Genomic DNA, 144179 nt, shown 5'->3' on the forward strand with positions numbered 1-144179 from the left:
TCCAAACTTAATTTTGTCATTCTAGGATTTTTACCGCTGCACTGCTTTCCTCTCTACTTTATGCCACACATGTGAAAAACTCATGTCTCCACCTGCTTTCCAGTTAGATTATGCATTTCTTTCTCATTAGTACATATCAGATACAATCATGGTTTTCAACAGAATGGGAAAATAATGTGAATGGGATCCATATGTAAAATACAGACCAATGTTTTGCTTACTTATTTCATGAATTAAGGCACTCTTTTCTTTCCCCAGCTGCTAGCAGGTTGTGTTGATAATCATCACACATGATAGCTACTATTTGTTGCATCTTCTATTAAATTATCATATATGCAACCAAGTTGGTGGTTTTCTCTGCAAGAGATGTACATCACAGGAAAACAATATTTGCTAAAAATCTCTCCACTTTCATGGAGGCAATAAAACTATCTGGCTACAATTCCATCTGTAATACCAACAAAGTGAGAACAAATAAAGAAAAATCTGAACCCTCTACCAGTAACGTGATTGAATGCCAACCTCTTTACAGAAACATGGTAGGTTGAGCACAAGAAGAACAATAAGAATAGAAAGCCTTGAGACAATATGTTTAAAGAGGGATGTTTGCAATTCATATTTCAGTATGTGTAGAAACCTCACCAAGCAGCACCTTTTACTATAACAGCTTATCCAGGTTTTCCCTTCAAATTTAGAGGTTTGATGTTTAAAGTAAATACCTGCTTATTACCTACCTAATCAAATTCCTAAGGAGTCAAAAAACACCATTAGGTCATATAGAAAAACTAGTGATTAATATTATCTTGCTTTACTTCCTAGTATTCTTTATTATATTTAATTTTGCTTGTTTTGTCCTGATAACAAAATGCATTTTGAATCAGGCATCTGATATCAAATGAAGGCTATTAAACTATTCTTAGCTGAAGACATATTTGGTAAAAAAGTGTTTCAGTAGTTAAAATACCCCTTAATATCTGGGTTGTCCTATAGTTTACATCATACAAAATTATTTCACATTCAACACCTTCATTGTTCACTGTAATTTTGGCATGGAGAGAGTCAACAGGTCACAAAAGTGTCTTTCCCCTCTACTGTGAAATTTCATTTGGGTCTGAAAAAGCCCTGAGCTCATGGGGCTGTGACCTCAGTCAGGAAGTCCACATGTTCTAGTGCTCATCAGCAGGAGGGCAATGAGCTCCTTGGTCTCACAGCCAACCTCAGCACCAGCCACATCCCCGGGGACTGAGCCTCAGAAAGGGCAGCTTTACAGATCAGTTGGTTAACATCTTTGAAAAAATTCTTAACAGGAAAATCCCTCACCGTGTTGTATAGTGACATTGTTACATTTGCAGATAATGGCATTTTGTCCAGCCTGAGTTGCCTTTTTTCTACTCAAAACCACACACCTCTAAATAGGTGCTGTTTCATCCCATGAAATGAAGATCAGCCCTGAATTTAAGATACTCTGCCTTCTAAGTCCTTTCTCTCTCTCTGTTTTTGGTTTGTTTTTTTTTTTTTTTGTTTTTTTTTTTTTTTTTGTTGTTGTTTTTTTGTTGTTTTTTTTTTTTTTTTTTTTTTTTTTTAATCAGGTTAAATCCACCTTGATATCGTTAAACATCTCTCCTTCCTCTCTTAAAGTTCTCCCTCTGTAAGATGGAAATAGCAGCCCTGTACGTCAAGATGAGACAAATGCCTTAATATTCTCCAGGTACTTTGCTGGTACAATGATGGATGTCCTAAATGAGGCTAAAAGTAAATGTACAATTCCACATTTAATTCCAGCCTTAAAGACAGCAAAGACTCTGCAGTGAATAATGAAAAGAAAGACCAAAGTTGGAAACTGCCTGGAGTACGTGTGAACACGTAATTAAAGGCTGCACCTTAATGCAAAAGGCAGATGAAATAGAACTGCAAATCCACTTAGTGTTAACACTCTTTGCTTCATAGAACTTCACAGATTAATATACTTTTAATGTATTTATGAGCAATAATGTACAAGTCTATATATAGTTAAGTATTGAATGAGCAATGGATCAAGTCTGACTCAGGAGAGATTTACTGTGTAACAACTACAGGAAATAAAATCTGGATGAGAAATGTCATTTGTACTGGAAATTAATTTCAAAACAGTCATCAATTTATTCATGGAGCTCTAATGAAAAGGATAAATTTTGCTTTCCAACTTAAAATTAGAAAAGTCATTATTAAAAAAAACAACAATCCTCACCATTACATTAAACCCATTCTAACCAACTCAGGCCAAAATTCCATTTATTACAAACTGTAGCTTTGCAGCCATTGTTATGTCCCCACTATTGTGATAATTTTCACAGCTGCCACCCCTCAATATGCATTCCCTGTGGGTTCCTCTCCCTTTTCCCCTTGGTGATGTCCTGATGGGACAGTTCAGATCTGATACACCCCCTACCTACCCTGCACAGTGATGCACATTTGAGTCCTGCTCTGAGGTTCACTGCAGGCAGGGCTGAGAAATCCACAGGGAAGGGAAAACCACTTGATTTTTTGTGTTTTCATGGAGTGTGGCTATGACCCTATCACCCATTCTAATATTTTATTTGATGGCTTCCTTGCCTGCCCTGAAGATGTGGTGCACTCTTACCCACACCAGCAATGAGCCTTCCCTCTCAGGGAACTTGTGCAGGGGGGAAAAGGTGAAAAGGAGACAAACACAAACCCAGCCTGAGAGGGTGCACAGCTACAGCCTTGGCACACACTGCCTTCTCTCTGCAGGGTTTCCCCAGAAGCTCCCCAGCCTGCCCCTTCCCTCTCCCCACAGACCCATAACAGGGTGCACACTCAGCTGATGCTAATCCAGCTCAGTTGACTCAAAGCTCAAACAAAGGGAGGGAACAAAGGGTAAAATAAGTAAAAAATAATGAAGCGATTGCTCAGTTAGTGTAATTGCATAAGCTTCAATAGGGCTACACTAATTTCCAGCAGCTGGAGTTCTGGCTCTATATTTTTATTTACTTTACCTCCTATACTTAATTTCCTATCCTCCCATTTGTTTGTTATTTTCATGTCCTATGGTGGCTTCATTTGGAGTGCAAATTTCTTGAGGAATCATGGGACATGGGGGGGTTTAACAACCACCCAAGTCTAGGACATAAAATAAATGCATTCCACTGAAAGATAGGTAGGAGAGATGTGGTAGGTATAGAGACAGCATAGAACTGGAGCAAAAAAATAATATCTGTATCCAGCTCCACAAAATTTTCTACCTTGGACAAGATCTTCTTTCATACACAATGTTCATTGTTCCATTTTACAATTCATAATTTAAGAATAATATTTTCTTGGTCAGGTTTTGTATGAAATAGTCTGCATATGTTTTTGAACAGACATGCTTTGTTTCCTTGAAAACATGATAATTTAACAGATGTGTTTCTTAATGACCATCATGTAAATTGACTAGAACCCACTTCCGCACCAACTATTTGAGAAAGAGTGAGGTGGATGACATACAAAGTGATGTTTGGAAAGTATTACAGGACTCTGTGCTGCCTAAGCTACTGCCAGTGAGCAGACAGACCTAAAACCACAACAATTTGATCTTCCACTCTCAGAGCTTTTCCCTACTTCTCTAAAGAAGGAACTTTGAGAGGACTGGTGGCTATTTTTCAGCTTTAGTAATCTCTTCTTGTTGTACTCATATCTCTACCAAAGTAACCAAATGTCTAAAGGAGCCAAGTTGTGTATTTTGGTGAAAACCTTTTCCAGAGAAAACCCTAATTCAAGCTCTCTAACGTTTAAATCTGTTGAGCCACAAACTAAAGTACAATAAGGCTAATTACACAAAGAGATATGGAAATACACTGAAATGAAGTATAATACCCTCACTTCTATAATAGATCCCAAGAGGCCTTGCTGTTTTTGAAAAGCAAAAAAAAAACATTGCTGAGGATTATTATCTTCACCAACCTGTGACAAAAGTCCCCAAAAAGTTTAAGTTAATAAACTGAACTCTGCTTCAAACTCTTTCTGAATAGTTAAGGTGAGATTAGTAAAAATGTTTTTTTTTAATATATATAAATGTTCCCACTTTTTTCTTAGCAATTATAATACCTTAGATAGAAGAGATTTCAGTATGATTAAGTATTGTATAAATATAACTGAAAATTACCAGCTTATTTACCACTTATTTAATATTAAGTAAATTTCATGGAATCCATTTTATCCATTTGTGGGGAAAAAAAAAATCCATAAAGCAGTAACAATTCCTAGTCAAATAGTTCTCTTGGTCCCAGCTGCACAAAATGCTTAGGACTAGCACTGAAAGGACATAGTCCTGCAGTCCTGTAATGAAACTGTAATTAGACCCTGACTGTTCCCAAGGGGAGGAAAGGTTTTTCCAACACAAAGCATCCCTGTGCACGTGCAGGGGAGCTGGGAGTCAGTCTGTGCTGCTACTGCATGGAAATAGAAATGTTTGATGTTATTTAATTTTAATAATTGTCTTTATGCAGATAGACACACTGGTTACATCTATAATTTTTGCTTTTTGCTCTCTTTCTAGCAATTTTTCAACTATATTACTCAGGTCTACCTATGAGCAGCTAAAACTGACATATAATTACATATAAAACAAAACAGTGTTTTACTCATCTCTTACATTCATCCTTTCTGTACCACATTTCCACAGGAAAAAAGAAACTTCTGATCACAATCTGTGAAGATATTTTTTAAGTTTACACCTTGGAGTTCTATTATACAGCCAACTTAATGATATAAAACACCATGTCTTTATTTCCTAACATTGAGTTAGGATACAACAATTGAACTATACAGGTCAAAGTAATCTTGTTTCATGGTTTCTGTAGCAAAAGTTACAATCATTTTCTACAGGACAAATCCATTATCAAAGTCCTGTTATTCAATACTAACAATGAAATTTTAAACACAAATAACAAAGCATTTTTGCATCTTAGTGCCAAATCTGGACTTGTTAGGCAAACCTGCCCCTAATTTTCACATAACTTTCAAAATAACATATTTTCAGTTAGCTGGAAATATCAATGTATCCATTAACAAAAAAAAAAAAAAAATTAAATTGAGTATAAATCATTCTGTCACCCACATCCAAAGATTTTGCTTATAGTTATTTTTGCAGACCGTTTTCATATAAATATACCATAAACGTTTTCCCTTATAGGTTTCCATTTCCTAAGCTACAAATGCCATTCTGAGATGTAGTTTACAGAATATCATCATGAAAATTTGTTCTGGTGTGGCAGCATAGGTGGAGGCAAGAGTGAAAGAAACTGGTTTGTGGAAGAGAGATTGATTGCCGAGGAATCTGGTGCAGCAGTTTTTTAATAAGAGGAGCCTAATTTCAGAAACTTTATTATTTAAATACTGGGTATGGATTAGATTTTTGACAGAAGAGCATTACTCTTGGTTTCTAAGAATCTGTTGTTTCTAAGATTTTGCTTTAATGCTTGTGGATGATGTAAGGCTCATAAAATACTGCAAAAGTCACCCCATCTGCCCCAGATCAAAAGCCCCAGTATTCCCCCTGAAATTAGGCCAGCACTCCTGCAAGGGTTCAACAGGGACAGTGGGTCAAACGCTGAGCTGAGGAACGGAAGTCAAAATGGAAGTTGTAAAATCTGGTCTGGGGACTATTACAGAGCCAGTAGTTAATGAGTTTAGTCCAGCAGTAAATCAGGAAAGGACTAACAGTGAAGGGACTAAAGAGCTCAGTGGTGTCTGTGGTGTTTTTCCTATACTTCATGAGATTTCACTTTCAGTCAATACACGAGATGAATTTGTTCAAACAAAGCCTCAAGGGATTTGCTCTATTACTCCTAGACAGGAAGAAGAGTCTAATTTCTCTGGTACAGACTTTATCCAGCTTACAATTCCTCCAAAATATCTTTATATACACATATTTATCTCTATTTACTGTGAGAACCCTTTCCTTGAGAAAAAATATAAACAGCTTTTACCAGTAATTCATTGTAATTTGTAATATCTTTATACTGTAAATATCTGCATTAAATGGCTCCTAAAAATAAGTGACTTTATTACTGTAATAAAAATTGCTATCAGTTTTTGAAAGTTATGGCTCTTCTCTCAGTTATTTTGTGTTGCCTGCATGTACATCTGATGATAGCACTCATAACCATCTTAAAATCCCTGGTAAGACAGACTTTTTCCCTGGAATGAAGCTCATCTGAATGAGAACAGACAGAACTGGTGAAGCAGGAGACAAGGGATGTAGAAGTTGAGGGGTCTGTTAGGTTTGTTTTGCTCATCTGTTTTCATGTTAAACCTTTCAAATATTGCACCTTCCTGATCATCAGAAAAAGCTCAGTTATAACTTCATCTTGGTACAGCCTGCACCAGACCTCTAAATGAAGTCTTTCATATGAAAAAGTTTTATCCTCTTTCATCCTTTTATTTTTTATCAGACAAAAACAAATCACAAAGAAGCTTACACTTCCCGAAACCGTGTTAAACCCAAAAATATGCAAAGTTTTTTTCGTCTTTTCAAATTAGCAACTTGACTTTTACATCAGTATCAAAGTGAACTGCATTGAGTAACATTTATAGATGACTTTACAGCTTAAGTACAGGTTATGATGTGCTTATTCCATTTTTAGTTTAAATATATAATAATATTCCATTATAGGTATCATTAAATTCAAACCCAGTCCAATTTAACTAGAGAGTTTATTTAAAAATAGAACAAAAACTTAAAGAAATCATTTCCCCTAGAAATGATTTATCACGCTGTAAATTTGTATCACATGTATAAACCCTGGAAGTATCATTTAAAATGTGTATTTCCAAATTATTAACTGCTGCTGTCATCATGAATTATTTGGTCCTGTTGGCTAAGTGAAGCTATCAATTAAAGCAAAATGAGAACTCATCCCTTCTGACTCAGTCTGGTCACATAATTAGTAGTCATTTATAGGGTCTTCCATTCATGGTGTCACTCCATTTACAGACTACAATAGTGAGGGAAAATTATGGTCCCAAATTGTTTTAGGCTTATATAATGTGCAAATTGCAGTTCCAAGTATGGCGATAATGTCATTTATGGGACAATTCTGCAGGAAAAGAAAATTGTTATGACACATATTTTTATAAATCTTTTTGCTGCAAGTAAAGTCAAGACAGGAGTCTTTGGATATTGAAGCTTTTCCAATTTTAGGAAACAATTATTTTCCTCTAATGATAAAATTAAGGGAACCCAGACTCCTGTAGAACCAGTCAAATATGCTTTAAATGCCATCAAATACAGACTGTAAAGTAAATATTACTTTACTGCAGCCCATACCATTTTTCCTTGTCTTGCTAAAAGTTGAAAACAGATTCCTCACAGGAAGGTTTTATGCATAAATTCTTACTGCTTAATGACACCAAAAGACAGAAATGCTAAAAATTTTAGGTCTTTTTTCTGCCTTTTCCAAGTGCAGAGAGTTTTTTCTATGGTTTTTTTCCATATGGATTACTCACTCAGCACTGCATGAATTTTTGGCCCATTTCAGAGTCCAGGAATGGCATAAATATATCTAAATAAGAGTTTAAATGTCTTTTAAATGTCTTTTCATTTCCCAGAGAGTGAAAAAGGATTAGAAGTAGATTGCTGACCTTCAACAGGTAGATTTTGCCATATTTTAACATTTCAAAAAGTTAATTAAAAATATGTTCTGCTAAAGAGACTCATCTGAATAAATATTTAAAAGTTCAGAATTTTGAAACTCAAGCCCATATTCCTTATGTTTATACACTAAACATAGCATAATTGGCATTTTAGCAAAGATCAATTTACGTTTGAAAGGGGATAAATGAAACAAATTAAAAAATGAAAGCAGAAATATATTTATGAACTCTGAATTGTATTTTCTTTAAAGTTCAGAATTTTGACTGTAAGATTATGACATGATTTTTAAAACAAACAGGGAAACATAAAAAAAAAAAAAAGCATTTTTCTCCCCCTTCAGATGCTATGGGAAAACCCTTCAACAAATTCACATCTGCGTTTGCACAACAGTTTCACATTACGGACTGCATTCTCCAGCTTTTACAGGAAACCACTGTGCTTGGTGGCAGCATTAAGTTATTTTTTTATTGGCCTAGGATGTGTACTGGTTAGAGCAGAGCTGTTTGGTGAACCACACATCCAGGAGTGTTTACCCACAGCTAATGGAGCACACATTAATCACGTGTGAGCAGGACGTGCAGACAGAGCGGGGCTGACTGCGAGCCCCAAGTTTTACCTCCACGATCTGAACATTTTCTCCAGTCAACCACACAAGTGCACAAAGAAATGGAAGGGCAGATCAACTCTCAATACTAAAGAACCAGCTCCCCAGATTTTTTTAAGCTGTTTTTGACACCTTCTCCTTCCCAGCTGTGTTGATCTTACTGCTGCCTCAGTAGGCCAAAGGACTCAAAATTCTCTGTGTTCATTTAGTGACTACATAAAGCAGAAGAAACTTGGCACCATAAACTCAAAGCACTCTGGAAAAAGCACCAGTTACATTTAATTCTAAATCAATAGACCTTCCAAATTATTGTTGAAAGCCCATGAAAAACCACAAAAAAGAGAAATTCTTCAGAAACTGGAAAAAAAGGAGAGAAGCTTTTTACATTATACGCCCAAAAATCCTTTTTCTCCTCCTGTCATTGTCTGCCACAGAATCAGGAGCTGGATGGAAATGCAGTGCTAGAGAAAGAAACCCTCCCCTGACTGAACTAACTAATGCAAAGTGGATGGGGATAAAATGCACATGAACCTGGGAACACATCCCCACCCTGTTTTACAGGCACCACTGTTTTCTTGCTGTTATTTTTCTCCGTGGAAAAACAACGCAAAAGTTTTCAACATCCAACGTACTCTTTTTTGAAATTTATAAGTTTCTACATGTTTGTCCTTGGGTTCACTCAGACAGTAATTCTTAATTTAAAGGTTATATTTAGAGATAAAATACTGTAAATGGCAACAGTGCTTATTCACCACAATAGTTTACATCACCAGAGTTTTTGATGGTTTTAAGATAAAAGAGAATCTACTACAAAAGACACTCTAAAGTGATGCAAGACACACTGAAATTGGTGTAGTCATAAAATAACCCAAAACTAGGGAAATGCAGGATCTACTGTGTTATCTGGCAGCAATTAAAGAATGGGGAATGGCAGATAAATCCTATAAGGCTGCCTGGAACACCTTCAGTGGGTTATTTTTATGTGCAATCCTACTTTGCATTTCTTACATGAATATTCACAACATCTTAGGACATCTTTTGTGCTGTTTGGAAACTTTGGTCTAGTGGCAGATTGTAAGGGACAATCAAATTTTCCTAAGTGCCTTGAATGCTAAATTCTAGATGTGGCACTTTGAAATAGCTCATTAAAAGCCATCTCATTTCAAATTCAAGATATAAAAGCTTTCATTTCTGGAATGCCTGGGAAACTCTCCAAATAAAACCCGAGATTGTACCATCCACATTTTGCAAACATTTCTCAATGTTCTATGCTTTTTTCCACAAGTATGGCAGCCAAATAATCCCTCTACAAATTAGCAACAGCCACTCATCCAAAAAAATAAAGTTAAAATTTTGACATGTCAAAGCTTCCCTTTAGTGTGAAGTTTGGATAATTTCTGGATTTTTTTATCCTGGTTCCTTGTCCTCTAAAGTACCACCCAGTCGGGCTTTTGGGCAACCTTGTGTGTGTTTGGGTCACATAAAAAGAAAATTAGACCCTCTGCTTTTCATCTTATTGAGATCTTGGGACTGCAGTCCATGCTTTTAATCTTTACATTCCAGGATGTACGACCATTGTTCTCCTTTGGATTTTTCTTACTATTTGCCAGGGCAACTGGTATTTGGACTTCTGCATGGACTTTAAAAAAAGAACAATCCCTGGCTCGTTCCCATTCTCATTCAAGCTAACAAAACATTTGCCATGACTTCGGGAGAGTGCCAGGCCCTCAAGGGGAACTTTCTCAACATTCAGCTTTTGAAGTTCCACATGGATCAACCCAAAAGTTGAGTCACTGGGAAGGAGCAATTTCTTGAATCTTTGCATGCTGAAATACACATTTCAAAAATTGTAGAGGCCAGTTTAAAATAGAAATAATTTTGCCAAACGTGCCATGCTTTTTCCTCCGGTTTTTCCACGGTACCGGCACTTTGCTGTGACCTGGGAACGTTCAGGTGTAACTTGCTGTTATCACTAAAGGATACATTTAAAGAAGTGTGGATGGGGATTTATGCTGCCTGGAGAAGTCACTTTCAGACAAAAGTTGTTTGTTCAACCATTTCCTCCTCAGTGCAGGAACAAGGTGATGTCTCCCCATGATGCCAAAGAAGAGTATGGCTGCAGTGGCAAGGGTGAAACATCTTTCCCAGGGGAAGCTGACATGTTATTTCTTTTGCAAAAACCCTCAGGACTTTCTGCAAAAGAACTCAGTATTTGGTGAAGCATTAAAGACTCTTTGGAAAATGTGCTTTGCTTTGTAAGAAGTTACTCAAATTGTGGTTCAAAATGTGTTTTTCTAACTAAAGAGAAATGTGTGGAGCATATGAAAAAATAGAGAAACCCATGAAAGATATCTTTGTTAAATGTCAGTGATATGTGTCTGTTATTTTTCTGTCTTGCAAGCTAATAAACTTAAGACCAGTTGCTTTACAGACAGGGTAGTTATTAGCTCTCAGTAGAAAATAATGTACCACAGGGAATTTACAGTATAAGAAAAATGCTCTTAAATATTTGGGGCCATCTGAGCCACCCAGGTTAAGTGTTTTCTGGCAGTAGAGGTGTTATTGTTGCCATAGCCCTGCCACATGATGTTATTCTCCCAAGTAAAATGTACTTTTCCTATTAAAGACCTCTGCTTAAGTCCATAATTTCCTTCTCATACCCAGGATGGAAGAAATGTTTTTGAGGATTGCGAAAAAAAAAAAAAAAAATTGCTATCAGTATTTTAAATAAAGCAGATGGACTCCAATAAAAAGGCATATCATTTCTGACTGCTGTCACAGCAAATACAATTGTTGAAGGACTACAATACTGAGTAGAGTGACTGTAAACTTGTGGCTTCTGTCTTTCAGGAAAAGCAGAAGACACCCAAACTCAAAAATAAGGCACTAGAAAACCAGCTCTGTGAGGAGGTATCTAACCCTAATGGCTTTATTTTTCTGAAACCCTCTTCCTGCTATTAGACATCTCCTGTTTTTTTCTTAATTGAAGCTTGAATCAAGTTAATGAACCTCCAGGTTGGCAATAAGAACAGCTACCACTGCAAACCAAACAGCCAAACTGTGTGGCGATTGTCAGGATTATCAACCACCTTCCAGACAGAAAAATAAACATGAAATTGTGTTTTCAAACCCCTCAAACAATGTCTGGCTATACACATTCTTGGCCTTATTTTCTGCTTTTAATAATGTAAATAGAAAATTATTCTGCATTAAAACTTGACAAAATTGCTTCATTGCTTATTCCAGGGCACCTATAGCAAAGCTGAGGTTTTATGAGTGTAAGTAGATTAGACCTGCAATGTTATTTTTAGCCATGTCATTATTCATGAGCAAAGGGTTTTTTAGATGCAAACCAGGTGCAGACCAGCTGCTTTGTGTATCTGTGAAAGCGGCCTCAAACTGAACAAAAACATTGCAGATACCTATCTCGGAATAACAGCGTTTCTGTGACACACCATTCCCCCATGTTATCCTTGCACAAGGTTTTTCCATAACTAGATGATTGGTGGGCTCTTCAGCTGAGGTCAAACCATGGGTGTCTGCCCGAGCAGAGCCTCCACAGGGCCAGCCTGGCAAGGCAGGGAGCGCACACAGCTCCTTCCCAGGCCCATGGACCATCCTGGGATAGAGGGAGACCCTGCTATGTCCTGACAGAGCCATACAACAGCAGCACAGATAGCAAAGCAGCACGTCCTGCCAAACAAAACAGGCTGCTTGAGACAAGCATTGTAAATCCCAGCGGAGGTCAGCATCTCCTTGACCGTAAACAAACCATAATGATGATATTAACATGTAAATTTGTATGGGGAAGGGAAGAGATGGCTCAAGGAAGGCTCTGATGCTCAGTAACAACCCAAACTTCATTTCACATATCTCACAGTGATTTGCACTTAGCTTCTGAATAAAGGCCGGAAGCAAAGCTTGACTGGAAAAATATCATGCAGCCAGAAAGCAAGAGCTGAGAGAAGGGAGCCTACAGCACTTGAGACTAGGGGCTGAAAGTTCCATCTGATAGAAGAAAATGAATGCCTGTTGATCTGGAGCAAACATAATGTGAAACATGTTTGCTGAGTGAGAAAAAAGTTGCTTGGGCAATATCAAAAGCAGCTGTGGTACGACAGTCGAGAACCAATTAAGTAAATGTGACATGGCAGCCAAAGAGTCTGTGTGGATTTGGGTCTGTGACGTTACCAGAGGGGACAGGGATGTACAACTGCCTCACTGAGCTGTAGCTGTGACGACAGCACAGGCGTCCTGCCAAGGACGGGGAGAAATATCTCTATTCCTCAGATTTGGTGTATCTTCCTTTTATAATTATTACAATTATTCATTAAATCTCTCAGATTTCCAGTTGATCAGACACATCTCATGATACATCTCATAACTACAAAGTTAACAACATATGTAGCCATGCTCACCTGATATTTACCTAATAGTCTCCATTCCTTGGATTTCTTTTTGTTATTCTTTACACCAATCTTGAAAAAACTCCAAAGAAGAAAACCACGTAACAAAAAAAAAAAACAAAAAACAAACCCACAACCAAAAAAAAAAAATAAACCCACCCCAAACCACTGATATGCAATTTATTCTTCCAGACAAGGAAAGTGTTAGATTGACTGTGCTATGATTTTCAATTCTGCAAGAATTGAATAAAATATCTGTACTTATTCACTATTGAGAGCAGATCTACAGCCACCAGTCTTCTCCTTTGCAGGAATACACAGTGTCTGCAATGGAATGGGCTTCACCTGCTTCTACCTGCTTTTTGAGGTATTGCTAAAACAAAAAATTACTGGTTTGTCTAAAAAGACCAGGTATTGACACGCTGATCAAAGACTGGATGGGTAAAACACACTATATATCAATATTTTGTAAAGTGGCATGCAATGAGAAACTGCTTCTTTTACTTGAAAGAAAAGCCAAAATTCAAACACAGACAACAAGGTTTAAGTCCTTTCTGTCTTTTTTGTGGGTTTCTTCTTGAACAAAGAAACTAGTATTCAATTTTTCTGCTTATTTGAACCACATAAAATGTTTCGCCAATGAGTCACTGTCAAGAGACTAGATGAAAAACCTTAATCATCAAGAGATAATGCAACAAAGCAATGCAAGTTTATGTTGCAGATTATTATGTAGGAATTTTAACATACTAGGACTCTTTTGCAATGTCTGCTTACAATAATTCTGTCAAACATGGGCTGTTTTCTATGGCCCAAATGGTGTTAGCAGTTCTTTTCCTGAAGCTTCCTACATTTCCACACAACGGAAGCCACTTTCTTTCAAGCCTCCCTGACAAACTCCCACCTTTTCCTTAAGGGAGCACTTTGGGATGAATGCATGGTTTGGTCTCCATGACCCCTCATTCAGTGGTGCCACTGTGGCTGCCAAGAAGTGACTGACATTGGCTTTAAGTGCCAGGCAAAGGCCAGGAGCAGACAGACGGACACCAGGAATCTACCCCACTCTTAGTGCACATTCCTGCTGCTGTTAATCTGCCTGAATCAGTGACCTACAGCTAATGCGTTCAATAGCCCTTCTGCTTCAGTCTGACCAAGCAATTACTAACACAGCTGGGCAAAAAAAAAAAGTATAAAAAATAGTTTAAATATGTATTGGATCTTTTAAAGACCTCCTCTATTCCTAATGCCTTCAGCCCACTTGCTTCCAGGTCAGACTAATGTCTAAAGCAATCATCCCAAGCAGCAATGGGTCATCTTTGGTACCTACAAACCTTTCCACATGGTGAGCTTCCCTTTTTTTTCCCAACAGCAGCTGGGAAAGCAATTGCTGGTGGAAACACACGGACACAGTGAGCTTCAGCACCGCCAGGACTGCATTAGGCCATGTGGTTAACTTGAGCAGTATGGGTTTGGATTCCCTGTCTTAATTCTGAACCCACAACATAAGGGGAGCATATTTCCCTGCTCCCACATCATTATTTGCAATCAGTTATCCAAATAATCTGGTTCATAGATAAAGACTGTTTAAAAAAAAAAAAAGTTGGAAGAAGGACAATAGATCAACTAACAATAGACTGGCTAATCATTTAGGAAAGCTAATAAAATAATAGTGACATATTAATAAACCATTCAGACTCCTGGCTCATCAAGTATTTGGTCTATAAGCTACAACAAATCCAAAATCCATCTGCTAAGTTCTACTGACACTGAAATCTATAGGAACTCTTGATTCTTGTGTAGGGTGATGGGTCAGTTCAGCGAGTTCAGCCAAGCACTAAGGTATGAATTTGGCTTTGGGATTTCTGACATGCCTCCACCTCCAAGGGATTGCAAAGGTTTACCAAGCACCATAAATAGCCCAAGCACAAGGCTCTGAGTGAGCAAAGGACACAAGAAGCAGCTGCGTTAGGTTTTAGCAATAAAAACCTTGTTACCTTCTGCCTTACATAGATTTGCTACGTGACGAACATCAGAATTAAACAGTTGCAATATTCAGCACATTTTTATCCAGATAAATATTGAAAACATATTTAATGCAATATTGAAGGGATTACAGAATTCAGAAAAGGGAAAGTCTGACTAATGCTGCAGCTGTGCAGCATTCCAGTGAATCCAAGCCATTGCCAGCATTTATTAGCCACTCAGCCTCTGACAATAAACAATCTCCAGCTCATGATCATATATCCAGACAGATAGATGTACAGTATTGCCTACACAGACACATTAACACTGCCCTGTCTTTGTGATTACTTTCCAGCATTAGCTTTAGGTCAGTGAACCTCCTTCAAAAGGTGAAGTTCAATTTTGAATTTTATTTTCTTTAATGACTGTAAACAATTACAGTATTACATGTTCTGTTGTACATTTACTTTTGTTTTCTGGAAGAATGACTGTGGCCTGAAGTATGTGAAGACTGTTTATTCCAGACATTAAAATGAAGACTTCAGCCATTTTACAAAATCAAATCTTAGGCTGGAAAAGGTTTTCCCGCATAACACTTGGAATCAAACTACTTAAAGTTATGACAGTAACTTCAATAGGGAGCAGGTTTTTATCCACTGGAGTAGGGGAGATTTGAAAAAAAAAAAAACACCCGTGGAAATGTATTGTGGAAATTTGGCATGCATTTCTCAGGGAAAAGCACAGAAATATACCAAATAAACAATCATGATACTATCCCATTAAATCAGATGAAGAAAAAAACTCAGGGATTTTTTTTCCCACCCTTTTGTGGGACAAGAAACATAATTTTTGTGAAGTCTCTTCCATTTCAGCATGCATTCCACATTGGATTCAGATAACCAGGCACACACGGGATGGACTCAAAGCTGCCTCTCTTATCTTTGGCCACCACCACATTATAAACTTCAGTTAAGAGCTTTATTTATGTTTGGTGTCTGGTGAAGGTTCAGAAGAGGAAGCAAAGAGAGGATTGTCATTAACTAAACAGAGTTTTGCAGCGTGAGAGGGTTTTGGTTTCTTGAAATACCTGCTCTGCCAAGGACATGCTCAAGGGTTTACAGCAAACAAGCCGGGACACTTGCCTTGACACACAGCATTAAAACTGGACTGATACCAGCCAAGACGAATCTCCAGCCTGAGAGACTGCTCTGAGAATGGTCTAAACAAGAAAACAAGAATGCTCTGCAGAGGAAAAGCCAGGGAAATGATTCAATGCTTCTGATAATACAAAGCAGAAAGTCACACAAGAGAGCCTCTCTATAAAAATATGTATTGTTTCAATACACAAGATAAAATAATTACTTGGCCCTCTTTCTCTTCTGTTTCTTTTAGTAGATGAAGAATGAAATGTTACCAGTATTATTCAGTTATAGTCTTGTCAAAGTTCAACATATCAGAGTAAATCTCCAATAATACTGAGAAAGATTTTGTTGTCAGCTGGAGAGTGTTTTATTGTGGTACCTTGCTATGATAGTTTTATAAATATAGTCCAAGAACAAGTGGAAAAAGCAACAGATTCTTTGCAATATATGGGAGGATTAGGGTAAGAATAATACATCTATTTTCATTTTTCCCTGGTGCTGAACGTTCCAACATTAAATACAATGGGAAAGCATTTTAGAAGCATATTTTTCATTAACATAAAATTTTCCATTCAATGCAACCAGCTCTGGGTTTGCACTTAAATTTGTCACTTAAAATGATAATTCTCAAAGTAGCCTTAGGTGGTGAAGATGCAAACCAGCAATAGTAGGACCAAGCACCCAGGTGGGGATCCAACTTACAAGAATTCATTCTTGACTCCATCACATTGATCTAAGCTGCCAGACATGCAGATTCCAAAATTGTTGCAGCTTGTATTTTGTTTTAGGACAAATATTTGGAGGCAAAACAAACTGGATGAAGTAACATGCTTATGACTGGAATAGGCAAGCAGCTCAAACAGGTCTAACTCATGAACAGGAAGGGCAGGTCTACATAATGCTTTCATCACTCATCCCAAATTGCCAATATGTGTTAGTCACTGCATTTCAAAACTTCTCTCCTGGAAAAAAGATGGACCCCTGTGTGCTGGTCCATATCCCAGATGTACAAAAACTGCAGTTGTATGGGCTTTGATGCTCTGACGTCTCAGCCAGTAGAGCAGAAATGCCAGGGAACTGCCCCAGGGAGGTGAGAGACAATTCTGATCACACCATGCCATTGCTGAACTGCTCCTGAAGCTCAGCTAGGGAGCAAGAGTTCTGAGCTTGGAGCTGGATCCAACAGGCATGAGAACATTAAACATCGGGGTTGTTACACTGCTCTTAGATATTTTTGGTAAAACAAGCATTGTTAAGATACTACTTCAACTCAAACTTGCTCAGTGGCACAAAGGTGTCAGGTGGTCAGCCAAAAATGGGCAAAGTCATGGAGTCATAGCAATTGTTCCATTGATAGCCCTTGCACCCTCTTTCATTAATGACTGAAGAACACAGGGGAATTACTGAACATTAATTAGTTGTGGAAGTCCGAACATATCTAATGGCTCACATTTACTAGAGTTTCACTATTTCAAACAGAATTCCACCACGAAGAAGCAGGATATCATCCCTGAGTTCACATCAAGTTCAACTTGCAGAGCACCATGGTATAGTACGTGCTGCTGGATATAACAAAATAAAGAAAATGACTGCAGCTAAACTGAGATTATGGAACCTCAGAGAGTTGCTGGAATCAATGATATCCAACTGAGAGCCTACCACAGTGGTCTGATCCAGAGGACATTTATTACTGTATAAGGAGCACCAGACCAAGAGACCAGACAAAACTCAGTAAATACATTTTTCGTTTATGAGCAGGGTGATAACCTGGACAGCCAACTAAGATCCTCTAACAACAATAAAAGAAAAAAAAATTATTCATTTCTCTGGCCTTTTGTTAAATTTTTTTGATGCTTCACAGAGATTTAGGAGAAGCTGTGGTCGGGGATCAGGAGCTCAGATGCAACTGCCTGCAGGTGATAGTCAAATGAAAGATAAAAGGGCTACAGTACCATATGGTATCCAAGCAATCAAAAAGAACATTGGTAGAGGAGAAAAGTAAGGAAAAACAGCCTGAGGTACACAATCAAGTTGTAAGTTTCCTTTAAAAAGAGATACAGAATAAATCCAACTTCTTTACCATTAGAAATTATTCTTCCTTTTAAATAACAAGAGAACTTACGACAATTAAGGTAACATCTACAGGTCAAAATGGAAACAGCAACAACTTCTAGGTTGTCTTCTCTAGAAAATAAAAAGGATAACATTTGCAACTAAGACTTTTAGTAGAATCTGCCTACAAAGTCACATTCTAAATAAATGCTATTATCATGAAACACTATTGGCTTCTTTCCACATCTGAAATCAAGCCAAGTATTTAAACATATAATATGGTTTTTATCACAGCTGTCCTAAAAGCCCAATTCTTTGCATTAGGCCTTTCTTAATGAAATGCTGCTGAGATTCTCAGCTTGATCTTCCAATTATTTGGTTATGAGCAGAGTTAATCGTGGTTTAAAGATCGATATTACTTTAAATCAAAATTCTGTCAGATTCTCAAAATAGTCCTTAATTGTTGAATGAAGGAAGTAAAGGTTGACCAGGACTGCAGCAAGGAGCTGATATTTTGTCACATACTGCTCAGTGATTGCTCTAACTTCAGGATAACACACTTTGGTAATCCCATGACAATAAATCCTTTGAGGACTCATGGCTGCATTTCTATAAAACATCAGATAAGGTTTGCACAGACTGTACCCCTCCTTGTTCCCACCTCAGATTAAGCACCTGCATTGGAAGACAGGCCACTCCAAGCACCTTCTTATGGTGATTCAGACAATTTGTATTTCTTTAGAAGGCCTTTTGGAAACTCCTGCATCTTTCCAATTCACGGGCTTCAAGCTGTTACATCCCAGGAGAGCCCTCTGGTTAAAATCAGATGGAATTTGATACAAAGGGCTGATACAAAAAAAAAAGTCCTCCATTTATTTGAAAAGTAGCCTAATATTACAATTCTATATCTTTCTCATCTCCCTTCTAAATTGAGATGAAAATTCTTCTCTAGGTAGCAGAATTAATTATTAGAATAATTTCTTTACTGGTTTAAAATTACATCTTTCAGTAAACAAGCATTTAGGCAGGAATATATTACATATACATATAGTCCTCTGATCAGCTTGCATTTTTTGTGAAATTCAGTTCATTAAGAAAAATGCCCTGCCTAAATTTTGAGCACTTTGCAGCATTTGGAGTGAATTTGAAGATGAAAAGCAAGATACAAGTAGCAACAAATTTCTTATTTCATTTTAAGAAATAAAATGCCCTGCTACTTTGTTTATATGCTGAATAAAGAAATCTTCCTAGACTGAAATAAAAAAAAAAAAAAAAACCAAAAATCAAAATATCTAGACAGAGAAGTGTGTTTCCTAACATAATAAGGAACATTAAGCAAATCTATATGACTTGGTGACAGCGGAAAACTTTAGGAACATTGCTTTTTGAATGTCTCTTCATAGATCTGACGGAAGTTAGAAATATTATTACAAATAAAATAATATTAAGCACACATTTTTGGGCATAAAAAAGGGTGTCAAATTGAAAGTCTGTATTTTTCTGAATTTCTTTATTAAACAAAAGCTGAGGAGGCCTCACGCTTCCATAGCTACATTTCATTAGAAAAAATTTTTTCTAGACCATGGGATTCCTTCCTATTGCCAGTTTTAAAGTAATATAAAGGCATATTAAATGAATTAAAGTAAATGGAAGGCATAAAACATTCAATAACACTTCAGACAGAAGATTATGTCTGCCATGAACACCAATCAAAGGTAAATACAGGGGGAAGATATCAGCTGGGGTAGCTGATAAAGAACAGGTAGACCCATTTCAATAGTCTGCCATTGCAATCAAAATGGAATTCTAGAAAATCCAGCTGCTCCAGACTCTTTCTCCACAGGTTAGCAGGCTGAGCTCCCAGCAAGCAACCATCTCAACACAATGTGGGAATCTCTGAACCACATCATGGCTGTGGTATTAATTCTTTGGAAAAAAAAAAAAACAATCAATCAAACAAAAAAAAAACAAACACAAAAAATCCCACCAACCTATTTTGTCTGAAAAATAAAGAATCATGTCTGTGGTATTAATTCTTTAGGAAAAAATAAAGCTACTTTGCAAAATGAAGTATTGAGCCATGAAATGGCTGAAATGTTGCACCAAATACAAGTGATTTCTGTCAAGTTAAACACTGCAGGAGACATTTCCAGAGCCTCACTAGGACCACAGATAACCCCTTTCCCATTATTGGGCTTTAAGGCATCCAGACCCCACATTAGCTTTGAAAATTTCAAAGTTGATGAGGGGTATTTGTTCAAATTCCTCTTTCATTTTTAGAGGGTCTCTTCTGCCTCAGTTGAGTAAAAACAGATTTTGTGTTCACTTCAGCAGGATTAGTTTCCTTCATGAGAGGGGACTAACCAGGATTCATGTCTTCCCATTGTTCTCTGTTCAAACTTTATCAAAAAGTGCAACCCCAGAGCACTGACACCTGATGTATCCAAACCAGAGAGACATTCCGTGCCGCTCTGACCGCGTTACATCCTGCTGAGAACCACCAGGTTAATCCAGGCTAAGTGAGACTCTGATGTTGGGAGCAGGTCTGGTTTACAGCAGAATATCCATCTCCAAAAGGGATGGGAAGAAGTGTTCAGAAGCATTATTTATAAATGAAGATAAGTGCTGGCTGACTTTCCTGCCTTATGCTTATATCATCTAATTACTTTGGCACAGCACTTCACTCTTTCATGTTCCAAGTCTGGTTTCTGCTCAAGCAATTCTCATCATTCTCCTTCCCATCTCTGAAATTTTCTTCCCCCTCCCTTTAGATACACCATTAACAATCCTAAGTAAACTGATCTTCAGGGGTTTATATGCTCAATGTTACATAATTTCTGCTCCCAGTTTCCAAACAATTTCTTTTTGGCTGCGAGGCATTACACTCTGACGGGCACTCCTTTAATGGGATCTCCCAGATCCCCACATCAATCTCAAAGCACCCCAAAACCAGGGAGAGCTATGAATCTCAACTCCTAAGTTCTATAATTTGGAGAGAAGGCCATCTACAACAATTAAATTATTTAAACAACAATGAAAAGCAAGTGAAGCAAGACCTAAGATACCAGACTTATCTGGTATGTCTAAGCGTTCTCTTTTACAGCACATCAAGTTAAATGTTCAAACAACAGCGTGGTTTAGGGCTTGCATGTGCTGTTAAAAAGGGTTTGTATGTGACACAGCCCTCTCAGTCTCTGCATCTGAGTCTTTTAAATGTCTCTTTTCTTTGATCTTCCTAACAAGAGCAGATAATTCTCTCAATTTCGCTACCTATATCTCTTGCTTTTTCAGTTAGCTCTCAGTTTTAGTGGCCTGGTAAAGTTTCATAGATGTACTTTATGTAAAGGACACTTCTTAATCCCAAAACGAGGTAATGGAATATAATTCCTTATGCAAATTGTCTAATAAATTCCTTACAATAATTGTCAAATTAATTGTCTAATTAATATTGTCTAATATTAAAAAATTGCAAATCACTCTTTTCAAGAATTAAAACATCATCAGGTAGCTGGCAGAATAAATTATGTTTAATTACAAATATTTGCACTCCACTGTCAATAACATGATTTAGGAAATAGATTGAAAATGTAATGTAGACCTTTTTTGCATCTGTTTTTAAACAAGTCTTTGCTTCTTCTTTACACAAATGCATATCTTATCCTAACACTAGTTTATAGAAACTACATCAGTACCGGGGGAATCTGTGATCTGCACAATTATCAATTACATAATTAAAATCAGAAGAGTGAAGATGCTTTGAAGATTTATTAGTAACTTAATTTATTCTCAGTTATTAATTTTCATTTCCTAAGATTGAAAAACATGAAACAACAAAGTGTGCGTGTTGGCTCTGTAGTGGTCTTTGAACTAACAAGCCTCCTATGAGTTCCAAGAAGTATATTTTGGCTTATTTAATAATATAGTACATGAGTTCCCGGGAAAATACAGGCAGAGACTGTGAGGAATGGATCTGTGATTTGTTGAAAACATTTATGTCTATATTTGAGATTTTATGGAAAAAAAAAGGTGTGCTCTTGAAGATTTTAATTACATTTTCTTTTCAAATTTATTCTAAAGATGCTTTTTATCTGTAGTAAGAATAGGGTGGATACTAATATACCAGTACAGTCTCTTTCTTCACTATAATCCTTTGCATTGAGGGAAAATATAAAATATAAAGCAACTCAGATCATCTTGTGATAACACACAGTGGCCTACTGTTTAAAATGAAATCACGTCACTTCAACCTTTCTTACATGGAATAAAGATTTTTAAACTTATGCAGTTTATTTCTATTTTCCAAAGATGCTACAACAATGACCTTGTGCCCTCACAAGCAAAGGTAAATCTTGTGCCACAAAATTTTCCAAAGTGATTGCTCTAAGTTACTCCTTCTGTGCAGCTGAGTAATATTAATTAACCAAGTGGCTACTTGCAAACTCGAATATTGGAGGAAATCTGTGGTCTAGCTGGCACAGTGGAATCACAGAAAAAGGAATATACAGGTGGTAAAAAATTTATCTCGCTTATTGAAAAAGCTACAAGCCAACACAAACCACTCAGATACATAAAAAAAACTCTTTGGGTATGAATACTATCAAGAAGCACCAGGTGCTGAGGGTAAAGTATTTTTAAGAGAAGATAGTGTGCAAATCAAGAAAATGGAGACTGATATTGCATCTGCACACTATAAACTCTAGAAGGAGGTAAAAACATTTCAGTTTAGAAATCCTGTTCTGGATTTTAGAAGAAACCAACTTATTTGAGGGAGTTTAAGAAGAAAAAGAAGGAAGTGTGCCAGAGTATTTCATCAGCAAGGCCCCAGCTTGATACCAGCAGACTGCTTTTTATCATTTAAATATCATAGAAAACTGCCAGAAACAGAGCTATGCATCATAGCAGCAACATAAATCTACCTCCTTAAGGAAGGATTTAAAGTTTTGTCATTCAACATCTGTTTATGAGCCTGAAGGCTCATGTCAAGAATTCTGCTCCTTCACCTCATATACTCAAACAGGGAGATGGCTTTTGTAACTGTTACACACAAAGAGAACAAAAAAAAGGAAAAAAAACAACAGAAGTAAGGAGGATGAGCATTCTGCCTCCCAGCCCATGGAGCTTCACTCCATGCATGTAACCTTGATTTATGCTTAAAGGGTGAGTAATTGAAGATGAAATCCCAAAAGTCACCCTCTACAGCCACAGACATCTGCAGTAATTTCTTCTAGGAATCAGGCTTTCCAACACCACCTCATACACATGATATTTTTAGTATTTCCTGGTTTCAGTTAGGAGAGAAAGCGCAAAAACATAGCTTTTTAAATGTATTTTCCCATGTATTTTTCTTGCCGTTGTACCTTAGAAGTAAACCATAGCAGAGAAACAGAGCACAGCAGTGCAATAAGCATCTGGAGCATAAACAAGGGTGAGTTACTCCTTCCATTTCAATGAGTATTTATGTAAATGTAACTTTAATCAGATGTGATCAGCATGCTTTTTTTAATGCTAAATGCAAAAACCCAGCCCAGTGAACTGTTATTGCAAATGGGAAATAGGATCAGCTTTGTCTGAAGCTCTTCCCATGGACCTGAGAAAAGACAGAGTTGTAACTTCTGCTTAAAGCTCTCTAATACAAATAACTAAATGGCACAATCTGTGGCATTGACCTGCATTTTCCTAAGTTAATGGTTTTTTTTACCAAAATATGGATCACTTATTGTATGGAGAAGTCAGACACTATGCCAAGCAAGCAACATCATGAGTTACCACTCTCCACTGTAAATTTTTTCAACAAAGACTACAGTATCCTCCTTTTTATTTTGTAGTTAACAGCCTGAAAGAATGTGCATGCTGCTGTGTCCTGCCTTGGACATTCATGACAAATAGATTTTCACGACAAATGAAATTTCATTGCTTTAAATCTAAATAAAATGGTTTTAATACGGCCAAGGGTTTGGTTGAGAACTCAATTTTCAAACCAATCTCTCCACTTCAGAACATGGCCTGATCATTTTAAAAAAAATGCAGGAAATGTACTTCAAACATGAACACAGTTACTTTAAATTACTTTCCAAAGATCCAGAATGCAAAGCAGCCTTTCCAATGGTTTGTGCCATTCTGATAACTTGGAATAATCTGGAACTGAGTTCACAGCTGCTTTATGTTCCCAAAGTGGCAGAAAATGAGTTGGTTGTACCAGGGAATTCATCCTTTCTTAAGTACTCTTCTCATGCCTATATGTCAAAAAACTACTACACAAAAAAAAAAAAAAAAACAAAAAAAAAACAAAAAAACAAACCAAAAATGCCAAACTTTTCCTGAAGAAATAAGATAGCAATACATAAAAGTTGCAATTTTACTTCACTACTCATCCACTTACACAGAAGCTCAGCAGAAAGGGAAGAGTTCCGAGACCTAGCAGAGAAAATGGGAGTAAGTTTCCTGAGGACCTCTAAGCCAGCACACCATTAAATGTATGGTCTGACATTGTTCTATTCTTCCACTCTTGCAGCTACCATGTGTGATGGACAAAATCCAAGTTAAACACTCTCACCAGAGCATGCTCCAAGACAGACGGCCGGGCCTCGCCAAAACAATGCAGTTCTATTCTCTATTTATTTTTGTAGTTCAAAGACCTGGCAGTAGCCCATTTGATGCCTGCCATAAGGACCAGAGCGCTCCTGATTACTGCCATGAGATTTCCAAGCCCACAGAGGCATGTATTTCCAGCCCATGCCAGTCACCAAGATGGACTATGTACAAACAGCAGCGGGATCTTCTGAAAGGAAGAAAAAAGCCAGCTCCCATTTCCACTTTGAACCCACCCATCATAGGCTGCCAGCTTGAGGACCTTGCTTTAATCACAGCAACCACATGAAAGGGTTTATTCTGTTTATCTTGGTGCATTTAGGAAACCAGTGATAAGTCTGCCATGAAAAAAATTCCATCTTCCCCTGGAAGCTGGCATACTTGTCCCAGGATACAGTCTTTGATTCCATTTTAAGTGTGGTTATTTACAGTCATATCACTGAGGGCATGAGTTTTATTATTCTGTCAGATGACTTCTTTTCCCTAATAAGCAAGCTGTGATAGGTTCAAAATCCTGCTCAAGCAGAGTGGCATCTCTGGGGGGAAGTGCTGGGGAAAGGGCAGCAGATCCTCCTAAAGTCTGCAGTGTACAGGCTGCATCCTTGATGGAGCCAGCCAGGAGACAAGAGGTGCTGGAAGACCTGCAGCCCACACATGGGAGGGGATGAGATGTGCAATGAGACGAACCTTTCCTTCTTGCACTAAATTTTGGGAAGAAAATAGGACAAAAGCAGTCTTCAATAAAGATACAAGACTGGGTCCAATCACAGAACATGAAGATGGAGTGAAAAAAAAAAAAAAAACCAAAAACAAAAACAGACATTGAGGCTCATGGAAGAATGGAAGATAAAGTAATATAGCCCTCTTCTGCATGGGCTAGATGTGATTTTCCTGGCTGTGGAGTATCATGGATAGCCAGACAGGTTCTCTTGTCCCTGTAAACCAGAGCAGTGTATATATAATAGTATATAATAGAGTTTAACCCCGCTCTGGGCTGCTGGCTGACGCCAGTGGTGTTCCTGCTGTGGACAGCCACCCTGACACTGGTTTTTGGGCCCACCAGGTGCCTCACAGCGCTGAAGGATCAATGGGCATGGTCTTCTCATTGGACACAGATGATAGCAGTCTTCTGTAACCAACTGAAAGACATTTATGGACATATTGGATTCCTGGAAGCTACATGAAGCCTCAGCATCTGGCAAAGACATACACGAGAATGGACAGGAAAACTCTTCTCATAGTCACTGAAAGGTGCATAGTTTTCAGATTCTGAGGCATCATTATCTTCAGTGAGACCATTTTTTCTCTTAAGATGTAGCTTATATTACTACATTTACTTCTGGCTTCTAAGCCCTTGGCACCTATAATTCAATTTCCCCATTTAAAAAATTGCTGAGGTCTCTATGCTGATATCTCAGCAAACACAATATTTCATTCCTAACTGTACTCTGTTCAATCTGGATTTGTTCATGTTCACAAGCACTGTATTTGAAATACAGCCTTGCAGAATAATCAGTAATAAACATACAAATGTGACAGGCAATAATTTCATAGTTTTCATGTGAGATAACATATGATATTTTGCAAAACTTTGCTGTATTGTGTGATTGTGCCAATTTACCTCTCACAGTAAGATAGAGTTATTCGTGTTGCGAGATATTAGGAGATACTACTATAAATCTTGCAGTATCTTGCAAATGGTGCAATTACTCTTTGCAAGTGCCCAGATGGGGATTATATCTCATTATATCAAGTGCTATGCAAAAAACATGTCTGGCTGTAATTAATGGGGTTGGAAACTTCAAGAAGAGATCTGCTGATGAAAAAAACACAAACGTTCAAAGTTTTGGTTTGAATAACAACTCCAGTGAGTGGATATTTATGTTAGACTTGTCCAAAGTACCTAATCACCCTGAGAATGAAGAACTGGACTGAATCTCAGGAGTGACCTTCCTTGTAAGATTTCCACTGTGTCCTTTATCTGTGAGTCTAGGCCTTAGAAGTACGTCCAAAATTTTTCCTTTCTGATGCTACAGTAGCGTTTAGATTTCTCATATTTTTTTTTTTTTTTTTTGGAAACAGAAATAACAGAGCCCTAAAAAAAAAAAAAAAAGAAAAAAAAGAAAAACAAAACAAAAAAAAAAAAAAAAACAAAAACAAAAAAAACCCAAAAAAAACCAAAAAAAACCCCAGCCTTATATACATTTAAGGCTAGAAAAAGGCGCATTTTGTTGGAAGCTAAAATGAGCTTCTATTTCATGTGAGAACTTATTCACTCCAGCACCCAGACTGTGGTTTGCTCACATAGGTGTAACAAGGTGTTGCAAAATGCCCAATTGCAAGCCCTAGCCAAACGTTCCAGCACAAAACATTCCCAATGCTCCTGCCTGGAACCTTAAAATATGTCTCTGAATTCTCAGCTCCCTTTATGTAACATCTGTAAATAGACAATATCCCTCGATTGTCCTCCTTGTGGCCAACCCACACACTCTGCAGGATTTCAGTGTCATTTGCCTCAAAAACAGATTTCCCCAAAGAAACATCTTTGGATGATCTCACAGGCAGGTCAGAGACAGTCAGCTTGGGGTTTTCCGTAAAGTTTTCTGTAACATTATTAGCCAAACAGGCTGAGTGTGTATTCATACATGATTCTATTAAAATTGACTTTTAATATTAGTCATGAACAGATCTTCATACTTTTACTCATATTTTCCCTGAGAGCCAACATAGTTCAAAAAAACTGCATCTGAATAAAGTGATTCTGAATAAAGTTATTCTCATTATCTAATAAATATTCTTATTTAGCACACCATGGATGTGGATCCATCTCTAAAATATTTTTAAATGCTTTGAGGTGTAAGTTTTCAGTTTGCTCTAAAAATTACATATTAGATACATCCCAAAGGAAACATGGGACAAGTCAGATCAGAATTTTAAGGTGAAAAGTGAAAACAACGTGGAATTTTTGAGAAAGGTAATTTTTAAGAAAAATGACCTTTCTGAAACAAAGTCTTCCAATTTACAGTTCTACAAAGCAAAACTGACAAGAATTCCTTCTCCTTGCTACTGCAGAAGGAGTCAAAAAGCGGGGATGGATGAATTTCAATTACCCACCTTTAATTTCCCCTTAGCAGCGTCATTCGTCAGTCAGAACCAATGTCAGTGCTGCACAATTATTAACTGAGCTTCTTTTACTGAATCCTTGCAACTTTTACTACTGTGCAAGCCATGAAACATCAAATTTCACATTTTGAGCTGAGTTTGCAGAAGAAGCAACCAGGAAAACCAGTTCTCCTGCTTGCCTCTGCCTCCAGCTCCCAAAATCTGTCTTGGAAATGTTCAGTGACCCCAACCCTGTAGAACCACAGTGTGTAAATGGTTGCTGCCTTTTAAACAGACTGTCATAAACACATGATGAACAAGGGGAGCTGCAAAGGCTATTTTTAGATGGATGGCACCAGTTTCAGAGCAAACTGACTTTTTCTTAAGGAAGGCTTGCAGATCACCCTATCTTGTATGCAGCCGCATCATTTTACCTCAGCTTCCTCTACAACAAAAATGAAAACAAAAACAACCAGTAAGTGATGTCCAGCATCATCCCTGAGTTTTCTGTTGGATGGAGAATTGCCCTGCCAGTTCCACAGACTAAGAACTCTCACTCAGCAAGGACTTGGCTGACAGTGGGAAACTTCAACCCACACATTTATTCTCCTGGCTTCCTTACTCACTCCTCTGACTTCTCCTTCCAGATTCTTCCATCCAGTTTGTGCATCATCAATTCTTTCAGTGCTTAGGATGTGACCCTCAGGTTTCCTTCTTGCTGAAATTGCTCTTTCCTTAGTCCCACTCGCCATAATTTTGTACTTGTTATATCTGTCTAACACAGTGCTCTGAGCAGAGAACTGGCATGCTTGCAGTAATTGGCAATGAAAGTTGCCCTTGAAGGACCACTGCTGTTTTATGTTTGGAAATACCAGCCCCGACAAGACATGCCAACACTTAATTTGTACTTGAACCATTTAGTAGGTGAATTGACTTTGATCACCGTAACAGTTAAAAGGACCCAAAAAAAAAAAGACTAACAAAAATAATATACAATGGGAACAAATATGCTGGAATATCTCTGCATCCTCAAACTCGTTTGGTCTCTTTTTCTGGTCTGTGCAACTCTGAACAGCATAAGGGGCTTTTATATGCAGCCTGTTCAGAAGAATCTCCCTGCAGCTGGGAGAATAGGATGGTGTGTACTTACCACAAAATACACAATACTGAAAGCTGCTCTGAGTTTTTTATGGGTAGGGAGTTAACAAGGGAGGGCTCTGCCTATGGATTAACTAAGAAAGTGTTACCTGGATGTAATGATATGCTCTCACTCTCAGTAAAATAGGATAATGCAAACCAGAATAATACTCTGGCTGTGTAGCCACAAAATATAATTTTTTCCACCAGAAACTAGAATAGTTTAATGTGTTGATTTTTACATCCTGCTACAGTCCTTTAATAAAATCAGCCTAGAGTTTGGAGGATTTGGTTATTGTATTTTAAATCCATTATTGTCCAGATTGCAAACTTAACCATTTCTCCTTTTGTTTGTGCCCATAACAGTATTACAAGAGAAAGAAGTGAACCAAACTGTGCTGCTTACACAATTTTCATCCTAATAAATTCATGGGTTTATGTGTTCTGCTAATTTTTATAACAAAGCCAGAAGAATTTGTTTCTAGCACTTGACTGAGGATTCTAATCCAACAGAACACTTAAATATTTACTGAATCTTAAGTACCCGAATTGATGCCTTGACACCAACTGAAATACCATACAGCAGAACTAGTGAGAAACAGTAATCATAGAATAAAGAAAGGTTTGGGTTGGAAAGGGCCTTTAAAGGCCATCTAGTCTAACCCCCTGCCATAAGCAGGGACATCTTCACCTAGATCAGGTTGCTCAGAGCCCTGTCCAACCTGACTTTGAATGTTTTTAGGGATGGGACATCTGCTTCCTGCCAGAATAAAATCCTAAAACCCACCAAAACCCAAGAACACCTTTCCTCCACAAGAAAAAAAAACACCTAAACTTCTAAGAAATTAATCCCAAATCTGTACTCACAGAAATCCCTAAAAATATTTATTTTTTCATTGAAATGAGAAACAAAGTTCTGGTCTTCTGAATGTGTGCCAGGAAAGCTCCTGTCATCTGCCAGAAAGTGAACTTAGAGCAGGAGAAAAGGTGGCTTCAATAAGCACAAGAAGAGAGCAATAAAAGCAACAAAATTATTATAAACAGCTTGGTAGGTAGTAATTGCAGCCATAAAACCATTGCTATTTACTTACTTGGTTTTTTATAGCTATTGTGGAAAAAGAAATGGGAAAATGTTGAAGAGATGGTTTTGAGAAGCTTTAAGTGTTGGAGAAGCTCACAATGTTCAAAAGAGCTCTTAAGAGAGAAACACAAAAAGGTTCAGGAAACATGAAAATGAGACATCTCCACATCTCCTCTGGTTTTTGAGGAAACCTGATAAAGACAATTTTATGCATGGAGGGTGGGGAAAAGTCAGTGTAATCTAGTTATGAATCTAGAGCTACTTCCTGAATGAATAAAAACATCAGAAACTCTGGGAGAGTTACATAAGTGAACTCAATATTTGTATTAACTCTTTAGAGGTGTCATTGCCAATGCCTGTTAAACAGTTTGCTGCAAGTATCTTCAGTGGGCTGGGGTAGCAAGATTATCTTAACATTTATAATGAAAAGGTAGCCATAAACTGTCTTTGATCCTGTGTTAGAGAAATTATAAAACTGAAGATAAAATTTATAAATGGAGGTTTTTAAATCTAAACAAGTGCCTGAGGACCTCAAGGCTTCGGTTCTACTTGACATAACTGAGATCTACTGACTTAGAAGGAAAAAATATTGTTTATTGTTTCAGAAGGCCATTTTAAAGAGCTGCTGTGGTTTGTGCCCAAAGGTGCTGGGAAAAAAAAAGGATTAACATTTTCCAGAGGAAGCTAAAGTAATATGTGCAAATAGCATACAATTGTAATGCATTTGGTTGAAAACTAATTGAAGATTCAAGGTTAAAAAAAAAAAAAAAAAAGTAAAGGCAAAATAGATACTTAACTATCTGATTTGATACAAGCAATCCTTTCATTCTTCTTGTTACAAAGTCAGTTTAGAATTCAATGCCACAATACAAGAAGTAGCCATAACAGCCGCATCCATCACCAGGATCTTTCCATGACAGAGTAGAAGACTGAGTTGGGCTTCAGTGCTTTGCCAATGGGAGCAAAGATTGAGGTCAGGAAGCATGGTGCCTTCAAAGTTTATGTTGAGGACTTCTTTTACCATTTTTCCTATATTTTTGCTCATCACCAGCTAGATAGCAACAGGAGAAATTATTCCTAATTAGTTTAACTATGGATTAGTCAAGCAACAAAAGCCAGCCTCATTCAGCAGTGACATTAATATCCAATAACTAGGTCACATTATCCACAATTACTACAGAGGCTATAGATTTCCTTGTGGAAAACAACTTCCTATAGTATCACAGGACATGAATAAAATCTGGGATGCATCTAGTTCAATAACGGACTCAGCCAAGCAGAAAATTAACCAACACATGGTCTAACCACTAATCCCATAGCTCTAAAATTCCTGCAGGATGTTAGGTATCTGTTTCAATCTAACCAGTAGTGAGAAAAAGTCCAGAGTTGTCTCACAGAATGTTCACAGGGAAAGAGAATCTTGTTCAGAAGTGAAAGACTGGATGCTTTCACCTACTGATCAGCACTTGGTGCAGCAGGTAGTTGGGAAGGACCCTGGGAACACCTGGTTCTAGTGATTCCTTAAGGTGAGAGAGAGTGGATTTGTTGTGTGTGCCTCATCCCATTTGCTGGGTGCATCCTCCAAAATAGTTCCTCAACCTGGTACAGGCAGTCTTGGCAATCAGCAGAGGAGCTCTCACTGGCAAGGAATTCTGCATGTGGGCTAAGCAAATTTAAGAAAATCCAGATCACAGAATTCCTTGTTATTTCAAATGTCTTCCAGCTGTTTTCTCTCAGTCACAGTATTCTGTATAATTGAAAGTGCCATGTTGCTGAGACATCTGCTAATGCAAAATATTGTCAGATGAACAGCAAGAAAACATCAGAAAGGATCTATATCCTTACCTCCTAAGGAAAATGTGACAACTGGGCTATGCCAAATCTGTCTAATCTGCACACAAAGAGTATTAAGGTCCTGATCTCACAAATTTCCAACTCACTCCAGGCCTACTCTCCTGCTTTGAGGAGTGTTCTGCTTTGCATGGAGAAGTATAAAGAAAGCTGACACTGCTTTGCTCCCCTCTGTGGTCATAACAGAACAAGATGGTGCCAGAGGACTTGAGGCAGTGGCTTTAAACTGGAAAGGACTAGGTTTATATTGGACATTAGGAATGAATTATTTATTGTGAGGGTGCTGAGGCCCTGGCACAGGTTGCCCAGAGAAGCTGTGGCAGCCCCAGCCCTGGCAGTGTTCAAGGCCAGGTTGGATGGAGCTTTGAGAAACCTGGGATAGTGGAAGGTGTCCCTGCCCACGGCAGGGGTTTGGAACATGATCTTCATGAAGATGCCTTCAAGGTCCCTTCCAAGCCAAACTATTCTAGAATTCTGTGATAAGTACCCAGTCCTACAGATCAGATACAGCTAAGAAGGACTGCAAGGCCCCTGAAAACTCACTCAGTGAGTCCTTTAAAGGGGTTTCTTTGGTTTTGCACTCTGAGTTAGACACACAGGAAAAATACCAACAAGATATCCCCTCAAAGTCAAAACCAAAAGAAAACCAAAAAAAAGCCAAACAAAAAAATAGAAAGACTTTTCTGGCAACTTTAGAAAATCAGAGCTTTGGCAAAAGGTTTAGTGCAACATTCTATCAACACAAAATGTTTCTGAAAGCATTAGTTTAGCCCGTTTAACTCAAACTCTAAGCCTGTTTGATTTTACATTCCTCAAAAATTCTGAGAAAAGGAAATGAGGAGAAGAAAGAAGAGATGAAAGAAAGACTGAAAAGATACAGAAAAGCACACATACAGCTACCTACTCTTGGTTTCCAGCAGTGGTCAGATGATAGAAATGAGGGTATGGACAGGTATAGGTTAACCCAAGAAACTGACACAGGGATCTCAGGAGCATATCAGGTACCATATCCTAAAGTTCCAGCTAAATTTAGAGTAATCAAAAATTTAAAAAGAGAAATTTTTCCTTTTTCAGTCTAACAGTACTGAATTGATTTTTCTAACATGAATAGAAGCAAACAAAATAACAAAAGTACCCAAAGCCAGCCATCAGTAAGTGATCAATAAGTGCAGACAAAATAGCACACTTAGTTCCCACTGATTTAGGCAGTAGATAAAGAAACCAACTTTTCCCTCATGTGTATTACTTGGTTTTTACACTACATTAAGGTGCTAATCAGCTTTGAGAAATACTTTGCTTCTTAAGTATGTTACCCCAACCTTTAAAAAGAATTGTAATGAGCAAAAACAAAGGAAAAAAAGGCATAACTGAAATTTTTCATCTTTAACCAATTTATTTCATTCTTTTCAAGGCCTAGACCAGCCATATTAAAGTGCCCTGATATATGTGATCTGACATTGGCATGCATGCTCAGTATTTCTGGGAGATTATGTGGTTATATACCAGACAAATGTCAAGGTCCTTAAATTTTCACTGAGGTACATTCCCTGTGGTTTCATTGCAGAGGTCAAGATTTTAATTCCCAGGGGCAATTGTATTTTTAAGGTGAAATTATGTATTTATAATGTTTTCCATTGCAGGTTACTCTTTCTTGTAATAAGAATTGTTAATAGCTCTAGTAATATATAGTTTATTAAAACTAGGCTTTTTCCACTCAGTCATCTTTGAAAACATATTCTGTTTTGCAGCTTTATCTTGCCTTCATAAAACGACTGCAAGTAAGCATGGTATGCATCAAGATATACCTTTAAGAAAAAAAGTTTTCAAAACTGCTTCCCTCATACTGAAACAGAGTTTGAGAGAGGTGTAGTGTTCAATTTGCATGGTAAAAATGCAGAAAGCAATTGGAAGGCAGTCACTGCCAGGAACATTTGGTGTCAATTACAGCAGGGCTGAAGAAAAAAAAAAAAAATATATATATATATATAATATGGGAGAGGCGCTTCTTGGGTTTTTTCAGAAGTGAGAATTTCCTGCACTTTCTGTTCCATCAAAAGGCAGTTTGTCCCAGCAAAAATGTCAAGATGTCTCTTACCTAAGTAATTGCCCCACTTGCATTCTCAGTAGACCAGAAAGTTGTATTATTTTCATGGGTAATAATGAGAATACTAGAACGTGATAATTAAATGCAGACATCTGAGGGACAGAAATTGTAAAAATGGAGGACAATTTTCCACTTATTTAAATGGCTGCCACTATTATTGCTGGAACTGTCCCATGACTGCTGTTCTTGGTAGCCACACACCTCAGAGACCAGGTCTGTCTGTGCCATGAGTAACTCACCCCACGAGGAGTCCCACCGATTCCATTCCCTACCCATCCAATGGGACAGAACCAGGCCCTTTTTGATCCAACAGAAAAGTTCTCACAGTGAACATGCAGAGGTGCTGCACTTTTCTAAGAGAGTCCCTTTTAAGAAAATAATAAAATTCCATGCACCCTCGTTTTCAGTTCATAAAGAAAGCTAGTGCTTTCTGGGTTGAAAAAATGACCCCCAATGAATAATAATCTCCTTGCTTGTGGCTTCAGAACTTCACACCCATAGGTTTTCCCCATTTTCATCCCAGAGTGCAATTCTTTTCCCCATAAACTAAAGCTCCAGCCCACATCAATTTTATGATGTGCTTTTAAAATGTCATTTCAGTCCAAAAATGTGCAAAATTAATTTGAAGTACATTCTACCAATCATAAAAAGCACACATAGACCTCCACAGACAATGTGCAGAAATTGTGTCATGTTGGGAAAGAAAGCAGCCATGGCTGTTCACAGACTGGTGGTGAACCAGCAGTGAGTTGATCAAGCTGGTCTTGGTTCCTCCAAAGAAATCCTTGATTTTTCCTTTCACTCTTTGTGTCCCCAGCACAGGGATGCTCCACTGCTGTGCCTACAGCCAAAAGAGCCACACCTGACCCCTGAGCATGTTCTTGTGATGAAGGCCTACGGCCTGGCATGAGCAAACCCTAGATGGACAACTTCTTGTTGAAAAAAAACCCACAAATTCTAACCAACCAACCCAACAAAACAAACAAAAAAGAACAAACAAACAAGCAGAAGGCAGATTTTTAGCTGGCACTGTCTCTTGGGTAAGTTTAGCACTCTTGTATCTCACCAGAGCTATAAAAGGAGGCCCAGTCTGTGATTTGATTTCCATCAACCAGTGGAATGATAACACTGGAGTCACTAAAAATCCCTCTCATGCAATTACTCCCAAACGTGTTAGCCACCAGAAAGTGTGGTAGGACTTCTCCTACCCCCTCTGATTTAGGGGCACATTTGGCTACAACATGCAAACCCATGCCCCATACCATAGACTTCTATGTACTAGAGCAGGGCACCAGCTTTTGGAGCTGCTCTAGATCCCTATTTCACTCCAGTGAAACTCAGATAACAATTTTCAGATGTGTCATGGGCAGATTACAAGGCACAAGGTCTCTGAAGTTTTTAGCTCTTGCTTGTAGGCATAAGGAATATTGATGCAAAACTTAATTACAAATGAAAATCTACTGGAAGTAACTCACTTTTTTTCCTTACCTTTTAGTACATTTGGCCCCATAGCCATGAGGGCAATTCACATTTATAAGTGCAGTGTGACAAAAATTATTTCAAATTAATTTTTTTCCAAAAGTCCCTAAAATTTTCCTTAGAGGAAAAGTGTATAGTCTGTAAATCTGTGTTAGTCCTGATCATTAGGATTTCCACTACTTTAAAAAGTAATTGCTGCATTTATTTGAGAGGATAGCTTCCAGGTTACATTCCCTCACAGTCATATTAACATAAAAATTATAACAATATCCTAGTCTGATATCTTACTGTCATAAACCAAGCACAACAATTATAACTCTTGACACAGCAATCTCAAAATAAAGGCCAAAGTTTATTCACACATCTTTATTTATGTAAATTTTTAGAAAAATTTCACGTATTTCTCTGTGCCAGACACACTTCTTGGTCCAGTTAACATCCCTTTAATTTTTTCTTTTCTAGTCAAGATTTTATCAAAAATGCGTGACAAAAAAAAACCTTATTTTTCACTTTCATGTCTTAATTAAATGAAAGGTGTGAATTCCATTTACAGAGATGAATATCCAGATTTAAGGGAACAGACGTGGCAATTTTGCTGGTTACCTGCTGCCAAGATTGTTTCTAATTTTACTTTGATGAAATCTTAGAAACATGTTTTTATCACTTCTCTGTCTCCTTTTTCCAGCATTATCAGGGAAGAATTGCCATAGTCTCCTTTTTTTTACTTCATTCAAAGACCTTCTCACCTTCCCTTGCCTTGTTTTTTCCCCCTTCTTTCTCCTCCCACCCACCCCCAGTCATAAAGCTTTCTGCAAATTATGGTAAGCTTCACAGCTCTTTGAATTTAGGAAAAACCCTCGTAAAATAAAAATTCTTTTTTTTTTTTTTTTTTTTTTTTTTTAAGCAGAACACGTGCAGGGTGCTTAAGAGAGATGTGAAAACTCTCTTGCTTGACTACCCTCATTTGAGGGCAACTTTTGGCAAGCTACGAAAATCATAAAGAACACAAGGAGTAAATTAGCAGGTCATCAACTTCTGTGCAGCCACAGAACATAAGGAGAAAGTTAATGAGGAATAGTTAGGTTAGGTGAATCAATGGAAAAGTATATGTAAAAAAAATAAAAAGACAAAAGGGACTCTGTTTGTTTGATCTTCAGGAAACTATTAGGACAATTTGTTTTTCTTTTAATTTTATTTTGTTTCTTTTCTACATCTCATTGCTGAATGCTTGTCCCAGAGCCTGCCCTCAGAGCTGAATATTTACAGTTTCAAACAAAGTGCTGTGTCACAGCCAGGTTTGATACGCCTCAAGCAGTCACCCAAGGCATGTTACCCAATCTTAGGGGAAACATTGGGAAATAAGAATCTAACTAGAGAACACTGTGTGAAAAATAATAATCTGAAACTTTTACCTTGACAAAATTCCACAATATATGTAAACTAGGTGTTTTATGAGCATTGTTACATCAGATTACCTAGATTACTTAGAAATGTGGAGGGATTGTCGTTTGTTTGAGTAGAAAGCAATTGTACCTGTTATCAACTATTTTGCTGTCACCAGATCTATTGCTGCTGCTCCAGAAACACAGTGAATACATCAACAAAACAACAAGGGAACATTTATTTTTCTTAATAGGCTAAATGAGTAGAGAGCAACCCATGTACAGTGCTCTCATGCCACAGCTGGCAGATAAAAACAATTGCATAGGAATTGTACAGCACCTTGCTGATGCAATTTAAACATTCACAAACTCACCATATGCTTGACATATGCTGAAGGTCACAGACAGCAAATGGCAAAACATAAGAGAGTTTTCTAAATGTTATAAATTATCATCTTGCAGCTAAAAAGGCACCAAACCCATCACATAATAGATTTTAACACTGGAATGACCTGAAGGATGATTATCTTCCAGCCTGATCTTCTGCACTAAGTATTTGGACTGCTTGTAGCTTATAAAAGATGAATTACCCAGTTTTCCATAAATCACCTACCCCTTGGACAAACCAGCATCCCCTGGAAGAGCAGTGTGGAGATAACCCCCAGAAAATGTGCAGGGAGCATCTGGCTCCAGGCAAGAGCTGTGGCAGATTCCCTCCCTCTCAGCCTTCTCCACAGGACCCTCCTCCCCACTCCCACTCTCTCCCCTTCCCTCCCACCACTCACAGGTCCATAAATCAGCTCAGCACTCGGGGTCCTCATGGTTGCTGGGGGCACAGGGAAGCCAGGAGCAAGAGAAAGGGCGGAGGGTCCAGGAGAACATGAGGGGAGGCAGGACCAAACATCAACTGGGACAGCAAGATCCAAAGGAAAGGGAAAAGGATTTTCCTTGTAGCGCAATGCATGATATATAGGAAAAAAAAAATCACACTTTTATGGCTTGACAGCTCACTCTCCTAGCTGGGGTTAAAGAAACTCTGGAATCTAAAAAAGTTCCTTGGGATTGTGCAGCAAAATAATTCCTACGTATGTTAAATGCACAGGCATGTGTGACCAAGATAATTTATAAACTGTCTATAAATATTGGAATTTCATGTAAAATGAAAGTTTACATTTCCATAATAAGGTAAATCCAAAAATGAGCCCTGATTTACTGTGCATTTGTGTGTAATACTCTTCAGACCTTGACCCCTACCTCAGTTCATTTTTTTCACACCATTTTTATGTTTCCCCCTAATTTTATCCTTTCCATGCACACTGATTGTTCTCCTTATTAATTAAAAAGTTAATGAGAATTTTCTTCCACTTTATAATGTTCCTGAAATTGCCAACCAGGTCATAGAGAGATGAAGACAGAGAGCCCAACAGCATCATATCATACATTTTGTCTCCTTGAGTCTTCAGTATATATCCAATGCAAAAATACTGTCTCTCTCTTTGCTCCCTTTTTCCCTTTAATCTTTATAACTCATATCATCCTTGAAGTCAAGGAAAAAAATAAAACCAAAAACAAGAACAAAAAACCCCACCAAACCATACTTCGGCACATGCTTTGGTCTACACTTTGATTTAGCTCACCCTTATTTGACGCAGCCCCAAAGTTGTACTACAGCTGTAGGATATGACTCCATGTATGATTAAACTTTACAGCTCATGAAATGAGTCTAAGTGCATTAGAATATTTCTAGAATATTTTTCTGCAGGGTGTATTAGTCTTTAAAAAAGCAAGAGGTGGGAATAAATTAAAAAAAATAAGTCTGGCTTTGGCCACTGAATCAGGGAAGTAAATTTAGGAAGAGATTTGTGAACATTTTAGCTACTGAAGATTGGCTTAGCATTGCATGAGGAGAGAAATCTGGTTAGACTTTGACATGAAAGTCACTCACTGTGTGGGTCCCAGTTCCCAATACATTGTCAGTAATTCTATTCAGCTTATCAATTAAGAGACTGTTAATCAATTACTTCAGATCTGACCTTGGACTGATAGAACCCAACACATTTTGTTTGTTTGCCTTTCTTGTAATTGTTTTTTTACTCCCTAAGCCAATGAACTCCTCTCTCGTGGCAGTGGTTACCAAGAAAATGACATTTTCCTCTTTCAGCCTTTGGCACTTGCAGAAAAAATACAGTTGGACAGAGCAGTGCACAGGAGGTTGTACATTGCTTTGACAAAATAAAAAAGCAAGGTCACCCATTTAAAATTCCTGGCGTTCCAAGACTTCCATAGGATGCAAATGCTTTTCTCTTGCTTTAGGACATAGCATCTTTTAACAAAATAATTCAGTGATAGATGGAACAGTCACTTTCATTTATCTGTTTTGGGCCAAGACCACGTCTTACATTACACAGGATAGTTATACAAAACTTACAAGTCAGGTTTTCCACGGGGTTTTTTTTAACCCACAGGAAAAAGAAATTCTATTTACAAAAAATGAAAATCATACAGGCCTTTGCGTTTAGGTTATTTTAGCAATTTTGAAAGGGAATCTTCTCAGCTTAAGAGGAATACACTTATTTTCCCACATCTTGCTTTTCACTAAGAGCATAGAAGGAAGAAGAAAAACATATGACAAAAGGAAACATCCAAATTTTTCCCAAAATGTCTAAAACTTTTTAAAAATTTTGGGCAACTACATATTTGTGTTCCAATAGATTTTTTTTAAACAATATTTTCATCCTTGCAATCCAAATTGGAAGTGAGCTTATATCTAGAATTCTAAAAGAAGGATTTTCAAAAGGGATTGCTCATCTGCTGTTCAATTGTCTTTAATTATAGCCCAGAGTAAGAGATAACAATTTCCTACTCTTGCCATTCTTTTTATGGGAAGATGGACTGAATTATTTACAGTTATGCTCAGTAAAATAATTGAGTCATTGAAGCAAAATTGTACCACCTGCATGTAAACACTGAGATCAACAACAAGCCAAAACTGCTTTGGCTGCCATCTAGCACTGACAATGTCTCAACTCTCCACTCACAGGCACATTTGACCAGAAAGCACTGAAAATAAGCTTGATATTTTCTCAAGGTCTTTGGGTCGATCTTTATCCACCCTAAAGGTATTTTTTGTAGTTGAAGAGCAAGATACAAGTGCCCAAAAGTAACATTTCTTGCTGATGCTGCCACACCAGAGGTGCAATGCCAGGACCTGGGGAGGTGGATGCTCAACATCTTCAGTACAATTGGAAGCTCAGGATGGAAAGGAAGGAGTGAAAGGATGAAGAAGGATGTCAAGGGGTATCTCTTAGAGGACACAGGCTCAAGCTACATCAGGGAAGGTATAGGTTGGATATTAGGAAGAAATTTTTCACCGAAAGAATAATAAAGTACTGGAATGCTCTCCCCAGGGAGGTGGTAGAATCATCATCTCTGGATGTGTTGAAAAAAACAACTGGACATGGCACTGGGTGCTGTAGTCTGGTTGAGCTGTTGGGGCACAGGTTGGACTCAATGATCTCAGAGGTCTCTTCCAACCTCAGCATTCTGTGATTCTCTGAGTCCTCTTGTTCAGGATTCACCCTAATGTGGCAAATCACAGAGAAAAGGAACGACTGCAGCTGGGATGGGGAATATCAGCTCAAAGACTGTTTTATACCTTGTCTAAAACCAGCTAAATCCAGAAATAGGCTTCAGTGGAGTAGGGACATAACCTTCCCATCCCAAACTGGATGCCATGACACCAAGATACAGAGCTGTGATCCCCATTGGATGCACTTGCACACAGATGCATTCCCTGCTCAAACAAAAACAAGGGCACCAGCAGGGATTCCACCCTTTAAAAGTGAAATCATTCCCTAAAAGCACATTTGACAGAATTCTAACTTTTGACAGGGTCCTAGGTGCCTGAGCCTGAAGGAGAAGGTTCAGGGTCTGCATAGGCGGATGGAAATATCTTGACATGATGCAAAGGAAAAACCACAGGGATCTGTGCCTAATTCTGGAGCATCCCACCAGTGTGATGGACTGGCACAGCCCTCAGGTCTGGCTGTGCTGTCCCTAGAGCCCACTCTGCTGATCCATGCACTGAGATCCTCCACATAAAGCACCTCTGTGCAGAGCTGCCAGGCTCCTTTGGCACAGGCAGCTTGGAATCCCTGCCCTGGGGTGACTTTAGGATGCTCATATCCCCATTTCTGCTTAGCCCAGATATAAGTTTTACACCTTTAGGATTGGTTCTGGAAGTGAAGGGGGAGAAGTGGTGGTGCACAATTTGTTTTCAACAGCTACACTCACTCCTCCACATTCCCACTCCTAAACTGTGTTGTCTACAGAGAGACAGACAAAAAGACAGAGCTCTTCCTTACTTTTAATTAATTTTTAGCCAACTAAAGCAAAAATATCCCTAGTTTTTCCTTTTTATTTAAACCTACTCAAGACTGAACACCCAAAAGAAGACCAACAGCTTGTATCTGTAACCCACCAATCCAGGCCTGTGCCACAACATTGCCAGAGCCAAAGAGACTGATAATAAATTAAGTAAGCTAAGCTACAACACACACAAAAAAAAAAAAAAAAAAAAAAAAAAAAAAAAAAAAACCACAAACCAAAAAACATTTTAAGTTCATCATCTCTTTTAGAACAGCAAGAAATTTAATTATTTCAAATTATTCATTTTTTATACTAGTAAATACTTTATGTATTAAATAGATGTTTTCCCACTTCCCCCCCCCCTCAAAAAAATATTTTCCCAATTAAAAGAAAAAACACATAAATCTACTTTTAAAGAAACCCCTTCAAAAGTTCTCTCCCAAATTTACCAAAGCCAGTTGATTTGCCTGCAGAACATCTGGAGTGGGACTTATAAATCCCTAGCCACCTTTGCTTTCTCTTCAGATGCTAACTGTTATTCATCAGGGAGAGAAATAAATAAGGTTTCTCTCCCATTCAGTAAGATCCAAGTTACTTTGCAAAACAGCAAACACTTCTTTCAAAGAAATCCCACATCAGAGATGCCCAGAATGTGTCAGAACTACATTTTACATTATAGGCAAAAATGTTTCTTATTTTCTGCACTACATGTGCTTTTACACAGTGCTGCCCACAAGGACCAGCTCTCTTACAGATCCCCTGGGATATCTCCTTACATGTGGCTTTGCAATATTTTTAAAAATTTATTTATGGTTTAATGATTAAACTTCTACTTGATGCATTATTTTAACCTAATTATGATTTTAACCTAACCAGCAGCTACCCAGACTCTTTAGATGATTCTTCATCTATTTACTTTTAAAGATCGGTGTTACAGCTTTTAATTAATCTCCTCTCTTTTAGCTTTGCTTCTCCAAAGTAAATACAAATGCAGTAACTCAACATTTCCTGATGGATTCTAGAAAATGGGCATCTTTTCATCATCTAAAATGAAAAGGCAAACCCACTTGTTATTTTATTTATATTACAAGTATCTTCCCACCACCCACCCCCATTTTGACTTTTAGGTGGAGTTTTTATTGCTCCTCTTTTCTACAAATTAGACTAAGTGCTTTAGCAGCACTATCAATTTTGTGTGTTATGGAGAGCAGCCTGGAAAACTGCCAATTTGATACTTCACTACAGAAACAAAAAGACTTGTACAAACACTTACCCCTCATGAAATCTGAAAATTAAACCCACAACAGCCTTTTAACACTAAATCCTATTTATTTCTCAATATAACTTGTTTAAGCTGAACACAGGCCACATTTTGGCACTATTTTTCTTTTTTTGTTTCATTTCATCACATATGCAACAAGCAATCATCCAAAGCTCTGCAATGGTCAAAGATTACTGAAGCTTTTAAACAGTGGCTTTTAATACAGAGACAAATCAAACCTCCTTGTAAAACACTGAATTCAGTGAAGAATTGCATGGGACATACCCCAGCAGCCAATAAACTGCAATGAAATTTAAATCTACTGGAAATCTACTGCACATCTCACATTTTGCTGTTATTTTTTGCCATCCCAATCAGTGTCACATCCAGCTCCCTGTGTCCTCTGCCATGGGTTAGGTCTGTCTGTTCCTCACACCATGGCACCATTAGGCATTTTTCAGCCTAGGAATGTGGCTATGGGTAATTTGTTCTTTTTCTTTGGTGTCCCTACATTTCTTTTTCCTCATGATAAAAGCAGTGCAAGGCTAGATCAGATCTGTAATGGTGTTTTCCAAAGAAAACATGCTATTGCCTTAGCTTTGCCCACCAAGGAGGGCTGCTGTCCCACAAAATTGTGCTAATTGACTCCCTTTTAGGCTGCCAATTACAGCAGGGCTATTTCCTGCACATAATTGATCAGAGCACAAAATCTTCATTAAGCCCTGCAAGAGCTCTCCAGATTTGCATGGGAAAAGTCTGCCAGCTGCAAGGCTCAGGTAATTATGCTATTATGTCCCCAAAGTAGACAAAACAGAGCTTCATTTTCCAGTTAAATCCATACTAGCCTTCTAAAGGAAAAGAGTGTATTCAGAGCCACACACACTCAGCACCTTCTCTGTAGTGCTCTCTCCAAAGCACAGAAATTGGAGTAGAGACTTATACTAGAAATAATACTGTACAAGTCCTTTTGTGGAAGCAAAAGTGTAAATAAAATCTCAGCTTGTCCTTCTCAGTATATTAGTTTTGTTTGGTTTTTAAAATGGAAGATATTTTCTCCATCTTGCAGGTATCCTAATAATCACTGTATGTTCAAAGACAATACTTCAAACTCTTACTTGGTTGCCACTTTTCTAAATCACTATTTCTATTTGTTTTTGAAAGCTGCTTACAAGTTTTCAATCCTCAGAAACCTTTTTGACAACAAAAATGTGATGGAGGAGACAGTAAAGAATCTCAGTCTTCCACAAAGCAATTAATTACTCAACTTGGAAAATTATTTTCTTATTCTATTTAAGAAGAAAGAAAATAGGAACCAAAAGGGTGAATATAGCATGGCCCAGTGGACTAGTGTTGTTTACATAGCTGAATAAAATTCAAATCCATAATGTATCAGTGTTTCTTTTTTCTTTTACCCTGAGGTAACTCAGTTCCACTGAGGCTGGGGGAATCATCCTTGATGTGCAGCACTGTCACAACAGGGCTGCTCTAACCCTGCATTATGCACAACATTTATTAGCAGTACAATTTTTCCCTCATTCTCTTCAAACACTTCACAGTCATTAATTCTGTTTTCTAATCAAATAAAGCTCCACAAGGAAGCCTGGAAGTGCCAGGGGTCAGATTTTCAGCTGGTATGAATGAAAGCAGATCTGCTAAAGCATCAGGGAGCCATGTCCACACACACATCTGTAGCTGTGCCTTCTCTGGGGCTCCTCTCTCCCCAACACGGTCTCTGTCACTTGAATTGTGAAAGCATTTCAAGACTCATTAAAACATCTTGTTCTTTTACTTGGCACATTTAAATTTTACTCCAGATTTAGCTCAATTCTTACTTTGCCTTTAGACAGCTCTGCCAGATGGACATTTTGGTGGGTATTACAATAGACATTTGTTATCAGAAATCTCTTTTTCCTTTTTTTCCCTATCAGAAATTTCTCTTCTCTAAACTAGATATTTATTATCTGTGAGCAGCTGATTCTGCATCATTAATTCAGGCCCTCATGGTTTCTTGCATTTGTTACTGTGGTCTTTCTTAACTCTTCCTCCAATCCTGTATTTTTATTAGGGAAGATTACTAAACCAGTAATCTCATCTAGGTTTGGTTTATTTGCATTCTGTATGTACTTTCTGTTTCAATACAGAGGCATTCTTAGCAAAAAAAAAAGAAGGTTGTGCAGGTTTTATCTTTACAATTCCTGGCTTTCAAAAGTCAGTGCTGGTAGATAATCAGTTCTTTAAATAATTAGTTCCCCTTTGACTCACCACACAGATCAGAAAAATAAGAAACCCTTACCACTTTTTTTAAGCAGTTATATGAAATTCAACTTAATTTCATATAAGTGCTGAACAAGCTGGTTGAGAATGTAACTCTCTGACAAAGTAAATGGTGGTTTATATTATTTAGCATTAAACAATGGGCCTATGTTCCAAACACGTGCATTAAAAACCTGAGTACAAAGAACACATTTAAGAAATCTTGGAAATTGTACAGAAGGTGATCTGTGCTTGTTTCTAGTTGAGAAAGTTTCAAATACAAAGTGATATTACAAGGTTTACAAAGCTCTTCTCTCAGCATCTAATATTTACAGTAAGCAGCATGCTGCCTATTCAAAGAATGTAAACTTCAAACTGCAGCTACAAATATTTACTACAGATTAGATATATAAGGAGGATGATCTAGACACCTTTGCACAAATTCCTGCATTTGTGCAGCACAGCGCAGGGGCACAACCCCACAAGTAATGTCAGGGTTGCTGTCCCTGCTTCTTCACTGCTGTAACACAGAGGTTTCTTATCCATTGTGTCCATGGGACACAGAAGGAATTATTGAGAGGGCATTTAACCCAGCTGTCACAACTTTCACCTTTCCTTACATCTTTCCCTTCCACTGATGAGCTTCAGCTGTAGCAAAATAAAAGCTTCAAGCTTGAGAAAAATTATACTTTTCTTGCGAGTTCTATTGCTCAAGTATGAAATATAATAAAACAAGAAAGAAGACAGGAACAGGAAAATTTACAAAGACTTTAGAAATTCTCTTATTAATAGGATTGTCCATGCCAAATGACAGCCCTCTTTCCTCCAACTACCAACCCTTTCCAAAAGCTGTTTATAGTCATTTCCAAAGCTACTTTTACACTGCTCTTCCAAAATGGAAAGTTTGATTTTAAACTGCTCCTGCTTTCATTTAGTGGATTGTCTCATTTGTATAATCCAAATGAGATTCTGCTTCTGCTCCTTGGAAAGTATCCTGTTGTTTTTTTTAATTTAATATCTCTTGCTTTCGCCAGATCTTAGCTGGGACAAAAACTTGCAGCTGCATTTGAAACTAAAAATAAAAACCAATATATGCTGGAATAATTGGTACAGAGGAGTTTGGTCTTGTTCCTAGATTCTCTTTGAGACATTGACACATGGATTGCCATATCATGACACACACCTGCTCAGAGAAATTTTCATCACTAGCAGCCAAAAATAACAAATATTGGACCACTCCAAAGCTTTCGTTATGTCTGGTCTCACACCCTGGCTATTCAAGTCAGACCAAAAATTAAACCCATAGGCCACCAGAGATTCTTGGGTGTGTATAAAAGCTTCTTAAACAATTTGTCCAGAGACAAAGAATTCATCATGCAAATGGATGGATGGGTTTTTTAAATTTTGCTTCACATTCTCTTACACACAAGCAAGGTTAGAATTGAGCCTCACAGCCTCTGTGTTTGAGGATGGGTTTATCTTTCTGAGGGCTTCTAGGTCTAGATGTTTTTGGGAAAGGCTGAGGGGAATGCAAGATTGGAGAGGAACGTCCAATGGCTGTTCATGCCTTTTAAAAGTGGTTCCTGAATGAAGTCAATGTAGTCTCTAAAATGTATCTGTCTCTTGGCTTTGAGTAAAAAGCAAGATTTGATCTATGCCTTATATAAAGTAGCTATTTAGGTGGATAAAAACACGTGAAATACACTGCAAATTAAAGCAGTGCATTGGGTCTCTATGTGTGGGATACAATTCATTCTTGTAGAAGCAAATATAGTTCTTAAAACTCATTACACACAAACTTTCCAGGATTTCCTGGGTGGTACTTTTCTTATGCTATAACATCACACTACACCATTCTTTATACTGTGACATGCAAGTAACTGTTCAACAGTTCCAGTAGAATTTATACAATGGAGACATTTTTTTGACATACATTTTACCAACAGAGTAATCACTAGTCCATAAATTATTTCAGACTAATTGCAGGGCAACACTTTTCCTCCTCACCTGATCCAGTGGAACACACTTCTTTAAAAACCTCATTAAAGCTTTTTATCTTGTATTCTAAAAATACACTGACTGCTCTCGTAGACCCAGCAACAAAAAGTACTCCCTTTGAATTCCAACTACAATTTAGAAGGGTGCAAAAGAGCAAAATGGAGTCCCATTTTAAATAAACACAAATCTTTGAAGTCTGTAAAGAATTTCCTTCCTTTCAGCAACTTCAAGCACAGTGCCAGCAGTCATCTCTTGCACAGCTACTTCTCTGAAGTAGCTCCAGTTCCAGTAGATGTAACTTCCTCCATATATCTCTGCCTGGAAAATCCAGCTAGGCTGTCAGCAGAAAACCTCAACAAACAAGACTCCAGATCCACATAGGTGGATAAGAGGGAGCAAGACATCCTAAAAGGAATTGGGTGTTTTTAAAGATATGTGTCTAAGTTGTTTGTTGTTTATAGCAACCACTTCTTGTGAAAACACTAAGGATATTTTCACTGATTTGAAAACCATCTATTTGTCCAGAGAATATGTGGATGCCCCATCTCTGGAAGTGTTCAAAGCCAGGTTGGATCAGTAACCTGCCCTAGTGAGTGGCATCCCTGCCCAGGGCAGGGGGCTTGGAAGTAGGTGACTTTTAAGGTTCTCTCCAATTCTATAAGTCTGATTCCATTTCAAGTCAACTTTTACTTCATTCAATGCTCATGTTACACAAAAACCCCTTGAAAAGCATGACTAAAACAGTATATTAAAATCAGGTTTGGTGATTTGCAATGTTTTTTAGTATGGAGCCCTTAATCAAATGAAGTTTTCAGGTTTAAATTCTGGTTTAAATGTATGAGCAGAAGGCTAAATTCTCAACATTGGTAGCTGGTCACGACATTTAGCAGGCAGAAGACACGTAGAATTAATTCATCTCAAGAATTAATATTTCCTATACATAAATATACCTAAAAAGAAGAGAGGAGCTCAATTGCCGCGGTACAAGGGAAAATTCTGCCCCTGTCTGCCACCAGTTTATATCTACCTTATATATAAACTGTGGATGAAGTCCCATATCTAAAACATCATCATCTGACACTTAAACAACAGGGTGGTTTTAAATCATCCTTGAAGTTCTGAACTGAATTTCAGCACCTCTTTCAACTATAGCAGTATTAATATCTACACAACCTAAATTTCATTATTTTAGAGAGTCCTTGTGCAAAAACCTCAGCAGACAATTAAATAACAAAAAAAAAAAAAAAGAGAGAGGGTTGTCATGTTGGCAGGCATGCTGTGTGCTGTGCTTTCTTTCCAGGTTTTTGCAGAAGAATGTAGAAAATACTACTACATCTCCTACCATCTCAAGGGAACAGGCTTCTCCAGGAGCAGCTGCAACACATCAAACAAGTAGTGGAAGCCTCTACCTCTCATCCTTTTTGGAAGGGCTAAAAAGACAACTCCTTTCTCCCACTCTTGTAATTTACAAATGAATTTCAGCAGAAAAAAAGAAAAGGATTCTGAAGGGCCTTCCCCTCTGCCTTGCATAACTTAATTCTCACTTCAGATGTAAAGGGTCTGTGGCAAAACTCCACACTTGTTTACAGAAGTTAAGCCCCATGTTTACCCAGTAATAACTAAATCAAAGGTTTCTGCCATAGCATTCTGTTTACTCCACTCACTTGGCTCCCTTCACAGTGCCTTTAGTGACACATCCAAATGTTTTGTGGTTGGTAGCTGTTGTCTCCTAATCTTTAGTGACAGCTCAGCTCAATCTGGTGTTTTCCAGGCTTGGATAGAAGCCAGAAAAATAAATATCTTTCTTTCTTATATTCCTGACATTTTTCCTCTTCTTTTTTTTTTTTTTTTTTTTTTTTTTTTTTTTACCAAACACTCTCTACAACAGAGGTTTTCTGCTTTTCACTTTTAATGACTGAGCTTTCAAATCCTGGATTTTAATCATTCTCTGTGGCCAGTGCTTCTCACCATATATTCATGCTTAGGAAAAGAGGTTTCTAGTGACAAAGACTTTAAAGCAATTATTAATTTATTTGATGTCTGATGTAGTAAAACTCCTGTATAAAGAAAGAAGTAACTTTCCCCTCTTGCTTTTCCTCGCCTCCTTTGCTTTCCATTTTAGAAGGGGAAAAAACAAATCTCAGCTGGAGATGAGGGGGCAACACTGAAAGAAAACTAAGATGAAGAGCAGCCTCAGAAGATGGCCTGTGAGACAGAAAGGCAGTAGTTTTGAACAGCTCTGGTCACTTGTAGTCACACAAGCAAGAAGAAAGGAAGAATTTATCAAGCCGACACTGTCTCCCTTGCCCTGAGTGCAGAGACCGATCATTTTCTGTCTCTTGGCTAGTCTTTGTAATAAATACAGGCTTGGTGTGTAATGAAAACCAGCTGAGTGTTTCTCAAGGTACAGATGCTTTCTTTTCTTCTGATTCCAGCTAAGATTGTTCTTACTCTTCATAATCTCTCACAGCTGCCAAAAATCCATCTTATCGTTGCATGAGGTGAAGTTTCCATTAACAGCTATTATGGTAGCAGAGGTCAGGCGACCAGTGTCAAATGAGCTGCTAAAGAGAAACACTGGGCTAGAAAATCCTATGCTGGGGAAGAAAACCTCAGCTGAGGTGTGTTTTATTATTAATCTGAATCCTTGTTATGTGCAGATGTGGCTGGGCTGTGCTGCTGACAGACCAGTTTCTGATGTCCGGGAAAAGGACGGGGAAATTTGGGGTGTGGATGAAGTGGGAATACATATCCACTTGGCTGGCTGAAGAGGAATTTTAATAGTTGTGATGATGTCCAATCTGTCAGCCAACCAGACTGGCTGCTCCTTAGACTGAAGGGCTCTAATGAAGGAAGCTTTGCCCATAAACATCACTTGCACACACACATTTCAGCACTCACGTTGCTGCAGGTGTGGTTCCTGACTCCCAGTCATGGCTGGGGAATAAAATAAAAGCAATAATGATAATAGCCCTTAGTTTCCAATCACCTAATGGAAAATGAGAAGTTTCCCTCAAAAAGAAACAGCTCCATCTCAAACACTTTCTCTTTGAAAAGACCTTCCTCTAGTTAAAGCATCTGGATTGAACTCATTCTTTGTTGATAGCAAATAATATTTTAATGCCATTCTAATATGATCATATGTTTTCTTTTAGGATTATCTACCTGAAAAATATATTTCCTGGAAGACATTTTGAATAGGAACACCCTGAATGTGTCTCTACAACTTTCTTTCTACATAAGTGCACCAAAGCTAGAATCATATGGGTGGACACTTTGCAGTGCCAACTGTTAATTGTGAGCATGTTACACAGCGAACAAAGAAGTAAGCAAATAAAAAACCAAATTTCAATAAATTTAGGAATTGTTTTGCAAACTCCCTCAATTTTAAAATAACAAAATGCAGAGTTATTTGGAAAAGCCTCACCAAAATATTGACTACCACAATATATTTTAAAAATTACTTTTGACATTTCAAAATATAAAGGAATAAAATATTTTAAGAAAATACTGACTATTTTTCAAAGAATCACATTTTTCTTTCTACATTACCTCAATATTGAAGGCCCTAGATTCTAAATACAGACTCTACCAAAAATGCTACAACTGTCAGACACCAACATTATTGCAATATCTCAACAATGTCCTGCTAAGACATAGCCACCCTTTCTCTTCCAAAAAGCCATCTTGCAAATTTATGTGTCAGGTTGTGTGGAAAGTTAAACTTCTTTTGTCAGCCAGCAGCATTTTTGTGTGACATGGAAAACCATTTCCCACACAGAGGTGTGAAGACTGTGCACTGCATTTAGTCCCATGTTTTGCAGCTTAAAAAAAATATATATTTGCCCTAATTAAATCATTACGAAGTTCTTATAAAATTACTCACAGCAAACCCCATTGTTGCAGTCAAAATGGCCATGAGACACACAGCATCACCATAGAATTCCAGAGGCCTTCAGCCCACACAGAGTAACACCACACCACTTCAAAAAGCTGCAGACATCTGCCCTTCTTGTCCCTCAGCCCAGCCTTTTATCCCCTCCTGTTGATGCCCTGCACCTGTGTGCCCTCTGCTCCCTTTGGTGGTTGGGCAGTGCCCCTGGGCTCTCGTTACCTTCAATGCTGCTCACCTGCTGCCCACAGCTGTGGCCCATCAGCCACTCCCAATCACCACAAACTCTGTTCCCACACCCCATCTCTGCTGACCTGTTGCAGCAAGTCCAGAGGAGACCAGCAAGGTAATTAGGGGGATGGAGCACCTCTCCTGTGAGGGAAGGCTGGGAGAATTGGGGTTGTTCAGTCTGGAAAAGTGAAAGCTTCAGGATGACCTAATCAGAGCCTTCCAGGACCATTGAGCCTACAAGAAAGAGGGAGAGAGACTATGTACAAGGGCCTGGAGTGACAGGACAAGAGGGAATAACTTCAAGCTGAAAGAGAGTAGACTTAGCATAGATATTAGGAAGAAATTCTTTACTATCAGGGTGGTGAGAAACGAACAGGTTGCCAAAAGAAGTTGTGGATGTGCCATATCTGGAAACATTCCAGACCAGAGTGGATGGGGATCTAAACAACCTGCTCTAGTGAAAATTATCCCTGGCCATGGCAGGGAGGTTGGACAGGATGATCTTTAAGGTCCCTTCCAAGCCAAGTAATTCTATGGCCTGCAGGTTTGGCAGTCAATTTGAGCAAATCCAGCACGCAAGGCTCAACCACCAGAGCCTGGGGAGCAGCTTACTCTCAGGAGGAAATGCACAGGTGCTCTGTGGCAATGCCATCACCACAGTCACCTTGATCCCAGGGTCCCCAGGGCCCCACTTAGGTTGGCAAAGAGGGAACAGTATGGGCTCTGGAGGATAACTGGGAAGCACAGAGCATTATCTGCAGTGTCTCCACAGAGCCCCACAAACAACACTCATAATCTCTACCTTCTATGATGAACAAATGCCATAAGAGCAGAAAAATGCAGTACTAAGTAGGTTTTTCTCCCCTCTTCCCCTTCTGAAAGCAGGGGTGGGCATTTCAGATATTTCAGCCAAATGATCTGAAATAGTCTGCAGCCACTCCTTAGTTCACACACAAATATACTCTCTTCCTCAGTGCTAAAATGTGAAGACATTAAGTCATAGGTTTGAATCAAAAGGATGTTGAATAAAAAAGCCACTGCCTTTTAAATGGATTGATGAAATTGTTTTCTGCTTGTCTCAACCACACAAAACCTTGTCTTATAGAACACACAGTTAGCCTATAGACACCAAAGTATTTTGGGGTTTTTCTTTTCCTGAGAGAAGACTTAGATAGCTATCATGATTTCTGGTGTAAATCTGCTCTGTTTCAAAGTATGGTAATAATAGGAACACCAGATTAATGGGCATCTCAGTTGGATTAATGGGAACAAGGCATGAAAACATACATTACTGAATAAAGAAGATAAACTCTACTTAGAATTGCACTATGAGCAACTGTGAGTGACCAACTGATTACAAAGAGCATTTCTCAAGAGCTGTTTATGTTGAAACAAATCTTTTGCAACCTGTGCTCTGCTCCTTAATGCTGGGGTCCTCCTTAAATTTAAGACTGAGATTACACAAGGATAAAGTGGTTATGCCGTTAAAACAGTAAAACAGATACAACACTTGGACTTGATGGTCTTAAAGGTCTTTTCCAACTTAAATGATTCTCTGGTTCTACAATGTCAGCACTTCTATTGTCCTCTCAATATTACAAGCCAAAAGAGCAGTCTGCATGCACAAATCTCTGACAAAATGATTTTCAAGGCTCCTGTAGTTTAGCACATTTCTGTCTTCCAAGCAAAATGGGAAGTGAACCCCAACTGGAAGCAGAACAAGGTGGGTTGGCTGAGGGAGGCTATCACAGCCTTTGCCAGCCACATCTTGCTGTAGGGCTGGCAATCTTTTAAGCTGCCCTTTACATGCCAAGTCCCTCTCTTTCCTTCCTAAAGAAGGGAGGATTTTACCACCCTACTTGCAAATACATGCAGAGAAAGATGTAGGGAATGGCATCTAAGCTGGACAGGACCCCTGAGAAATTCTCACACAAAACACTGATGGATGAGATCAGCAACAATACAAGTATGATAAACTCGAGACAGGAACTAAAACAAGGGGAAAAAAGTGAAAACAAACTAAAATCTGTTTCTACCATCAAGATGCAGCTGTAGACATTAGTGTCACAGGAAGAAGTGGAGACAAAACCTGATAATAAAAAGTTATTGCAGGATACATGAACATAAAAAAATATAGATTTGAAAGTAACATTAAAAATGCTTGGCTTTTATCAGCATCACACTCAATGTAGCTCATGATTCTTTTGCTTCCTTACTATTACACACTTCTTTGTGGACTACCACCAAACAGCTGCAAGGACAAGGATGGGGCTGATTTAATGCAGCAGCTTCCCTACTCCCTCTAGTTTGTCTTCCTCGCAGTAGGAATCCATCACATTTATATGCACCAGAGCAGAAATAACAGTATTTCCAGTTAAAACTCTACCACAAATTAAGCCCTGCTTTGTTGGTTACTATTAAGTCAGGATTTTTTTTTAATGTACTGAGAATCTTTTTTATAAAAGTCAGATGTTTTAATCCATGTTTCTTAGACAAACTTTTGATTTCATTAAAAATTGCATAAAAAAATAAAAGTATGACATTTGTTTAAAAAAATTGATTGAGGCAATATTAGCCCAATCATGGTAAAAATGCCTTTTGTAACTGTATCATCATGTCTTGATTAGGGTTCTTGATCAAGCAAATTCTTTTTTGATGCTTTATAATGCCTTCTCTTGTTGAACCTGGTGCTTCATGAGAGCAGTCTGAGCCCTAGCTCACAGGGGAGCATAAAAAACCCAATGCAGTTTTCACTAGTCATCACAGCCACACTCCCAGACAGATTTTTCATTGGGGCACCTTTTAGGTTTCTTTCCATAGATAACTGAATATCTAAGTAAAACATGAAATGAACAGTTTTACATTTAAAAACAGCCTTGATAAATAACTTTCAACCTGTCCTACTCGTTATTACACACTCAGCATTTCCGTGTGTGCTGAGGAGCTGATATTATACCTGGGTTAATCATACATGCACTGAAATACATAACTCCCCTTCAGCATCTGCAGGGGAGCTCTGTCAGGCTGGCAAACAAGCCAGGAGCTGCAGCAGACCCTGTTTCCCAGTTTAGCAGCTGGAAAATAGAAGCATCAGAGGCACCAGGGCAGTAGAGCAAGACAGTGTGTGCTGGCAGGCTGAGCTGGTTTCATTCCCTGCATGAGCAGAATATGGTGCATGGCTTGTTTTTCTGTCAGTGAGCCAGGAGTTCATAGGTAGTGGGGCTGAGCTGATCCAGAGCTAACTGGAGGGGATTTCACTCACACTCCAGCATCGTCCTCTCAGCACAATCCTGGCTCCTTCCAGCAGCAACTTTCTTCTCCCCTCCACCTCCTCTGCCCTTTTCATTATCACTGCTGCACTCAATAAGGTAGCAACATATGTGCTGTTTTTTCCCAGTCCAGCAACAGTAAGTGTTAAGTAGATGATAGCTCCAAAATGCAACGTGTATATCATATTTTGTGACTAACACAATCTCCCAATCAGGACATTTTGATCTTCCAGTTATAGCTAGGGACTTTGGCAGGAAATGATCTTTTTACATGCTCTCATAAACTCTCAGAAAGTCTGGTTTTGGTTCACTCTTTCTGCTAAAGAACACCAATAGTTTCTCTTTGGTTTCTCAGTGTATGTTTACCAAGCTGATAAGGGCTGCAAGGCAGATCCAAAGAAACACTTGGTTTATTTTCTTTTATTTTGGCACTGATAAGAGTGTGGAGTCCCATTTTAAAACCCGGAGGAAAATAATTGGCATGTCTCAGTTATTTTTTTACACACAGGCATACATGAATGCATGCACACACAGATTTTAGGGTTTTTTTATGGGTACCTTCTTGACTTGCAGCCAAGCCATGTCAATGGGAGCCAGCTCATGTATTTAATTGTATCAGCATATAATGGCAGACAGATTTTTTTCCTTTCTGCACTGCAGCACGAGAAGCTTTCCTAGGAAAGCTTGGTTTTTACTAGGAAACAGGAGAGTGCATGGTAAAAGAAGTAAACTCCCTGCTTCCATCATCCAGGACAGATTAAAAACACAGACATATCTAGATGATAAACTGAAACATAGTATCGTGCCCCCTGTGTAATTTATGGAATACATGCCTGAACTAATAAACGCCTCAGGGAATAGTTAGTGGTGAGTGGAAGCCTCAAGTGCAGTGGTTACATTAAAATCAGGCTAGACTAGCTAATGCTTTGCTTTTAGGTACAGGCAACAAAACAGAAGCTGTAGTCCAAAACTCAAAAAAAAATCTGCTGAACTTTCAGCCCTCTGTATCTCTGTCTCCCTTTCCACAAACACACAACCCTCTCAGTACATTCCAACCAGGAAATAACAAAAAATTGCTTGGAAAACACAGATATTACTGTTCCCTTATTATGGTCAACATTCAGCAGAATATGCAAAATAATACACTTTATGCCTTTTAGGCTTGAAACTGATGTGAAGAGAACAAAAAGGACTGCAAGTTCTTTATCCAGCATGTTGGGTTGAAGGTAAGGTCACTGCTTGCCAGCAGGCTATGACTGACTCTAATTAAACATTTTTATACCATTCATCTGTGGCTGGGGAACATGTCATTAAAACACAGGAAACATTAATCTACATATTAATGCTAGAGAAAGAAAACTTTACACAATCTTTACTCAACAATTAAAAGAAGCTTACAAAACTTTAACCCTTGGAATACCATACCACCACCACATAGTAAGAGCTCCAAGTGGATGTTACTCTGATAATTACCTGTTTCTTCATCAAGTCACAACAGTTTTGCACCATTTTGAGGGTTCTTATCCCAATACTGTTCCATTCTGTTGCCTCCATACTCACAGACCTTAAATTAGGGAATTGGCTGCATGCATTTACTGCATTTTTGACTGTTTGGAACAAACTTCAAATGCTTTTCAGAAAAATGGTGGGTGATCACTCTATAAATCCCTATGTTTCAGGCTAGTCAAGAGCCCAGCATATACTGTTATTTATTCATTATTTATTTTTGTCAGGCACTGTGGTCCATCTTGAAGCAATTGCTTTGCTGTGTGAAGGCATCTCCATGCTAGCTCCATCTGCTTATGAAACCAAGCAGTGTTTTGGGGCAGGAGGGTAGAAACAGAGGGGGATTTATGGATGGACACAGATTTCTACACTCTTGTCTGTTCACCAGAAGTACACAAAATTTGTCTGTTGCTTCTGAGGTGATATTTAGTTCTTGCACTGAATGCTCCCATTTATTCTCTTTCCTTTCTGTAAGGAGTTATATTTAAGTTCAAACCCTTAAATAGAGGTTTATAGAGACTAGAAATGGTCTAACTAGTAATGCTCATTTTGTCTTAGATTTTATAAATCTATATACCTATAGAGAGCAGATTTAGTATTTTTGTAGGTATGCAATTAATTTGAGGACATTTTCTTCTATTGGTTCCTATATATGAATATGTATAGATGAAGAAAGAGAACATTTATATTTAACATTTCAATCTGCACTTTTAGAAATGCAGCACACCGTTTCACCAGTAGCATATTATCACTGCTCTTACTTTTCAGGTTTTTTCATAACAAAAAGTCTGTCATCCAGTCCTCACTGTTACAAAAGCATTTAGTTAAACTAGTTAAACAAGTTCAGATTGTTGCTGGAACCACAGTGGAAATATTTACAGTAAAACTCACCTGGCTTCAAGTATTGTTCCAAAGTTGAAATTCAGCCCAGTCTTGGAAGTTCACAAAGGTTCATTAGTTTATTTGAGCAAAACCCAGGCCTGTTTTCAAGTAAACTTTGGCTGATATTTAGTTCTAGATAAAGGGCACAGTATGATAGTGATATGATTAAAATGGCTTGAATGCAAACCCTCTGCTCCCTCCATTATTGTTTTTGTTACCTATTCAACACTCATAAAACCAGCCACTCACTTTCAGAGGGAGGTTTGCTGCTCATGCTCACAAATACTCACTGAGCAGCCAAAGGATTTACACAGTCAGCTAAAAAAAAATACAAAATGTGGGCAAGTGAAAGCATGGCTGGTTATTTAGGGAGTTAAAATGTCTCCAAAATTGGAATGAGCAAAGTGTGTTCTACCTTCACAAGAGACGAAAAGGGAAAACAGCATCCTCCAAAACCTTACAGACTTAAAAATCTTTTCCACAGCCTTATCACAACCTGAAAGATTTATAAAATTAATTGTTTCTTATTGTCCATTAACCCAGTGACCCAGATTTCACTGCAGCTCTGATCCAAACAAAAATCTTTCTAATCAAATGGGAAGATCCTTAATGAAGTTTAAGGACACACTGAGACCTGGTCTGTCCTACCATGCCATATTGCATGTCACTAATCTGCAGAGAGCTACAGCTAGTTTTTCAGGATTAAACAAAGGAGGAATGAAAGTATTATTGCCTCCTCTGAGGCTTCAAAACAGTTTTCAGTCTGCTGTGATGACCCAGGCCACCTTCAAGGCTCCCTGGAGAAAAGAAGGAAAGGAAATTAATAAATAGGTGTTCATAAAAATGGCTGTAGCTCTAAGGAGCATCCACTGCTCTCTTTTTTCATCCCATAGTACATTGTGAAGAAAGACTGCCTCAACCATATGAAAATATAATAAAATGCATATGTTTCTTTTATATATGGAAAAGGTATGTAATTAGTTTTAGTTTAAAATAAGAAAAAATGGGCTGGATGAAATTGTGCTCACTATAAAAGAGAAAAGAGCACTTGAGAACTTTTTTTTTTTTTTTTAAGAAAGGCTCTTTTTAAAAAATTCCTAGTAAAACAAGCAGATGGACTAATTTCACTTAAGCTAAAAATAATACACAAGTGGAGAAAGCCAAGCTTGAGCCTCCCTTTGTAAGGAGTGTCAGGTATATATTTAGAGGGATCCACATTTTCCTTGGCAGCTTGGGACAGGAATCAAAGGCATACCTTTGCTGCTTAACAAATCATTATCTTTACTGCTTAGGGAAAGAGGACCAGAAGTCTCAGTTGAGTACTGAACCTTCTCCTTGTCCACATAGTTTTTGGTTCATTCCCTGGCTCCACTTTGGAGTCTTTCAGCCAGCCCTCTTCAAGGCAAATGTGGAATGGAGAACTTTAATCCTGATGCAATCTGGATTCAAGGAGGGACTGCTCCATGACTCTGAGTCTAGAAGCTCTACCTTGGTTTGTGCTTGATGATAGAAATGCAACTGAATGGATTTTTCCAAGGCATGGGAATGTTTTCAGGAGGCAAGAAAGGCTTTTAGGAAACAGCCTTGCCTTGTGCCTTTATGGGATGTTAGAAATCCTGCTGCAAGTTTAATTTGTATATATTCAGATGTGACCAATTCCCAGTATTACTCCTCCATACTGCCTCTCTCTTTGATGGGTATGTCAGGAAATGAAGGAAACATCACAAAATTCCAGGTTTGATTGTGGATGCTGTTTGATACAGTGCAAAACTAAAAGACCTTATATTTAAAGCATAGAGCTGCTCTTCCTAAAAATGTGGAATACACCAGATTTGGGGCTCCTCCTAATCAGCCACTTGTAATTTTTCTCCTTAAATAAGGGAATTTCTCTCTTTCAGCTCAGTCTGAGTTTTTCCTTATATTTTCTCTCCCCTGACCTGCTAAGGAGGGGAGTGACAGAGCAGATTTGATGGGCACTTGTTGTCCAGCTCAGGGTCAACTCACCACACAAACCAAGGAACCAAAATCACTGGGTTAAGCATGAGGAGGAAAGGGAAGGGAAAAGGGAAGGGAGAAGTGGAAAAAGAGATGGACCTTTTTGAGAGGTGGTGACAATCAACTTAAAACAAACATTTTACTTATAAAATCTAGACCAAAATTAACCACAATCTCAAAAACATAGATCTTCCTTATTTATACCAGGTTCCCCTTTGGAATACAATCACATTTTAAATCATGACTAAGCAGACTAAATAATACTAGGTACTCTAATTTCTATTCATAATTTAAAGTATTTCTGAAGTGAGCAATCCCTGAGTGAGGAAAGAATGTAAACTCAGAATATGTGTTCAGTAACATTTGCTTAGTGAAAAAAAAAATTTTTTAGAGTTGCTACTGTGGCTCACTATTAAATCTGAGTAGCTGGGTCTGAATGATTTATGTGCTAAGTTATTAAAAGTAAATCAAATAAACGCATGGGAACACCAGTCAGTTCTTTTGCTCTCCCTAAATCCCCCTCAGGTTATTTCTCATGTATCAGCAGTGTGGCCAAGCAGACTGCAGGACTGCTCAAGTGTCATGATAATATTTTGGCATCTCCAATAAGCAGTGACAAAGGGGAAGATTTGACACTCTCCAAAAGTGTTTTGGAAGTGTTTATTCATGTAATTTATGACAAGCTGTGTTAATTAATGCTGAAGGACCCTTCTCACTTTCCTAAAATTACACTTATCTTGGTGCCTTGAACATTTTCAGGATGTATTTGAGACCCTTAGAAATATATTTATGCACATGAAACATAAAATACCTTTTCAGAGTTGCAATCCTGAAGTCTTACTCTCTTTTCTTCTTCCAGGTTTCACAGTGATTAAGTTTCAACATCAGTTTCCTTAATGAGTCATTATATCTGAAAATGATTTTACTATAATTACTCTTGAATCACAGAATGGTTTGGGTTGGAAGGCACCTTTAAGATCAGCCAGTTCCAGGCTCCTGGCCATGGGCAGGGACACCTTCCTTTAGATCAGGTTTGCTCATATAGAATGCGTCCCTGATCATGGTAGGGACAAATTAAAGTTAAGTTAACCAAGTTTAAAAGATTTAAAATATATCTTCAGTCAAAAAGCCTTACTGGCATCGTCTCAGGCTTTTTCCCTATGTGACTATTTTGCACAGAATATTGCAAACCATACATAAATTACATTCATTTTTATAAGGATATCTTTCACATTATGTTCTCTGTTGTGGAAACTTTGCCATACACAAAGAACTTCCATTATATTTTACTTTATTCTAATCCCAGTTATGCTTGTCAGGATTCATGAAAGCTCAGTGCACTCATTCAAGCTGTGAGAGAGCAGACTTTAGAGGGCTATGCCTTTTTAGACTGCTCTTCTTTCAGGTTCATCTAGGATGAAATAAATAGTTTGGGCCCATGTTGTTTCTCAAGGAGGCTTACAAAGAAATTGTCCATGTTTAGGATCTCAGCCAGTGAAATAATTTCCCTTTCATATTCTTTCTTACTGGAACACCAAGATGGAAAATTCATCATATTTGCTGAAGGAATAAAAGATTATTTTCACGTATGAGCATGCTCCCCAGTTAACCAGTTCCCATGGCTGTCACAGACACACACAAATATCACTGGTTTATATCACTGGATGTGTGTTCTGACCTGGAAAATTGTCACATTTCTCAATGGGGATGTATCTATCTGTGCAACTGCCTTGAAGAAGTCTACCCTTCACCTCTGAAGGTACATCTCACAGTGCTCTGCAGTGTGACCTCTTCATCACACAGGACTTGGGAAAATGCACAATTAAAGTTATTTGTTTGGACATTCTATTCCTACTCCTATCATCACTTCTCCCTTAATTCACAGCTAACCTTCATACTCTGAAACAGATCATGACTTTTCATGGAGTTACTTCTGAGAACTAACATTTCCAAGCATTTATATTTCCTGTTATCTATTAATAAAAACAGGAGTTTCACATAAAAAGGATGTTAGTTCTCAGTGTTTTCTCTCCACATAAAATGTTGGCTTTTTTACAAAACAGCAAAACCCATTAATATCCCAACATCATTTTCTTTCACCTGTCCTGGTGTCCCATGTAAGTTGGTTGGTTTGTATTCCCAAGGATCAGGTTCTCAGCTAGACTGCAAAATAAAAGTTATTTGGAATCTTCAGGAAGGGGGCACCATTCTTCTCTGAAGGCCAAAAAGTGGCAGATGAAAGTGGCAGTACATTTGTGCCAGCACATTTACCACAGATGGTTCTCTTAAGCAATCCTTACATAAACTGCAGCCAAAAAAGAGATTTCAGCTGAAGTTTTCAGTATTTGGATTGCCTCTAAATCAACAGAACATACAGAGAAAACATTTCTTATGCTGGGAAAAAGTACTTATTTTTAAATAGCTTCCATTTTCCTATTAAACAGAATAGCACTTTCATAAAATAAAATGCTCATATTAACGAGCCCTCTCTAGTGACCACCAGGGAAAGAATGAGCAATCTAATATGAGATTATTCTTATTGATTCTTATGTCATAACACTTGAGGAATAGTCTGCAGATACCATCTGCAGGTAAACCCTGGAATTAAATTTACACAAATTTCAGCTCATGACCACCTCTGAGTTCAAAATTCAGTCCTATCCATTCCATTTTTTCCAAGCCATCTTCAAATTCCAAAAGAATTTTAAATCCTCACAAAAGAGTAATGTTATGATGGAGAAAAACAAATAACTATTTGCTAGTGCTATGGCTCATTTCAGATTCTGAAAAAGCTAACTTGCATTTAAAATTTTCAAAAAAATAAGCTGCCATTGGACATTACAAATGATATATAGCTAATTCTGTAAGTCTTTGGACGTTCTGAAGAAATATATGAGTTTTCTTCTCAAAGTACAGGCACTCTATTCCCATCCCTACAATCAGAAAAGGTTAAGCTGTTCTCTGAGCCACTTATTTTTGGGTCAGCAAAGTAAGAGCACTGCTAAAATGTAAGGTTTCATCTTTCAACAGGAAATGTCTGCCTGGAGTAAGATTTTCTTTCACAGCAGCCCTGAGTTTATGGTAGTGCAATGGCTTGCACTGCAGGGAAAGTGAGGGGGAGAACAAGTACCAGGTACTGTGCACAAAACTGGATGGAAAAGCTGAACAACTTTTTGTAAATGGAACAACTTTTTGAAAAGCTGAACAATTTTTTGAAGAGCTGAACAACTTTTTTCCCTTCCATTCCAGAGGGAAAGTGGTAGGCGTTCTCCAACACTGCCTAATTTATTTTCTTTTATTTAGAAATGTATAAGGTGCTCTTTTCTTGAGCACAAATGAAATGAAGAAACAAGAGATAGTTTTCCACTCACTTTTCCAAACCTCAGTCCAACAGCTGTTTCCTCAGGGACACCTTCTCCACACCACCCTAAACTCTGTCTCCAGTCCTTTTACCAGTTCCTACATCAGATTCTTTCATCTTTTCCTCATCTCTCCCACAGATAGGCAAACAACCAAAAAACAGAGGCTGGGAGAACTGTTCCTGCTGCCAATTGCCTTCAGTGAGCCTTTGCTGCATCCTGACACTCTGTATGGGTGACTGCATGTCACCCTTTTGGGTGGCAGCAACGTCTTTACAACTGTTTAATTTCCTTTAAGGCCCTAAAATTGCATTGATTCACTAATTATTTTAGGCTTTCAGGAAACTTAGTTTTAGCTATAGAGTTTCTTTTCCTTATTTTGTTTCTTATATTTAAATAATCTTTCTTAAGTTTTAATAATGGAAATTAAAACAGGACTGTATGAAATAAGCAGAATATCTAGAAAGCAACATTAAATTAATAGCTATCACTTGTTAACAGAGAAAAAAATTACCAGAAGGGAATGCTGTTATCTGAAAAATTCAGCTGGCTAGGCAGGAAAAGCCAAGAACCTTTCCAGAGTCACTGAGATGAATTGTAGATTTCTGAGAACCTGCCACTCTATTCATTGATTTAGTGGTTTCTCATGCTAGCAAACCTCAGAGCATGAAAGATAAGGCTCTCATTTCATCAGTCACCCCCAAAGCACAGGTACCACTGGTGCCTGTATGGGCAGAGAAGAAAGGAAAAGCACATCATGGGTGACTTTCATGAGGCAATGGTACTATTTTTTTTTTTTTTTTTTTTTTGAGCCCCAAAAGCAACCAGCAGTGTTAACTTGCTATGAATATCTCAAAGCTACAGCAGCAACAATAGAATTAACTAATTCTGACACAAAAAGAAAGCTGAGGTAGAGTTACCTCCACTGTCAGGATGGAAGTGCTGTTTAAACCCAGCTGGACTACCAGCTCATTTCAAGCTTTCTGCTGAATTTATATTGAGTGCTAATGACCTCCAGCTAATTCCAGATTGGAGTTAAGAGCTTACAACAGAAACTGACCTTTGCTGTCCCAGAGGAAGAAAGGGAGTGAAATGATTATCTGAGGCTATTTGTAAGGTCTGAAAACCCACTTAATGGATCAATAAATCAAAGAGTGACTGAAGCTGGTTTAGAAAGCAGGTGTGTGGATTCTAGTAGTGAATAGGTGTTTCATGTGAGAGAACAGTGTGGGTTGTGTTAGACTGAATGAAATCAGCTGAACTGTGTCCTGTAAATCCCTAAAGCAGGATGACATTTGTTCTACCTTCTTGTCAGAGTACAGTAAAACACCCTTGGACATGTGGCTTGCACAAAATGTGCCAGCATAAGATGCATGTGATATTTGGTGAGTTTTAATGCAGTGCACTAGTAACAGACAAATGCATCAGTGTTTATCAAGGTAGATCAGTCAAAGGTTGCCAGCAAACATCAAAGACTGTTTAGTGCTCACATTTAGGATACTTTCTCATTTATGACAGAATAATATATCACTGAACTAGCCTCAAAGAAAAATGATGGACAGGACAAAAAGAAGACCAGCTTGCTTAGGACAATTAAAAGCAAGTGAAGCCCTAAACCTCAACTTTCCTGTCCTGCCCATGGCATGAGGGAATTCCAGAGACAACTGCTTCTTCCAAGTGATATTCAGCTTGCCAGCAGACATAGAGAAAACTGCCACAGGAAATGCTGCCACCCACATTATCCCAAGAGTGCTTCATTAGTCCCTTGGTAAATCAGTGGTCTTCATTAAAAGAGTGACATGTATCAGACTATCTGTCCTGGAATATTTTAAGATGTTTTTGTCTGCTTAGGGTTTTTTAAGTATTAAAATTTGCCAGACTTGGGTTTTTGTTACAAAAATGGTGGAAATAGTAGAGAAAACAGGCTTGCTCTCTGGAAACATATAATATTTTAATTTATGTAAATTTGAAAGGCACTGCACAATGTGTTGTAGTGTCCCACAATGCTCAGTGTTCACCCAGCAGAAAAATTTACTCAGTAAAATCACACTTTTTCCAACTCTTCTCATTCCATGCTGATGTATTACAGTGGAGTAAGGCCAGAGCCTTATTCTATTCCATGTTAAATAAATAAACACAGAACAAGTAGGTAACACACAAACTTATTTTTTACTTCACAGATCTCTTAAGACAGAGTATATATGAATGTCCCCTTGCCCCTAAAAACTTTGTAACACCAGTCTGGAGCATGATTCTCATGGCAAAGCCAACTCCAAGCCAATACTTGCTGATATTATCACTGCAGCACCTTCCTCCATACAAATTTGTCCCAGACAGTACATTTTTGAGCTAAATCCAATAATCATCCTGAAACAGCATTTTCCAAATGTTTTCCAGTCCATAACAGGCAGTATCTAGTAAAGAAGTTAGTATAACTTAGGTAGAAGGAAACCTGTACTTCCACTAAATCTTTCTAAATATTCAAAAAATATTAAATTGGAAAGAACTATTACTCTGTTGGGATCTAATAAAAAATTCAGTATCAACCTAGACAATTACAGAAGTTGCTTAGCATCAAATAAAGTCAGGTGCAAAATGCTTAGCTTAAATCAGGGAAATTATATGCACAAAGCCAGAAGGAAGAATGATTAAGCAGCAGCTGCTAAGAGGTTTTGAGGAGCACCATGGATCATTAGCTGAACATAAATCAAAGTTGTGCTCTGTGGAGAGAGCAGGTATCACATTGGGATGTGTTTTACAATATTGCCTGAGAAAGGATGGAGATAGAGCCCTCCCTGTGGCTGTGCCAGGAGGCTCTGGATGCCTGCCCTGGAAACACCAAACCAGGAACAAAGTTCACCATTTAGAGAGTCTGCAAAGAGGGGTGAGAGTGAGAATAAGAGATAGGGGAAAGGAGATGAGGACACAGGGGAGGGGGAGCAAAGGAGCTTAAGAGAAAACAGGATCAGGGTGAGAGCAGCTTTCAAAGAACAGAAATGACAACAGCTCTTAAACCATTTGGACTTCCAGGAGCAAACAGCCATGAAGTTATGGAATTAAACTTCAGCAGCAAAGATGAGTTGTGCACTGGGGGGAGGCTAATAAAGCCATCAGGCTGGCCCAGGGAAAGCATCACTGGAAGCCCTGAAGACAAATGTGTTCAGAGACACAGATGCACTTGATTCTCCCACTGGGGCAGCAGAGACCTCAGCAGGCACTTTCCAGCCTTACACTCAATTATCCTGTGATTCTACAAAACCATTGCCATCACAGCATTATTCATCTCTTTAGAAACTATGCAGCCACTACTGAAATAAAATAAAGGGAGAAGAGGGGGTGATGAGTTTTTTTAATAAGTTTCTTGTGATGGATGTGAGTCCCTGATAGGCTCCTGGGTGCCTATTAAGGAAATCTCCAGATGGATACAAGTCCAATATTTCCCATTTTGTCTTCTTTTTTACCCTCACTACGATTATTTAGATTCCATTTTGTTTATACTAATCTTAGTGCAACACATCCTCCACTCCAGCAATTTTCAAATACAACCCCTCAGAACAGCCCAAGAGATCCCCTGCATGATAAAGAAGTGCCAGGAATCTTATTCTTCTTCTTTTTTTTTTTTTTTAATGAACATGTTTTTGAGTTAATAATATGCTGAGAGAGCAGCTGCACTCAGCAAAACTGCAGCTATAAAACCCTGAAAAGCTTGTGTTTCTTTCACATCATGCTGCAGCCAAGCCAGCTGAGCCTACATCTGCCTCAAATCACTGGCAGGTAAAGTTTGTGTCTCACTACAGGGATGTAGTCCCACTGGGTTATTTTATTTATTTGAAGCAGAGCAAACTGAAACATTTGGTTTAGCTTGAAATCATGTTTCTCCCCAAAGTTCACATGAATTTCAACTGACTGAGGTTTTTTTTCCCTTTTTTTTGCACTGTTTTGTTTTGATGTGCCTGATTTTACTGCGTGTGCTGCATACTTGCAGCCACAAACAAAAGCCACAGAGCTGGTGGGGGATTGCCATGGCTCTTTGTGCTGCCATGTGCTTCAAGGACCATGACAAAGGAACGTGGGGCTTGCATTTGTAAATTCTGAAACACAGAAACCCAAGGTAGGCCGCACCAAGGCCAATTTGAGGTAACAAAGTCTAAAACTGGTGGGGCATATACTCATGGAACAGCAATCCAAATATCTCAGCTTTTCTCTTTTTCCAGCCCTGTTAGCTTTTACTGGTTTTGACGTTCCTCTTGTTATTTGCATCCACATTCCCTGAAATAATTTCTGTTCCCATAAATCCCTTCTGTATTGCCAACACTGCATTGAGTTTGTCTTTCAGATGGTCATTCCAAAAAAATGCTGTGAAAAATCATTTTCCAAGCTCTTAAATCACGCCTGCACGTACCACCCAACTGATCTGGGGAGTAGTGCTCGACCAAATCATAATATTCAAGGTTAGCAATGCCAGCTAAAGCAAACATTGGCCACAGGTCAATGCAGATCTTTCTTTGCTCTGCAATCCTCCCTGCTCATCCTTGGTTACCTTCCTGCTCCCACCTCGCCATGACTCAGGAGCTTCAGTCACACAGATCTGAAGGTTGGCTTAAATAAACTCCTTTAAGCAGCCCTCTCCAGCATCAATGATTCTTTCTTCTACCTCAAAAAAAAAATCAGATAATGCTGTTTAAGTATTTTTCATGTCTGTTCATCTACACGTTTGAAATTATACCTTGTACTTATCTTTCCACATGAGAGTTTATTCTGGAGTCATTGAGTCAACGCATTTAGCCAGAAAAAAAAATACTTCAATATCAGAACTTCAACAATTATCCTGGAGGAAATAAACCTCAGTAAGTTTGACCAGATCAGTTAGTTACAAATATCAGAAGACACTGATGGCAAATATTTTGTTGCTTCTTGACTGCTTTGAGAGGAAGAAGAGGAAATTATTCGGGGAAAAGTCTGAAATGAGTGAATAGATTTCACTGCATGAATGAAAGCAAGAAATTAGTGCTCAAGCCCAGTGGAAAGACCCAAATAAAATACTTGCACATGGAAAGAGAATTCATTTTGCTTGTCTTTATAAATAAAGCACATAAACAGTTGATTTTGGACTTTGCAATTCGGTGGAAATGTGAGTCAGAAAGCGTGAATTAATGTCATCAGATGCAGCCACTGACCTACTTAAATTAAAAAGACAATTTTGACACAATATCAAGAACAGAGTAAAAATGAAAGCCAATAGAAAATTAATTTTCTACTCATTTTAAAGCAGTCATATGATCTCAGCTTGGAAAGCAGATTTCCTGCAGCTTTTATCTGACTTTCATGGGACATTAATTCATGACCCAGGGATGAATGACAGCTGCCAGTTCTGCTCAGAACACTGACAGTGGTTACCTGTAGGACAGTGCACCTGTAGTGAAAAAGTCACAGAGATCACAGCTCAAGTTGCATTTGCTGCAGATATCAGTAGGAAAAATAAACAACAAAGACACAACATTAATTACTTGTATAATTTGGCAAAAAGAAGCATAAAAGTGCCAAACGATCTTTCACTCTCATGGACTCAGAAATGTCAAGGACTCAACCAGTCTTTAGTTCAGGAATACTGTAAGGTGTATTTTGCTCACCCTTCACACATACTGATCCTCTGAAAAATCTTCAAGGGGTGAAATCCTACAGTCTTTCATTAAGAATTGTTTAAAAGCTTAATTATATGCACAGAAATCCAGGTGGGAAATACTTTGTGTCATTTATTATCATCGATACATGGCTGACATTTTGGCTTTTCCCCCTTTTGCTCCTCATTTATATGACTGCATCAACCACAGGGACACACTGATCCTTGCTGATAAAGTCAAGGAAAAGGTTTTGTTACCTTACTCAGTGTCCTGTCGCAATTGAGATGGCCACAATGCACAGAGCATCACCATACAACTTCAGAAGCTTTCAAGCATCCACCCACACAGAATAACACCCTGTCCCTTCAAAAGGCTGCAGGCATCTGCCCTTCTTGTCCCTCAGCCCAGCCTTTTATCCCCTCCTGTTGATGCCCTGCACCTGTGTGCCCTCTGCTCCCTTGGTGGTTGGGCAGTGCCCTGGGCACTCCATGGTTCATTGCCGTCAGTGCTGCTCACATCTGCACCCAGTGGGGATGGGGCTCAGCCACAGCCCCACCCCAATCACCACAAACTGTGCGCCTACAGCTTGAATATTGAAGGATATTATTCCTACAATAAGTATGTGCAAGAAATATTAGACCAGATTTTTTTATTTTTGCTGTTACTTCCACTGCCTTCAACTAACTCCTGATCTACTTATAGAACCATTGCTTTATGCCTTGTATGTACATTTTCCCAATTAATTGACTTATGCTAAGTCATCTGATTTTATTCCTATAACCCTGCTCTTGTACTTTTTCATGGTTCCTTTTGGATTTTCAGGACCATGATTTATTACAGACACTTCCTCTTCTTGTCACTTTTGAGATTAAGGTTTACCTGCCAGAGTGTTTGTATTTTTTCCTGGCTCCTTGTCCTTATTTTCCTTTCATAGACCTGGAACACTGCAGCCCTAATTTTGCTAAAAGAGGCTTTCTTGAATCCCTAAACTGTCTGGTTCTGATGATTTATTTATTTTTTTTTTTTAGGATGGGGATAAATACTTATTAAGGATCGGGGTAGGTATTAATTTTGGAAATAAAAACATTTCCAATATGACATGCTGTCTTCTGTAGTGCAAAATGGTGACATGTATCTCACTGCCTGATCCCCTGAGTTTGCAAAACTTCCTTTTCCATGTTGTAACTCACGTGTGCTGACATAAAAAAAACAAACAAGCAAAGGCCAAGGATGTGTAAGACACAGTTCTTATGGATATAAAAGGAGAAAGGGCAAGGTAAATATTGCCTGACAAATCCTTCCCTGACTACCACCAATGGATTCACAGCGTGAATTATAGAGCACTTGCTGTAATTTGCGTCTTAACTTTCAAAAAAACTTCTTTTGAGACATCCAAATTGACTGTACAAAAGGTTTATGGCATTTGTTTGCCATCATACACATGAAAATGTACAACAATTGCACAGATGGGCAGTTTCATGTGCTTTTCATTAACTTTTTTATTTTTAAACACACCTTCTTTGCTCAAGCTAGTTTCTGCTGGTTTTGTTTTACGACATGATGGTTTATAAAATTCCTGTCAAACCATGTTACTGTTTGATCATGTTAAGAACAATCAGGGTAAGTGCTGCCAGTTAGAGTTTTCCATCCCAGCCAAGTCACAGTGTACATATGGTGCAAGATGTGAGGGAGCACAAAGACTGATTAGCGTGCAAAGTGCAACGCAGAGGTCCTTACTATTCATCATTAATGTCAGAATGGATTTGCAGAACCAAGAGACTTCTCCCACAGCCATAGCAAGTTTGCATATAACCACACAGAGAAAAGCCAACCAGAAATTATGCAACATGTGTGAGCATGGTCTTCAGCCACGAGCTCCTTTTCAGAAAGGGAAAGATTGTTCCTATCACATTTTCTTGCTAACCCCTCCTAAAGGCTCAGGAAACATATGCCAGAACAGCTTTTCTTAATTCAGAGCGAGCATTGAACTTTCCAATGCATTTCCTGGAAAAGCTTCACTTCCTGAAAATGCTGCTGCATCTGCCCCAGAACACCTGAAGCCTTCTCCTTAAAGCTTGCCACAAAAGAAATGAAGATGATCACTGTCATCTTTGGACTTTGTGCAATTAGATCCTAGAGACCTCACAATTCTCTTTTTTCTTCTGTATTTCATAGCTAAATGTCCAAGTGTTCTTTCTGATTATGCTTTGCCTTTTTATATGAGAAAAATCTAAATTCAGACTGATCTCTACATTTAAAGACTCATTTGACACTCACCCAAGAAATTCTTTGTATACTTTAACCATTCTGCATGCACAAACATTAGCAAAGAACACCTGCTCAATGGCCTAAGAGGCATCTCTTCAGCAGGAACTTTCAGAATGTGAATCCTCATAAGATTACTCACAGAGTGACAAATTTTAAATGTCTTTATGCCAGGCAAAAATCTCATTTCAAGCAGCCAACGCACTTGTATGCTTGACAGGAACAAGCAACAATTTATAGCACATTGCCTGCTTCACTGGTTAATATAAGAAACTGACGCCTATACATGTCAAAATTCATACAGAGCTGTGTCACCACAGGAATTGTTTGGGGAGCACTGCAGCAGGCACAATTCCATCATAATCTCCAAAAAATGTGCATATCCACCCCTTCTGCAGGCAGTCTGGCTCCCTGAAATCACTTAGGACCCTCAAGAAGATCCATGACTTCTGGGAGAAGATGGAAGACAGAAAGTTCATAGGCAACAAATTAATAAAGAAAGCTCTCAAGTGACTTCTGTGCCTGATGATGTTCTTAAAGTGCCCAATGAACTATAATCAAATATATCTGATTAACCAAAGGTGACTCCAAATATATGGAAACCCAATAAATACAGTGGCTTGTAGCCTCATCATTTTGCCTCATGAGCCAGTCAGACCTCCCAAGTTAAGCAGTGCTGAGCCAAGTGTGAATTTAAATAGGAGACCCTCCAAGGAAAACTGAGTGCATGTGCTGAAGGGAACCGTGCTGGTAGTCCCTGTCTGTCTGAGTTACTATTGAGATAAGGCACTTGCATGATGCCAACAACACTGAGGCTATAGAAGGAAACTCAAATCTTTGAACCCTAGCTCCTAGAGCTTATTAAAAGTCCCACAACAGTATTTTGAAAATTAATGATGTCCATGCAGCAAAATTTCATAGTAGATAATTATAATGCAACAAATATCCTGGCAGTCTGGAGTGGATACAGCATTCTCTTTCATTTCCTCCCTATTAAGTTTCATGAAGTATTACTGTAAGGAATTACAAAGTTCTACTCAAGAGGTGAGTTCACTCATATTCTAGTGTTAAATAAAAAAAAAGATTTTAGCATATTGTGCTGGAATCACATTCATTATTTTTTTTAAGCCCCATGTTACTTCTTTGAAGTTGCTTTCTTACTCACAAAGAGCATAGTAAGCAAATCTCTTTGGAGGACTTGGTAATGCATGAGGCTAACTGAGGAACTCGTGATTCTTAGAGCAGTTTCATCTGGAAGGGTCCTCAGGAATTCATGCTTCCATCAGACTCAAACTCAAACTAGAGCCAATGCCAAAGTTAGGTCTGGGTGCCCAGGGCCTTGTAATTGACAGGCACAAATAATACTCTCCCAATTTCATACATCATGTGAAAAAAAACACAGACAGGGAGAAATTGTTGTTCTTTACTTGTTTTGGGAAAAGCCTGTGCTATAGCATTCCACAAATTCCCATTTGAATGCTGCCCCATTTTGTTGGCACTTGAAAGTTTTTGTACACTCACAGCCTAATGCAGTGTGATGAAAGTTATCATTAATGCCAGCAGCTCAGAATGTTCACTGGCATGAGTCTGTGAAACATACACATGAATTCAGGATTAGAGATAAAGAAAATACAGAAAACACCCTAAAACTTCGAGGCATGGTCATATTGTCAAGAATAGCAAATGAGATTTTGACACTCTTCTGAAAACTGCTGGTAATTGATTCCCAAGGCATAGATGTTAAGTAAATACATTCATATTTCTGGTGCCAAGTGTAATGCCAATTACCAGTAGATTGAATTAGATTTGTACATGTTCCTGCATAGAAGAGGCAATTAGCAGTATCTCAGGCAAAAAAAAAAAAAAAAAAAAAAAAAAAAAGGAAGAAGATACATGAAGAAAAAAAGGTGGGAGAGAATTCTGGATTTTTACACCAAATACTACCCAAATGACTTATGTTCAGTACATTTGTCCTTTACATGGCTGCAATGCATGGATTGTTCATTTGCTCATCCTTTATTAGTCCTAAAAGTGTTCTCCTCACTGCAAAAGCACAGAGACAGCCTGGGATGTAAGCTCCATCAGCCAGACTCAGAGGAGCCAGAACGCACCAGGAATCTGCAGGATGGGATCATTCACACTGGTTTTGTGCACGGTTCCCTGCATTTGCTGCTTAATAGTTCTTCAGATTGCTGTTACCATGGGACAAAAGGAACTTTTGTAGGAGCACTTTGAGTGAGAAAAGGATGATTCCTTTGGCTATGACTAATGTAGGATCAGTAATACCTAGCCAGAAGCATTTCCTGACTTTGTACTGGGGGAAAACTTAGGGTGCAGCACCTCCCTGACCTTCCTGTCCTGGCTGCCATGGAAAGAAAGGGACAAACGTAGGCCAGAAGGTCTGAAGGAGGGTATAGCATGCTGCAAACAGCACAAGCCCATACTCAGATTTTGTGAGGACTGGAAGTTATGAAAAGTTACAACCAGCCCATGGCACTCAGCTAGTTCAGCTCTTCCCACTAACACAGATAACCAAACCAACAGCAGAGAACAGTGTGTCTGAATAAAAATTTACTCAAGTGAAAATATCTGATTCTATCTCTGCTTCCTCACATCTGTGTAATTAAGCCTCTGCTTCAGCTTGCTGAGCCCATGAAGTGTCATTTGCATGAGCTCAGCAAATCTTTGAGGCACACCTTCCTGACAGCAGCCACAGCTGACCATCACGCCTGCCAATGCTTACTGCTCCTTACCTTTTGTGTCATTTGGATCTGCTTCTCTTCTTCACTTCTGCTCTCCAAATCCAAGAAGTAACCTGTAATTCATCAGCTTTGGGGGAAATATGTGTGATCTCATGAGTGCTGGATGTTGTAAAATATTGTGAGGAGACAGAGGTCTGTACACCATTAGTCTAGTAAAACTTGCAATGTTCCAGGGGTTTGCCAAGCAAGTCTTGAATGCCTCAAATCTTCCAGTCTGTTTGATATATCAGGAGGGAGAGACAGTAAACTATCCATGAGGGTAGCTAGCACAGATCATAGCATCAAAAGCATGACATTTATACACTATAAACTCACTTTAAATACCCTCCTACAACAACTACTGTAACATTAGAGAGGGCAAAGTTGGAGAATACTAATTGTGACCATGTGTAGAACAAGGATAATTTAGTCTTAGCCTGTATTTCTGTTTTAATGCAATACTACCACCCAACATACATGCATATGGATTTCTAAAACATTATCTTATATTTTAGAAAGCTGCCATAAGCAAGAGCCAGAAAATCAATTGGTGCATGTTTGGTTTACATCATGTTAGAGGTGCATAATTCACTGAGGGTAGGGAAAACTTATATTCCCTTCATGGATTCTCACGAATTCATGTTTTCCTCTCCACCCCAGGGTGCAATTCCAAAATTTATTCCATTATTATAACAGGCTGTCAATACCTCTATTTCAATACTGCAGAAATTGGCAGCCTTTGGAAAATTGCAATTAAATCACTGCCAGCACCATCAGAGGGCTTCCACTCTGCTGCTATGGCACTGAATAGTCTGAGAAGAGTTACAACAAGGATGGCAATGAGGAGGGGAAAAGACAACTTTCCCTTTACACCTGAGTTTAGTCACAGGTTATTTTACAGTTCTTCACTGACACAAAGGCCTTGTGCAAGGGTTGTATACTATATTTGTGAAATATTTGAAAGGCAGAAGTGGGATATTCACCTTTAAATTCCTGCATTTGGTATTTGCTTGCATCTTTTGTAATTCCACTAAGAGAAGGGGCCTACCAGGAGAGGAAACCTCACAATCATCTTCTGCTCAAACTTTTATGACAGAGACTCATAGTCCTTCTCATCCATCATGTACAGCTCCAACTAAAATCCCTGTCAAGACAACCAGAGCATGCTTTAATCCAAATTGACTGTTTCTTGTTCTGCTTCTTAAATCTATATGCAATTACATTTTCTATTCAAGTTACTGAGACCTTGGAGACCTTGTTATTTGGATGAGTTCAGCAAATCTCCGAGGCTCACACTCCTGACAGCAGCCACACTTGAATCTTACACTTATGAGAAAATGATGATTGACAACCTATGTAATGACTAAAGCATAGCTCTACTGGCTGCACTTTCTCTCTCTGAACCCCCCCAAATAGTTACTCAAATAAATTTTTTTCAAAAGAGTCTGAAGAGAAAATCTGAGCACAGCTGACTGCCTACTGCAGAAGCTACTTACCTTGTGAAAATCAAGCTCCAAAAGCATCATTATATTTGTTATTTGGGCTAGTGATTATACTGAAACAGTGACTCTTGCATTTCCTGTGAAAAACTGCAAAGGCTTCCATGACACTCCTGGAAAGAAAAAAAACCAAATTCTGTATGAGTTTAATTTCTTTTCTTCATTTGTTTTATCTCTGTCATGGTTTAAGCCCAGCCAGCAACTCCCACCCCTCCCCTGGTGCAAAGAGGAGGAAAATCAGAAAAAAAGTCCATAGGCTGAGAAAAGAGAAGTTTAATAATTGCAATAAATTCAACAATAATCATCATAATAGTCATGAAAGGGGAGAATAACAAAAAGAGGGCAATCAAGGCAGACAAGTGATTCACAACACAATGCTGAGTGATGCCCAGCCCATCCCCAAGCACTGATCAGCAACTTCCACCAGTTTACACACTGGGTGTGATGATCCTTGGTGTGGGATAGTCTATGGAATAGCCCCTTGAGCAGCTCAGATCTTCCTGGCTATGCACCCCCCAGCAAGTCCTTGTGTACCTGCTGGCTGGCAGAGCACTGGAAAAATCCTTGACTTAGCAACAGCTAAACCAGCAATGTGCTACCAATGCCATTCTCATGCTAAATCCAAAACACAGCACAGGGATAAAATTGACTCTATCCCACCCTAATCCAGGACAACCTCCCATCCTGAATTTTTGTTGTCAGGCCAGACTTGGCATGCAGCATCTTCAGTGGTGGCTCCATCCATACCGAAAACGTGCACAAAAAGGACTGGGACCATTTGTGACAATGTGTGACTGTGCATAATAAGGTGGGAGGGAGGAGAGACTTTGGCCAGCAGTATGTTCATCAAAATGCTGAACTTCTACCCCAGGAAAATGCCATAGGATCTTTCATCATGAGGCAGATGTTTGCCTGCCTCCTTACTCAATTTCCTTACCTTCTCAACAAGGGAGAGCAGAGCCAGAAACTGGTATTTGAGTCCAGATATGGCATGTATTCCAAATTTGATGACTCAGTCTCGGAATTATTCCCTCTGGGTTTAGATTTTAAAAGGCCACTGTGGTCTCCGCCAGCTGGTAATGTCAGAAACAAGAGTACTGCTGTTAGTGTTTAACAGGTAATACTGCTTATTTCATGGAGTGGGTTTTGTTCCAGACAGGGATTTAAATTTATTTGTTTTAATGACTCAACTTGTTGACAAATAAACATTTGACAAAAAATGTATAATATAATCCTGGCAAACTACACCACCACAACTTTAGCTTTGCTTTAAATTTGAATTCGGCTATTTATTACATCACCCTTTGCCAGAATTGGGCAGTAAACCACTTTCATATTCAGAAGAATGTTTCCATTTAAAATTTACATTTAAAATTGCAATAAGATGCTGGATCTCATTCTTTTGGAGGGAATTGTATTGCATGACATTAGCTACATTTCTAGAGAAATGCATTCTGCTTCCTGTATCAGTTTCAATTATCTGGGTGCATTACTCACCCATTTTTATCATGGAATGTTAAAGTTAGTGCAACTCCAAGTGTCACAAACCACAGCTACAAAACAGATTAGTTAGCTGTTAATTATTTAAATACTGCATCCTGGGCATAATGAATTTCTTACCTACAGTCATGATCTATTATTGACTGCTTGGAAGACTAAATCTATTGCTGCCCATCATAATTCTGAAATATAATTTATAGTGGTTATTTGGAGAACTATATTGAGTACATTAAAGCCATATGGTACTGTGGTTTCATCCCCAAGAGATGCCTCATCAGCTAAGAGAAGCATTATGATCAATATGTATATTACTCATTTTTAATAGAGTGTACTAAGCTGTAGAAGATTATTGTTCCTGCCAGTTACTTGAAAATATGAGGTGCAACAATTATTTTAAGATTGTTGGAGAGCTACAGTATTCTCAAGATATAGAAAATATGTCTTTGTTTTGTTATGCTTAAAACCTGAAACATTCTATAGCAGCTGAAATCCCCCAGAAAATGGTCTAACTAGAAAAGCTAAAACCTATAAAAGGTAAAAGCCTTATTTGAGCTGTAATGCTCAAACAATTTGCTAAATATGGCTTCTCAGAAAGGAAATAAAATTAGTTAGAGACAAAAAGATGAGAACATTGTCATTTCTCTTGGCAAAAGGATATAGCATCTGCCACAATTATGCCTGTTTCACTGTTAAAAATAAAAAGTGGCAAATATTACAATGATTGTTGCAGCCTTAGCAATCAGAGAATGCTGGATCTTTTTAAGACTCATGTTGCATATTCCTCAGTACATTAAGAAAAATACCACATCAATAGCAACTATTTCATTAACCTCTGACCTGGTGGAAGCCTTTGCAACTGCAGACAAAGTAAACTGCTCTGCATAGCTAAGCATGCAAAACCACAGGCATAAAAGATGAGCATAAATTTAATTAAAAAAAAAAAAAAAAAACAAAAAAAAAAGCAACACACACCAAACCATCAAAAAGCCACAAAGCCAAATTTCAGTCATTCCAGAAAGAAGCAGAACTGCAAATGTTACAAAGCTGAGTGTGAAGAAGATAAGACAAGGCCACATCAGGAGCTGGGAGCAGAGATGGGGAATAAGGAAAGTCTGTGCCCCACTGGTGATCCAGAAGGTAAACATTACCTTCTTACCCAAAATATAGATAAATATTATAGGTAATATAAGGTAAGGTAAGGTAATATTTATATATACCAAAATATGAATGTTACCTTATTACCCAAAAGGTAAAAATTGCCCACAGCACAGGGCAATTCCTCCAAGTCTGAAGTCATGGCCAAGGGTCAGGTTTAGAGGAGTTTCAGCTGGAATGGGAAGCTAAGGACTAGATGGAGAGTTTAGACTCAAAACTATGTCAAGAAGTGCATTTGCATGGGGCTCCACCCACACTAATAAATCCTTCAGTGACAATTCAGGTCCAGCTCTTTGAATGTTGTCTGGAACTTTCACCCATTTGTTTTAAAATCAGATTCAATGAAAAGCTTTTAAATTTAATTGCTTCTTTAGCTTCCAGTGGGGAGGATGCAACACAGCTCAGCAGTCACTAAAGCTTAATCAACTTTAAACATCCTTTCTAAGAGAAGTAGCTCCTTACAATTTGATGTGACTGGATGCTCTTAGATTCATCTGTATTTTGTTCCAAGAAATTTGCACTGTTTCTTTGAATATTTGATTGAGTATTTTCTAAGAATTTACTACATGGGAAGAAAACCACTTTCATTCTGAAATACTATCACAGAAATATGCTACTAGGATATTGAAAAAACACCAAAATGCTATGACAGAAACCCTCATGTCCTTTTTATCCTCTTAAAGGCCTCAGGTGGACTTCAGCTGTCATGATACATGATGGCCCCTAGTCTTTTCCCATCTGAGTGTTCCTCACCAAAACCTTCAGCAGTCAGTGATCTGCTGTTTATGAGTCACTCACCTGCCCTCTGATAATCTGGGGGTGCCACAAGTCCCTGGGAAGTTCAGCAGACACAAACGACAGGGCTGTTGGATCAGAAATACCATGTGAGGACAGCTGCAGCTTTTCTGAGACAGCTCTTTTACAGGGAAATGCATTCTCCAAGCCATCCTATTTAGATGCCCTAGAAACCATTAAAAATTGGAAACATTCTTACAGACAGTGGGAGCTAAAGCTAGGCAGAGTTTCTAATCATGCATATGTCTTTCTCAAGCAATTGACATGTTCTTCCACAATCCTCAGTTTTATTTATTTCCAAACCTTCTCTCCCATCTCTTCCCCCCTGCATGATCTATATGTTATGCTAAACAATCATCCCTAGCACATTTTTTTGCTTCCCTTCTCAGTTCCAGTTACATTAATGATGCCAATGCTTTTTGTGTATTCCTAATGTCTTTTTCTTTTGTCATGCATCTTGCATTCATACAGATGCTTTCAAATATTTATCAATCCTCTTCACCTTCCACAACAGTACTAGTTCTTATTCCTATTTCACAAACATTCTCTCCTGATAATTTTTCCTTTCTTTTTTCCTCCTTTGGACCCAGAGTGCCAGTTTCAAGTTTTTCTGGGACAGAATCCTTCCCTTTCCTTTTGCTTTGTTTTTACCCCTCAACATTTATTTCTGTGCCAGAGCTAGAGGTTCTTTATCAAGGACTACCTCCTGAGACAGTTTAATGCATTAGTGCTTCTCTTCTTTTCTTACAATGCTGTGTGCCCTGTGAAATATTAATTAAATAAGCTTAAGCAACTGTTGCATTATTTGCCTCTGCAAACTATTTTGAAGCACTTCAGGTTTTAATCTACCATGTCCATGCTACCAACTTTTCCTTGTGTCACTACAAGTGTTCCTGCAAAAAATGTTTCTGTTACTCTTTTTCAACATTAATTCAGGAGTAAAGCTATATTTTGGATTGGAACAAGGCCAGTACTGTTATTTTTGATGATGGACAACACTTTTTTCCTCTGGGAGATAAAAAGGTCAAATTATAACAAGATGTTTTGCCTTGCTGCTTCAGGCTGCCCCTGGTTCAAAAGATGAAATCATAACAAAGCAAATGCCTCAACTAACTAAATAATCAAGCTCATCATTACTTAGAGAGAGGAATAGAAAGCTGCAGGGTTGAAGAATCAGAAGGCCTGCGAAAATTAGCCTGTGTACATATGGCAATGAGTCTTCTTGAAGTTTCCCTGTCTGTTTAAAAGAGAAGCAACAAGTCAAACAAAACCTGATGTACAGAACACATTGTAGACACCCATTTGGAGGTACTTATGGGAAAATACAGAATTGTCATGAATAGACAAGGAAAACACCACAGAGAGAAAGTTCATACAGGCTGTGAGATTTTACCATTTCAGGAACTCTTAACTGTCAACCTCTTTTCCCTCTTCTCAAATCTTTCAGTGGAGGCAGCATTTGACTCTGGAGAGAGAGAGAGAGAGCCATGGGAAACACAGCTGATAAACCTAAAGGAAAGCCATTGCATTGTTACACAGGAGAAAGAGGATGAGATGAGAAAGGCACAGTTGCCCAACAATGCCAACAGTGCAGCTCAATTGCATTTTGCTAACAGAGAACTAGAATTGAGTATGACATATTTGGCAAGTGCTCAGAGTCCAAATAAAATGTTGAATAAGACTTTATAACAGTTATAACACAGTTATAACACAAAATTTAAAAATTTGCATAGAATTTGAGAATGAAAGGGCATATCCCAAACACCACCTACACTCACTGTGATATATCTAGTCAAATTTGAAACTATAATTGAAACATTTTGTGCTACCAAATACAAGAAGGAGTATCACTACAACTGGCACAGATGTCATGGATGTATCCCCTAGAATTCCTAGTGAAACAACTGTGAATATTGACAGGAGAGGGATGGTCTTCAGAGGGCCCCATGACCATCCTAAACAGAATTTCTTTCTCCACTTATTTGATCCAACAAGGCCCTTCTTAGGCTTTTACATGTTTTAAGAGAATTAAAATCAAACTAGCATCCTTGGAGATGAAGTTGAATATATGAATAGTAGCTTCCACCCCTAATGACAAGGCTATGCTCAAAAAACTCCTCTTTATCAGCTGGTGTGAATTAGCAAGTCAAAAGAATTACAGCACATGAACAGGGCAGAAGAGAGCTGCTACACCTGACACAGCCAAAAATAGACTTTTAGAGGCCAAAAGCAATAATATCACAAGCCTGATATTAGAAGATGAAGTTCCTGAAGGTCTGGGTCTGAAGTAGAGGACCTGGAATCACTCACCAGTCCCAGATGCATCCTGACTCCACTCTGCCCAGGATCCATGTCAGGATGAGGGTTGAGTACATGCCACCTGCCAGACAACATGATTTCCAAGGGAAAAACAATTAACAAACCTTGCCTCCAGACTTCATACAGACCAGATTTACTGTTCCACTTAGACAGAGCCTTTAAGTTCTCTTAGAAATGAGCCAGTTAATTAAATCAGCACAGAGCCCTTTCACTGCTCTTAACCAGGCCAGACTGCTAGAACAGTCTCATTTTCCAACATGAGCAAACCCATGTCCCAGCTCCTGGATGCCCTGAAATAAGAAAGATCCTGAGAGTCTGTAATTAACATTTTATCTCAGTTACACTTGCATGAGTCTGGAGTAAATTCAGGGAGGAAAATGGAGATATTTCTGATTCCAAGCCATACAATTCAGGTGAGGCTCTGACCACCCAATATGTCTGCAGACAAACTCTCATGCCCACTTAGGCATGAGCCACATTCATTTAGGCAGCCAGCTTGCACCTGGCTGGTTTACAATTTCTACCATTTCCTTTTTTCCCCTGGCAAATCTTCCTACACTCAATAGATGCAATTCATGTTCTTTTGATGGATGGCAAAGAGTAGGTTAAATTCTTGTCCTGGTTTTGTGTGTATAGAGTTGTTAAGCATCAGAAAGGAGACTAGCCAAAAAGACACAGCATATCATCCTGCAGATCATTAAGTGGAAACGTGATCTGCCCCACTCTAGGTGTCACATCCAAGAAAAGACCGCAGAATTAGAGAAGCACAGTGCTCTGAGCATGGGAGTACTCTGTGTTCCTCTCCCTGCCCCATGTGCAAGCATCATAGCCAGCAGCCAAGCACAAATCAGCATTTTACACAAAACGTCTCAGGACCTGATAGCAGATCCAAACAGCAATTCAGCATCACGCACTCTGAAGTGGTCATGTAATTTATGTATTATGATAATCTGGTTTTCATCTAACCTGCTAATTCAACCGTTGTTCCATTTAAATAACTGGCAATCTGACTCCCCACCCATGTTGAGGAACATGCACACTGCTCTCTTGCAAGGATACCATTAACCTGGACAAAATGTCATGAAAAAAGAATAAAGATAAATTCCCAAGGAAAATAAAATGGCATTCACTTTCACAGGAGCTTATCTCCCATTATATATCTTAAAATAGGTGAAGTTTTGAATATTTAGAAGGAGAAATTATTTCTAACACTGTTTGAAAGGATCACTTTCAACACTTTATCGTAGGAAGGGTTTGGGTTTTGTTTTCTGTATTTTGGTTTTTTTTTTTTTGAACATATCTAGAGTATATCTACAGCAATGAGCCTCTTTCTTAAAAGTCTTATGTACTGTTCTGGCTAGACCCCACCTGGAACACTGAGTACAATTCTGGTGTCCCCAACATAGGAAGGACACAGGACTGTTGGAGCAAGTCCAGAGGAGGGTCACAAGGTTGATGAGGACTGGCTGAGAAACCTGGGTCTGCTCAGCCTGGACAAGACTGAGTGGAGACCTCAGAGAACATTCCAGTATCTGAAGGGGCTGCAGGGAAATGGGAGAGGGACCCTGCATCAGGAGCTTTAGTGATGGGACAAGGGAGAATGGCTTCACACTGAGAGAGGGGAAATTTAGGTTAGATATACACGAGTTTTTTGCTGTGAGGGTAGTGAGGCACTGCCCAGAGAATTTGCCCTGCTCCTGGAAGTGTTAAAGCCAGGTTGAGTGGAGCTCTGAGCAACCTGGTTTTGTAAAAGGTGTCCATGGCAGAGGGCTGGAATTAGATGGTCTTTAAGGTCCCTTCCAACCCGAAGCATTCCTTGATTCTATGATAATCAGTCTAGCAGCAGCTATGAAATATCTACATGGGATTTTCTAATCAGCCACAATAAAGACAACAAGAGCCATATAACACTGCTAGAGACATTTCTTCTGTCAAACATTCCTCGACCTGGCTCTGCAAGGCAGTGCCCAGCCTTGTCTTTAAGCACTGCAAGTGAGGTTACAGCATGCAAACAGCAGGGCTTTCAGCTTGGACAGTCATTTACACAGAGGGGACACAGCACCTTCCACTTGTACAGCATTTCACACAGTCAGCAAGTACAAGGCAGTGAAAAACCCCATCCACAAAATGCTATTAAGCATTCTTACCCTAATTACAAAGTTTGTGGGGCTTCTTTCAGTTTGCCACTTCAGTTTGGAGTGGTCAGCCACTCTCACAGTATTACAAGTAGCATAAAGAAGCTGCTGTCCCTTTCAACACATGAACTAAAGGGTACAAATTGCAATTAAAAGGCATACTCACACCATCCTCCACTTCTCTTCTTCTGTACCAGAGCACAGTTATTCTGTGTTGGTCCTCACCAAGAGATGCACCGCCATGAAAGGAAGCAAGAGAGTTAGTAATGACAAGTTCCTCATTTAACTATTATATTAAGAATATGTAAAAATGCATATGTTGCAGGAAATTATGTACTCAGCTCATTAGGCAAGAGCATTGAATATGCCTGTTGTACTTTTTCTTTATGTATTTAGTAAATTGTTTTAAAATTGGAAGATTAATGTTATGAAAAGAGAAATAAATTGGCTCTTACTCCAGAAAAAAAAAATGCAGCCTGGATTTCCTAAGTGTTATTCAGCACAGTGCTATTTTCACAGCTCATTTCGAATTTTACAAATGGTCTTTTTCATTACAAATTTTCAGGCCAATTCTGTTAAATATAATAACTGAAAAGTTTCCATAGACTCACAAATTTTAAGAAGTTTTTCTTTGCCTCATCAAAATTTTCTCTTTTCCCCCTGTTTTCTTTCCACCACATAATTTAAACCAATGGGTGGAAGTTCTACTCCTAAATAAATCTTTTTTTCCCTATTGATTACATTGCCACATACGTTTTCTATATAGTGGAGATATTCACATTTTAGATGGGTTTGTGAGGTTTGTCTTTAACCTAGATGTTACTTTCTTCAGCCTTGTCATCATTTTAGGCTTCCTCTCAAGTCTTAGACCTCAATATGAGCCAATCTGACTCTTCAGGACTTTCAGATGCAAGTAGTGAAGCACTACAGCAATTTCCCTGAGTCATGGAAGACTGAAAAGAGGACATCACAAGGAGCTGTGTTTTGTTAATCATTTTAGCAGGACTTCAGCTAAACTTGGAACTTACTTGAGGAAAGCCTTAAACTCAAGGGTGGGAGGTACGCACAAATTGCACTGGTGTGGAAAGTAGCTCCTTACTTGACAAAGAAAGTAGAAAATACTTTCAGCACAGGAGTTGGGTGCCAATAGTGAAAACATTTCACTCCTGAAGTAGGCAGGCTGCTGTGTTTGGGCACTGAGGGAAATCCTTTATCATGCTCCTTTGTGAATGCATGTCAGTGAGATCTGGGTGCAGAGAGTGTAGATTTGGCAATGGGAGGAAACTGTGTGGACCTGCCTGAGCTGCCAGTGCCAGTTGTCAAAAATCAGACACAAAGATCCTTCCCTGAAGAATTTTCTGACATGAAAACTGCAAGAACTTGGAGGGCACATGGACTGAGACTGAGCTGAGATTGCCATGGAAAAGCATTATGAAACTCAAGTGCCAAGCCTGCAGGAACACCATGGGCTTTGCTGTCTCCTGGGCACCCTCATTTAGGGTTTAGCATAGCCTCAGTGCTTTTGGCTTGCTTTTCATGATGGTCCCCAACTGTTCTCTAGCCTTTCCATGGGGACTTCAACTTCCAATGCCCTCATGGTTTATCTTGCACTGATTTCAAGCCCTCAAAATCCACCAGATGTGAATACTGACAAACAAACCCATATATCTTGGGAAGATGAACCAAAAGCAAACATGAAAATAACCCTGCATGTTGGCTAAAAGTTCCCTCTGGCATCTCTCTTTGGAAATAAGAAATGCAAAAAAGAAATTCTTCTTTCTTATTCTTACAAGCAAAGCTAATTTTCCTCAGTCACATAGAAAGGAGTAGAAGAGGCTATCAATATAGTTTAATAACACTGTCAACTCTGCTTTCTGCTGAAGCAGTTGGGATGAAAAACTGGTTCATTCTTATCACAGGATCTTGTTTGCTTTCCCCTCTGCAACACCAGAGTTTGTTACTGCGGGATTATGTCAAATAACCACACATTATTTCTTAGTCCCTCAATTCCAAGCCCTCCACATCCTCTGGCTGGGCTTGGTCCTGAACCACAGCTGACAATTGCTGTAGAGCTGCTGAGGCACTCATCTTGTTCACTCAGCTCCTGTTCTCCTATTCCCTGAGCAAAAATCAGTGCCCAAGAGCTTAAATTCCTGCTCTCTGCTCACCTGCAAGATACCAAGACAAAAAGGACAAACAGTACTTGTTCTACCAACCACCACACGCTGTAACTACGTCATTAATAGGATTTGTTAAGGTTGGAGAGAATAACCAAAACAACCTATAATTTCCCTGACAGCTCTAGCTGAAGGGCAAATGTCTTCTGCCTGTTCTGCACTGTGGAGCTTTAATTGTATATTCTGTTCCCAGAGGGCTAAATTATACTCTCAGTTACAACCATGATATAATTAAAGTTAATGGAGTTGCTCAGGTCTAATTGAGGGCGTAGTTTATTGCAGCAAATGTTACATTACAATAAATCATTGAGAAGGATTCCAAGATTTATATATCACTCAGTTTCCAGAAATCTGAGTTAAAAGTCTTTAAATAAAGCTCCACTGTAGTGGATAATTGTCCTCACTAAAAAAAATCAATGGCTATCCGGTAAGCAGATAAACACTGAGTAGCACATTCATCACTTCTATCAGCTTCTATAACTGTCCTATTTTTGGTAGTTTGTTCTGGTTTGGGCTGTGATTTTTTGGGTGATTTCTTTGTTTGTGTGGTTGGGATTTTTTAATACATTTTAAATTGTTATAATGGAAAGAATTATTATGTTATAATGGAAAGAATCCTATTTACAAACAGATATCTGATAAAGAAGCAGTGCCACAAACATGCCTGCTGTGCACTACAGAAACAGAAGTTAATTCCTGCCTCTACGTGCACACACAGCAGAGAGAAAGGGCTTGTCCTCATCTCAAACATGTCACTGTGCAGTCAGCAAAGGCCTCATTCCAACACCTGGGGACAGAACCAACAGAGCTGAGTTTTAACCCAGCTAGCCTGGGTGCCAGTAACAGTAAAATCAGGACAAATTTGCCCATTTAAAAGCCATCCTTTGGTAAATGTGCCTTTACATTCCAGTATTAGCTGCATGAGCTTTGCTAGTATTCCCACAGTGCCCGTAGCAAACCCATAAAATGTCTCTATCCTGCTATTACACCTTTCAAAGCAGAGTGGATAAGATCTGTAACATGCAAAGTGAAAAGTTTTCATGTTAAATTGTCACATCAGTTTAGTCTGCGTGAACCTGACCGGAAATCTTTATCACCTTGTTCTTACAGATAATCCCTTATCTCTACCACAAGTCTACTGATCTGCCATTGTTACACCTTCAATTCATCAGAGGCACATTAATCTAAACCACCATTAAAATAAAATTCTGTGGTTCAAACATTGACAGATAACGCTGAGTCCTTAAATGTGGTTATTCAAATTAAGTTAACATTATAATTAGGTGCTTGCATTCTTTTAATTATGAAAGATTTGAAAAAGATAACAGGGTGTTTTTAGTGTTCAGATTTTATAGCAAATGCTCAGAAAAGCCTCTCCCTTTCATTTAATTTTGCCTCATATTAACTTTTTGCTTCACGCTGCACTTTAACACCTTCAGAGACAGAACACTTCATTTCCAGGTCTAAAGTAGCTGGAAACACTTTCTGTGTGTGTGTAGCTGTGTGATGTCTTTGTTCCCTTTATCTTAAATTCTCTTTTTGTGTTTCTGGTTTACACAGCCTGTTTCAGGAACTGCTGTTGTCAAAAATCACTTTCTCTCCTCTAGGCTTGGTGTTACCACAGGGAGTCTGGGGAGCCGAATCCTTGTCCCCAGCTATTAAATAACTCGTCTTTCTTTAGTTCACCATTTTTACTCTGTAAGCACTGCTTAACCACACTGGAGTTTTTACAATACAGGCCTGAATGGATGAATTATTAACTTTTTTTTCCCCTTTTTGTGGGGAGCAACACAAAGCATCGGCTTTTAGAAGTTAAACAAGGATTATCTCCTGTGACTTCGAGTGATAATTGTGCCATTAGCAATCGTTTATCCCAAGCTTAACCAGTGCCAAAGGGTCTTCAGATTTCAAGCTCTGGCTCACTTGAACTCTTGTTTTATTGCCTGAAGCCAGGGAAAAAACAGGTCAGGATGAAGGTGAGCCTCTTAAAAGCTCTACTCCGGCTCAGGTCCCTGTGCCTCCCCTCCTGAAAGGAGGAGCACAAAATATTTGAGGATCCTTTCAGCAGGGATCTGTCCTCAGGTAGTCTGCTGGCCAGCAAATTGGAAAACATATCACGTCTACTTATGCTTTTCCCCTGATATTTTGTACTGCCTCACACCACTGCATCTTTTGAAGATTTCTTATTTTAAGTAGAGCCAGCAGTTGGAGACTGCCTGTCTGGTTCTACCACCACTGAGCAAGCTTTCAGTCCTCAAAGGTATTTTAGATTAGTCTCTCTCTCCATATATATATATATATATATATATATATATATATATATATATATATATATATGTGTGTGTGTGTGTGTCTGTGTCTGTGTATATGGAAAAATACAAATAGACAAATGAAAACGTATATAACCAAATAAACTGAGACATTACTTATTTAAAAGTTACGCTTTTACACTGTTTATGTCAGAGGTGATTTTTTTAAACTTCAATTCTTTCTTTCTTTCCAGGTCTAGACTACCACAGAATTATGTGCCATTTGCCTTCAAGTTCTTCACTGCTGGGGTTTGCACAGATCAGAAGTGGCTTTCCAGGATTCCCTGCCAGCTTTCTTAGGTCTTAAGAAAATTGATTTGTGCAGCTGCAATTATATCCTTGTTGGTAACAACAAAAAGCACAATTAGTTTGTTTCAGGAAAGGAATATACTCACTTTTTCCTGACAGGATGAAGTACATGATCATTCTGTTGGCTGGATCCCTATCGGTCTTGGAATAGATAAAAATGGATATCTATAATAGATAGCATATAATAATTATATAATAGAGAATATGGAATAGAACATATAGAATAAACGATGACAATAATAAAAATTGATATAAATAGTTATAAACCTAACAGGGTCTTCAGTTGCACGGGAACTGCAGACACACCAAGAGTGGCCCTGCACAAATGGTTAAGCACTGGCCCAAGTCAACAGCTGAATCACATGGCCAGTCAGAAGACTGAGCTGGCAAGAAAAGGAAGAGGAATTCAAGTGTCTGGCCATGGAAGGAAAAGAGCCAGCAGCAGCTGCTAGAGCCAAAATCAAAGGGCTGCTCAGGGCTGCAGCATCAGGGCTGGCATGAGCCAGACCTGCTCCACCAGAAATGAATGGCTCTGCTGGGAGCTTTGTCAGCTACTGTCCATCAATGGCTCCAGCAGCTCCCATTCCCCTCAGCACACAGTCTGCATCTTCTGTAGCTTTGATTTTGGTATGAGACTCAGGAAGAAGGAGAATTAGGCTAACCCCAAACTAACATCCAAATACCATACACATCTTGCAGCATATGTCTTCCACACTCGATGGAATGAGTGAAATCAGATATTCCTGTGTTTAGATTAATTCAGGCAAAAGCATCTCTTGGGAAGATTTCACCCTCTTCCACTCTCTAATATCAACCACATAGTGATCATGACAGCAATCTTTATCTGAATACTTTTAGCAGCTGTTTCCACAAGCCAGTTTGGGAAGTGGAAAAGCATCTTTTAAACTGAATGTTTATTTCAACACTTTTTTTAGGGGCCATCTTCATCACAAGTCAGCGCTTCAGTGAACTTTACTGAAGATGGGCATGAAGCATAAAATATAAATACATGGAAATATTCTTGTTGGTAATTAAATTCAATTAACTTAATTGGAGCAGTCAGTTTTGCACACAACCATACAAGAGGTATGCAAAATTAAAGGTATGGGAGATCATCAGCTGCAGGTGTGCATGCCATTAGACAGCATTTTTTAGGAGAAACACATGCCATGAGCTTACTACAGACACACAGTTAACTGGCCAATGCACATTTGATTCATATGTTCTGGAGAGGCAATAAGCAATAATAATACATATAAATGGATTATAATGGGCTTGAGAGATCATATGTGGCTTTAGAAATGTTTCAAAGTGCTGCCTGCCACTCCTACAGACAGGAAGAAATTATCTGCCTTATTTATTTTTTTAGTAACCATCTATTTATCCAGGATTGTATCAGACTGTTGCTGTAATGTCTAGCCATTTTCCAGGGAAATTATGTGTGAGCTTGCCTTTTTTTTTTTTTTTTTTTTATAACCTCTGAACATTTTTGAGCTTTTCACTGTCTAACAACCAAAAGAGCACTTAGTCTAAGGGTGCTTGAAAGGACTATCAAGGGAAAGCTACTCTGAATAATTGGGTTCTTGCATTGAGTGTTTAGAGTGGCACATGTGCTGGTCACTCTTATTTTTTCTGGCAGCAAGCTCCACAGCCTCAGCCCAGCTCCTGTGAACATTTTGTTTCCTGTGGTTACCAGACTTTTCCTATGTTGTTGACAGCTTCATTTTTTCAGAGAAGCAAAGCTGTAGCATGAGGTCATCTTGGTTCATCTGCTATCCCACAAAAAAAGAAAGACTGGGAAGAGCTAGAGTACTACAGACAGTATTGGTGTACCTTAGAGCATACTTAGACTCATAATGTGTGGCATATTATAATATATAAAAAATGTGTTTTTTCATTTCCTAGGAGAAAAAATATAATGCATTGATTTATAACTACAGAATTAATACCTAGCATATTATGTGATCATTCTTTCCAGTTTTATGCAACAAAACAGGCAGCAAAATCAAATTCTGTTTGGATGAAAAGTCATACAGTGAATATACTAAAATGCATCTCTCATCTTTATTCTAAGGCATGGTGTCACATAGCTTAAAACAACACTCTCTGGAAATTATTTATCTTTTTCCAAGATTCTTTATCTTTTAATTTTGTTTATGCAAGACCTGCCTTGTACAGACACAGTATCATCCAGGTTTCCTGCTAAAGCTCTTACTCACCATAAAAATTGGAGAAATTGTCATTACTCTTGTTATTATTGTTGTCACTGGCAGTGAAGGAGAGTTTCCCACAAGCAGATGCTCCCCCCTTTCTTCTGCTGTGCTCATGAGCCTTTCTACTTTGACTGAAATACAAAAACGGGGCAAGACAAAGGTGCAAGGCACAGGAAAGCATTCCAAAATTCTTAGACTGGGACTGTGGTGCTTGTGAGGTCTCCAGGATGAGGAGAGAGATGAGAATCTGACTCTTTGTTCTCAGAAGGCTGATTTATTATATTCTTTTATATTAAAGAATGCTATAATAAAACTTTACTAAAGAAAGAGAAATTATACATCAGAAAGCTTAACAAGAATGAATAATAAAAACTTGTGACTGACCCAGAGAGTCCAACACAGCTGGCTGTGATTGGTCATTGATTGAAAATAATTCACATGGAACCAATCAAATATCCACCTGTTGGTAAACAATGTCCAGATCACATTCCAAAGCAGCAAACACAGGAGCAGCAATCAGACAATTATTGTTTTCATTCCTTTCTGAGGCTTCTCAGCCTCCCAGGAGAAAATCCTGGGCAAAGAGGATTTTTCAGAAAGTATCATGGTGACATGGGACAAATTCCTAAACTCATGGTATCAATGAGACTTAACCCTGTCAGTTTCCCCAGCCATCCACAGGCTCTGCTGTATCCCAATTCCCATCTCAATATCTGCAGTTTAACAGAGCATTTAAGGCACGGTGGAGTTCAGACAAGGGCTGAGCCCATTCCCACAAACGGATCCATTGGCTCCTCTTTCCCATAATCAGAGAACCATAGAATATTCTGAGCTGGAATGGACCCATGAGGACCATCAAGCCCAGCTCTTGGCTCTGCAGAGGCTGGAGATGGAGGATGTACAGGGAAAGGGATGCTCTTATCTCTGTTACCAGGGTCCCAGCTGAGCTCCCCAAGCTCAAGCTGAGCAGCCAAAATGAGTGTGGGTGAGAAGAGGCTGCACAGTTCATGACATCCTACCAGGCTGTACAGTGCCCTCTCAGCTATCATTTCAATCAAAACTAACTCCTACCAAACATGAATAACTGCCTTGACTATTTAAACGGGTAACCTTTTCCTAACATTGCTGCTCATAATTAGATTTCACAGAAAACCAGACTGGTGGGTTTCTCCAAGCCTGACATTTTTATCATGTGAAATATGTTGGAACAGGTAATCAAAAGGCCTTAAGGTCAGGTAGCATGACTGAATTGCTGTTAGTAATTAAATGTGCAATAAATAAGAGTATCTGCTGTAGCTAGCAAAGACCGTGTAGGTAGCTTCGTGTTCTGCTTTATAAATCATATTAAAAAAAGTGTAGGGGTTGTTTTATATTAAACATGGTGGTTATATGTGCCAAAGATTTATTAGTCCAGTCTGTCTTATGGTGAATGGCTGCAGTCCAGATTCATGTGGTAGAATAATAAAAAAATTTTAAATGGCTGTAGAAGTTGATGGACCAAGATGGAGTTAGTTACCCCATTGGCTGCCTGTGATGTCATAGCCATGGCTGCAGCCCCATATATATTTACAAGAGGTTTATTCCCCTTGATTTCCACCTATCTCATAATAACAATCAGACACTCAAAAGCAGACTGTTCCTAAGAAATCACTAAATTTTCTTGCTGACTGGAGTGTCTAAGCCCCATCTACTTCACCCTGAACTCAGGGTCTGCAGCTGTGCCCCTGAATTTCTCTGTTTCTCAGTCTTTGCCTCCACACTTTGCTGGAAAGGAACAGCTGTATTTAGGGTTAGGGTAGGCTATGGAAGAACTTTCTGTTCCAAGCACTTAGCATGAGACCCTGCAAACACTTAAACACATATATAATTTCCCTTTTGCAAGTAGTCTCACTCACTTCAATGTCACCATTATGTGAACAAAGTTATAACCCTGCTTAAAGGTTTTCAGGAGACTTACTACCTATATTTTCAGAGGCCAAGAATGCTGACAGCTCTTAAAGAAAATAAAATGAAATAGAGACATGCATGATTTGGACTATGTTCAGAATTTTCTCTAATTGCTTTAATCAAATTCCCACTAGGCATTGAAATTAAATTGTCTACGTTAGCTGAATTCCACTGGTCATTACTGGCTGGCAGTGGTTGATGTATCAGATTTTCTATTTCTTGTTTTTCTTATGCATGGGTGTATTATATATAGACATTACTGGGGTGTCTGGCAGTCTCCCAAAGAAACTGCCTTAACTTCATGAAGGTTTTTTTAAAAATACACTGTTTGATGTTTCAAAATGGCTGCAAATTCAAATTTTGATCTGCTTTTTCAAGGCTTTCTATCATGCAACATGTTGCATGAATTTTGAATGATACCTTGTACTCCTATCTGCCTGCTCTGAGTGGGCAGATAGGTATCTGCTCCACAGAGTACAATTAATTCAATTTGAGGAATTTCCTTATACATTCAAAACTAGAAACTGGAGAACCTGATCTGCACTAAGCAGAATACTATGTTGAAGGACACACAAAGTTTCTGGTGCTAAAAACCCTAGATACAAAAAAAAAAAAGAAAAGAAAAACATTATTTTTAGTTAAATTAAAAAAAAAAAAAAAAAAGATACCCCAAGAGCAATAGTTGCTCAGTTTTTAAATTAAAATTTTAAAATGACCCCAAGAGCAAGAGTTGCTCTGGTTCATGTTTTGCTTTTTTTCTTCCTTTTTAAAACTCCTTTATTTTATATATATGCCTTCCAATTAGCATTATTTGTTATAAACAATACTTTACAGGTTCTTTTCAATTATATATTTCTTAAAAATTTCTGAGCTGATTTAGTGGGGTTGTTTTTCCAGTCAAAACTGCTCCCAACCACAGTAACTACCAAACAATAAGATTGCTGTGCCCAAATAGTAAAGGCCTCTTGTGTCAATACCACATCTCTGCATCCCTGAGGAGCAGACTTTTTGTCTAAATTGAATAATAAATGATACTCTGGTGAAGGAAGTAATAGTCTAGTAGCACTTCAGTCTTAATGTCATAGCTGTGTTTATTAGTTTTGGCTGTTTGATAAATAGAGAGAGGTTTTAATTTAACATAATAGTTCCTTGCCTAGATAGAGAGCCATTAATGCTGCAGTCAAGTAATACCCTTTCCCATGGGAGACCCTTCAAAAAGGAAACAATATCAATTTAATTATTTTGTTTTCTGAACACGCTGCAGTCTTGGGTATTGACTTCACGTTTTTCCTCAGTAAATGTGGCACATATTATGGCACCAAATTTAATGAACCTCTACTCTTATTTTTTAAACTGAGAAATGAAAGATTCTTTACTAAGCAAACATGAAAAGAATTGTACTAACTTTCTTTTATGTAGCTATGGTTCTTCTTCCAGCTCTGTAATTTTGTTGTAATTTTAAGCCATGCTTAAGCAAAACTCCAGAGATTTTACATACAGGGGTGTTTAATGCTCAAAATGTCTTTAGCTGTGCATTACTAATCACAAAGGATTTGGTTTAAAAACTGCTCTTTTAAGCAGCAAGATATTTTCAGAAGTTACCAAATAGAACAGGAAAAAAAGAAAAGAAAACTGGCTAGGAAAAAAACCCACACTCTCCAGAATACATTTGAGAGGCCTAATTATCACGCTTGAGCTCCTATTAGAAGGTTAGTAATAGCAGTAGAAAACTGCTCTTGGATTATTGCTTCCTGTGCAAGGGAGCGTTACTCAAAGTGTAATGGAGACAAATCCAGTGCTCGGCGAGTGCTGAAATGTGTGTGACTGGAGAGGGCCAGGCCTTGGAGATGACCCCACAGGCGTTTGAAAGGCTCAGTGAGGCCGTGTGGTGGCTGTGCCGAGCGTGCTTCCTGACAGACGGACACCACCGGGCTGGTATGCCAAGGATACACAAGATTAATCTCTATTTATGCTCACTGGGATTTCACATTGCATTGATAAGAGGACACATGGCAGCCTGTGATGATATGGTAATCTCTGTGATATAGGCACTTACAGTTTGGAAATATTTGTGCCTTAAGTGGTAGCTGTGTCTACTGTTATGGCTGCCAAAGAATTCTTTTTATCTGTTTTCAGTTGCTCATGGGATTTTTTTCAAAATGGGTATTTTAGCCTGATATGCTCCATGCCAGTTATTTTGCTTAGACTCAGATGTTCAGGATAGACTGGTGAAATTCTTGAGACACATCTTGTACAGAGTTATCTTTATTCTCTTTCCCAACTCCTTTTTGGAAAGCTGTAGTGCTATTTTGCCATGAAGAAGAAATTTAATTTATAAACCAAGCAGCATAGTGCACTCAGGTTTCTGCCTGACAATCCACCTGAATTGAATACATAAGTTCAGGCTCAGACACATTCAGTAGAGCTTCTTTGGGACTAGCTGTGAGCAATTTTTCACAGACAATTTGCAAAGAGCAAGCTGCAGCTGCCAGCAGCCACCAGTATGCTAAAATCACTGGGAGCGGACCTGGGCTGTACTGCACAACTTTCTACTGAAAAAACAGCAGAAGGTTTTACTACTCACTCTCATCTCAGAATAGGGCATCAAATTACCTCAAGCTATAATCCATCTCTTTCTAGTAATTATACTTTGAGTACTATGAAAAAAGCTCTCATGAAAAGATCTAACCACCGTTTTTATTATTACTATTACTATAGTTCTGCAAGCCCAGAAAATGATGACTTTCCACTTAGAAACCCAAGGGAAAGAGTGTGAGATCGGGTGCACAACTAAAGCAAAAAGATCAAACATTTTCACAGAAGGTAGACTTTCAGTGGAAATTCCATTTGGTCAAGAAAATCCATTTTCTCTCACACAGCCAACTATAAAGGAAGCAATTTCAATCAACTCTACTTACTCCCCTTTGCTAGAAATAGATAAATAGCAACTGCTCAATTTTATTAAGGAGGAAGCTGGAAGGCTGCATGGGAGAAAATGGCAGGACTGTAAGCTGAGCCCACCTTTCTAATATGATTTGTGATTTCCACACTTCTTTTAAGCATCTCTTGAAATACCATCTTTCCCACGTCCTTCTGCCAGGAAACAAGTGACAGGACAGGAGGAAGTGACCTCAAGCTGCTGCCAGGAGAGGTTCAGGTTGGCTATCAAGAAGAATTTCTTCATGGAAAGGGTTGTTGGTCACTGGAACAGGCCACCCAGGGAGGTGGTGGAGTCACCATCCCTGGAAGTATTCAAGAAGAAAGTGGATGTGGCACTCAGTGCTGTGGTTTAGTTGGGTCAAAGGTTGGACTCGATGACCTTGGAGGTCTTTTTCCAGCTTTTATGATTCCATATAGATCTATAAGGCTCTGTGATTCTGTAGAGATCACTGTGCTCATCTAGTTCCAGAATGCAAACCGGCATTTCTCGTCCCCAGCTCTTCTTTTCTGTCCACGTTTTTGGACTTTAACCTCTCCTCTGCAGTACTTTATTAACCATACTTACTACAAAGACCAAAAGTTTTAAAAGACTACAAAACAGAAGAGAATCCAGCTAATTTTCAGAGAGTTGGTGATTTTTTGCTTATTAAGCACACCGTACTAAATGTTATTATTTGGTTATTCCTAAAAGCTAGAAACTTGGTTCTAAAAAACATTCATTAAGAGAAGTGTTTCACTTGCAAAATACAAACTTCAGAGCTTAAAAATAAATTAAAATCTACAAATAACCTTCCCATGCATCCACTGGGAAAGATTCTGCAAAAATAAAATCTACCTCAGCAAACTCTAGAGGATGAAAAAGTAGGCATAAAGTCATCTAACCTTGTAATTTGGTTCAGTAGATAGAGAACATTAGGGATGTAGGCAGGGTAGAAGAATTGTTCTCCAGTGGAGTATCTCTCTCTTATCCACTGACTGAGGCTGGCTGCTCTCAGAGGCACAATGGATCCCACCAGACCTGTCACTGGGAAAACTAATTGGAAACCTCAATCCAATGTACAAGTCACCATGTATTTCAGAAAACCTACTCGAGTTGCACTCCAAGCATTCTAAACCTCTCTACAGCACTCAGGCACTTCCAATATGATTTTTGGAAAGAAGTCTGTAAAATAAAGGGTAAATGGCAGGCTGACAGGTACAATCAACTATACGCATCAATCAATCCAGTGACTGGGTATTTTGAGCTATTAGCCAAAGCCTGCACCAAACCCTAGAGACAACTGCTTGAAAAACATTATCACAAAGGACAAGGAAACACCAGCCTCATTGTTTTTTAAGTAAAATGGGTCAATTTGGAGACTATAATGAAAAATAGTCCCAGATGGCTTTGAAATGTCATCACATTGCTCAGTTTAAACGCTCTGAAGGGGCTAATGCCAGTCTGGCAATCCTTTCCCTCTAACCAAATAACCTTCATTTGAAATTACCTACGAGCTTTGCTTATAGTGAAATGTTTGGAAAAGTAAGGGACAAATCTAATGACCTATTCTTCATTCATACAACCAACCAACTTGAGTGGCCTGCCCCAATAACACCATCAGTTTCCTTTGCAATTAATTCAACTCCTTTGAAGACCAGATAATGAAGAGCATGGATCACTGCAGTGTTACTGGAGAGATTACTGGGACAAGAGTTGGCTCTCAGAGTACCTTCTTGTTTCATAGAGAGGCCCTTCTCCTGCAGCTGGTTTCTCATCTTACTGATTACCTGCTACATGAGAAATTTCAGTCTGGCCTCAGGGCTGGACCCAGCCCAGAGGCTTCTGTCGAGTTTGTTATAATTTATTTATTGTAACTCAGAATCCGATTAAACCGAGCCTCTCTCTGGCTCGCTGCACTGGCAGCGTTTGGATCTCTTGGTCAGTGAGTTCTGGACCACCTTCAACACCTTATGAAACTTTCAGCTTGGAAGCTAACACGAGGCAGGACATGCTTCTCAGGGATGTGAGTATATGCTTAAGTCCTAATGTAATGAATGGGACTTAATACCTGCTAAAAGTTAAGCATGTGCTTATGTATTTTTATATATAGAGTAGAACTCCCCTGTGCCTACAGAAATGGAAGTCCTCAAATGTTTTGAGCCTTGAAACTTTATTTCTGAAAGAAAGGAGGTTTTGTGAGTTTTTAAAACATTTTTGACACCTTTTCTAAGAAAAAATGTATTTTCAATGACAGAATTTTCACAGCAATGTGTCAGGCTAAGCAGTCTTTCAGGCCTTAATAATCTACTCTTTTTTTAATAGAGCTGTGAAAAGTGCAAGTCAAATCAGATTTGTCTTCTAGGCTGGGCTTCAGGGGCTAGAACCAAATTACTTTTGAACACTTCCTAAAGATCCTGTTCATCTCTGTTATACCGTCACAACATCACTAAGTGTTGTATTCATATTGTTGTTATCATATATCTAGAGTCTCATACCTTCTGGGTGGTTTTCTCACCAGCAGATCTTCACAGCAGTGTTGTTGTTGCCTCTCAGTCAGGGCTCCTCCAAGGCTCTCCCTGGCTGCCTCACCCCCTTTTATCCCACGTACCTCCAAGGGCAACAGCTCCTGCCCAATTAAGGACATCACAGCTGCAGCCCATTTACAATAACTAGAATCAGGGTAGGGTCACTTATACAATACAGAGATCTTTCACTGCAATACGTATGTTTACTCAGGCCCCTATAACTAGGTTCATCCAGAATTCACTTGCATTTTTCACTAGTCCATAATTTGGGATTTATTCCATAACTCATCCTAATCCATGTAGTTCAAAGACGAGATCAGTGGCAGAATGATTCTCTGTTGCTTATTCTGTCTCAACACATATAGTTCAAATATGAGCAAAGACATTTAAGCTTTTTTTCAGGAAAGAAATGGTTGGAAATCATGAAGATTTTGGGATATAAATGCTAGAAAGGAACTGATACAAAAGAAGTTCACCTCATCATCATTAGTTGTAGTGGCAATAAATATAGCTTCACATACTTGTCATGTTCCCCCTATGAAAGGGAAAATCAAGGGATGCAATTAATGCTATTTAAAGATTGTCTTCCAGATGTTGTCTCCTTCCATGGAAGAAAGAACCAATACATTTCTTTTGCCAGCTCAGACTTCGTCTGTAGAACAAGAGAACAGTGTTTCCTTTAGACAACATATACGAGTAGGAATAAAGATCCCCAGAGCAGTGGGGAGAAATAGAGCTGCAATATTACATTTCAGTAATAAAAACCAGCTAGGAGATTAGAGGTAGAGCTTTATAAAATACAAGAGCCAAAAACCAGCTTCCCGAGCCTCCTAAAAGAAATATCAGTGTGTTGGCCAGTCTGCTTTTTATTGTCACTTCATGGTTTAGAAGTTGTTGTTTTCGCCCCCTGATCCCTCTCCATCAGCCTTTTATGTGAAGTCTTCGGGTCCAAAATCTGTCAATGCATTTATCATACATTTCAGGGACACATTCAAATAGCAACAACTTGTAGGAGTGCTTTAAATTATCCTGACTAAGGCCAGCACAATTTCAGATGTTTCTGGCCTCAGCCATTAATGATGTTACACACCATTACTGGTGGAATTCGCCTGCACAATTTGCTCCAAAGAAGCATGGAATATACACAAAAATGGATGTCCTGCCATTCTGCTCTCCAGAGGAAGGCTGCTGTAAGCTCACCACTTCCACAGCTTTAACAAAGATAGCACACGTCTGAGAGAGGAGATGAAACAGCCAGCACCAAAGAGCTAATTGAACACACAACCTTTGTTTTATGGCTTCTTCCAGACACATGACACACCCAGACAAAACTCAGGGACAATGTAGGAATTAACTGCATTCAAATATAACAATTCCTTTAGGTTTCTGATAACCCCTCCCAACTCATTACACCAAGTGTCTGTTAACTTATGCATTATTAATTATGCAGTTCTAGAGTTAGAAGATCTAACTCAAAAAGCTTGTCAGTTATCAGCTACCCCAGCCACAGACCACACAATTACACATCTACAAAATCATTAATTATTTTCAGAAGACACTAGAAGAAAAATTTGACAATCCGGTCCTATTGAGTGTACTGCCAGCACTTAATAAATAAATTAAATAATACTAGTGAAGAATGAGTAGCATCAAATAAAGTACAAATTCTCCAACTTGGAGCGTACTATTACAACAACTAAATATAGAATGGAAAGAACTGATTAAATGCTGTTTGCTGCATGCTAAATTATGAACACAAGGTGAGCAATAAACTATTTTTAAACACACAGAAACAAAGGTTTTCTGTGTAATTACTCATCTGTGGTGCTGACAGGGCAGAATCCCTTCAGAGCACCTGGCACCACAGCCAGGGGTGCGCTGCAGGAACCGCAGTTTGCAGCGCTGCCACGCCAGAGTGATGGCTACAGCCTGCAAGCGCTAAAACATTTTGGGATAGGCAATAAACACCCTTCAAGTCCTTTAACAACACTGCTCCACATCTATCATGCACAGTGCTCTGCACTGTCAACATATCATCTCCCATGCTGCAGCAAGAGGAGCACAGAGCAGTTTTCCCTTAGGATGATTTTCAGCTGTCACGCATGAAGAGCAGGCGTGTGTTAGGGCTTGGGAAAACTACACAGGCCAGGGCTCCCCACTCCGAGGATATCTCCAGAATTATCACAGACAGAGGAGACAGCAAGAGAAGGTCTAGGGGAAAAAAAAAAAAAAAAAGAATGAACAGTAGAAAATTGCAGATCCAGATAGCATTACTTTGAAAGCTCTTCTGATATTTGCAATGTGAAATTGCTGAACTGTAGCATGCAACCTGATGCTTAAAATGGTCTCAAAAGTAAATTTCATAGCAAATGATCCACCTACAAACAAATAACAGAAGATATGCTTGTAGACTGCCTGTCATCTGGCAGTTATAGAAAATTACCTACCTCCTACCCCATATAATCCTGTCCTTTAATTTGAATACCTGTCAAAAACAGGCAAACAACAATCACACAGTAACTTCTAGATTTTCACAATAGCTCAGCAAAGTTTTATTGTTTATGGTTAAAATGTTCATAGTAAAAAACAAACATTGATTTGCCAGTGGTAAAACGCAGCTGTGTACTTGATTTTACTTTTTGTTAAGTAAATTGCCAATTAATTCCTTCTTTTCCTTTTTCAGCAGTTTTCCAGACCTCACTGAAGAAGCCATTATTAAAGCACCAAAGAGATTTGCCTGTGTAAAGAGTGAGCAGAGGTCTGGGGGATTTGGACTGTAATGTGATAATGTTAGAAAGTTGCCAAGATGTCAAAATGTAAAGCACTTCAAATACTGAAGTGTGAGGGTTTAGGTATTTGTTCCCACTGATATCAGGAAGAGTTACATGGCCTAAATTCTCTTACTTCCTCTCATAAGTGCTCACCTCACTGCTCATCAGAAACAGAAGTTGACTCACAAAAGAGATTTTGAACCCCAACTCAAACTCAAGCAATTTCACTCACAACAACAAAGGCATTCGTGCTCATCAGTGGGAATGTCCAGTTCAATGTGATCCCAAAAACACTTTGGTTAGGGGAATACAAAGTATTACTGCTTTCATCTTACAAGGCAAGAGAATACTGGAGCAGAAAAGATGACTTTTCTGAAGTAAAAGGGAAAAAAAAGTAGAAGTGCTTGGTACATTAACAGTTTTAGACTATCCTGTTCAGCAATTCCCTTGGCATTTTTCACTTCTGTGAATTAGAACATAAATAAACAGAAATCAGAAAACAAACCAGAACTTTCTAAATTTGGCCCAAAGTAGGTTATTAACTTAGGAAAAACACTGAAGAGTGTGGAAAAATCTATTCTTGTGACAAAAATTTCTCAAGAATATAAACTGGCAGAGCATTAAGATACTCTGGTGGTATGACTTCAGTAGTGATGGAAACAATATGTGGAAAGACCATTGTCATACCAATGAGAGGAATGTAATCAGATTGGTATCTTGTGATCCTTTTGGATGCTACCTCAGAGCTCAACACAACACAGATGCTTCAGTTGTTAAAACATTTAACATCTCATAATATACACCACGCCAAGGCACATTTTGCTAAAGGCAGAGAGTGTCTGTCACTTACCGCAGTAGTAATTTTGTGCAGCTGAATTAATGCATAGGTGGGGCCCTGCCCTGAAGAAGTAAATGAAACAAAGTTTAAATTATTTCAGCAGGACTTGGACCAGCACTTTCAATGACAGAACTGGGAGAATAGCCATATAAGATCTACACAAACTGCAGTTCATACATTGTATTAAGTGCATGCATTCTGTCTTGTATGCAGTGCTGTGAACATTGATGTGCACAAAGCACAAGCCCTGTTCCAGGACAGTGTGTGATGCACATGGGCCACGCACGTTCAGCACAACTGCTCCCTCAGCAGCTTCACTCTCCTTTTCTGCTCTCAATGACAAGGAATTTACACATGTACCCAGGCTATTCTTCGTGTACATATATGGCTCCTTGCCTTTCATCTGCTCCTACATCTTATGCTGACAAATGAACAATGCACAGCATCATAAATGGAAGTAACACTGTTTAATAAAGGCAAAAATACAGTCCCAAAAATAAAAGCTTGAATACAAAAGTACATTTTTCCCTTAGTATGCCACTCATATAACAATAAAAAGTCAACAACAACAATAGTGAGGATCTTTTCCAAAGTAGGCAAAGTGATATCTAAAACTGCAGCAAAAATCCTAGGATTTATTTTTGACAGGCCACATCTTCAGCTGCTGCCATTTGCTTCAATTGCTAAAATTCTGCAATTGGAAGTCTGGCCCAAATTTATGAAATTGCAGGAAGGAGTGTTAAAGACGAGCTTGGCTCTATCACAATGCTGCCATTAAACTACCAGCAAGAGATTTTGGTAGCAAATACCAAGGGCCAAAACATTTTAGTCCTAGTCCTGCCGAAGGAAAAGTAAACTTGTTTCCACTTAAATAACATTAATGTGTGGCAGTCAGAGATCTTCAAATTCAATTCCAACAGAAACATCACTAACTACTATAATGTACATGTCTGCATTCGGGAAAAAGTAAAGCTTTGAAAATATCTAGGGCAGACTAGAATCAATATGCAATCAAAAACCCATAGTTGTCATTGCAAAAGTTCGTAACAGCAGTGAGTTCCACAAACACTGGCTCAATTTAAATAGCATTATAGCAAAAATTGTAGGGTTTGGATGTTCTGTCCTATGTTTCTTGCAGCCATGGGATGAAAACTGTCCATGACTACCATTTTTTTCCCCTAGAGAGCCTAAAAAAGATTGTTCACTACATGAGTGATTCAGCTGAAAATTTAATTTGTATCTGTTTCATTAGGACAACTTCATAGTAATTTGAAAGAAATAAATATCATAGACTCTTATAATCACGGAATGGTTTGTGCTGGAAGAGTCCTTAAAGATCATCTAATTCCAAATCCCCTGCCATGGGCAGGGACACCTTCTGTCACCATGATATTTCATGAAAAATTCTTTTGCAAGGATTTTTCTCCTGAGAAGCCTCAGAAAAGAAATGTAAACAATAATTATCTGATTGCTCGGAATGAGCTCTAGAGGCTGTTTACCAACAGGTACATCTTTGATTGGTTCCACGTGACCAATCTCAGTCGAGCTGTGTCGAGCTGTCTGAGTCTGTCATGGGTTTTTTATTATTCTTTCTTGTCCAGCCTTCTGATGTCTCCTTTTTCTTTAATATAGTTTCAGTATATCATCTCTTTTAATATTATATAAAATCATAAAATAATAAATCAGCTTTCTGAGAACTTGGAGTCAATTCTCATCTCTCACCTTGTCCTGGAGACCGTCACAACACCACAACAATTGGTGACCACAACCTTCCACTCAGGTGGGCCCAGAGCTCTGTCCAACCTGGCCTTGAACTTTTCCATGGATGGGACACCCACAATTTCTCTGGGCAGCTTGTTCCAATGCCTCACCACCCTCACAAAAAAGGATTTCTTCTTAATATCTAATCCCCACACAGGATTCCCATACTGGGTTATGGATGAGTGCAGCCTGGACAAGGATAAATTGTAAATTGTTCCATAATGACTCATGGATTAGTGGGGGTTGTTTTAAACACAACATTCCCGAGGGGTAAAGTAAAGCTGCCTTTAACTCAGGCTTATCTGGAAAAGAAAGAAAAAGGAGCATTTAGCTGCTTACCTGGCTTGCGCTGCAGGATTTTTAAGCTCCTCTTCACCATCTTGTAACTATTTCAGCATAGTTCTGTAAGCCAATTGAATGGAAAATTTGGATAAAATATGCCCTTAACGGGTAGTGACTGATGGTCAGTAAAATCTTGATAAGAGAAGAACCATCTCTCCTTATCTTTTCAAAACACTTTGAGAATTATTTGGTTAGACAGCCATAGGAGAGAAGGCAAGAAACTTTTTTTATATGCTGACTCCTAAAGGTCCTTCTCAAATATAGTGAAAAATTAAAAGGAAAAATATTTCAAGACCAATAAAAATTACAGATACCTCAGATTTACAAGTAATGTCTCCAATTTTCAATGTGAGGAGGATCAGACCTAAAGGAAAAAAGGACACAGAATGTCATTTTTTATACAATGCTCAGGTAGCCCTCTTGAGAACACACTTTAATCCAAGAAAAAAATGGGCTTTTTTTACTTTTCCTGTCATCTTCTAAGCTTTAGAATTAGATAGAAGAATTAGATTTAGATAATTAGACAGAATTAGATAATTAGGTAGAATTAGATAAGAATTAACATTTCTTTTCAAAGGAAAAATATTAATTAAAAAAATCAGCAAACTGTCATCTGGCTTTTCAGCTTTGCTAGCTCCACATTCCCAATGCCTGGATGAGGATCATGGTCTTGTGGCTACTTGCCCTGCCACTGGCACGAAAAAGTTTTCAAAATGCACAATTCTAAAACAGCTTGTAGAAAGCAAGAGAAAGATGTCACGAAAGGATTTGAATTTTTGAGTTCTGCTGAAGGCATTTCTGTTTCCTTAACCAAGAAGGCAGAGGAAACATCTCTGAATATTTCAAGCCAGATAAATGGAGTTTTGTCTGTACAGTGCCCAACATTTGAGAGAGAAATCCAACACAGGAAACTATCTCCTGGGTTAAATCCAGTTCCTCACCATGCCAGCCACTACATCACAAAACCCTTTCAAAACTGCACTAATTCCCTTCAATAAACTGAGGCACAGATATTTTGTCATCAAAACATGCTGTTTGAAAATACACTAACCCTTTTGCTTATTCATATAAGTGTAATGTTTGAACTTTTCAGTGGACACTTTGATGACAAATATGAATCAGTTCTCCATATACCAGAGGGCATTCCATTAATTTATTTTCAAGGTGACAAGGGAATGAATTATAATGATCAAGCCTGCATTAAAAAAATTATGTTGAAAACTCCTAGCCAGATGGAAATGCTCAAGAGCAGTATTCTAAAAAAGAGCTGGGGACCAACTATCACCACAGAAAGAGATCTGTGGAAACCCATTTAGTGTTTAGATGCATATTTTCAGATATATGTAGATGCTATCCAACACTTTGCCAAGATTAAGCCACAAATTCAGTCTTCTTCACCTTCTTTTCATCCTACCTGTAGGAATTTCACTTACCTATTCTGTCTAGCTCAGGATAAAACCACACAAAAAGTGCAGTGAAATAGCAATATAGTGTGGAGGATTTCTTCAAGAAGGGGATATACATATATTTTCCAAAGATTTTTGGGACTGGGATCCATTTCAGATTTCCTGCAGTGGTCTACTTCTTCAAAAACCTTTAATCATCTTAACTGCTGGCAAGACATCTGTTGGAAGTGCTGGAAAACCGAAAATGAAAAAGCTCATAACTCTACAGAAATCACTAATAGAAAGTAAGAAATAGAACCTGCACAGCATTACTTGAAATGTCAAAATGTGCTGATAATAAATGGAATCTGGCTAGAAGCAGTTTGGAGCTGAAGCCCTGCAGTAAGCATCTCCAGAGCTAGGCAAATCAGTTCTTACAAGGATTTAGGAATCTACCTACACTGCAACCTCTGTCTGAACCCTAAAAAAAGTCAAAAGTTACTTTTTACTCATGTAGAGAACATGCTTTCCTTCTCTAAAAGATACTTCTATTTATTTTCTCCTCTTGCCACAGTTCCTTTTTCGAAATCTTCTTCAGTTGTGATAGAACCTGTTACTGTGTCACCCTCGAGCACCTGCTGCCAAATGAAGCTCAGTACTCCCATAAAATGCTATTCAAAATGGGTATTTTACAAAAAGAAAATCCCCAAATATGAGAATTTCAAGTTCAGCAAGGCTTAGGAACTTCACTGAACTTCTTGCTCCTCCATCAGAAAATATGAGGCATGTATGGCTGTCAGGGGTTGGAGAAAAACATATTGGGGCTTAGTGAGGAAAGACTGCCTCAGTCCTTGAACATTTGAGGAAACTGACATTAAAATTCAGATTATAATCTCCAAATGGATCATATTTAAAAACCTTTGTGAGTAATTCTGCTCTGCTGGGAGCTCCCACATTGCGAGACCATCCTCAGTCCTCTCCCCACTGGTGGTCTTACATTCTGTAACTGCTAAAAACAATAGGTTTGAAATTTTACCCAAGTTATGTTTGCAGCTAACGTCTTATAGTTTGTTAAAGGGAACCACAGTCCCTATTTTCTAATAAAAAAGAGCTTAAAATCTACATTGATCTTGACAAACTCAAGTGCTACAGTTGAATCAAACAATGAGCCTCTTAAACTTTGGGAACTAAGTCAAAACCTGGAAATTTTCCAAGTACCATGTCTCCTATGTGGATAGCTGTCCAAAAAAGTGCTGGGTAAGGTCATGCCTTATACTCTGCCCAGAAAAATGAGGAACAGCTTCCCACAGTCTTGGCAACAGCATGGATAACATAAGGCAGAATACTCTTCCAACGTCAGAAAAGTTGAAGAGAAAACTGCTATTTCTCCATATTATGTAAATCTAAAACTAAAATCTAAATTTTTATTTTAACAAAAATGCAGTAGGGAAAAAAAAGGACGAGTGGATCAAAAGTGCAGAGCCTTCCGAGCAGACTCAAAAAGGAATCTAAAGCAGCATATATTTCTCTGCTTAAAAAATACCAAAAAAAAGTTACCTAGATGGCACATTGGAATAGAAACAGAAATTTGTATCTAGAATTTACATTTTGTAAAATACCCACAGGTATGTATTAATAAACACATACACACACTACAGATAGAGTAGACAAATATTTTTCATGCAGCACTACAGATAGAGTAGACAAATATTTTTCATGCAGATGATTGCCAGACTTACCTTTAGATGATGTGATTTATAGCAGAGAAATAAAATAAGCAAATCTGATAAGAAGCAGCTATTTGCTGCAACACATGGAGAAACAGATACCTATCAGCTGATTTGCAGCGTGCACTCACCATTATGCCTGAGCGGATTTAGAAATGAAAAGTTGGGCAAGAAGTAATTTGCTGCCATAGGCAACTTTTAAATATTAGAGGACTGTTACATTGTGCCAGGTTAAATCCAAACTCCTCAAGTATAAAAGAGCACCTCTCTGGCACAGCAGAAGGACCCAGGGTAGCCATTTGGTTTTGACCTTTCCTGACACCCTGTGGTGAAAATTAATTGTTTCAGATGTGAAAAGGATGGGCAGCACAGTTATCACAAGTATGAACAGGCAAATGGATAACTATGGTTTACTCCCTCTCCTTCCTGCGTGGAACCAGCTTGAAAGTTACAGGCTGTACCCATTGATAGGTAATGACTTGGTTCCCCCTTGATACAGAAAAAAACAATTCCTTGCTTCAGCTGTTGACTGGTTAAAACATTCTGACCAGACACCTGAAGGGATCCTACCATAAATGGAGTCTCCAAATTCACTTCTGTGGGCCTCTCACCAGGTAAATCAACCTTCAGTTGTGCCTCAGCCACGGGACACCAGAGCAATGTGTGCAACTGCTCCACAAGAGCCCTTCACAATCTCAAACAAGACATTGCCAACCTTCTGCTAAACTTCATGGGATAATTTAAAACATATGCAAATAGATTAATGGCTTAAAATTCCTTTGGATTGTGTTATAAAGACAGCATGCCATCAATTGCAGTAACTGCTTTAACATGCAGAAAATGACAATAGATACAGTCCCTGAAGTAGAGCAGTGATTAATCATGCAGGGTTGGGGGAGTGTTTTGTTGTTTAAATTTGCTTCACTCCTTGAATTTGCATCCCCTAGGCCACCAGTGTTCGAACGGTCATCTCAAAGGAGAGGTAGTAAGCTGATAGAAAATAGTAAAAAAGGGAAATGTTCTCACAGTGCCTTGATTCCCAAGGGTAATCGAGTACATAACTTGACTTTACCTATAAAGTCTAACTCAGTTTTGCTGAACGTTTCTGAGACACTGAACTGCATCTATTATCCACTCACTTGAGGCAGTAATCTAATATCAAAAATCATTTTATAAGTAGGAATAAAACTCCAAGACCTTGTTACTTTTATGAGTCTGAAGGCTAAATAAATAAAGCTGACATAGAAAAGCCCCAAATATACTACTTTACAATACATACCCCTTGTTTCTAAATTCTGACACAATTTATGAACACAAATTACAAATGTGAAAGGTGCTACTCAGAAATGGAAGGACAGATACATAGACAGGCAGCTACAAACCCACAGCAAGGAGTAAAACTGATTTGTGAAAGGCAGTGAAATTACAAGCTAAATAAATTTCATCCACAAAAGAGCCCCAAAAGTGCTACCTGGATTCAAGCAATATTTGATTGTTTGGATGTTTTGACATTGCATCATCTAACAAAGACCTGTATTCTGTCCACACTGTAACTAATGTAGCCACGCTCAGAATGAAACATCTTTGCCATATTCACATGGTAAAGCAGGCTCAAGTGTTGCAAAAGAAAAAAAAAAAAAAAAAGAAGATATAATGGTACACATGGATTTGAAATCAGTAATGTTTCAGAACTCTCAACTTTTTGAAAAATCAGAATACAGACTTAATACATCATGCAGTACAGTATGTGACCAAATAACAAAGCTTTTCTGCATCCATCTGTGAGCCATTGATCTAAAACAAACTCAGATAAAATCTGCTTGTTTCTCTCCACTAGCTCTCTATATTAAAGAACATGACAATGCATCTCTGAAGCTAGAAAGCTCTTCCAAGCTCCAAGCCGACCATGAAATGGGTGGAGACTTCACTTTCCATATTCACATAGACAAGTCTCTTATCATTTTGCATCACATGAAATGGAAAATCTATTTCTATTCTGAATAAACAGACAGAAATGTTTCTGCCACCAGAGAAGAAAGAATGAACATCCACACTAATCTTCTGGGAATGAGTGAACTTTTTTCTTGTGAGTCAATGCAATGTCCTTTGAGACCATAACTTTAGCAAGAACAGATTTCCAGTTTCAAGACAGCCCCAGCCTGAGCAGGCTCTTGTTGGATGGGTGTGGGGCTCCTAAAGGCAAAATTTAGTTCACAAGTGTGCCCTGTCTCTCCTTCATCCCTTGCTGTGCTCAGGACAGGAAGGATTCAGGCCATGGCAGAGCCACCCCTATTCCACCATTCATGTTGCACAGGAAGACTTTTAAAAGAAAATAAAGACCACATAAGTAAATAATGTAAAAAAAAATCTTCTTGTTCAGTTTTACATATGGTAGGTGAAGTCTTTTGTTTCATCTAGGCCAACATATCAGACTAAATAGATACTGGTCATTACTGTTTAAAAAAAAAAAACAAACCTTGGGCTAGTACACCCAAAAGAGGAAGAATTCTCCTGTACCTAGTTGTGCAATTAAAAATGTTAGAGGTCCATGGCCTGTGTTTCTCATGCAAGTGTTATGCTAAACATGCCAACATTTGCTTTAGTTCAAATTTCACAATGTTTTTACCAACACTTCTAGCACAGGGATAAAAATTACCTAGCTCTACTTCAATAAAAAAACAAATGGAAAAAGAGATTACTGGAAGGCAGTCTCCCCAACAGACAACACTGACTTTATGAGGGATTTTATAATGGTGGTTAAAAAACAGTGACTTTTTCAGCAGCTTACCAGGAAAACTTGCATTTTGTCTTGTGTCAAGATGCTCAGTGACATACCTGGCTTTGTGTCTGCACACACAGGATTGCAGTATTCTCACACTCAGGACCAGTGCATTATCCTGATGTAGGTATGTGCTTGGCCAGAAACAGTAAAACAGTCATTTTGTGACAGGCTGGAATCAGGAAACACTTTTGAGGCTTGGCCATATCTGCAAAAACAATTTTTTTCAGACAAAAGGCTGCAATTAGAAAAGAGATATTCCAAAGGGATTTCCAAAGAGCATTCATCTAGGTCAGCATTAATCCAGTCTCAAATGGGATTCACCTTTTTTTCCAGCGTCTTTCCACTGAAATGCTCATTTTAGTGAAGCTTTGAGAAGCCCAAAAAACAGCATAAATAACCTTTGCAATTTAGAGAATGAGATTTAGAAAGAGTTGCTGTCAACCCTTTTTTCTTCTGTATTTCTCATAGATTTCTCTTGGACATTGAAGTCACAGAAGGGAAGAACACAGTGAAAATCTCTGTGAGGGGAAAAAATACAACACTGAAGATTTTGATGGAGCATTTTGCTTACTATGGGGTCCTGATTTTCCAAGATAGCTGAAAAGTAAAACACACAAGCATCAAAAATAAGCAAAAGGGTCAGTGACATCTTATGTACTCCCGCTGCATGCACCTGGAAGAGCTAACACACCAGGATTACTGTGTGCTTAGTACCTAAGCCTGACCTCAAAGTAATCCATTAAATTCACAATAACTTCTTGTTTTGCTTATTCAGAAAAAGAAAGGTAAAACACTGAGACAATTCTAGGCAATTGATTTTTAAGATCTCACCCATCATCTCATCCAATATAATTTTACTTGCATTATCCCTTATCTTCAAGCTGGGAATTCAGGTTTCCTCAGTGGCTTGATATAAAATTTCAGTTCTTCCCATCCCAAAAATCCACACTGCACTCCCATATGGAAGCCTCTAATTCCTCAGCATTAACTATCATATGTTTCCAAATGTTTCAGGTTGTCTCACAAGTATGTCTCATCAGCAAAGATGATTTCTTTTTCTAGAAAATATCCCATGTTTTAAATACCTGCATACTAGAAGTTAACATCAAAAATATTAATTTTAAAATTAATATTTTAAAATATTCATTTAATCGCAGTATCTGTCATGGCAAGAATGAAGCAGAAATATATTTTTCTGTTTGGATTGTAAAAACCTCTTTTCTCTGGAAATATCAGTGCCAGTGAAATCTAACCTTTCCTTTTGGCCCCCAAAACCCTGACTTTGCTCTAGCAAATTTCAAAAGACATTTCTAGAACACACTCATGTGTTTTGGAAAGCTGCCGTGTTCAAGCAAAAGGTCATGAGGCTTAACATACAAGTATATCATAAAATCAAGTTTGAAGGCGTTTTGGAAAAAGGAATATAGAATGCAATTTACGAGGCTCGTCTCCACTCAAACCTCTGTGATACAGACCATGACAAGCTGCCAATTTGCCAGCATAAACAGGAAAATGGTTGTAATTGTATTTCCCTGTGCTGTTGTTCTGGAAAGTTTTGACCATTTAGATGTTTCAGAGCCAGTAGTTATCCAAGAAACACAAGAGGAAGGAATTGTGCATCACTTAGAGTGAGGGTGCCAGTCCAAATGTGGAGTACCCGCAAATGGACTGAGATGCTTGTAAGGAGAAAAGAAACTGCTGAGAGGCCTCAAAAAGGCGGAATTTACCACTGGGCTCCCATGAGAGCCACATCCTATGGGACAATGAAAAATGTGACTCAACCACATGACAGCTTTCCAGAGAGATGGAATCAGGATGATTGCATTGGCAAACTGTCTCACACTTTTATCACAGACTGCTCAGAAATGACCAGCAGAGATCTCTTGTGGACTTCTGGGGATGATGACAGCATGAGGGGATGGTTGGTTTTTACCTTATTTTTTTTACTTTTGAGTCTTAAGATGACTGAAGGAAAATGGGAAGAAAAATTAATAGACAGCTCTCGACCCAGGCATCGACATTCTGCATAGCATAGATGTGTTAAAAAAAAACCCCGCTGTCAGACTGAAAATGTAATTTAGTTCCCTGAAATTGAGAGCTAATACTTCTTTATGTGCCATGCCAATATAATATGGCATATTATAATATGGCGTAATATTGCATGGCCCCATTTGATATGGCGCAATATTACATGGGGCCATTCAATATAACATGTGGCCATGAATATGGCATAATATAACATGGGGCCATGTAATATATTATCAGGCAATGCAATATGACATAATATTATATGGCCCATTGTGATATGGCATAATATTACATGGCCCCATGTAATATTATATGGGACCATTTGATATGGCGTAATATTACATGGGGCCATCTAATATTGTATGGGGACATGTGATATGGTGTAATATTACATAGCCCCATTTAATATTACATGGGGCCATGTAATATTACATGGGCCTATGTGATGTGGTGTAATATTACATGGCCCAAGTAATACTATATGAGGCCATTTGATATGGCGTAGTATTACATGGGACCATGTAATGTTATATGGGCCCATGTGATATGGCGTAATATTACATGGGGCCATGTTATATTATATGGGTCCATGTGATATGGCATAATATTACATGGCCCCTTTTAATATTATATGGGGCCATTTGATATGGCGTAATATTACATGGGGCCATCTAATATTGTATGGGGACATGTGATATGGCGTAATATTACATGGGGCCACGTTATATTATATGGGTCCATGTGATATGGCATAATATTACATGGCCCCTTTTAATATTATATGGGGCCATTTGATATGGCGTAATATTACATGGGGCCCTGTGATATGGCATAATATTACATGGGGCCATGTGATATAACATGGCCCCCTGTAATATAACATTGACAGTCTTACCTTTAGATGATGTGATTTATAGCAGAGGAACGAGAGTAGAAAATCTGAAGACTTGCAGCTATTTGCTGCAACACATGCAGAAACAGATACCTATCAGCTGATTTGCAGCGTGCACTCACCATTATGCCTGAGAGGATTTAGAAATGAAAAGTTGGGCAAGAAGTAATTTGCTGCCATAGGCAACTTTTAAATATTAGAGGACTGTTACATTGTGCCAGGTTAAATCCAAACTCCTCAAGTATAAAAGAGCACCTCTCTGGCACAGCAGAAGGACCCAGGGTAGCCATTTGGTTTTGACCTTTCCTGACACCCTGTGGTGAAAATTAATTGTTTCAGATGTGAAAAGGATGGGCAGCACAGTTATCACAAGTATAAACAGGCAACTATGGTTTACTCCCTCTCCTTCCTGTGTGGAACCAGCTTGAAAGTTACAGGCTGTACCCATTGATAGGTAATGACTTGGTTCCCCCTTGATACAGAAAAAAACAATTCCTTGCTTCAGCTGTTGACTGACTAAAACATTCTGACCAGACACCTGATGGGATCCTACCATAAATGGAGTCTCCAAATTCACTTCTGTGGGCCTCTCACCAGGTAAATCAACCTTCAGTTGTGCCTCAGCCACGGGACACCAGAGCAATGTGTGCAATTGCTCCACAAGAGCCCTTCACAATCTCAAACAAGAAAATGTAATTTAGTTCCCTAAAATTAAAAGCTAATAATATCTCTTTATGTTCCATGTCACCTTCAAATATCATTCACATTAAATAAAGAAAAAAACACAAAACAAAAAAAGGCTATGGTTTGCTCCTTAAATTTGTGTCCACAAGCGTATTTATGTGGTGAACACCATCTTTGTGTTAGCTGGCAAATATAAAACAGACTTCACCCATTTACATGTTTCTGGTTCACACAATATTTAACTGAGACTGGATACAACAACCATGAATAACTGAGGCAAACCAAAACCATATCTGCATCTTCAAAATCATAATTAAACACATTTCCATTGATATTTTGTTGAGGTTTTTTTTTTTTTTTTACAGTGAGCAACTTAACAGACTGACAAAACTGCACCAGAGTAAGTTACCAATTTATTAATTTTTTCAGGAAAACCGGTCTGCTTGAGAAATATTAGAGACAAATTTTCTGGGTCATTTAGGGATGGTAGAAAATTGACAGAGAGGGCTAGCAGCATTCATTTTGGTCTCCAGTGAGCAGCAATAGCAGAGAAACTGCCAAGGCTTCTTTCCTATGCCAGAAACACAAACCAGATCCTATTCGTGGACCAGGAAAATTTAAGTCAGTGCAGCAAAATTGGCCAACTAGCTTACCTTGGGCACAAGTTGTTTGTGTAGAAGTTCTAGACTGTATTTCTAGTTTATCTGAGTCGTTATAAAATACTTTCCTCACCCCATGTACCTCTGTGTAAAACCAGTTCTTCCTAAGGATTTAAAATTTGATGGCACAGGCTTCAGATAACTGAGTGGGATTTCAAGCATTTTGCAGCAAAAAAAATGGGTTTGGACCAGCAATTTCTACTCCTCATCCCCAAAATTATGTCAAAATGATATATCTCTTGACAATAGGTCATAATCCATACATTTAGTATTATCTGGTGTAATAGGTCATCACCTACGGACATTTTTATTGAAATGAAAAGCAGGAAAATGAATGGTTTCAATGTCAAGAGCTGACATTACAGGAACCAGGGATTTTCAGATGTATAGAAACCCTAGCTGGGCCAAGAAAGAAGAAACAACAACCTGACCTGAGGCCTCAGCAGTTACCATTACTTCAAACTGAGACAGAACAGTTGGATTTGATGCTCTGTTTTCCAACCTGATTCTGGGATTCTCTGTCTACAGATGGGACAATCTGGAGCTGCAGTGCCAAAGCTTATGTACTTTGCTGAAGTTGCCATTTCAACTAAAGTCAGGAGCTGGCAGCACATTTCACATCTCTCAGAAGTGAGGCAGGCAGCAGTGTGAAAACCTTCCTCTGGTCCAGGAGCCCTCCAAGAGGAAAAACAGAGCAGCTCGAGATGGCGGCACTCACAAATCGTCCATCGCCAAAAGGAACAAATGTCCTGCTCCTGCCAGCAGCCCCACTGGCTGCCAACAGCTATCACAGCAACAAACAGCTCAGAGATCACCAAGGCCACAATGGAGGGGTCTCTCCTGTGCAGCATGAAGACAGCTGGAAGCAGACATCAAACAGCAGCTGCAGGTGGAGCGCCTCGTCTGAGCCTGTCCCCATCTCCTGGCTCTGGGGACATGCAGGCAGGCTGGCTCGGGGCTGCTGTGGGGACAGCCCAGCCACTAAGGACTCCCTACAGGATTTGGAGAGAGCAAAAAGCACTCACAGGCCTCCACATAACCCTAAATATCGTTGCTCACAAGCTGATGCAAGGGCACTGTCACTTCCCTCCACCTCTGTGCATCTGGAGTCACAACCTCATTGCACAGGTTGGCATAAAAGGAAAGGGTTAACACCAAGCTCCACTATTATGAGGCCCCTAAAAAGGACACAAAACTAATCTTATCAGGTCCAGAGTATGGGGGGACACATTTTTCCCCACTGCAGTAAAAAGTATTTTCCAGAAATATAATTTTAAACTCGTTTTTCCATAATTTCTCATCTAACTCTTTTTCCCTCTAAATCACTGACTTCAGTTATCTTTTGCATAAATATTTGTCTGAATGCATTTCAAATAAAAATTATTTCAATTTATTGACTCACAAAAAAATCATTCCATAATTCAATCACGGATAATAATTGTTCTTGAAGCTGTGAAATGCCTCAACTGCAATTTTCCGTGTAATGAACTATAAACTTTTATATTAAATAATAATGATGTGTACATTCACTGAAGCATACATTTCTAACCACATAGTTTTAAGAGGAATGGCATTTTTAAAAGCACTTACACTCCACAGTAATTAATTTTGAGAACATAAACACTCTCCAAAGTTGCAAAATTAGGCAATTATACAATAATATGTTATAATCATAACAGCTTTTCAGCTCTGAAGATTTTTTTTTTTTACTTATTTTCTCACCATTGCTGGGCTCTTGGCGCATATGTATGAGCACTACAAAGCCAATCAGCACTACAAAATGTATGCTTTGCATTTTAGCTCAGACTTCTGGTGTTTGCAGAGCAGTGTGTGTCTAACTGCTGTTCCCACAGCTGTAAAGCTTTAAGACTTAAGAAGGCATTGAACCAGAGTCTGTCCTCACATAATTGGAGTGGTGCAAAGTTTTGTTTGGGGGTGTTCATTTAAAGCACAAAGCCCCATCTGACCAACCCCAGGTTGTTCCCCACATGATAAAAGTGAGGGGTTATTCATTACCCTGTGACATGTAATTAACATGATGATTGGCTCTATACACCTTATAAACAATGAACACTTCTTATTTCCTTTTTAACTACCACCATTTAAAATCACTAGGAGAGAGGGAGGAAAAAAAAAGTGTACAGCCACTGAGGGAATTTCCAAATTAAGAGGTCCTTGAGATTCCAAAACAAACCCAAAAAACATAACAGACACTCTTCTCTTCATAAAACACTCACAATAGCAGAGGCCCAGCTTACAACTTCTGACTGCTGCAGTGCTCCCACACGTCAAGACAGGATGCTGAGGTCCTACAAAGGGATCCCACAGCTACTGCACATCACAGGCTAATGAATCTTTTCCCATGACAGGTATAGACCTCGGGACTGGGGTGGCAGCCAGGCTGTCAGAGGAAAAGTTCAGAGCATCTGCCGTGGCAAAGGCTCAGGGTAAAAGATGATGCACAGCCTGGAAGATTTACCTCCATGAATCTATGCTATACCAACTATTTTCTAAGTTCCAGGGCACATCTACCTGCCACCATATTTCAGCCAAACATACACAAATCAAGATGCTGTCAATCTTGATGTTACTTGCTGAAGATAAATATACCTATCAGAGCTGAGAAAATTTTCCTTTTATCCTGTGAAAACCTTCCTTACTGCCTTGGGTAGTTCAATTGTCCAGACATCATTACAAGTCCAATCATTACAGGTATTTGAGGGAAATGGGGAGAAAACTTTCTTCAACTCTTTTTTCTAGTTGCCATTTACTAAACATAATGGAGTAATTCTGGCCCATTCTTAGTAATTATTGAATAATATTATTAATTCTATTTGATGTGTAGCCTAGGTCCCTGAATATTTTCTCCAGTTATGTACAATGTAAGCCTTCAGTCTGATTTCTGAGAATCTGGGTACCAAGCTTGTTGCTGGAGCTAAAGCACAGAAATGCAGCACAGATTTTGTCAGTCTCTACTTCCTCACAGAACACCAGGATTTCTCCCACTCCTGCCACAAAACAGCACTGGCTTCTCCTGAGCCAATCTAATCAATCTTTTTCAATCTAAACCAATACCTTTCCTTTGACAACTCTGCTTGTTTCTGAAACTGAGAAAGCCTCAAAAGAATTTAAAAGCAGGATTCTTCTTATACCATTTCAAATGTCACTGTATATATGTTTGTTACGAGCCAGGCATCAGAACTGACCCTTTAGCCAAGAGGGGAGTAAACACTTCCAGATCTTACCTATTTTAATTTAAGTAGAGATTAGTTATGTGCTAGATGCTCCTTTTTTTCCTGTGCTGATTATGAAAACTGTTAAAATGATAGAGAAATCATGGTTAACCTATCAGTTAAAAGAACAGGATTCCTACAGACATCTTCTAAGAGCTGTTTAAGGGTCTCTCCATTAAGTCTTCCTTTCAGTCTCATCAAGAAGAAGTATGAGTGAAACCTATTTTAGCCAGACTTGTCCTGACAGAAATCACAAACTCTGGTTGACAAAAAATCAATCAATCAATCAATCAATCACAAACCAGTTATGATTTCTATTAATTCTTTTGGTTAGGAAAATGAAATATTATTCTGTTATACTCCAAAGAGGACGTTTCCAGTTAGACGTTTTTCTAACTAAACCATTTGTAGTCAGAGCCACACTTTATTTTGAAATTTGCCTGCATTTTAATCACAAAACAAATTATATTGGAATGAGCCAAGCAAAAAAATCAACAGCTCTAGTCACAAGACCATGTTCCACATTTAGGTTGTTGTCCTGCCGGGGAGCACAATCTCTTTTGCAACTGTACCCTGCCCTCCTTCAGCTTCTTACCTTGTGTCTCAGGCCTTACAAAGGTGGAAATTTTTTGGCATTTCAATGTACCTTCCCCTTCAGCTTTTGGCTCATCCCTAGGGCATATCTGATGGGCGCTAATCCACCCTAATTAGCCTACTGGGAAAACAACAGATAGCTTGCAAGACTTGAAAGGCTTGTTCAAGAAAGTCGACATCTCTGGCAAAGAGCTTAATGTGTCTGCAATCAAGACAAAAGGAGAGATTGGATCACCATAATGAACTCTAACTTTGTATTGCGCTAGAAGGATAAAATGAGGGTGAATTGAGGCTCTAAAATCTTTTAGCACAAGAGCAAATGAAAGCTTTAAATTATGCATTTTTTTCCTGTCAACTGAATAAGCACGACTTTATAAGCATGATTTAATCCTAAAAACAGATGCACTCTTCCCTTAAGACAGAAATCTAAGCCAACTGGCTTGCACAAGCATTTTCTGTGCGTGATTATTGGACGTGGCAGGTTGAAAGAACCAAGAAGCAGGATTTTGAGCCATGGCAGGAGATGCAAAGAACAGAGGTCCAAATCTTCACAGGAAATAAAAGCAGGCAAGAGGGAGAGAGAGAGAATAGTGGAGGGAAGACATTCTGCAGCATTTAATGGCAGAGTTCAGGAATCAGGCTCTGAATGCAGCGATGACATGCACAAGTGGCGGTGGGTCCTCTTTGTGCGCGGGCGGCATTGCAAGCTGTCCTGCATCACCCATAGCCATGGTTACAATTTTTACCTAGTAATGATTCCATTGTAATTAATGGATGTTCCCACTGCATAAGGCAGAATACTGATGAGGAATGTCAAGGGCAGACAATAGTTTAACTATCTTTGATTAAAGTCTCACTTTGGGTAGAGCAAGCTGCATTCATCATGTTGCCTCTCTGTTTTCCATTCTTACCGATTATCAATAAATTGAACTAAGAGATTTCTACCCCAGTAGATTTTTCTTTATTCTGTTTCTTTATATTGATATTTCTTTATCCTGTGCCCTGTCTTTCCTTTTTCTTTTCAAGACAGACCACAGATAGAAGAAGGAGCCCCTTACACTCTGAGTTAACTTCACTTTTGCAACAGAATGGATGCAATTCTCTGTGTTGCTGTAATCATGTCTCAAGCTTATTAACAACCAATTACAGAATGTCCTGGATAAAACTGAAAACCATGGAGTTAGATTTAATACTAACATATTACTGTATGCAAAATTTACTGCTGATTGAACCCCACTTGTCAGCAGCAAACAGCCTGAATATTTGGATTGTGAACACACATGACTGATAAATTGACAAAGTACAGAGGGAAAATTCTGGCCCACAGTACACCTACACAACTGTCACTGTTTCAGTGGGAAGAACAACAATTCTCCCTTCAAATTTCTATTAATTACTGTAATTTTTCAGTTTTGCTATTTGAATGTCCCTTAATTTTGTCCTGATGTTTCCAGCTGCTCTTGAGAGCTTCATGAAGTTTTTTGCAACAGTTTTTGACTTTGCTGCTTGGTTAATAAAACTAAACACATGTTGGTGCTTTTCCTCTATTTATTCCCATGTCCCTTGTACCCAGTGGAAAGGAGAGAGGCCAGAGGAGCAGCAGATGAAGCAGGACCACAAAAAACAGGAAAGTGAAAGCTGGCTGCTGCCAGCTCCCCACCAACACTCACTACATGAGAACTAGTGCCTGTAATCCCAAATACGTGCACATGCATATGCATGATTGTAGTGCCACTGATGAATAGAAATGTTTGTCTCGCTCATGTGAAAAGACATCAGCTGCTTTTGGCTTCAAAGTCAAGATGTCTGGTTTTAGCCTTTTTTCTGTCAGAGACACCTGATGGATCTGGACTGAATCCCACAGGGATTCAGATCAGGAGCATTTAGCTAACTTTTCTGTATATCGTGTAGAGCTAAGGGAAAAGTCTAAAGTTGATATCAGTGGTTTTAAAATTTTTTTTCAAGTCTCTCTTTTTTCTTTCTTAAGGAAGATACCAATATGCTGGGAGCAGTTAACAGAGAATGGAAAAGCTCAAATCCACATTTGTTAGACAGAGGAGATGGGCTAAATATCATGCACAGAATAAGGAAACCTCTTTAATCCTGGTTGGGTATTTACAGGTAATCAAATAAATAACAGCCATGTTAACATAAATATTAACTTAATATGAAAAAGAAAACCATGAAACCAGTGGGGTTTTCTCCATCCCAAAAGAACTTCAAGTAATTGTCAGCTTCTGTGAACCAGCAAATAAATTTATCTCCAAAAAGCTTCCAGCTATGATATGCTACACGGGGATAAAAAAGTGATGGACTACTGTTCAGTCTTGTGTCCTACCTTGTTTTCATATTGTTTGACTCAAAAGCTGCACAAAGTACTTTTAATATGCATCTCAGAACCAGAGACAAAACAATGTTTTTAACTAGCTACAAATCTAAACACAGAAACTCCACTGAACAATTTCATTTTCCATTTTCTTCTTGTTCTAAAAAAGTAATTAAAAACTCGAACCTTATAACCACAATCAACTCCTGGATTTGTTTTAAAATAAAGAAGGTAAACATTACCAGATCATTAACTTGAAATATGGTGAACGGAAAAGGAAACTCTGATTTGATAATATTTGTTAGTTTTAGGAAGCCATTTCATACATTATTGAAGAGATCCAAAATTACAAAAAAACTTGACCATTTGAACTATTTAAGTAAAACATGAGAAATACACTATATGGAAAAAAGTGTGCAGAGGTAATGGCAAAAGAACCAGATGTTTCTGTAGGGCTTTTCAGTCTTTAACTTCAGCATCAGGATGATAAAGAGCAACATAAAAACCTGTCACTGCTACGGCCAAGCAAATACACACACACACACTTCCAGCACGGCCAAGATATGACATTTTTAGGAACATGGAGTGAATCCATTTTGTTCTCATGTTTGTACATTTCTGCGAGCACAGCCAAGTTTTTGCAAGGCAGAACTCAAAGAGAAAGACCAGGAGGCTGCATAATGCTGAGTGTAGTCTAACAGGATATACCGGGCTGTTGGTTTCCCTCCAGATGTTTTTCAATGGAACCAGTGTTTCAGTGGCCAAGTTTCACTAAGCCCCATGATGTCAAACATAAGATTCCCTACCACATGACTCAAGAAATTAAGGATAAAAGCGCTGACTTAAGTGTGATTGTGAATCTGGACAAACTCCTAGGAATAAATTCTTGTTGCAGAATGCATATATTGACTGAAGACACACAAGGGGATGCTTAACGAAGATAAGTGAAATATTAATAAAGTAAAAATCCATGAACATGTATTTAAAAAGAAAAGGTTGTAACAATAATTAGGAAGTTTTCCAGAGGCACGTAAGTTTTCACTTAAACCAATGGATAAGTTTAGGTACACAGTTCAGCTGGAAAACCTTATTAATTACTATAATGGCCAAACTCCAGGGCCTAAATTTTTACGTTATTTCTTGACATTATGATTCATATGATTGTCCTGTTCTGGTGACCAAAAAAGTACCAAAACAAGTAAAAACCTTGCACCAGGAAAAGAGAGACTGCTTAGTGACACATTATCTTCCTCTTTTAAATTGAAATGAGGGATTCTTACGTTATCAGATTCCAACAGAACTTGTCCTCAGAAAGACACTAAAAGACCAGAAGTAGAAAGACAAACAGAATTTTCCTCTTCAACACAGTGAAAGGCACAGGATGAAAGGAAGGAAACAGCTCCAGTTTTATTGCTGCTCTGATTATTATTTATGCATCACTTACTGAAGAATTTGTCATACTTGACACAAGTTGTGACCTCATCAATGACAGTAACTGAAGTATCAGCTGCTGATTCATGGGTCAGCCATGTATTATTGTCTCTGTAGGCTACAGAGGATGTATAAAAAGAAAAGTCGCAAAGAAATCCCACCAAACAAAACAGGTGGAAGGCTACTCATGGGGTCTTTCAGGCATTCACCTGCTCCCACGTGGAGTCCTTCACTGGCTGCAGATGGCTCTTTGCTCTTCCATGGGCTGCACGGGCACAGCTGTACCACCATGTCCTGCACCACAGAAGGAATCTCAGCTCTGACACCTGGAACCCTCCTACCCTTCCTTCTGCACCAGCCTTGGTGTCTGCAGAGTTGTTCCTCTCACATATTCCCACCCCTCTCCCTGACTGAAGCTATTGTTGAGAGGTCTATTCCCCCTTTTTGAACCTGTTATCCCAGAGGTGCTACCACCACCACCGCTGGTGGGCTCAGCCTTGGTCTGCAGCTGGCATTTCTTGGAGCCAGCTGGCATTGTCTCCATCAGATACAGGGAAAGCCTCCAGCAGTTCCCCACAGAAGCCACCCCAAAATCCTGCCCTGCAAACCTAACACATTCTCCTGCTCAAAGCAGACACGTTCTCAAAGCCCTTGCCAACCCTGTGTCGAGGATATCTGTTCCCTTCTACACAGCACAGAGACAAACTGTAAGAATTGATGGATTGCACCCTTCTTTTTCCCTAAGAAATTTTTTGTTTGACAAATGCTAAAGTTCAAGAAAATGGCTTTGTATCAGTTCTTCAGGAAAAAAAATGAGATTTCTGTAGGATGCCTGATAAGCTCCCACCACTCTTGTATCACATTCAGGCAACCTCAGCTAAAGTCCTTGCCACTGTTCCATCTATAAGTCTAAACCACAGCATCACATGATTTCACAACTGGCTCTCATTATTTTCTACCACATAAAATCCTTGGGATGAATGTGCCATACTTAGTTAATTCAGCATATTTTTTTTCCAGTTATGGAGAAATGAAGAACATCTACATACCAGGTTAAGATTCCTTGGAATGTTTGAGAAGAGGATGCAAGTCTATAAATCATTTGAAAATGGACCTGCACAGATGGTTTTAATTGACACAAGGACATGATTCATAGCAGAATATAAGGAAAAATCTAGCAACTTTATTTTGGTCTACTGATTAACCCTCCTGTGCAATCTCTGCATGCAACCAATGTTGGGTCTTGGGGTTTCAAGCACTCTGCTGACAAACTGTCCAGAAATACAAGGGTCTGACATCTTCATGTCATTAACATTTTCAAGGCAGACTCTACCAACAAAAGTGTTTTCTAGAGAATCAGTTCACTAGAGCTCTATCTAATTTCAAAGCTACACCCAGAATTTCAGAAATGCTCCAGACATTATATTGCTCTGGGAAATACACTACTACTGAGAATTGAAGCTCTGCTGAATGTTAAAGAAGCTCAGTACTTCCTGCAACAATGTTTCTCACTTGACTCTGCCAAATGTGACTTTTAGGCACTGATTATTCCCAAAGCAGAGGGCCTGCTTCACAAAACTTTTGGAAGATTCAGCCAAAACCATTCACCTGTTTCTAAGGAATAGAGAGGGGAAAACATGGGATTTTTTCTCCTGCTGGGAAACAAAAATTAATAAGCTTTGCTTATTAAATTGGTTGTGAAACAAAGCTTTTCATTTAGACAGGGAAGTTGTTCTGTGTCAAGGATAGCCTTTCAACCACACCTGTAAAAATTTTCCTATACTTGGCCCACCCAGAATCCTTAAAAAAATAAAAGTCTATTTAAGCAAGTCCAACACGAACTGGAAATTGGAATTGAACTGCTAATTTCCCTGAAGACTCCTCAGCTCACTGGAACATGCAGCTGAGCAAAACATTTCCTGCAATTAAAGAGGAGAACTTGTAATGACACTTTTTATCCTCTGTGACACTTTGGCTTAAGTCTGAAGGAGGAAAGATGTGACTGGATGCACAGTTGGAAATGTGAGGGTGGAAACCAGCTAGAGACTGAGGAATGAAGGCATTTTTTTAAGAGAAATCAGGAGCGCAACTGGGCCTGCTTGGCCAGATACAAGGAGAGAAACAGATACAATGGGCAGGAGAAATTGCCCAGTGGAAACATGTGGGAGCAGAGAAGGGAAGGCAAAAAAATGTTGATACATAAGGAGCATAGATTGTATAAGACCTTGCAGACAATGGGAATTACAAAAGTTAGAGCCTTCTGGCAAAACTGGGCTTAGGCTACTTGAATATTTTAAAATTCAGCAACTGAGGTAGTGAGAGAAGTAAATTTCTATGCGCAGTACATGAATTGGGGTGAAACTAATTCTGCCTTCCAACCCAGCATCTTGTGTCCTGCTGTAGCCACGAGCAGATATCTGGGGAGGATGAAGTCGTACTTTCTCCAATGCACTCACAATCTCCAGTGGTGGAAACAGGATCTTCCTGACCAGAATCCAACCAGAGCAGTCTTTCTTTCTCTTCAATGGCTTTACTTGACTACCTTTCAAAGCCAAGTCAATTTTAAGTATCCACAGTGTCCCAGGCCAGTGTACTCCTTTGTGTGAAGCTGCTCCCTGTGGATGGTTTTGAGCCTGTTGCTGGCCAGTTGCATTGAGAGCTTTCTTTCTTATACTAGAAAGCAATGTTTGCCTTTTTTGCTTCCTCCTCTATCTCATTTATCAGTTCATAGGCCTTTACCCTTCTGTTTCCTGAATCGTCTGCAGGGCTGTAAAAATTTGATCATTCTTATACAAATTTGATCATTCTTATACAAAAAATATTACCCCTTATTGCCTTTCCCTCTTTCTTCTCCACATCCTCTTTAGTAGACACAAAAGATCAGAACATCCATAAATATTAAAAACCAATTACATAACTGCAGATACAATGCACTAATATGACATCAAGATTTTTTATCTTTGTGAATAACACTCAGGAAGTAAGGAAACGTTGGTTGCTGTCATCTGTGCCCAATATTCAGTGGTTTCATACAGGTATTAGATATTAGAGATGAGCTTTTAAAAAGAAATATTTCTAAGGGAAGGCATTACCAGCATCCTTCTAGAAATGCTCTAGTTCTAGTAAGAGAAGATTTTAAATGTATTGCCCACATCCACACAGTGAGAGAGGAAAGGAAGAGATTGCTTTGAAAAGAGAAACAAACAAGCAGATGGAGCCTCCAAAGAGGAGAATAAGAAATTTTAATTTAGTGCCAGAAAACTCACTGAGAATATCAATGAGGAAGGAGGGACAATTACCCAAAGATTAACAACTGTGCTCATTCTGGAGGTGAAATGGAGTCAGGGATACCAGAGCAGCTAACAGGATAATAAATAAAGAGTGAATTGTAGAAAAACTTTGGTGTGTTTGAGGGCACAAAAACTAATGCTGAAAAATAGAATAAAAGACTCCAAAAAAATGCAAGGAAATGGTTTCTGAAGATGTGTTTCCTTCTCTTTCTCCAAACATATTTAGCTTCAATCAAGACATGGGGTAAGAGCACACTGGGGTGACCTTGAGAGTAACAAACCATTCAGCAAACAGCAACATCATATAATGAGATTTCAAATCATAGGGGAGTTTTTGATATAGTCAAAAAGCAAGATGAAGAGAGGGGGGCATTAGACACGTTGAATCAAAACATACTCAAACTGTTCTGTGTTCCTGAACATCAGCCCTCACATCACCCTTGCAATCAAGCAGGATCATCATCTTAACAAGAAAAAGCTTGAAGAAGTAGTGCTTAAAAGCATTTGAATGGGCTCCAGGGAGTCAGTACAACAATTCTTAGAGAAAGCAGATCAAGCAAAACATCAAGGTTATTACAGATTCCCAAAGCAGAAATTAAATGTTTGCAGAATACCTTGCAACCCTGAAAAAATAATGATCTCCAAAACAGGCAGCTTTTCACCAAAGGGCCAGTTTAGATCTTCATCTGTTTTCAAGAGAGTTAGCAACATTTTCCACTGCTGACATGGAGATCAGTCTCGGGTTCCAAGTGTGGGTCCAGAAGCCATTACACCAAATGACAAAAACTGCCACACAAAAATTACACTGGAATGCATATTCTGAGGGCCAAATTTAACATCATATATTTGGACAAAGCATTCTGGAGCATATTTCCAAGTTACCGGAAGGGAAATCCATTTATGAAAGGACAGAAAACAAATACCAAATGCATTTTTTCTGGTATAAGCATTTGCAGAAAAAAATCTAACAGTTCATGAAGACCAGCTTAAGGAAATTTCAGTCCGCCTATACTGCTGATCTGAAATTCAAAAAGAAAAAAAAAACAAAAAACAAAAAACAATTTATTTAAAATCTTTTAAAAAGAAAAGTGGATGAAAGAAAGCAGAAGTAACATTTCAACTTTTGGGGAATGAATTACACAAGTGCAAAGCAAGATATAGAAGCCATGGCAGAGGTCTTCCTCCACAGGAGGAAGTTAAATACTAATATGGAGGAGAACTGAGGGAACACACTGAAGAAAAATTAACAATCCCTGGCACTTACAAGCTCTATTAATACAGAAATTTTAAAGGGCATAATGTTCCTTTAAATCAGACATACAATTTTATATAAACCTCAGCATAGAACTTAAATCTACCACAGATCAAGTTACATAAACTGTGTAACAGATGCTTTATATTCATTTTTTCATTCTTGTTTAAGGTTTTATTCATTCCTAATCAAATGTTTATATGTCTAAAATTTGGGTTAACTTGAAATTATGTGTTTTATTTGAATTTTTGAAAGCATCCAATGCCCATAGTTGTCCTGGCAGTATTCAAAAACTGAAGTCATTAAAATATTTTCCAGTCCAATAGGGAAAGGAGTAAAGTTGAATGTGCTGTATGGCAACATTTTTCTACTGGACATGCTGTCGTATCCAGCAATCAAAATTCAGTGTTTTCTCATACCACAGAGGAAACAATATTGTGGGGTTATAAAATCCAAATCAGTATACATCAATAACAGATCATAAGAAAATAAAATCATCAGGACTATATAATGAAATACATCATGCATTTTTATTTCTTTTCTGCAAGAAAAAATATGGGATAAGAGGAGTTAAATAGATTTCATGGCTTTAAAAAGTGCAAGCAAAGAAGATGTTAGCATGAGGATTCTTAATCTGAATTTAAAGGGTTTGTATGAAATTATTATGGTCTAGATTGCAAAAAGGAATCTTTTCCCAAGTTACCATGTCTTGAAACTTTAGAGATCAGTGTATTTTGAAAAATTCAAAACTTCCAAAAAAAAATTTCCACTCAGTTTTTAATAGCCATTGGTACCTGATGGTACTAATGTGTGAAGTATCAACCTTCACTTCAAGAACTCAGACTAAAATGCTTATCAGTAGGTTAATGAGACAAACATTGATTATCACTTAAATGGCAAGAGGAGACCAGAGAAGAGAGAGAGCAGAGGTGACATTCTGTCTTCTACCATGACGTCTAAAGCTTTTTGAGGCTGTGGCACTTGCAGCCAAGGGACCTACACCATAGATGGTATTTGGGAACTACCTGTACCAAACCCAAACATCTCCATTTATACTGGCCCTCAGTTTTAGGGACCTGGGCTGGTTGGCCCAGCCTCTTTTATTCTCAGCTTTTTTCTTGAGATGAAGAATAGTCAAGCAATGATTTTTTTCTTAATATTAGAAATATGACAAATGTTAGGGGAAGGAGTGCCCAAACAGTCCATATGTCTGTCAGGATGCCTGTTGATGCATTTTCTATGTTCCAAACTAGTTGAGTTTGTACCTCAGCTTCAAGCCTCTGAACATTCCTGCTCCAATAACAGCTACCTTGACCAAACCACTAAGCTCTTTTCTTGATGTTGTTCCCATCACACTATTGACTGAAACAATATTAGTTTAATTGCAAGCATAAACTTCCAAGAAATTATCATTTTTAGAGATAGTTCCTTCTCTGAGTATAAATGGAAGCTAGTAAAAGAAATATGATGATGTTGTGCTGCTATAAAAACATCAGTGAGTAATATCCGTCCTATGCTCTTTCCAAAGATGGTACAGATGTTTGGGAAATAATAAACTGATAAATGTTTAAATTGCATCATTCTGCAAATAGAACACCTTATACCTTGCCAAAGTCAGTAACTATGTGGCATTTATAAATCAGTACTCATGGTATATGCCTGCAATCCCACAAGGGTAACACAGAAAAAACAGAAGCTTTGAAGTTGTAAAGTTCAAATCCAGACTTTGCCCATATTTAACGATAGCTGAAGCCAGATATTGTTTCAACACAATAGAAAGTTTGTAGCCAGCTGCAATTTTTTGGCCATATAAATGATTGTTTCTGAAATTCAGGCATGTTCATGAGTTAAGCTTTGGTTTGAGCCATGAGCAAGACATGGACCAGTCACAAAAGTTCAGAAATTAATTTGGGCCCACAGTCTGTGTCAAAACTTTCTGGATCCAAAGTGTGCAAAAACTAGCACTAATTTTTATCTTAGGTGCAGCTAATACAAAGAACAAAAAATACACTTTGGATGAATGTGAATATTCCAGTTTTCTTTTGTAAAAGTGCACAATTCTGATGTAAAAAAATTAGCACTGTGGCATGCTCTATAACAGCCTTTAGAAAATTTCTCCAATGGTGACTAAAACTGTTCTTATCCTTTCTAATCTAAATTTATATCCAGGTATCAACATGCAGGCATTGAATCTTCTGACAGGTTTCTTTGCTACACTGGTAACCCAAATTTTCAAGTTCTGTTTACCTTAGAAGTATGCATCAGCACAGACTGAAATACCCATTAAGCTTGTCATAGTCAGGAAAAACAGTATAAACACAAATATAAAACACACTTTTCCTAACCCCTCCTTGATCCTAACAATTTTTTTTCTGATCAGCTTTTGACCATCCAACTTGAATTCACGGTGTTGGGGCACACTAAAACCCAACAGACACTGCATCAAGACCCTGGATTTCTTTGCTTATTTGTGTATGGATCATATCAGCTTTTTTGGCCACAGCAGTAGTCCAGAAGGTAGCAATCAGGTATTATCCATTTGGATTCCCAAGTCTTTATTTACTCTTTCCAAGTTGGAGACCCTTCTCCTGTAATTAGAGCTGTCCTCCTGGCTAGTGGATGTAAGAGGTATTTGGCCATATTCAGACACACTATTTGCTGCAACCAGATGATCTAGATTTTCCTTTATCATTAATCACTCCCCAGACTTCATGCCACTATTACAGCATCCGTAAAGCTTTCAGGTTTCATTCCAGCAGGTTAATATGGATCAATGTTAAACACAGTGTTAAGGCAAATTACCTAAGTCAATACTCTTTGCAGATACAATCCAGTTTATGGCTGTGGAGGAAGATGGTGTTTTCACTAGAATGAGGACAATAACATGACCTTAGAAACTTCTTAAAAACTCCAAAATCCTCAAGTAATATAGTCTGCCAAGTTCTAAGGTCAAAGATTCTCACTGAGGAGAAGATATGGAACAAGACAAGGCGCTGAGAATTTTGTGAAGTTCTCAGGTTACTTGTCAATATTCCAATTCTCCTTTTCCAACCCACCATCCAACATTATGGGTTGAAACCATCTGAAGGAATGAGTTGGAAAAGTCTGATGGATAACTTGAAACTCTTCTTGCCCTCTGGAAAATTCTGAAATCCCTCCTATTTAATTACAACACAGCTTGTATAACACTTTGGCTGCCTTTCCTCCTCTGCTTTGTTTTGTTTGCGTTACTAAGAATATTTGCATGAAAACAGGATATTTGTTTATTAAGAGCTCATCATCTCCTGCTGTGTATTCTCCAGTTTAAGTCATATTCCTTAACATTTATTAGCAAAAGGAGACCATAAATCCTGTTTCCTGTAAAAATGCCTAATAATGAAATGAGCAAAGAAACTAAAGTGAAGTAGAGAGATTCAGGAAGAAAGAAAGAATGAGAAGGAGACACTACACGATTGATTGTGTAACTTGTGTTTTCCAGAGGAGATGGCCTAAAATGTTCCCCATGAAGTGTGAACTTTTCTTTAGCACTTCTTATCCACCCTTCTAGTTCCAAGCAGGCATTTCTCAAACTGGGCAGACACCCATAAAAATTCTATCTTGCCATCAGCAGACAAGTGAATAACTCCCCCTCATCCCTTTTGGTTCTCCTGATTTTCTCAACAAAGAATGCCAGCCTACAGGCGGGATATACAACATGGGAAAGAAGGAGTCACACAGCTGTCACCATGGATATGGAACAGCAGAAGAAAAGATCGAAGTGCTTGCCAAGAAAGGACTAAGCAAACCTCAAGTGCAATCTTAGGTTTAGCTTCATACTGTCTTCTCATTTATCATTTTCCTGCAAAATATGGTTTGCATTTCCAAGATGTACTAGATTGATAGATTCCCACATGACTGAACATGTTTACAGTTTTGCAGGCTTTTTTTAGCTCTAAAATCTGCAAAGATCTACGAGTAGTTGGCTAGAGAAAATGAGCACGGAACTATTCTGAAGTGGTAAGCAATAGTCAAAAGCACTCAGATACACAACACACACCCAAAGGATTTCCACTTATTATCTGTGCAGGATAAAAATGGAGACTACATGGAGTCACTAAACTTTTTCAGGGCTGTATATATATATATATATGTATGTATATACAAAAATGGGGGGGACCGTTTTCTTCCAAATCGGAATCTAGGCATGAGAAAAAGATGGAAAGGGAAGGACTGGGAATGATTCCACAGCTCTGGCATACAGTGCAACCAAATTACATCAACATCTCTTCAGAGGTGTTATGCAAACAAAAATGCCAAAAATAGGATAAGTGTTGCCTTTTCAAGATGGGGTGATTGGCTTCACAGGGTATAAAATACATCTATCCAGACTGGTCCCAGCTAGTATAAAGGCAAGGCAAAGTTCTATTTACTTAATAGAAGTATTTTAAATGCTATCTAAGAATGAATAATTTTATTGATTTCACAAGAAACTAGCATGTCCATTGAATCCTTCTCCTTTCCTTTATCTTTCTTGAAATGTTACTTTGTTTTGCCTAAAGTTAGATTTGAGGTCTTATGTCATTCTAGACCTAAAGCACATATTTTCATTGATCTGCAGTTACATCAAATTTTTCCTCAATATATGGTTTCACATGCACAAAATGAGTCCTAAAATTCTGCCATTTAAACCTCTTTCTGGTACAGGGAGCTTGAAAAAATAGGAAACTTGGCAGTTCCCTATCAGCCCAAATATATCTGTAACATTCATGGCACCTGTTTCCATGAGATGTTTCTTAGTTTTTGGTTCTATCCAAAATGTTCTGATGGACCAAATCCCAGATACTGTCTATCACAATATCCAGTACTAATTGCAAAAAAGCCCCCAGCATTAAACAAACCTACTGAAGAGGAAAGTCAATTAAAAAAGATAACAAAGAACAGACTAAGTGCTTGTAATACATAACATATATAGATATAGATAGAGGTATAGATAATATAGATATGGATTATATAGATATAGATAGATATTGATGATATTGATGATACAGATATAGATAAGTGGATGGATGGATGGATGGATGGATGGATGGATGGATGGATGGATGGATGGATGGATGGATGGATGGATGGATGGACAGATATACACACTGCTACAGCTGCATACACATAAATGCATACTAAAAGGCATGCACGTGGAACATACATACAATCCCATATTTGGTTCTGTAGTACCCATAATTCAGCATCACTACCATTTCCTTTGTCCTGTTCAGTGAACAAAATCTTCTTGCCAAGACACAAATCTCACCTCTCTTGTCTGGGAGAGCTGATCTCCCACACAGGGTGACAGCACCTGGGATGAGCTGACTTTAGGAAACTCAGATAAATGGACAGAGGAGGTGTTGCAGGGGATTCCAGGAGCTATCCCAGTAGAAGCAGCTGGGTCAAGACCATGTTCTTACTTTACAGCTTGCAAAAAGCAGCCAGGGATGCCTTCTCTTTTTCCATTTGTTTCCTTCAGGAGGGCTGAGGACAAGACCTCTACTGACAGTTTCTCACCTTTAGTGGTCTTTCCGATCTCACTAGGGTATAGACAGAGAGGTACAGGCTAAAACATGGGTTGCTCAAATTTTAATCAGAGACTTGACTACCTGCCAAACCATCCCAGAATTGGTAAGGAATCAAAAAAGTCTTAAATCATGTTTTAGACACTAGTTATAAATCATTTGGACTTTACATTTATAATAAACTAGATGCTTTATATTTTCATATAAAAAACTCCATCAGTAACAACTCAAGCCAACTGCTCACTAAAACCAAATTATTCCCATGACTACAAGTGCAGATTCTTTAAATGTAGTTGAACAGAATTTGAACATAAGAAGTCATAGCACTACTCCAAAATTGTAACTGGCAAATTCTAGAAGAAAAAAAACAAACGTTAGTCTCAGATACCTGCTCTGAGACTCCTAATTCCATACTTGTACTACTAAAATACAATGTATTTACTTTCAGAAGCAACAAGACTCTACAAGTTCCTCTGAAGATAGAGATCTAAAGAGCTTGAATAATCATCGTTTAGGATAATCTCAGCTGTAGAGCTCTTGCTATTTTCCATTATAAGGATATAAACTGCTAACTATTATGTCTGATGTATCTTGTTGGGAATTTGGGACCCACATGACTTATGTTAAATAATATTTGTATATTCCTTGTTTTTTGTTGGACTTACCAACACATCTGCCTTGTGCCAGAATGGGGAGAAATTAGAAAAATATTTAAAGGGATCCCAGTTCTCAAACCATTTAATTTATAAGCCTGAATATTTTCTCATTACTTGACTCCAGCTAAAGAAGGTCAATGTGGTGTATGAGGCTTGGAAACAGGTACCATATTTTACTTTAGAAAGAATAACAAGCACCACAACCACAGAGAAGTGATTCCTTTGCATTGTGACGTGACCAGGAGAGATTACAATCTGTGACATAGGCCAAGAGGGGAGGACAGATATTTTTGCCTGGGTGCTCTGACACACCCTCTGAAACATCCTCTTCAATATTTTAGGATCAGGCCTTACAGTAGGATGTGCCTGTGCAGGCTCCTGTTCCCGTGTGGCATCTCAGGAAGTTCAGTGGGAGTGTGCATTGTTCCAGTACTTGGAAACACTATTCCAGTGTCTAGAGTTTTTATCTCTGAACAATATCTAATCAAGTTGTACTTATATGTCTCAGATCAGATTCCACCAAAAAATATCACCTAAATATTTACTGGAGAACAGAGTAACTTTGATTTTATATTTTTCCAGATTTCTTTCTTCTATCTTGCAAGCCACTGGCAAAATAGAGATAGAAAAAATTGAAGGATTTTCCTTAAGATTGATTTTCTTCTTCAAGACAGCTTCAATCTTCTTAATCATCCAAAATCACATTAGGAAAAAAGGCAACACAGATCCCAAACTCTGAGTAGAAATATTCTCAAAAAAAATCTCAAAGTTGAAACTAGAGCTTTCTAAAAGCAACTTTTTCCAAAGATCAGCACATACAACCAACAGAAAGACTTCTCAAGGTAAAAATTTGCTGTTGAGGACCCAAAGTCCACACAGTAAGCCCCTGAGGGGCAGGACTGTGAGTCTTGCAGATATTTTTGTTTGTCTGGTTTTTTGTTAAACTTTGGACCAGTCAGGTTTCATGGCCTGAAAGCCCTTCAGCAGCTGGAGTGCATTAGCTGCAGTGCTGGAGTGTATCTTCCAGCATATTTTCACTGGAAAGGAATCTTGTCCACCTTCTCCAAGATCTTTTGCCAATGCACATCAAAACAAGGTAAGTGTGAACAACTGGTAGATTCTCCTCACAAGTCCTGAGAGGGACTAAAGCACGCAGGTAGATGTTCCCTGTGCATGTGTTTTGCAGTGTGGAGGCTGGCAGAGTTCACTGACCCAAAGTATGTCACAGGAACAATGCCATCACTGATATGGCCTTCTTATTAGAAAACAAAACAAAACAAAAACAAACAAACAAAAAACACAAAACTCCCAAAAAACCTAATAAATAATGCTACTAAAGAAGTAAGATATCATTCCTTCCCTATAGCACAGTTTTTCCAAATACCAATTTTTCTGGCTTCATCAAGTCTGCTATATAAATATGCATGGAAACTAGAGATAGTCAAGCAACTATGAAACAAATAAACTCATCAGTTACATAATCCTTCTGTTAAGATATAATCACATTATGGAAAAGTCTGAGAAATCTTACTCTAAGTATTTCTTCTGCTATTTCCTTTCAACCTTCCTTGCAAACAACACATATTGGCTCTGGTCATGGCAGGAGACAATTCATTTACCTTGATTTACTTACCCTGTTAACGAAAAAGTCTAATAAAAAAAATCTTCATATTCAACCAATCTGTCCAATAATGAAGCAGATTGTCTCCCTGTAGGTGTTAGTATGTCAAACCAAAGGTAACAATGAACCTTTTAAAAATGAAAGAAAAACTGAAAATGCCTCCATACACCCCTCTCTGTAAAATCTAAACATCTGCTCAAGATCCTGATGCAGTAACGCAGCTTTCATAGTTATGAATAAATGCATCTTAAAACACAATACTGCAAAACCCATTCCTCCTCCATTTGCCTGCCAAATTCAGAGTTCACAAATCTCTGACCTGTCTCCTCTAATCAGCTCCTGGCCCTCCGGCCTCCCTTGGGACCTGCAAAGGTGAAGGGAGCTGGCTGTGGCCAGCATTGTTCCCTCCTCCTGCACGAGTGCCCTCACTGGCACACAAGTGCCAGACCCAGAAACACTCTGTGCTTCCCACTGCCAGCCCTGGTAAGTGAGAGGCACAGGCAGGAATGATGTCAAAATCACTTCATTGAAACCACACCTTCGAGCTGTCATGTCGTGGTCAAAGGCGTCCCCTAAATACAGCACCAAGGGCTTAACAGGTATGAAAGCCTGAGTGTTATTTTCAGCATACCTTATTATATCAAAAAGAAAAATTACAGCAAATAGAGCCTTGAAACCTTGAAATAAAAATTAAAAAAAAAAATAAAATTGGATGTTATTTGTTTGTGGGCTAATCCCAGATGAAAAACAATTTAACTCACTGTTCTTACCAAGAGACAAGGGCTGAAGTCTCTGTTGCCTGGGGCTGCAAAGCAAGTTCATGGAACTCTCTTTGAGCTCTTCTTTAGCTATGTCATGATTGCTTAATTCAGATTTGGCTTGGTCAGTGACATTTCTGTACATTACTTCATGGATCATAGCTGTGTACCAAGGTAAATATATGGCAAGACTCCTTTCATTTGATGTTTAGTATCAACACACCTTGTGACTATCACAGTATTAGAGCAGCTGCTCTAACAAGAAACACCTTTAAGTTTGAAAGGCTTTTTAGCTGAGTCCAATTTGTTTACCCTTGATAAATCATTTCTGATTTGTTACTTAGTTTGGGTTATAGAGTTATCAGCTCTTCATTAAAGGGCTAAACCCCCAAACCTGCTATTTTTCAAGGGGGCAGGGATATTTTGTTATTGTGTTCCACTTCATTCCCTTTTGTTTCGTTTTTCTCCTGGTAGAAGACTCTGCCAAATATTTCAAAGCCCTTCTTGGCAAGTAATAAAATAATTTGGACAGAGTAAAGTGCAATTAGAACTTTTTGGCAGGTTTCATATTTTGGATGCTGATGAGAAGGGTATCAGTTTTAGTGTACTTGACCAGTTCATTATTTCAGATAATTTCCTGCCACACTGCACCATTGCTACAGATTGTGTTTGGCTGAAAAACCAGCAAGGTCCAGTTTCTGGGTTTTTTCAAGTGCAGATAACATTAAATAAATTGGTTTTTCTCCCCCTTCTATCATTCACTCTAACTTAACTCATAAAATCTTATTTCTCTCCTCAATATTGTGTATCCCAAAACTGTTTCTTACACTCCAGAAGGTAATGTCATGTCACTTATTATGCAAGAAAAGGCTGTAAAACACACAGAGGAACACATTTGCATTGCTGTTATTAGGGGCCAAATTCAATTATTCCCTCTTTTGCTTGGCTTTGGCACCAAAAAAATCTATGTATATTCCAGTGAGACAAATTTTTTTGGTTGTTTTTTGGGGGTGGGGGGCTTTAGACAAGGGGTGTGACCTTCTGCACTTTTCTGCACACCAGAAGTCATAGGTTTTTTTTGGATCCTGTTCTAAATTTGTGTCAGCACTTCCTTTATAAATCCTTATTTTGATATGGATTATAAACAGTTCTTAAAAAAATCCATCCCAGACGAAAAGCCTATTTTTTTGGCATGGAGAGTGTTAAGTATCAAACTTGATGATTTGGTATTTCTAGAGCCTAAGACTGCAAACAAAACACACCTTGTGAGAGCTCAGAAACACTTTTTACCAGTCAGAGATTTCTTCACTGCATGCTTTAAAGTATCAGGCAAGCTGTTTGCTGAAGTTTTTATTTCCCCTAGACAGCCTTTCCAATAAAAACTTCCAATGACACCATCAGTGACAGACCACAATGCAGGACATGCCATTATGCCCATTTCCCCCTGCTAGGAGAAGTCCTCGTGGTTTGTGTTATTTCTTCCTCACAGAGTTATCACTTTTGGAGAAAAATACTCACAATAAATCAGGGTCAGAGAGCATTGAGGGGAAAAGTGAGGTGCATGTCTTCATTGCCAGGGAGAGTTGTTTTTCTCAAACTTTCTGTCTATATTTTGGTATTGCACAATAAGAGAGATTTGCATTTTTTACCTGTTGCTGAAGACAACATTGTTCAAGGATCAGCACCTGGCTTGCCAGCATTCTTAGTCCTTTAGCTCCATCTCCAGCACACGCCGTGCCTGTTTCTGCAAGTGGCATTGAACAGACCTTTATTATATGGTTAAGGAATATGTGGGACTGTTCTAAAAGTGCAGCTTTCCCCCCTTCTTTTTTCTCCTGTCCTCAGAAAACACACATCTGCTTTGGGCAGGCAAAACAAGATCTGTTAACAACATAAGCAGTGATTTCTTCAAAATTGCTTCATTGCAATGATCTCACATTGCAGGGCAACCTAAAGCAGCAAGATGGACTTTCACAGTGAACTTCTTGATCACAGAGTAGCTTTGCTGTTTGCCTCTCTGTTCCACACAATTTTAAGTTACTTTGTCCAAGGAAAATGCACACAGCTCCAATCTGTTTTCACTGCCCAGCAAAATGTGTTTGATAAGACAGAAGTCATGTGTGACACCTCCAGGAATTAAAAGCTGCCTCTAAAAGGCCTCAAAGAGAAGGACAAGCACATCTTAAAAAGTTCAAAGCTAACTATAACTTTAAGGACCAAAGTTCTTCGTGGAAGACATATGGAGAGCTGACACTGATCAGTACGTACATCTTTATAAGAAACAAGAAGAGCTCGCCCACAAGAATTCATAGTGCTGTTCACAGGGCTGCACTGAGCTCAGCTTTGTGGAAGCACCAAACTGGAGTCCCATGCTGCAGGGAGAGCCCTTCGTGTGGTCCCTGCTGGGGGTGTTTTCACAGTCCTTGTAAGTAATTTGATATGAGTGTTGGTGGCTGAGCACTGCAGAAGCTGGATATCACTTCACTGATGATTTGCAGAAACCCCTGTATGTTTATATCTTCAGCAGACCATCAAATGCACAAAACACTTTGGTCAGTTTAATAATTATCCTGGGAAGCAAAGTAGGGCTGCCACTATCAAGATGCTAGCTTCTGCCTAAAAATTTCAAGCAGCTTTCATTCCTTGGGGTGACAGATGTGCTTGAACATTATGCAGAATGCATTACTTCCATAATGGGATTATGACTTGTTATTGATCCCCATTGCATTCATCACCACATTCACATCAGCTATTTATGTCAATCTCAATAACTGGTCACATGTATGTCAATCTGCATGGCTACATGAAGACTCTCAAGAAAACTTGTGAATCTTGCTCATTTTGTTCTGCCTTTGTTTTACATTGCTTGCTTCTTAAAGCAAAAATTTTTCTTTTTTTTTTTTTTATATTTTTCTGCTGTTGAATATTAACACTTTCATTGAAACTCTCATGTAAGGAAGTGTTCTCCCTTAACAGCATTCAGATCTTAGAGAGTTGGTGGAATCTTAGATTTCAAATTAGTGTCATCACATAAAATCAGTAGGGGAAGAAAATCTGAGTATTTACAGTAGCTGCATTTAAAAGAATTAAATTTTAAATGTGCATGGACATAAATGCCAAATTCCCCACTAAAAATAGAAACCCTAGTTAGACTCCATGGAATGCAGAGAATGGGAAAAAAGCAACACAAGAGACTGTCAAATGAATTGCATCATTTCCATCCATGTCTTCAGCTTTCTTGTTTAAATGAGGATAAGCCAGGCTCTTAACAAAATCTATGAGATTTACCTGTCCCATACCTACAAGGCCCTCAGCCTGTCTTCTTTGCATAGTTTTAGCTCCTGATGTTTCACTTTTTCCTGCTTGCAATATGTTGATAGACAATAGAAATAGAGCTGGAACTGAAGAGTTTTTCAAAGGTTTTCCCTTTTTCATCAGTTTTCCTGAAATCCAAGACCAAATGTGTGATTGGAATAAAAGAATTATACAAATCCCTCCATATTTTACTAAAGGAAAGGCAACAAGCATGCATACTAATGACAATTGGAAATATAAATCACAAATAATGGTGCATTCTCCAAAAGGCAAATTCTCCAGAAGACTGAAGACGGAGTCAAAACTGCAGCTCCCTTTCCTAAATGAAGGGAAAACTTGCTTTTCCTTTGTATTATTTCATAACCATGTAAATGAGCAGAGGTAATTTCTAGCTCACTTCATGCTTCAAGGAAAAGAATTTTCCTCTGCACAGTGTCCTGCACACTTAGCATACTGAATCTAGCAAAACCTCATGATCTTAATAAAGATAATTACATATAATTAGATATATTATAAAATAATGAGAGAGAATGTCCAATCCATCATAGGATGCTACATCAAACACACGAGGTCTCCCATATTTCAGTTTCTTTCAGACAACTGTATCATAATATTGCTGCTAAATTATACTGAAGTTACACTGTGAGATACACAAAGAAATGAGCTAAATGTTGGTTAACTGAACTGTGAGATATCAGCAAAATCTGGCATTGAACCCATGCTGGCTCAAAAGCAAACATTCAAATTGAAAAGGGAGGATACAAGATTAGTCATCCTCTGCAATTAGGAGGATGATGATGTAGTCTACTGTAGATGACCTTCACTAAGTCACTACCATTGTGAAACATTGTGTCTTTAGCTAAAAAAGTACATAATTCTTGCCATAAAACTGTCTTTCCCACTAATAACTTTTGTTTCTGCCCCAGATGAGTATTTTTGGCTGGAATCAGTTTCAGCTTTCAAGTCTAGAAGGAGTTAATTCAACTTGGTCCTTATTCTACCTACTGGATAATACCATTCTGTATTTTTAGGGTCAGTTTTAGGTAGTTTAGTGAAAGTATACCACAATAAACCATGTTTCCTCCTATCTCTAGTCTCAAATCATGATCTCCCTCTCCTGCACTTTAAAGCAACAGCCTCCTACCTTAAATCTTCAAGTATTACTGTAGATGAAATTTCCCTCCACTGGGCTCATTTCACTACAATTTTTAGCTATTTTGTCCCTATTGATCTCTTCCTGCACCTTCTACAATGTGACCACGCTGTTCCAGTGCAGGCCCTCTCCCTCACACCCCATCCAGAAGGAGAAGTATGCTGCAGAAAGATGAAGAAATGCTCACAGTACCCACAGTGTGCTGGGATTTGAAATCTCCTTCTCTCCTGAGGGAGTCTAGCCCAAGGCCAGAGTTGCATGCAAGCAATTTTTATGCATTTCTGCAGTACCAGACTTTTGTGGCAAAGGGCCAAAGATAGCTGTGTCTCATTGCAGGCTCCATATAGATTATGGTATCAAACCCATTGACACTGTTTAAGAGGGTACACGTTAAAAGGTCCAAGGAGAAATGCAAGGTAAAACATGTGGCCTCCATTGGCAACTCTGTTCCCCAAACAGGCAAGGATGTAAATCTCTGGTTTCTCAGCAGTTGAAAGGAAAAGCCTAGGATCAGACACCTGAAGTCCACTACGTCCCAATGCCTATTTTCCACTGACTGGCTGTAAGTCTTCAAAAAACACCTCACACTTGACAGGGATTAATTGAAGATTAGTCTTTCTGACCTGAAACAGAACTTCAGAGAAACACTGATTAATATCCCTGTAGCTGTAACAGACTAACATGAAACTGCAGACCCTGGAAAAAAAATGCTCAGTTGAATAAAGAAAAAGCTACAGAATGCTCTTCAGGAGATCCTGTGTAAGATGGAATTTATATCTAGCCAGGCTCTTCAATAAACCTACTTGATTCTTTCTGTAACCCCAGATGATCCAGTTCCCAGAGCTGCCATCCCACTGGTGAGGAAAGTAAAATTTGTCATGTACACTCAAAATTCCTTCACCATAAAAGGATGTTGATTCAAGTAATCTACAAAATTCTTTTTCCAAAACACTGGATGTACTGGGTCGTACTGAACAGGAAATAACAAGAAAGTATTTCTCTCTGTTCACATGTAAGTAGAAGGCAGAAGCAGTTTGGGTATTTCTAGGTAGAAGCAAAAGGAAAAAGGAAATCAGCATATTTATGCTCCTCTCTGTCTTCAGCCTACTCTACCTGCTGCCATAATACCACCAGCACCCTACAGGGTGCTTTTCTGCCCTGATAAAGAGAACCTTTCTGTGACACACACACACACAGATGCCAATTAGCAACTCCTGGAGTTACCCCATTTTCAGGGTGTTTATGGATTCTGGATGGCAGGTTGGCATCAGCTATAGCCAGCTGAAGTAAACTGAGCTAAGAATTTCCTCTAGAAAAATGAAAAATGAGTAATTTCATGGCAGTGAGTTTGGGGGCCCAGAGCACTCTTCTGCAGGGTCTCTGCTCCATTTTGGCCCCAGCTTGATCTGAGCTCGTGTTTAATGTGGAGTTGAAAACGCCCTACAATTGTAAGCCTGAGCAACAGATGAGTTTATTTGACTTACACCATATGATGAAAAGACACTGAGCCAGATTAGATAGCTTAGTTTACAAACAATAAATGAGGTCATTTGACCCAGAAATCTTTGCTTAAATGTTTGACTAAGTAGAACATATGGAATATGCACATAAACATATAAAATATAAAAAACCCACTTTCCCATGTGTTCCCAAAGGTGTTTCACAAATATGCACTTTTTTTCACACAAATGCATAAATATTCATCTGAGCTCACATAAATAAAACTGGTAATATTGTTTGAAAGATACCTGAGAGTTGCTGGTACTTTTGTAATTTCTATAGGTGTAGTTTAAGCAAAACTGTTTGCAAATCTGTTTAGCCTGGATATAATTGCATTCAGTCAAAAAAACTCCAGCACAATGCAGAAAATAGAAGCTCCTTCTACATTTGGAGGGAATTATGGAGGTTTTTACCTTATGAGAAAATAGTCTATCTAGAATTTCTTTTAGAAGTTTGTGTTTGTCTTCCAATATTCCTCCCTGAGAGAGCATCCAGGACTAGAGAACAGCTCTGTATTATGTTTATGAATTATCTGAGAACACACTGCAAGTTATTACAATTTTTACTATCTGAAATGATTTAATGGTCACCCACAAATTGTGCAACTGGTTACCTAATATACAGCATCTCACTTTCTCTTCCTTGATTAGATTAAGCAAATCTGAGCCAGGGGCTCAAAATGTGCTTTTCATGAGTGTTCTTATGAACAAAAAGGTACTTTCACTAATATTCACAGAAGGAAAATAAAAGCCTCAGGTCAGGAAATCACTAAAGCATGTGTTTAATTCCTCCCCTCCTTAAGAGAGGAGTTATGCTCACACTTAAGTTGCATTGCTTAACTGCTGTCTGAATGCTTTTCTGAACCAGAACCAACAAAGAGGCAGCCACAGTTCAGTCATCTTTAAACACTAAAATGGTTTAAAGAGAATGAAGAATCACTAAAATGGTTTAAAGAGAATGAAGTCTTCTGATTTACTGTAGCAACCATGTCCTTTTAAAAGTTACTAATTTTGCATTTTTCTAACCTCCACTATTCCGTTAATATTGGTTTTCAACCCTTTGTCCTTAAATTCTTGTGCCGTCATGTGATTGAAACATGCTTAATAGGACAGCCTCCATATGTCCTATTAGACAAAATTTGTGTTTTAAACCTAGATCCAAGAGTAATTGAACTTAATGGAAAGACTTAATTGTTTTCAATGAGAGTTGGATGAAGAACTGATAGTTTAACTCTGGACACTCTCTTTTGAACCTACTCACCAAGGTGCTGATCCAACTCCCAGTGAAGTCAATAGAGGGATTTGTGTTGGGATTTGGATAATAACTCTGTTCTTCTTGGAGTCAAATCCCCTTTGTCAATATGCACACGCACAAATACAGAGATATAAATGAAAACAAATGTTTGGCAACTTGTGACTGAAAGTCCAAATCTGTATCTGTGTATTTGGGCCAAACCAAAATTGTTATGCTTGACAAAAACATCATTATGCTGATCTGGTTTTGGTTTTTGCTTACTAGTAATTGTTTGGTGAGTACAAATCTAACTTCTCATATTTTATTTTTTTGCATAAATATATTCTTCTGTCACTGTAGACAGTAAAATGAGACGGATTTCTATGTAAAACTTTCTGTTCAGATTTGTCATAACTTCGACAAACCTAATCCTCTCAGACCAGAATTTTCCATGCTTGGTCTCCATCAAGAGCAATTCTGTTTTTGCCAAGTATGAAGAAGTTTGCTTCAGCTCCTTCTTAGTTTCCAAAATACAAAAGGTTTCTCATTTAGGATCGATCCTACACTCAAAACAAAAGGGATGTGGGCTGGATTCCCAGAGGTGCAGCGCTCTCGCCGTTCCCATTGGCTTTAGTGTTGCTAAAATCAGCTTCTGTGTTTTTAAAGCAAGAATTCCAGGCGGATGAGGGAATTCTGCCTTGGACACAAGCAGCCAAGTGGAGCCTTGGCTAGCAGAGCTGCAGGGAGCAGGGATTTTGCTGATTGCCTCATCTGCCCAGAGTGTGAGTTACGTGCCACACGTTGGTCATGCTCCGTGCCAACAGAGCAGCACTCGTGGTAGCACACAAGGACAAGAACAAGGTGGATATCAAGGGAAGACAAAGGGAAGGGAAATCTCCCAAACCTTTGCAGAACTCTGTGTTCAATATAACTGAAGCAGCTTTTTCTGCTCTACAGATAAACAATTTCAAAATTTATGCCGATAACAAGTCAGGCAATTCCGTACCCCTAAACAGAACAATTTTAAGACTCAGTGACAAAATAACTGGTTCAGCCCCTGGTACCTTTTCCAGAATGATGCAGGCACTCTGGCCACTCTGCCATTTTAGGCTAAGATGATTCTTTCTGGATTGTGCTACCCCTCCAAATACCAGCTCAGCTTACTCATTAAACATTGAGGTCATCCTGCAGTTACTTAGCTTGTGTTCTCCAAGATATTGTATTGCTGTAATTTTTACTGCATGAAGCAAATAGCATCAGATTATCCATCTCACTGTGTTCTCAAGATAGCCACCTTTAAAATTCATCCATATTCCCTTATGATGATACACGAGATACATGAGAAATATATAGATATTTAAAAGTAGTAGTCAAACTCTAAAGGTCAGTGAACAAGCACCAAAAAATTCAAGTGAGACTGGCAAAGTAAGATTCCCTTCCTGAAAATAATTTAGCAAATCATCAGTTACATAACACAGAAAAGTTTCTGGCTATTCATTCTCTGGCTGACACAGCCATAAAACACCTCCCTCAACAGGTCTATTTGTTGTAGAAAGAGGGCTTGGGTAATTTTTTGTATGTTTTGCTGTGTTTGTTTTTCAACAAAGCCTGCAGAGCCTGGAAAATCTGTGAAATAATAATTATAAAATATAAAGTTGCAATGAGAATTTGGAATTATGTTAAAAGGTATTTGGTAAATGGATACTAAAAGCCACTAAAATGGCTGACAAACAAATCCATGACTCGAGAGCAGAAAAGTCAGAGACAAGAGAAGGAATTCCACCTCCATGGGGACAGAAGATAGAATACTTCAGTAGGAAAGGACCTACAATGATCAGCTGCATATGTGATAGGTCCAGCTGCAAAAAGGTGATAGTGATTTGAAGCCATCTGCAACTGGAGAGAGAAAATAATATAGGTCATGCCAAAATCCTGCAGTTTGAGCAGCTACTTATTATTTATGGATGAAAACTGGGTCCCTAAAAGAGTTCACCAGCCTACTGTGGTGTTTATTTAAGCTTTTGCTCATTTTATAGACGTCGCTACTGCTTTTAATGACATAAAGAAAACAAATCAAAAGAAATGAGAAGAAAAACATCCCTCACAGCAATAAATAGGCTGTGAATTACAGAACAGCAGTAGCTGCTTTCCAAGGCTAGAATGGCAAATGCACACATGCTGCAACAGCCCCAGGGGCTGACAGATGCCAAAAGGCCTGGACGATCTGTTCATTCATATCCAGGCAGGTACTGACAACAGCTCCTCTCCAAAGGGGAGCCTGCATATTATGCTGACATCCACATCAGATGACTGAAATCCCACCAGGAATTCTGCGCCACACATTTCTTAGCCTGAAGATCAGAGAATGATTTTAAGGCATTTCCTCAATATCTGATTTATAAAAGGCAGCAAAAATGGAGAAGAAAGAGGGATGCCCTTTCAAATACATCTTTAAATACAGTTACTAAAGTCGTGCTCAGCTTTGTATTTTTCCAGACTGATCACCATTTCAAAACAGCAAAAATATACCATTGATGGAAAAACAAAAGGAAAGCATTTTTCCAGAAATTGTTTTTCTGGAAAGGGCATGTTAGCATGGTAAAGGGAATTTACATTTTATATTTCTCAAATCTTGATTAACTTGATTACTTGCTATGAGACTCCCTACATCTACTGAATCAGGTGGGTACCTTTAGCCTAACTCCTAATTTAAGTCTGAAAACTCTTTCCTGTACCCACTGTGTATTTCAAAACCAGATATTAGAACTCAATATATTTCTTGGGGAGCCACCAGTGTTCTTTGTATTTAACCCTGTGACCTATGCCTCTGTATGGGCTAAATTACACCAGCCTCAGTGGGAAGAAGGTTTAAGTCACAGGACTGGAGGGGCCTGTCTTTAGAAGGATGAAATTAAGCACACACAACTTTTGAGAAAGTTCAGATTGGTAAACTTGGCAGGACAAAAGAACAAGTCTTCAAACTTGCTTCACTTAGCAAGATTCAGGAGAAACGCGCCGACTGTACATTCTCTACCCTCATTATATTCTTGGAGTTTGGACTTCCTCTGTTGCTCCCCAGCCACAGATAGGTATCTAAACGCGGGGAAGGCAGAGTGTTTTCACAGCTGTGAGCCCCGTGTTACACCTATGGGCTGCAGGCCACACAGGGGGAACATGGCTGCTCGACTATTGAAATAATAAGATGTTGCTTAAATCAAAAGGTGTTAATTGTGTTGCTTTACACTCAGTTCTCTACCTAGACAAAAAAAAAAATGTTGTTAGCAAAACGAGAGTAGTTAGATTTCTTTGGGGGACTCAGAGCAGGAAAGAATGCAATCTTATGAAAGCATCAATGCTTTGCAGCTCTTTGTCTATACTTGACTGTGTATACATGGCTCTGCATTTCAGAATGTACCAATGCTTCTCAGAAATCTAAGCACCTGGTAGGGCAAAATGGAACTTCAGGAAATACTTTTGTCACTTCTGAAGTACCACTAAGAAGATGAAGAAGAAAGAGAGAAGGCCAAACTCTGAGACTTTAATTTTTTCCGAATGAAGACATCATCCCCTTCACAACAGAGTATTGCACTTAAAACGTATGAATTTCACATGAAAAACAAACTATTGTATTTGTATTTGACCTGAATTTCAACTGAAAAACAAACAACCCGTATTTGACATAGGGCTCAATGTATTTTTAGCACATTCAGAGTCTCACTTCACTATCTTATTTTGACCAATGTCATCTGTCCAGTGTCCCGAGAGAACACTTACTGCCCTTTATCTAAGGAGGGGAAGATTAGCATCACACAAGCAATTTTGTAATTGGTACCATTGGCAGTAATGAAAGACAATGATTCTGAAACACTTAGGAAGCTATTGCCCAAATCTACAACTTCTGGAAATTCATGTAGGTCCATTACAATGAATGGAGTTTTGCCAATAGGCCAACTGGTGACCTGCCTGTTAAAACATAAGAAACCCAGCCTTGATCATTATTTTATTGTTCTGATTCTTTAGCAGATTTAGAAAATGTAACAAAACTTCTTAAAATAACCCCACCATTTATTATTCCAGGAGCAATGTTTTCTTAATAATACAGTCAAAGTGTGTCTGGAATTTTGAAACACAATTTATTTTCCCACAACACGCCAGGCAACCAAAAAAGTTACATTCCATATCCAGAACAAAAAAATGTGGCTGTTACAAAACAAGAAAAAGTAAATCATTAAAAAAAATATTGCTAAGCCTAAAAATCTACAAAATAACACTGACCTTTTTATATACCTCATAAACAGCACAGAGAAATTCCTGCTGCTGCCAAACACTCCAGTTTGCAATGGTGTTCCAAATTTTCATTAGCACAGCAACCATGCTGCCTGATACCCAGTGGTCCAAAATGTTTTCACATTCTTCCTTCTGCAAAAAAAGAAAA

Source organism: Melospiza melodia, chromosome 5 (genome assembly GCF_035770615.1).
Source record: "Melospiza melodia melodia isolate bMelMel2 chromosome 5, bMelMel2.pri, whole genome shotgun sequence".
NCBI lineage: Eukaryota > Metazoa > Chordata > Aves > Passeriformes > Passerellidae > Melospiza > Melospiza melodia.